The sequence below is a fragment of the Diplotaxodon limnothrissa genome, linkage group LG3, assembly GCF_057381915.1.
Source record: "Diplotaxodon limnothrissa isolate DT_005_m linkage group LG3, D_limnothrissa_male_GT1.1, whole genome shotgun sequence".
NCBI classification, from domain to species: domain Eukaryota; kingdom Metazoa; phylum Chordata; class Actinopteri; order Cichliformes; family Cichlidae; genus Diplotaxodon; species Diplotaxodon limnothrissa.
Genome location: NC_140598.1, coordinates 35,657,294 through 35,801,472, shown reverse-complemented (window position 1 = coordinate 35,801,472; position 144,179 = coordinate 35,657,294). Strand labels below are relative to the sequence as shown.

Here is a 144,179-nt window from a genome sequence, read left to right as displayed (position 1 = left end):
CATGACAATAAGAATAAAATGTGGAGCTGCTTCAGTGTTTCTGTCAAATTGTGCAGATCTTGACTCATCAGTAATGTTTGTAGGCTGAGTGCATTTTTAAAACAATTTGTGCAAACTGCACTACAAGGTGGATATTTGCAAAATCATGGCTAGCTCATGATATTTTGTCTCAAAAATTAACCCTATGAATATGTCAGTGCCATTAGGATGAAATTATTGTGTCACCAACATTTTGACATTAGACATATAATTTTAACAGCCTCTGGAAACTAATATCCTGGCTTGCTCAAAGCTGCCGTTTTCTCTGACAGTTTCAATCAAAATTAGAAATGCTACTCTGAGACTGAGATAACTAATAGTGCTGCATGTCGTGCAGTTAGTTTACAAAATGCAAATGCAACTAGAAAAATTTGCATTTCCTGCGAAAATGCTGTGTGGATGCCTTAACGTTGAAGATGTCGGCTGAAAAAAGCTGAAAAAGTTGAAAAAACAAAAAACATTGCCCTGAGCAGGATTTGAACCTGGCCCTTCTGGTCTAAAGTCAGTGACTCATCTCACTGCACCAAACTCATTCACACAAATACGAGGTGGAGAGACTGACAATTCTGGTGAAATTAGCAGAAGCTGCTTAGAATTGTGCTGATAAGAGGTGAAAAGGCTAAACATTTGGCAGAAAAGAGGTGAATCAGAAGAATTTCTGCTGAAAAGAGGTAAAGAAGCAAAAAGATGAGCTGAAAAGAGGTGTAGAAGGAGAAGTGCTTGCTGAAGATGGCTGTATGTGTAATGACACACTGGAGAGTGTCAAGAAAGCAGAGCGCATGCAAGCAGGGAACATGTGTAGCAACTGTCAGAGGTAGGATTCGAACCTCTGCCACCGGGTCTCACTGCAGCTGCCCTACCCTCTGAACCAAATGAGTTCTGGTCACAAGCAAAGACATGATGAGAGGGAAAATGTGCACTGTGGAGCAGAAGCTCAAATTAGCAGAAAAGAGGTGAAGAGGAAGAACTTTGTTGTGAAATGAGGTAAAGAAACTGAAATTTGTGCTTAAAACAAGTGAAAAAGCTGAACTCTGAAATCCTGCTAAAACAGCAGAAGAGGCTGATATTTTTCAGCTACTCATTGAGCCAAACTGGTTCTCACGTAACTGAAAAAAGGTGGAAAAGCTTAAAATTCTAATGAAAACAGCAGAAGAGGCTGAGATTTGTGCTGATAAGAGGTGAAAATGCTGAACCAATCAGAGGTACTGCTTCTGTCTGCTTCATCAGGCTGTGTACTTGTATGTATTTCTGCCATAGACTGTTAACAAGAATCTGAGGTCCATATTAGAAAAGCTGCTAAAATCATTAAACTTTGTAGAATTGTAATAAATTATCAATATGAATTACCGGTCTGTGATAGTGTATAAATTTGTAGTTAAAAAAAAAACATGTGGGCCAAGGTGGAATCGAACCCACGACCTTTGGTCTGAAGAGCCGTGTCATTACCAATCGCGCCACCTCTAAGGGGGCGGACGCTGTGAAAAAAAGGGTGATGAGGAGTCAGAATTAGATCGCGGTGAGAGGCGAAAAACGCCGTTTTTTTGGAGTTACAAAACGTCGTGTAACTCAAAAACTAGGTGGGATACAAGCATAATTCTTGCACTGGGTGAATCAGCGGACTTTGGTGTACTTTGACTGCGATTTACATAGCTCTTTGTATCTCCGTCGCGGAGATATGACGAGAGAAGAAACGGCTTGATTTCAATACTATGATTGAGGAGTAATACTTAAACATAGGAGAAATATTGATACACAGACACACATACACAGACAGTAAAGGGAACAGGAGCTGTGGAGAGTCTGGGCTTGGTATATGTAGGTCAGTTAAATTAGCTGCACCTGCTGTAGTCAGCCCTTACACACACAGACACAGAGAGAGGTGTGAGTTTTCTTCAGTGTATTTCTGACATTCAGGATTCCCCTCGAACAAATGGCCATAATTTCCTAACCATAGAGGCTAGAACGGTCATTCAGGCATCGTTTTATTCAGAAGAGATGGGGGAATCTTCAGGTTTTCATAATTCTGAGATAAAATATAAATTATTAAAGGTATATGACTTGTAATACACTGTAACTGAGTAGAGGGGAAGCAAAAACTGCCTTGACTTGCGCTCAAACAACCTTTGGTAACTGTAAATCTATATGGAGCATCAAAATCATTCTTTCACCGTAAGAGACAGCAGGCTTTGGTGAACAGTCATGGAAATTTTCAGGGCTCTGTGGAAATCCATCAAAAAGATATGATGAGAGAAAAAAGTGCCTCATTTCCAGAGTTTGAAATCTGAAGAAATCTGAGCGAGGGACAAATTTCCTACCCTCAAACAAGTCCAACTCATCTCAGAACGGTAATAGGTGAGAAAATAATTCTTGAATTGTGAGCGTCAGGAGTGTCTGAAGATATACGGGGACAAGCCTCATGTCTTAACTTTGCTTCGTTAAGGAGATATGACGATTTGAAAATGCCTTCAGTTTCAGTATTTCAGCTCTGAGTTTCACAACCTCCCCATAGACTTTGAATGGGGAGTTTTTAGACCTTGTGTCAGTTCGAGGCAAATTGTGAAAAAACCGTAATTCTCACAATAATTATAGTGACACTGTCTTAAAGCCAGCAAAAATACCTACGTTTTGATGTATAATTTGTGGAAGTTGAGTGGAAATTGAGCGAGTAGCAAGAAGTTGTTCAGACATGAAGAGAAAATTCAGAACGCACCAGTACTCACTGGGAGTTAATTGCATAGCAACCATAGCAACGCATGTATTTTCTGAAAAATCACAATTTTGCAACTGAAGACTTAAAGAGAGATAAGATGAAAACGGTAGAAGATCTGAAAAAGCTGAATCACACAGGAATAGCCCAATAATCTGAGAACATTTTAAAGTTTGAATGGAGTTTCTAGGTGAAAGTATGAGGAAGTAGTTAAGTTTCAAAGACAAGCAAGTTTTAGCAGAATTGTGGAAGTTTCCCATTCATTTCAATGGGACAAATTAAAGGAAAAAAGTGTAATATTTTAAAAAGTATAATAGTAATAAACACCAAAAGTCATAGCACCCATTAGCAGAAAGAGCAGAACAGTTTAGAGTTTGAACGGTGAAAATAGCACAAAAATTGTGGAAGTAGTTCTACGGCGAAAAGTGTACGGAAACACCCGGAATAATAAAGAATAAAGAGAAACAGGATCTCAATAGTGTGGATGCCCTTTGAGGCATCCACACAATGAGGTCCGTGCTACCATGGTGTAGATAATAGCAATGTTATGTTTGTCCATATTGCTTCATGTTGCTGCCGCTACGGAGAGTTCCAACAGGTGTCGCTGTGGTTCTCTAGAGGTCGTTGTGTACTTCCTGTTGTGAGTGTACGGACGTTCATGTTGGCTACTAATAAACGCCTGGCATACAGTTACAGCGGACTGGTTCTTATAAGCAAACCCTACATGGTGTCAGAAGTGGGATATTCTAGAAAGTCTGCACAGTCCAAGAAGAAAAGCGGAGCCGGTAAGGAAGACGAAAAAAGAAATCACCGCACAACATGGCGGACGGATTCCGGCGCCCAGATCCTCTCATCTTTGACGGCAACGTCGCTGAACACTGGCGTAAGTTTGAGCGCGAATATGACATCTTTATCGCCGCTGCCCATAGTGACAAAAATGCTAAGACTAAGGCCTATATACTCCTCAATCTGGCGGGACCAGAGGCCATTGAAAGAGAGCGATCATTCACGTATGCCCCCGCAGTAATATCAGCTGAAGGCATAGAAGAAGTAGCCGCGGAATCAAGGGAAGATCCCGCATGTCTAAAGAAAAAGTTCAGGGAAATCTGTAACCCACAGACCAATGTCATAATGGAGAGGCATAACTTTAACAAAAGACAACAGAAACCTGGTGAAACCATTGAAGCATATGTGAGCACGTTAAAGAACATGGCTAAAACCTGCAGCTTTGGTGCACTACAAGACGAGCTAATCAGAGACAGATTAGTATGTGGTATAACCAGTGACAGCGTCAGACGTTCCCTGCTTAAAGAGACGGAACTCACTCTTGCCAAGGCGGTGCGTATATGCCAAATAAGCGAGCTCACAGATCAACATAGCAAAGCCCTCTCTACACCAAAGTATATTACATCTGCTAGTGTGGACACCGTACAGATTAAACATGACAAGTTCAAACGGGAAACAAATAAACTAATAACGAACATTCAAAACTGCAGAAACTGTGGCGGTTCGCATCCAGCCAAAAGAGAGCAATGTCCTGCTTTCGGACAACAGTGTCACGTCTGCAAGAGATACAATCATTACAAAAAACAATGCAGATCAGCAAAACCGCATCACAGAGGCAGACAAGTGAACCAAATTTCAGAGGATGCTGACCCAGACAGTGATGAGACATTTTGCATTGAGCACCTAACAATGGACGGTGAGAACAATCACAACAAAGAAGGATACTGCACAGTCAAAGTTTCTGATAAGGCCCTCAAACTAAAAGTAGACACTGGGGCAAAGTGTAACGTAATCTCACTAGACACTTACAGAAAGATCGGCAACAACGAAACCCTATTCAAGTCACAAAAACGGGTAAATCTTGTTGCATTCGGAGGCACGAAGATCAAGACCACAGGCACAGTTACTCTCAAGTGCAAGCTAGCTGGACAGTTATATGACCTGCAATTCCAAGTTGTAAAACACGATGTGCAACCCATCATCGGATTAAAGGACAGCGTGCGAATGAAACTGGTTAGTTTCAGCAAGGAAGTCTACCAGGTTGACACAGATCAGGATGAGACACTAGTGCAGAAAGTGTTTCATGAATACACAGACCTGTTTAAAGATGAAGTCGGTGACTTACCTGTAACCTACTCAACGAAACTCACTCCAAACGTGTCACCTGTCGTCAACCCTCCAAGACGCGTTCCTGTTCCTATGCAGAAAAGAGTTAAAGAGGAACTCCAAAGAATGCAGGCCCTGGGAGTAATTGAACCAGTGGAGGAGCCCACGGAATGGGTATCCAACATGGTCGCAACACACAAAAAGAATACAGATGATGTTCGCATCTGCATTGATCCAAGGGATCTGAACAAGGCACTAATGCGACCTCACCATCCCATGCGAACTGTGGAGGAAGTAGCTGCTCAGATGTCGGGAGCAACCATCTTCTCAGTTCTGGATGCAAAGAGCTCCTTCTGGCAAATCAAACTAGATCCTGCCTCATCTCTTCTCACTACATTTGCAACACCTTTCGGCAGATTCAAATTCCTGAGGATGCCCTTTGGCATCAACACTGCTTCTGAAGTCTTCCAGAGAGCCATGGAACAAATATTCATGGGATATCCATGCGCAGTGATTGTGGACGACATCATAGTGGGAGGCAAAGGAATAGAGGAGCATGACAAAAATTTAAAAAAAGTTCTGGAGCGGGCCAGACAAGTAAAACTCAAACTGAATCCAAAAAAGTGCAAGTTCAGACTTAAAGAAGTGAGCTATGTGGGACACATATTCACTGACGAAGGGCTAAAAGCAGATCCAACTAAAATCTCCGCGATCAATGAAATGCCACCACCAGAGGACAAGACGTCTCTCCAACGTTTCCTGGGAATGATCAACTACCTGGGCAAGTTCATCCCAAACCTAAGTGAACTGTCAGCACCACTTCGTCAGTTACTTCACAAGGATGTGGTGTGGAGCTGGACTCAACATCAGCAGGATGCTTTCAACAAACTTAAAACATGCCTCACCAGCCCACCAGTACTTCAATACTATGACATGCACAAGCCAGTGACTCTCACATGTGACGCTTCCCAGCATGGTCTAGGGGCTGCATGCCTTCAGGACGACAAACCTGTGGCATATGCATCAAGAACTCTAACTCCAACGGAGAGAAGGTACGCTCAGATAGAGAAGGAGTTACTAGCTGTAGTGTTTGCATGTTACAGGTTTTACGACTACATCTACGGAAAGCCAGTGGTGATTGAAACTGACCACCAGCCTTTGGTCACAATCCAAAACAAACCTTTCCACACAGTCCCGGCACGGCTACAGCGCATGATGCTACGATTACAAAAGTTCAACTTGACTCTGGTGTACAAGAAAGGCAAACACCTTTACATCGCAGACACACTCTCTCGCACACCAACGCTGGATGAGCAACCTCTAAAGGAAGAGGGGCGCGACTTCGAGGTAATGTCACTTCAGCTCATCTCACCAAAACGCCTACAAGAGCTCACCGAACACACCTCGAAGGACGCCACCCTACAGACACTTGCTCGCTACATCCAGCAGGGGTGGCCAAAACAAGCAAGTAGTGTGCCTATAGAAATAAAACCATTCTTCAGCTACAACGATGAACTAATCATCGACAACAAAGTCATCATGAAAGGCAACAGAGCCATCGTTCCAGCATCACTACATGAAACCTATCTGCGGGAACTACACAAGGGACATCCAGGCATGGAGTCTACAAAAAGGAGAGCAAGGGACAGCGTATTCTGGCTGACAATAAACTCTGACATTGAGAACAAAGTCAAATCATGCAGCATTTGCAACAGTCTAAAGCCTCACATACAAAAACAACCCCTGAAACTACACCAAATTCCTGATCTTCCCTGGTCCATCACAGCCACGGACATATTCGAATGGGACAATCGCCACTACCTCGTGCTCGTGGATTCATATTCTGGATGGTTTGAAATAGATAAACTTGAAAACCTAACATCTGCCTCGGTCATCAACAAACTCAAACACCACTTCTCAGCACATGGGATACCACAGAAACTGTACTCAGACAATGGCACCCAGTTTACCAGCCAGACCTTTCGTGAGTTTGCCACACACTGGGAGTTCATACACGTCACAAGCAGCCCTGAGTTCCCTCAGTCAAATGGACTCAGTGAAAGAGCTGTCCGGAGTGCTAAAAGACTCCTTGAAACATCAAAAAGGGATGGAACTGATTTCTATTTGAACCTGTTACATCTACGCAACACGCCACGAGACAACGTTCTTGGCTCACCAGCACAGAGGCTGCTGTCAAGACGAACGCGGTTAACCCTTCCTGTGTGCAAAAAACTGCTAACACCAACAGCAAAAGTGACAACCACTATCAAAACTCAACTCACAAAAAAGCGTAAAACTCAAAAACAGCACTACGACAAGTCCAGCAAGCTGCTCAGTCCATTAACACCAAACGAGGTGGTGAGATTACAAACACAGAGAGGACATGACAAGATTGGAGTTGTAAGTAAAGTATGTGCTGAACCTCGCTCATATGTCGTTGAGTCGGGTGGAAAAGAATACAGGCGCAACAGACAACATCTCCTGCCTGTGAGCGAGCCTCAACCCGAAAAGCTCGCTACAACACAAGATGAACTGGACTCATCTCGACGAGCGGATGAAACTGAATCTAATAAAACACAAACCAACAAACATGAAACAGTTCAAGTTCAACTCGACCCACCACAACATGGCACAAAACAGCAAGAACAGGTGACAACACCTACAAAATGCCAAGTACGCTCTGATGACAACTTGTACCGAACCAGGTCTGGTAGAGTGTCTAAACCGAATAGTAAATACGTGGATTAAAAGCACACTCGTGCTGTAATTTCTGTTTTGAAATGTGTTTTACCTCGTGTTATGTTATTGCATACTTGTCGCAGTTATGACAATGATTACTGTGAATTTCATTTGATATTTGAAGTCTCATTTTGTTGTGTAATCCATAACCTGATAAGTTCTTCCATCACGGTGGCGTTGTTTGATTTGGGTTTGCCTGGATAGTGCAAAAGTAAAGAAAAAAAAAAGAAAAAACTGATAAGGGGGATGTAGATAATAGCAATGTTATGTTTGTCCATATTGCTTCATGTTGCTGCCGCTACGGAGAGTTCCAACAGGTGTCGCTGTGGTTCTCTAGAGGTCGTTGTGTACTTCCTGTTGTGAGTGTACGGACGTTCATGTTGGCTACTAATAAACGCCTGGCATACAGTTACAGCGGACTGGTTCTTATAAGCAAATCCTACACATGGTGACCAGGACAAACCCAGTAACCAACTTAAACCACTGAGATGGTGTTGTCATCAAACATGAAGTAAAAAAAAAAAACCCAATGAGCTCAGCAACAGATCTGAAACTAAAGGGAGGGACAATGTTACATCACAGGCCCTGCAAAGCATACTTTAGATTTTTACTGCTCCACATTACCTAACCAGACACGCCCACTGCAGACAAACACAACTAAGCTCTCTAAGGTAAAATCACACAGAGTCTAACACAACATCCTCCTCGCCTTTTTCGAGCCATAAACTTTATTTTAACATTTTATTTTCAGTAGCACAAGAATTGTTGCTTCGGTGATCAGATGTGTTTGAGCAATAAAAAAATAAAACTGTTAATGATTAAGTTCAAAACATGTGAAACACAATATTTCTGGATCATTTTCTACAGGTTCACAGCACCAACAGTTACAGTTACAATCCTATTCTTACGTTCAATACAAAAATCTTAACCCCGACTTATGAAATTAATTCGTTCCCGAGGGTCCTGTGACAGTCAGCAGGGTTAAATTTTCATAAGTTGAAGCACCCTTGCGCTTTTTGAGGCAATGCTGAACGATAGGCTATAGGCTAATTGCTAACTAGAGCAACAATACGTCGTTCAAGTGGAAGCGAAGCGCAATTACGGAAGCCAAGGGGTTGTCACATGATTCGGAAGGCATTGTAGACTCAGCTAATCAGAGCCAGCGGATTTTGTTACTCAGGCATTTTGTTGTAACACGGGCAGAAATATTGCCGTTCAGTGCCTTCGTAACTTGAATTTTTTTTCAAACTGGGTGTTCGTAAGTTGGGGTTCCACTGTACCATATATATTGACTTTAAATTGTTATCAATGGTAAATTGTACCTTTAGAAAAATCTATCACTGCAGATATTTTTATCTGCAGAAACAGGTAACATCCTGATATTAATGAGAAAAACCTGAGCCCTGGATTTTAATACACATCTGGTCTTTGAGAGCAGCGGTTGAGATGTGTAAGGCACATGTAGCCCTTTTCCTACTCGACTGGACGGGGCTCGAATCTACTCAGTTTCAGTGGTTTTCCATTACAACTAAGTAGCACCTAATCCACAACGGGTCTTTATAGCTGAAAACCCAGTGATGTTGTTGTGACACAAACAACACGACAATCGAGGATGTTGTTCTTTTTTTTCATGAGAGAAAATTAATTTGCTCCAATTATAAGTTTTCACAGTTTCTTATCAAATGGTAAGAATTTAAAATTAGTTTCACATGGCGCCATAAACCTCGGTCTCTCTGGCTCAGAGACAAAGGCTGCCACAGCCTGGCAGTAAACCCTTCTTATTGTGGGTCACAGAAACTGAATATTAACAACATCTGATGCCTGATATCAGCTCATGTTTCTTCTTCTGCACCTCTCTGGACATCAGCCTTATATGCTATACTTTCTGCTCCGTCTGTGCCTTTTTATCTTTGTTATCGATATCTCTCTGAGACTCTCCCTATTAGGCCAGAGTCTGGCTGTATCTTGTCTTTGAGCGGCTTTCTCTGTCTTTTTCTCAAGTAAAAGTCTTACTACATAAATAATGGATAACACAGATTACAGCTTGCACTGCAGAGGAATTAATTAAAGCATAAGCAATTTTGTGTTTTATAATGCTTTCTTTATCTGTATTTTCTTATACTGTTTTTGTTGCAGCTCTAGTGTTCTGAAAGGTCATATAACACCAGTAAGGGGGAGACATACATACAGGTGGGACAATGAGTGAATCGGTGAAACTAAATTTTAGTATCACAACTAAAGGAAGGAAACCCTTAAGTTATTGTTAGTGTTTATGTCATGGTACCTGGGTCTGTGACCCAGGGTTTTGAGTTTTGTGAACGTTGAGGAATCTTCTAGTTTGTTATCCTTAGATTTCAGTTCCATGTTTTGTATATGTTGTCATTCAGGATTTTGTTAGTATGTGGTTCAATTTTCCCCGTCCTTTTGGGTCTAGTTTCTTGTGATTTGTGTGTCCCTGTGAAGTTAGATTTGTCTCCCTCCTCTGCCATGCCTGTTTATGAATGTCAAGTTCGGTCTCACTCCTGTGTCCATATTTCGCGTGGCCAGAGATAGAGCCTTGAGGAACACCACAATCAAAATGTGCAACGGAGGAGCTTGTAGAGGAACTGCCTGTGCACACAGAAGGTTTTTCATTTCAGAAATAAGAATGCAATTATTATAGAGCAGATATCTTAATCTCAACACAGGTCTCTAGGAGGTCTCTACAGGAGATCATAATGATTGACTTAAATGTGACATTCAAATTTGAAAACGCTCAAATAAAATGGTGATCACAAAGCAAAACACTGCAAACAACTTGAAAATAAATCATATGAACATGTCTCCTTATATCTACAGTAGCACAAACATACTAGATCACACTCATTTCGCATTGCATTTTAGATATTTAATGTTTTTCCTTTCATGATAAAGAAAAAGCTGCTGTGAGTAAGAAAGAAATCTGTCAGTGTGACTCTTTGGACTTGCACTGTAAGAAATAAATGCAGTGATGAAATATTTAGAGTTTCACAATAGAAGAAAAGATAACATCTAGACAGGTATTTTTTTAGAGAAGTTGAACCAAATGAATCTTTTCATTATCACTGGGGCATCACAAGGCTTTGTGTGATCGGCAAGATGGCGCCGGTGTGTGTGGCTGCTCGTCTGTCACTGCCAAGTTTGTTCCTGTTTATGTTATTTTTAATTTGTGTCATTCATGAAACAAAGTCTCTGCTGAGGTATGATCGCCAGACACTATTGGACCTCAAACCTGTGGTCCAAAATATTGTGTCCTTTGGAGCTGGTGGGCAGCAACCCCTGCCCCCATTTGCATCGGAAACCCCGGGTTACCTGTACCGGGTTCCCACGCTACCTTCCCGGCGAAAGCGTCCTCGTCGCCGGGGTAAACGAAGCGGTCGCCTGGTGAAGCTAAAGGTTTACCTAAAGAATTATTCTGCTGTTTTCCGACCAGTGCATGGATTCTTGCCAAGGCTGTTTGCGTCTCGGCGTTTTCTGGATCCTGTTGATACCTGTTTGGTGCCTGTGGTCGGCTTTGATGATGATGCTCCTCGGCCTCGCTGCCCATGCCCTCCCAGGCTAAACCTCCGCTGTCAACATTATCGGAATCTGAGATCGCTGCGGCGGGTTTCTGGACCTCCTGAACCCCGAGCGCCAACTCCAGCTCCAGCTAGGATTGGCCTGGTGAACGCCAGATCACTTTTAAACAAAACTTTTATTCTTCGGGACTTCTTCAGTTCCCGTGATCTGGATTTTCTGTGTGTGACTGAGACGTGGCTGAGTGTTGGTGAGTCCAGTGTTCTATCTGAACTTTTACCTGTGGATTGTTGCTATTTTAACTCGCCACGGACGTCAGGCAGAGGTGGAGGCACAGTGACTGTTTACAAAAAGGATTTTAAATGTAAGCAGTGTTTTCTACAGCCTTCGTTCTCCAGCTTTGAACTTACCTCATTTGAGGTGAGTCGTACAAACCCGATTTTCTGCGCTGTCATCTATCGCCCCCCGAAATACAATAAGAACTTCATAAACGACTTTTCTGATTTTTTAGCTGGGATTATGCCCAACTATGATAGTGTTCTTATTGTTGGAGATTTTAATATACATGTATGCTGTCCTGATAAGCCACTGGTAAAGGACTTTTTAAGCCTTATTGACTCTTTTAGCCTGGTACAGTCCGTACGTGGCCCTACACATGAGCACGGACACACACTGGACCTTGTTCTGTCATATGGTCTGCCTGTCACTGACTTGGAGATTTGTGACTGTGCACTCTCAGATCATATGCCTGTGTTATTCAACGTTGGTTTGACATATACCGCAGTTAAACCTGGCGCTGCTACTCGGTGCTGTCGGGTTATTAACCCCGCCACTGCTGCGCAGTTTTCTGCTGCTTTTAATCAGCTCGGCAGGCCTTCTGACTTTGTTTCCTCTGACACAGAAGACCTACATTCCTGGTTTAATTCTTGCTGTCAAAAAATCATGGACTCTGTGGCTCCTTTAAAAACCAGGCAGCTTAAGGCTAAACCTGAGCCTTGGTTTAATGAGAGCAGTCGTGCTGTTAAGAGGGAATGTCGTCGAGCAGAACGGAGGTGGAAAAAGGATAAACTGCATGTATCATTTCAAATTCTCAAAGACTGCTGGCATCGCTACCAGAACACTGTTAAAGAGGCAAAAAGGGAATATTTTGCAAATATTATTTCTTCCAACTGTCATAACCCACGTGTGTTATTTAGGACCATTGACACTGTTCTTAATACTCCTTTGAATGTCTGTTTGGAAGTTTCTCCTGAGATTTGCAATGATTTTCTGAACTTTTTTATTGAAAAGGTTGTCACCATCAGGGCTCTTATCACAGCTCCTGACTCTGACCCCTCTGTCTCTGTCCCTTGCGCTGCTGTTTTCACTCAGTTTGAGCTTGTGACGCTCTCCTCTTTAGAGGATGTGGTTCGCCATATTAAGCCCACAGGTTCCCCACGGGATCCTGTCCCTCCACAATTCTTTAAAGAAATTTTTCCTAGTATACAACAGTATGTCCTTGACATTATTAACAGCAGTCTGTCTTCTGGTGTGGTTCCTGCAAATTTCAAACATGCAGTAGTACAGCCACTGCTTAAGAAACCTGGCCTTGATCACACAGTTTTAGCGAACTATAGGCCTATTTCCAAGCTGCCTTTAGTCTCCAAGGTTTTAGAGAAAATTGTTTTTAGTCAACTGAAAGATTTTCTAGATGAAAATGGAATCTTTGAGGTTTTTCAGTCAGGTTTTAAAACCCTTCACAGCACAGAATCTGCATTACTAAGGGTTTTTAATGACATCCTTCTGGCATGTGATTCTGGTAACCATGTTGTTCTTGTCTTGCTTGACCTAACTGCTGCCTTTGACACAGTAGACCACAATATTTTAATTTCTCGATTACATGATGTAGTGGGTATTGGTGGCACTGCACTCAATTGGTTTAGGTCTTATTTGTCAGATAGAACTTTCTCTGTCAGCCTTCTCGGTTACGAATCGTCTTCTGCTCCTCTGTCATGTGGTGTCCCACAGGGCTCAATTTTAGGGCCACTGCTCTTTTCTCTGTATCTACTGCCTCTGAGTTCTATCCTTAGAAGGCATGGGATCTCATTTCACTGTTATGCCGATGACTGCCAAATTTATTTGACACTAAAACGCAAGGATGCCATCTCCATAAAACCTCTCTTGACATGTCTAGATGACATTAAAGCTTGGTTGGCTCGAAACTTTTTAAATTTTAATAAAAAGAAAACAGAAGTGTTGGTGTTTGGACCCAGTGGTCCCTGTGAGTCCTCCTCTGTTGTTTTAGGATCCCTGGAAGTCTATTTTAAATCTGTTGTTACTGACCTTGGTTTTAAGTTGGACAGTGATTTTAAATTGGACAACCAAATCAGAGCAGTGGTGAAGTCCAGTTTTTATCATTTAAGGCGACTGGCAAGACTAAAATCTTTTCTTTCGAGGCAGCACCTTGAAACAGTGATCCATGCTTTTATTTCTTCCCGCCTGGACTACTGTAACTCACTTTATGTGGGGGTCAGTCAGTCATTGCTCTCACGTCTGCAGCTGGTTCAAAATGCGGCTGCACGACTCCTAACAGGAACTCGAAAAAGAGAGCATATAACCCCCGTGCTGGCCTCTCTGCACTGGCTGCCTGTGTCTTTTAGAGTTAATTTTAAAATTCTTATGTTTGTTTTTAAATGTCTACACAGTCTTGCCCCGCCTTACCTCTCTGAGCTTCTTCATCCCCACATACCCTGTCGGTCTCTCAGGTCAGCTGACCAGCTGCTCCTGGAGGTACCGAGATCCAGGAGGAAGCTCAGAGGGGACAGGGCCTTCTCTATTGTGGCTCCAAAATTATGGAATAATTTGCCCATGCATGTTAGAGAGGCCCCTTCACTGTCCACTTTTAAATCACGTCTTAAAACCCACTTTTATTCCTTGGCTTTTAACCTCAGTGAGACTTAGTTTCTTTTTTAATGCAGTAGTTATTTAATTAATGATTTCACTCTTCTTTTATTTGTTTTTTATTTATATCTCATGTAATTTTATTTTACAGTTCCAATGTACAGCACTTTGTGTCAGCTGTGGTTGTTTTAAAGTGCTTTATAAATAAAGTTGATGATGATGATGATGATGATGATGATGATCAGTCATCTGTACAAGGACTGACCTTTGCCTGCTGTTGTAAATGCTGAACTTCTAACTATTCCGGCATGTTAGAAATGCATTGTTGGTATAATTACAGCCTTAGAAGAAAACAGATTGAGCCCATACGCAGTTGGATACGTATGGGCTCAATCTGTGGTCATAAATATTTTGTACTTGTAAATCAGGATTTGTATGTGTAAAAAGAATTTGTGTGGGCGTAACCCAAAAATACGTGTGAAACTCAACACACAAGTTTCAAGTTTTTTGATCCTATTTTTCTTCCTTTCAGCTGATTGGTCAATGTCATGTCAATCACAAATTTAACTATCCAATCAGAGAACATATGGGTTTGGCTGTCGGAGGGGCGTGTGGAATATACTAGGCACAGGCACACGCAGGTTTTTATCGCCAAGTTCCACATTTATTTACACTTTCACAGCTGATATTGTCGCACAGACTGACAGCTGTCGATCCCAGCTGATGTGTGTCTCTTCCTTCCTTCCCGCCGCTCCTCTCCGTCTCACTATAACACAGGGGAGGGAAACCATCCTCAGTCCACAATCGCCATCAGCTGTTCTTACCGGCTTCACCCGCACCGCCCCGTTGAGCCTACTGCCCCACTCCTCCCCATGCTTAGGCTGATTGCAAAGTGAACTAATTATCTAAAAAAGTTTTCACATGTGACAGTGTGCCAGACAGTTGGCAAAATAGTGTAAATAATGGCCATAAATGTGTATAGTTTTGCTAGGAGTGCGTTGATCATTTGGTATTTGAGTGTAAAGCAGTGAGTTGTGTTTACAGTTCTGCAAAAAGAGTGCTGTGCAGTGTATTGTAGCTACAGGTTTGCAAAGTGTGTGTTACAAAATGGCAAACTGAGTGCAAAGCAGTGTTTGTGCTTTTAGTTTTGCAAACTCAGTGAGTGGTTTTGCTATAAGTATTAATAGTTTTAGGAATTGTGCTATAAGAATCATAGTTAGGGTTTAAGCATTCAGAAAAAACTGTAAATCCCATCGAGGAGTTCTTCTCTGCCTGGCGCTGGAAAGTGTACGACCGTCATCCTCATCAACAGGTAGCCCTTTTACAGGCAATGGAGGAGGCATGTGGAGATATTGACCAGGCATCATGTCAGGCCTGGATACGGCATTCAAGGAGATATTTTCCCCGGTGCCTTGGACTGGAGGATATCGCATGCGATATGGACGAAATTTTGTGGCCGGACCCAGAAAGACGACATGATGTAGGCTGCTTGTCTTTTTTTTTCCTTTTTTTTGTGAAATTCCTATTTTGTGTTCTGACTTTGTCTTGGTTTTGATGAGTGTGAATGAACACCAATACTTGTGGATCCTTGTATGTTTACATGACACTGACAAAGGTGTGACCTCAAATTGACATCTGTACACAGAGAAAGCAAAAGCCAGATGTGTTTTGTATTCATACCATCAGTGTGCAGTTGGCGCATTGTGTGCTTAGTAGATGATGGCTTGTGTGTACTGTTTGATACGAAAACACCATTTTTACGAAGGTGTGAAGAGTTAATCTAGCTGTGTTCGCTTTTACAAGAGAACTACAATGTTTTGCTAATTGGGTGACAGGTTTTCTTATTTGTGTGTAGAGCTTTGCAAAAATAGCCAATAGTTACAAAAAATGTGCTTAAGCAATCAGAAAAAACTGCAATATAATCTGATCTGTTATTCATTAATTCATTCATTAATATTATATATTATTAAGTTAGAGGAGTCTTCCCCTGCTGGTCATTACAAAAATGCAGGTTTAAGGTGATTAACTTTTCAGAGCTGAGTGTCAGTCTTTACAGTTTTTGCTCGTTGCTTGAACACTATAAACCCATGCTTAGACTAAAGTAACACAACTTGAAGCTTTTGTTACCATACCCCAAACACATGTACCCATACCTTAAACAAAAGTGCTGCTTTGCACTCTGGTTGCAATTATGCAACACACTTACTCCTTTATGCAACACACATGGTCCTGCATACTACACTCTATTTCATACATAAGACACTTCGTTCAAAAATGAAATTTCAGGGTGCCATTTGGAAAACACATGTATCCAAAATACAAAACACATCGGGTAATTGCAACCACTCAAATATACACCTGAAGGCACTTACTTGCAAAACTGAACACCAATTAGCCAGCCACAAAAAGCCCTCAGTTTAGCCAATTCAAGAACTTTGCAAGCATGGATGGAGGGAGAGCAAGAGGAAGAGGAGGAGGAGGTCAAAGAGGCCATGCACGGACCCATATTTCTGATGATATAAGAGCAACTTTGGTGGACCATGTCATCAACCACGGCCTGACTATGAGGGAAGCTGGGCAGAGAGTCCACCCACATCTAAGCCGCTTCACAGTGGCATCTGTAATAAGAAAATTCCGACTAGAAAACAGGTCTGTCTTCATCTCACTGCCTTCTACTCTACTCAGATGGTTTTCATAGTACTGTTCTACAGTTACCATATCAAGTGTACAGGGTATTGCAGGGTGCTAATGCTCCTTTTGCAGCCAAAGTGGTAGTTTCTGTGAAACATACCATGATTACTTATATTGAAGTACAGTGTTGTACAGTGGATGATACAGTATATACAGTGAAGTACTGTAAGAAAAATAAGCAAACCGATGACAATATGTGGTTGTATTTCTCTAGAATGACTCGAAGACCTTCTGGGGGAGGACGCCAACGCCTGTTCACACAACGGCAGGAACTTGCTGTTGTGGACCTAGTGAGGGCAGACAATGCCATCCGTCTCCACCAGCTACGACGGAAAATACTTGCAGACAGGCGAGTGTTCAGCAACATAGACCATGTGAGCATCACCACCATCAGACGCATCTTGGGTAAACACAGCATCACCATGAAGCAGCTCTACAGAGTCCCATTCGAGAGGAACAGTGACAGGGTCAAAGGACTTCGAGCTGAATATGTACGGGTACGTGTAACTGTCCCTTACATTTACAATAGAGTATTGGTGAAGTCCAGTAGCAGCTGAATATGTACCATATCAGTACCACATGGATCCATTCTGAGAGCTACACAGGTACCTGTGTGATGGGGTGAGGGTGCTGTATGTGTAGCACTGTAGTACAGTGATATGTTCCCCTTTTTTTCAGAGAATCTTGGCCATGGATGGAGCTGCACAGCCTCATGAATACATTTTCATTGATGAAGCTGGATTCGACCTGAGCAAAACAAGACGACGGGGTCGTAATGTAATTGGCCAAAGGGCAATTGTGCACGTCCCAGGGCAGCGCGGGGGAAACATCACATTATGTGCCGCCATATGCCTTCGAGGGCTTCTGCACCATCATGCAATACTAGGTCCATACAATAGCCAACACATACTCACATTTCTAGATGCTCTCCATGATATAGTTGTACAGAACAGACCAGATCAGCCCAGGTTTGTGGTGATATGGGATAATGTCAGTTTCCATCGGGCTGCTCTGGTCCAGGCCTGGTTCTCCAACCAAAGTCAACTTGAAGTGGTATGCTTGCCCCCTTACTCACCATTTTTAAACCCTATAGAGGAATTTTTTTCGGCTTGGAGATGGCGTGTATATGACCGCCAACTACATGCCTGCATGCCTCTTCTGCAGGCAATGGAACAGGCCTGCGGCGACATTCAGGTGACAGCAATCCATGGATGGTTTTGACATGGAAGAGGATATTTTCCCCGGTGCCCAGCGGGAGAAGACATTGCTTGCGATGTTGATGAGGTCCTGTGGCCAGACCCCAACAGACGGCGGGATCCATGAGCCCACGTATGCACAATTGTCATGATTTTTTGTTTACAGTATAGTGTTTTTTCTATTACTGTATTATGAGGTTTTTTTTGTTTTGGTTTTTTTTGCTTTATCTGAATTCATGGTACTGCAATGTACAATATTGAGTAGGTCTATTTGCTTTTTTGGTTGTTTGCAAATGTGTCTCCTGAAAATATGCCTTCTGAATGAACAATGGAAATCAAAGACTGCAGTGCTTTATATAAAGTAGACTAGTGTGTTCCTCCTGCTCTGTAAGTGTTTGCATATGATGCAAGTATGTGTCATTTTGTCAACAGAGTTACATTTTGACAAAGGAATGTTAGGTTTTGATAGCAGAGTTTAGGTTTTGAGAGTAGAGTTTCAATTTGGTGCAGATGTGAATGGTATATTTCCCAGTGTTGTGTCATGTTTACTTGTGTTTAGGGTTTTGGCACAATGAGCAAAGTTTTGCAAAATGTGTTCAGGCAACGGGCAAAAACTGTAACAGTATCTAATGAAACAGACTGAAGAAATAAGTCAAACCTCCAGTTTCCTTCTAGAAGTCACTAAAAAACCACCTGAGGAATTGAAATGTGTCCATGGTGGGAACTGAACACCTGCTGGGGCTGGACTTTGTCCTGATCCCTCCAGTTACAGATGGAAAATAAAAGTAAATATTTACATCTATTGTGTTGTTCAAGCATATTACGTCTAATATTAAGTATGAATCAAGTGTTATGTTGTTATGTCACAGGTTCCTGGGATTCTACCTCAGCATAATTTCTAATTTAGAAAAGACATATTGATATTTTGCAGTTACACTCAGCCGTACTGAAAAGCCTCTATCAGGTCTTTGTATGGTGATTGCCATATCTACTATCTACATATAGTGGTGGTAGACAAACAGAAGAAGACGGCCGTAGTGATCGATGTAGCGGTTCCGAATGACAGCAATATCAGGAAGAAGGAACAAGAGAAGCTGGAGAAATTCCAAGGGCTCAGAGAAGAGCTCGAGAGGATGTGGAGGGTGAAGGTAACGGTGGTCCCCGTGGTAATCGGAGCACTAGGTGCGGTGACTCCCAAGCTAGGCGAGTGGCTCCAGCAGATCCCGGGAATAACATCGGAGATCTCTGTCCAGAAGAGCGCAGTCCTGGGAACAGCTAAGATACTGCGCAGGACCCTCAAGCTCCCAGGTAGAGGACCCGAGCTTGAAGGATAAACCGCCCGCAGGGGCGTGCTGGGTGTTGTTGTTATAATGTATGATGACAAATAAGAAGCAGTTTCCTTATATGAATAAAGCTGGTCAATAAAACCAATTCATGTGTTTGAGGCAAAAAGACAGCTCTGATATTTTTTATTTTATGTATTTTAAATTTATTTTAAATTCATTCATTTATTGAAGATTGAACAAAGACAAAATATCAAATGCTATTTTTTTAGTATTATTACCATTATTGCTTAAAAATAGAAAGGTTGGGGGTGAGGGCTTTATGTTACAAGAAGAAGTCTTGGTGTATTTCATGGTTTACAGTACATATTTTTTTAGGACATCATCTTAAATTCAAATTTCAGTGCCAACTTATCAGTGAACTGTTCCTCTCACAAAGACTCCAAGATGTTGGTCTCACTGACACCTCAGCACGTTTAATACAAACCTGCTGACTGTGCAGAACTTTTCCTCTCACTGTGTCTGTGCTACTTTAGGCATTCTTTCCAGTAATGGCCAAAATAATAAGATCCTCCATAAAACTGAGGTTGTTACTTTACATCAGTACAATAAATGTTTACTGAGCGTGTTGAAAAAAATAAATGGTGATGAACTGCAGCTCAAACACTTATTGTAAATCTCAGATCTGTCTGTAGCATTCTGGGTAATTAATCTCACGGGTTGACCAATAAACTGTCTGATCGCTTTCTGTCTAACTGAAAAGTGGTGATATTGTAGAAAATGTCAATAAAAAAATGGACATTTTCAAATCACATAAACTCATATTTGATTCACAACATAGAAAACACCAAATTTTTGAAACTGTGACTTTTCACTGTTTATTAAAAACCATCAGCTCAGTTTGAAGATAGTGGCAGCAGTTTGGACAAGAAAAAACAGCTGGAAGACTACTATGTGACTAAGTGGCAGCAGGTCAGTGACATGAAATAAAAAGAGCGTCTTAGAGAGGCAGCGCTTCACTCGTCAGCAAAAACCAGTTTCTACTAATCATGGAACAACTTCAGAATAAAAATGCAAAGATTTCTCCTTCATTAATGTCTCCTCTATTAGATCTTATTTTTAAGTGAAGATGGACTGATTGCTGCTGCTGCTGTGGGTTTCTTCATCCTGCTGATCCTGGGTGGAGCAAGTGGATGCTGGCTTAGACAGAGGTCAGTCTCTATCAGAGCACTTTCATCAAATCTTACAGTTTCTCTTGTTCTGTCTCTGCTTTAAATTATGTTAAACTTGTGATATTCAGTTGTGTTTTGTTTTAAACAGAGTGACTCCTGCTCACACACCAGTGTAGAGGCCTTAATGAACAGAGCCTCAGCATTTGGAAACCAACAGCTGGACACTGAGTCAGAAGAAGAGATCCTGGAAGCTGCTGAGGAGAAGACCTGAACATTTCTTCTTGGTGGGAAATTATGTCCACCCTAAAGCAGGCCTGTCTTTGTGCTCTTTAACTCTAACATGTCAATTGTATTCTATAAGACTTGATTTCTTAGTTAAATTTGCAACTAACAGGGAAATGTGAACAACCATGATCAGCATAATTTCTCTTCATTGACCTGCTCCTGTTATCTTTTGGTCATGTGAAGAAAAAAAAGCACCATTTTCCCCAAAATAACATTTTGAAGTACTATTACCACTACCACTACTATAACTAAGGCCTCGGTTTAACACGTGACTATATGACTACACATACTGTGACATAAGCTTTACATATGTTATATTTCAGTTTTACAAACATGCTAAAACACACTTCTTGAAAACGTCCGTCTTTTTCTCTCAACTGTGAAACAAAAACCAAGCAATCACCTTAAACATAGTTTAATCTGTCTTGTTTGACCCTACTTCACTAACCAAAATCACTGAAAAGATATTGCTTATTATAGTAACTACTTTTGGACCGTATATATTTTTTACTTTCATTATTGTCAATTGTAAAATCTCCTCAACAATGTAGGATATTTATTAACAGGGTGTATAGTATTCTGGAATCAGACTACTATTGATAAGACCAAAGATTTGAAGTGTGCAATAAAGTGTAATCAGATGCCATGCAGGTTTGTCTCTTTATTTCTGTGGATAGGTTGGACTTAACTGACTGTTAGCTGCTCTTTTAAAAACTCTTTGATTTCACCTGAGAGGTTTTCTGTAGTACAACTTCTCTGTGTGAGGAAAGTATCAGTTTGCGCAATGTACTTGTATGAAACCAGGAAACAGATGCCAATAAAGTTTAGAAGAAAGAGTCGAAAGTTACTTAGGTTCTGCGGGTTTGTAGCTTTTTGATAAGTGTGTCAAAGGTTAAGGAATTGTTTACAGCTTCAGTGCACAATCAGAATTCCGAACCATGGGAGTCGTTGATCAAAGTCCAAGAACATCATCACTTACTTTCTGTTCAGAACAGAAGACAGAAGAACAAACACACTGAAGAGAAAAGTCTGAACATGGATTTCTTGAAGACCCTTTCTCTTAAATTGTCAATGTTTAGTTTGTTTGTGATCAAACTTTGAGGTAAGATTTGTTTTATGCTGTTAAAACTGTCACAAACTGAAAGCAGGGACTCAAGCGCAGAGCAGGACGACGTCTCAGAACACGATTTATTTACACACCAGTGCAATACTATGTACAGTGAAGGGGAAAGTCCAGGGTTCCAGGGGATTAGGGGAAGGCTCTCTCTCACGCTCGCTCACGTCCTCACATCCGACTCACACACGTCCGTACCGCGGGGAGGTCACAGGTCCGGGAAGATAAACAGGAACAGGGAAGGGAGAAATCACTCACAAATCACGAAGGTAGGGCGTAAAGTAGTGATGTGACGTTCTGTATCGAGGCTTCGAAGCTTGTGCCGAGTAGTGATGGGTCGTTCGCGAACGAAATGGCTCTTAGAGCCATTTGCCTTTGACGTGAACGACGAGAGCCGGCTCCTTATCGCGAGCCGTCACGTGTTTTTTTTTTTTTTTCTTTCTCTCACCCTCTCTCTCTCTCGCACTTTTTTTCCGCTTCACTCTGCACGCGAGCCTTGTGCTTTACGCTGGGCAGAGGGGGGAGGGGCGGTAGTTACACTCAGTAGCACAGGAACAGAGCCAGAGGGAGAGAGAGAGAAAGAGAGGCAGGGACAACAACATTAGAAAGGTATAGTAATCATCCACAACTATTTTCGGTTGCAGATGATGAAGGATTCAGAAAGTGCGGATTCATGCGGGCCCATATGACAGAGAATGTGCATCTTCTTTTTGTTTTCATATTATAATTTATATTTAATTGTGTTGTGGTTTGCAGTGTTTTGTGTTGTTTTCACTTTAAATTTGTAAAAGGAAACAGCTGAAAATTGAAATAGTTAAAAGTTGAAATGTGAATAGTTGATTTTTGTATTATATGATTTATTTATTACATTTTATGTGGCGTGAATAAATAAAAGTATATTTACAGTGGTCCCTAGAGACAAAGCACATACAAACTTCAAATCACGTACGAACTCTGAAGCATGTACAAACTCAAAAACACGTACAAACTCCAAAACACGTAAAAACTCCAAAACACGTAAAAACACGTACAAACTCCGAAGCACGTAAAAACTCAGAAGCACATAAAAACTCAAAACACGTACAGTAGACAACAGAAGTGCTCCAGGATGCTGGGCGCAGTGTTGAGCTTTTGTTATCTTGTGGCTACACAAGCCAGCAAGTACCAACGACCGGATTTGGTGTGTGATAGTAACAGGTAGATGAACTTTTTTTTAAATTATTTGAATATATTTGAGTGCCTGTGTATAAATACACAAACAATACACACATGCTTTCAATTGCGTAATTTAAGTGATCTAGTAGCTCTGCTTTGGAAGTTCAGTTCATGCTAGAAATATGTTTTGGATTTTTTTTTTTTTTTAAGTATAAAAAAAAAAGAAAAAAAAGAAATATGTTTTGGAGTTTATACGTGTTTTGTCTCTAGGGGCCACCGCATATATTTATATATAAACATATATAAATAAAACCACTTTTTTTACGTTAGTAATTCCTTTTGTGCATAATTTTATATTATTGTTAATAATAAATAAATTAAAGCAACAAAACAACCTGAAGAGCCGGTTCGGAGCCGAAAGAGCCGGCTCTTTTTAGTGAGCCGAGCCGAATCTCTAAAAAGAGCCGGAAATCCCATCACTAGTGCCGAGTAATGGAGGGGGCGTTTCCGCGATGCGCGTATCGAGGCTTGCTTCATTTATGGGAGGAGCTGAAAAAGATGACGTCCGAAGCCTCGCTGCCCGGCTGTACCACGTGACTGGTTCATGAAGTGGTTCGAACTTTGCCGCGAGATATGACAGCGATATAAACCCCTCAGACTTGATTCAAAATGTGGGTGTTTGATGGAGAGCTGCGGTTAGTGAGAGTTTGGAGACAGTTTGGAGGTTTATGAGAGTGAGGAGAGAAAGTCAGGAGAGAATGGAACCAGCTAAGAAGAGGAGGATGTCCTCCCCTGTGTGGGAACATTTTGATGATATTCCTCCCAACAAGGTATGTAAATTTCTACAGAAGATGTATTTTCATAATACTGATGGTGCAATACAATTTATGTTAAGCTGTCTGTACTTTTGTACAAGGTGAAGTGTTTGCTATGTGCCAGGGAGCTGGGATATAACAACAACACCTCATCCATGCTTAGGCACTACAGAGCTTTGCATGAGAATAAGGGGAACAGCGATTGTGGAGCAAGACCAGGTGAGCCATCAAATGCAATGATAATATAGCATGCTGTAATGTTACTAAATGATATAACAATATTATACAACTGTAATAAGTTACGTGTGTGATATTTATATTTATGCTTTGTCTTTATTGTCTTTCCTCAGGAGAACAATCTCAAATAGATGAAGACCTGGTCAGCATGGTGATTGAGGACTCCCAGCCATTTAGCATTGTGGAGGACAAAGGATTCAAAAGATTCGTTAAATCATTAAATCCTAGCTATGTTCTCCCCACTAAAGGTCATAAAAGCAGTGAAAATGTAGTTTTTACTGAATAAAATGTGAACAGGCAGGACTGACGCCTCAGTGTGTAGCTGTCCATACCTCAACGTTACAAAAGCACAACCACTGTCCACACCCCAACCACACCTCACCTCACAGTAAATGATCATTTCCATTTTAAGCATTTCCAAATAATCATTTCCCATACTGCCAGTATAAATATACACAGTATGCTGCCATCACTACAATATACATGTTTTACACACTCCTTTAGTTGTTGACATTTACAGGCTGTGTGCAAAAGGCCACACTCTTCAAATTCATGCCAACTAATATTTTTACGTCCAGTAGGTGTCCTACTAGAGCAAATGAAGCTTCAAGAAGCTTTGCACTGGGATGAACCAATTGGATGAAAAGCTTCAGTGCTTCATGAAGCTTCATCTGCCCATCACTATTGAAAAGGCTGTGGAAGTCCCTGTATTAAACACGTAGACCTGTGACACAAAAATCACTAAACTCGGACGACCACAGACTGTTTTCCTTCGTGGTGATGAAGGAAAACGCTGGGTTGGCATGTAAAAGGGCATTTATTCCCTTCAAAGACCTGCAGTTCAAAAAAAGCGCCCCTCGACAGCCAAACCCATCTGTTCTCTTATTGGATTGTTACATTTGTGATTGACATGACATTGACCAATCAGATGAAGGGAAGAAAAATAGGGTCAAAATCCGTACTTGTAACTTGCAGGGTTTTTTTTTTCTAAGTCCACACACAAATCTTTTTTACACACACAAATCTATTTTACACACACACAAATCTTTTTTACACATACACAAATCTTTTTTACGCACACACAAATCTTTTTTACACATACAAATCTTTTTTACACATACAAATCTTTTTTACGCACACACAAATCTTTTTTACACATACAAATCCTTTTTACGCACACACAAATTCTTTTTACACACACAAATCTTTTTTACACATACAAATCTTTTTTACAAGTACAAAATATTTATGACCACATTTTGAGCCCATGATAGATAGATAGATAGAGTCAAATTAAAATAGGTTCTTTACTAAGTTGTCTGTTATGTGTAGACGCAACAATGGTTTTCCTGTTTTATGCTTGAATGGAGGGAACAGAAGGGTATATAAGGCTGTAGCAGTTTAGCGAGGTAGTGTGGGGCAAGACAATTAAGGTATTTGAAAAAAAAAGTTTAAATTAAGAAGAAATTTAGATTTTTGGCAGTATGTTGAGCAAGGCTAAAATGAAAGAAACATGCTCATATTTACATTTGCCAGTTAAGGGGTGTTTGGCAGCAATTTGTACCAACTGTAGATGAGTGATATAGGAATCACTAGTCTCCATATAATGTACATTACAGAAATCGAGTGGTAGCAAAGATAACTGTCTCAAAGTGCTGCCCAGAAGGTATTGGCTTTATTTTGGCGAGCTGCCTAAACTGAAAAATGGTCAGTTTTACCACTGTTTTGATTTGACTGTCAAATTTGAGTTCAGCATCCACTTTAACCCTGAGGTTTGTGATAGTTGGCTTGATGCACTGAGCCAAGCAACACAAATAGACAAAGGGGGTCTAAGTGGAATTGACAAACATAATCACTTTTGTCTTCTTTGTATTATAATTTAAAAAGTTGAGAGCCTCTGGGCCTTTATATCTTCACACACACTTGAGCATCAGTCTGGCAGAATATGCGAGAGAGAGAAAAGAGAGAAAAATCTGGTTATCATCTGCATAACAGTGAATGAAATACCATATGACTCAGTTTTAGAAAAGAGTGTCTAAAACTAGGCCATATGGGACCCTGCAGAAAAAGGGAGTGCGGGAGGAATCAAAGTCACCAAGACTAACACAGAAAGCTCCATTCACCAAATAGGATCTGCACCACTCCTATGTGCTTGATGCCCACCCGCTGCTCCAAGCAACAGAGTAACATTACATGATCCACTTTGTCAGATGCTGCAGTCCAATGTAAGAGCAAACCAGTCACCAAAAACAGTGGCTAAAAATATGCTATTATGTGAAATGTGCAACATTCTGTAAAGTGCTGTAATGTAAGGGGAAATTAATGGAAAGCATACTTTTTGCCCCCAAGTTAACAGTTTTTATTCATTTGTTTTCCTCATCGTGTTTTAGCCTTGAATTCAAGCGATCTCTGAGTTTTGGTATATCCCATTCTTTAAACAGCACTTTGTAACAGTGGAAAGGAAAAAAGGTCTTTGCAGAAGACAGAAGCTTCCAACAGAAGAGACTCAGGGAGGGTGACGATCTGTACCCATGAGGTGGTGATAAGAGAGACAGGATAAAAATGTGTTTGGAAGATTTTTTAATTTAATTGGTATTTCAGGGTGTTCACTAAGCACTTCCTAGAAAAAGAGAACTCTTCTCAGACTGAGTTCCTAGTGAAAAATCATCACAAGCAACAGGGTAGGGTATGGGTTTTCCAGTGTGGACAGCAGCATGCTGTGGGTACTCACAGCCTGTCCCATCGCTTTGAGCAGCTAGCCTTGTGGGGTTTTGAACAGCTGTAACCGCTTTCTTCAATCTTCAATAAGCAATCATGGTTCCGAATAGGTATAAATCTTTTATGTCCTCAAGCGACAGTCGTACAAGGCAGACAACATGCCACTGCTCCCACCCATCCATCATGTATCCAGCAGGAAACATCCCTCCAGGACTATCGGGCTCTCCTGCACTCTGGCTTCTCGTTGAGAAAAGGGTGTCAATTGCATTGAGGGACCAGTTGATAAAATCCATTACTCTTTAGGTTTTAGAGAACAAGACTCTGTGACGGTCAACATTAGACCACACTAGACAAGGACATAGAAGCCAAGCAGGAAAGATAAGGTGAGGTGATTTAGTTTAATGCATGACTGATGGTGCCAACCAGAGTTGTTATGGAAGAGAGAGTGAGTCTTTAGCTGGGAGCAGGGCTTTAAAAACATCCTCATACAACAGTAAATATAGTAACTATATTTCTCCCATGCTAATTTCATAGTGTAAATTATGATAGAGTGCTTTAAAAAACAAACAAACAAACAAACAAAAAAGACCACAAAACGCAAAAGACTGCAGGCTTTAGATCATTCTTGAATTTAACTGGAACTATATTTATTTATTAAGGGTGTTGCTCACTAGTCCTTCTCTAAAGCAACATCCTGATTCAGATTCATGCATGTTGTTTTTTGTTTGTTTTCTTTTAATGGGTGTTAGTAGCACAAGTCTGTATCTGTAACAGTGGCTTTGAAAGCATGGTGAATTACAGTAAATACAATAATTATTTTTCTCTCATGAAAACGCTCATCAAAAGATCCAATCTGTTGTTCTGAAAAGCAGTTTCACCCCTGTTCTTTTTTAGTACTCAGGCCTTCAGAGACTATGGTCTGTATTTATATAGCGCTTTACTAGTCCCTACGGACCCCAAAGTGCTTTACATATCCAGTCATCCACCCATTCACACACACTGGTGATGGCAAACTACATTGTAGCCACAGCTACCCTGGGGCACACTGACAGAGGCGAGGCTGCTGGACACTGGCGCCACCGGGCCCTCTGACCACCACCAGTAGGCAACGGGTGAAGTGTCTTGCCCAATGACCGAGACTGTCCAAGCCGGGGCTCGAACCGGCAACCTTCCGATTACAAGGCGACCTCCCAACTCTTGAGCCACGATTGCCCACTACACCGGACTCAGTAGTCATTTCACAAAACCTTTATTCATCTTCAGTTATGAATGCATCTTCTAGAAGGGGAGATGTGCAAGGCCCTCTGCAGATCTTCACTGCTTTGTCTGTTTTAACCAGTTTTATAGAAGCGACTCCATCATAAAACCCACATGGTGTGTTGTACACTCTGTGTTTGTGTATGTATGCGCGAGCACGTGAGTGCCTGTGTGTGTACGTGAGTGAGTGTGTGTGTGGGTGTGTGTGCATCATAACAGTTAAAGCACTGTGTGTGTGTCTTTGTACATGTCACTTTCTGTTGGGCATGAAAGTCCATTTCCCCTCACCCAGGCTACACCAAATTCCTTTAGAAAACATACAAAACCGAGTTAACATATTACACTGAGACCCCCACTCTGCATCCACTGGGTCTTTGGCCTCTTGTTGTCTTACTTTTACAGCTAAGCATGTGGAGAGTCTCCTGCAAACCTACTTCTAAGTAATGACAGTTATGAGCTTTATTACATTCAGGTACAAGCATCCCCCAACTGTAGCTTCCTGTCTCCTTTTATGACAGGATGACCCCCAGTATCCATAAATTCCTCTCCCTCTACACAATTACACACACTCAGGCCTATAGCTACACCAAACTGAAACACACAGACATTCACACATCCTTCCCTTTTTCTCTGATCTACAGCGGAGCCCTCTCATCTAACAAATTTAACACATCATATTTTAATTATGTTTTTATAAAGAATTAGTGTTCAGTGTATGCTCGACTTAAATTGACTTCCATGGACTTGTTCTCAGCTGGCCTCAAGCAGGGTCAGCTTCATTGTGTTAAAGTATTTGTGAAAGGATGCTGCACAGGTGTGGTGTCTCTGTGGTCTATTATTGTTAGGACTAGCCACATAATGTGTTGTACTCGTCAAGTGACACGTCGAGAGAAATCCACAATAGACAATGATCTTTTGCTTTAGTTTATATAGCCACTGCCTTGAATACACATGAACGTTATATAAAGTTTGCTTTGCTTGTTCTGGAGACAGGTCAGGTGAGCTGCCTCCAGAACAAAAAGAATTCATTGGACAAGGATGAGGGTGTTGTCAGGCCAATAAAAGCTCTTGATCGGGTTTGAATTAGTCATTTCTTTCTGACTTGAAGCTGCATACAGTTGCTCAACACAGGCAAACTGACACTGAGAAGGACAAACAAAAGGTATTTTCACAGAAGATTTCTTTGTTTTATTATTAATTAATACGTATCTATGAAATATCACTACAGTGCATTATGAGCTGACTGCAAATGTAACATTTCCTAATATATTTTTCATATGTTATCATCAGATTTAATTTCTGCACCATGAAGATGCTGACTGTGTTTCTGCATGTGTGTGTCATGATGACTTTCACACACAGTCGATGTGAGTATTTAAAACACAGAAGTTCCTCTCTCACTTTTTCTACATTATCTATACATGCACACTGTATATATAGAATATACATGCAAAACATAACCAGAGAATGGAATATCTTAAATTTTGTTTTAAACCCATGTTTGTAAGAAAAAAAGTGTCAAGGCTTTGCAAAACTGAATTAAACAATCTGAACTTTTTCTTTCTCTAAACATGAATGAGAATCATTGTACAGTAATTTCATATAATATCTAAGCCTATGTTTAGATATACCATACTACTATACTGTATATAAGGACATGCTGATCAATTTGAGTTTGATTTGTATTTTGCATATATATATATATATATATATATATATAAAACACCCAGCACGCCCCTGCGGGCGGTTTATCCTTCAAGCTCGGGTCCTCTACCAGAGGCCTGGGAGCTTGAGGGTCCTGCGCAGTATCTTAGCTGTTCCCAGGACTGCGCTCTTCTGGACAGAGATCTCCGATGTTATTCCCGGGATCTGCTGGAGCCACTCGCCTAGCTTGGGAGTCACCGCACCTAGTGCTCCGATTACCACGGGGACCACCGTTACCTTCACCCTCCACATCCTCTCGAGCTCTTCTCTGAGCCCTTGGTATTTCTCCAGCTTCTCGTGTTCCTTCTTCCTGATATTGCTGTCATTCGGAACCGCTACATCGATCACTACGGCCGTCTTCTTCTGTTTGTCTACCACCACTATGTCCGGTTGGTTAGCCACCACCATTTTCTCCGTCTGTATCTGGAAGTCCCACAGGATCTTAGCTCGGTCATTCTCCACCACCCTTGGGGGCATCTCCCATTTTGACCTCGGGACTTCTAGGTTATACTCGGCACAGATGTTCCTGTACACTATGCCGGCCACTTGGTTATGGCGTTCCATGTATGCCTTGCCTGCTAGCATCTTGCACCCTGCTGTTATGTGCTGGATTGTCTCTGGGGCATCTTTACACAGCCTGCACCTGGGGTCTTGCCTGGTGTGATAGACCCCAGCCTCTATGGATCTTGTACTCAGAGCTTGTTCTTGTGCTGCCATGATTAGTGCCTCTGTGCTGTCTTTCAGTCCAGCTTTGTCCAGCCACTGGTAGGATTTCTGGATATCAGCCACCTCCTCTATCTGCCGGTGGTACATACCGTGCAGGGGCCTGTCCTTCCATGATGGTTCCTCGTCTCCCTCCTCTTTCTTGGGTTTCTGCTGCCTGAGGTATTCACTGAGCACTCGGTCAGTTGGAGCCATCTTCCCAATGTATTCTTGGATGTTCCTTGTCTCATCCTGGACTGTGGTGCTGACACTCACCAGTCCCCGGCCCCCTTCCTTCCGCTTAGCGTACAGCCTCAGGGTGCTGGACTTGGGGTGAAACCCTCCATGCATGGTCAGGAGCTTTCTTGTCTTTATGTCAGTGGCTTCTATCTCCTCCTTTGGCCAGCCTATTACCCCAGCAGGGTACCTGATCACGGGCAGGGCGTATGTGTTGATGGCCCGGATCTTGTTCTTACCATTCAGTGAGTAACTTGCATCACAAATTTTCTACTTCTTTTTAATCACTTTTGTTACTAATCACAAACAATATTTGTGTGTCAAATAAAATGTATTTTAAACTGTCTTTGCAGCTGTTCCAGAGGAAACAACTGTACCAGGTGAATATAAAGGTTGTCTTTTAGTGGGAATATACTCTATTTTGATCCACTAGTAAATAATTGAAGAGATTAATCTACAATACCTACTGCAACCAAAAACATCAACTAATGCAGATGGAGACTGTTTGGGAGTACTGCCATAACCTTCACTTGGAGTACATTACTTTTTTTCTCCTCCAAAAGTCAGGCATACAGAAAGTCAACACAGCAGACTCATTTTCATGTGTTCTTCTTTATCTACGATTTGTTTTTAAAAATATTGCACAATAACGTAATATAGTACACATTATAAGCTTGTGTAATCATACATTTATTATACTGTACATAAGGACATGCTAAGTGACATAATTCTTAGTTTACATTTTGCTAATATCTCTTCACTTCTGTAATTTACCTGCATTTTGTATTTATTTTTAATGTTGTAGAACGTAGAAGGTAATCAATGACACCACAGCAATGATACACTAAAAAATATCTGTGGTTCAAACTGTCTTTGCAGCTCTTCCAGAGGAAACAACTGTGCCAGGTGAATCTAAAAGTTGTCTTTTAATGAGAATATTTTTTTGATCCACTAGTAAATATTGAAAGTTTTTACCCTATGAAGTTAATTGCAACAAAAGAACATTTTAACTTATGCAGATGGAGACAACTGGGGAACACCACCAGCACCCCCATCTACAGAAGGTGGGTATACTTATGGATTTATTTTGTTTTTTTCCTTCTTTAAAATTCAATTTGAACATAAGGAAAATCTACACTGCAGACTCAGTTTCATGCTTTCTTCTTTATTTGTTATTTGTTTGCAGATGACTCATTTGGGGGCTGGCATCCATCTTGCCCAGATGGATGGAGTATGCACAGTCAACAGTGCCTCATCTTTGTTCCAGAAAACATGACCTGGGACGATGCTCAGGTAACAAGGATGACTTTTTTCCTATTAATAAATGTTACATTTTCTTGGTCACTCCATGCTGTTTATCTCCATCGTAGAATAACTGTCACTCTCATGGAGGACAGCTTGCATCTGTGTATGATGACTTTCAAGCTTATGAGATTCAAGCGGAGCTGAAGCGTGCTGGACATGATCATGGAGAATTTTGGGTTGGAGGCCATAATAGTCCAGGGGTAAATAGCATGATGTCTAAGATTTTGAGAAACAATTGAATTTTTTTATGAATATGAATTTATATAATATTTTATTTTGCTTTAACAGAATCCTTCTTGGTCCTGGAGTGATTATATGGGGATGTCTGATTTTGCTGACTTTTGTAATGGAGACACAGCCGAAGATGAGCACCACTGTTTGCAAATAACTTTTACTGGTAAGTCTGTCAAGTGTTTAAAAAGACAAAACAATCTTATTTGGATTAATTTATTTTGATTATCACTTCAAACTCATTACTACTCTATCAAGTGTTTTAAAAGTATGTATTAAAGTATATTTTTCTTTTCTTATTATTGCACTGAGCATTGTTTCTTATCCTAGAATATTTACAGTTTGTGTTCCCAGTGATGCATCATTAAATAATTGAGATTTTAGAAATAAAATAAAAAAATTACAGTCTTCTGAAGTTACACAAAGCTATCATGTTATGTTCAAAACTTCTATGTACTGGGTTATTAATAGGTGGATTAATGTTGTCCATGATTATTGCTGTCCACTCACTAAGATGTTAATTGTGCGGTACAAAAAATAACTGTAAGTATTGTGTACAAACATGGTGGGTGAAACAGATTAAAAAGACAGGGACATATAGGCACAGAACACTGAATTGAGTAACATAAATGGCTGTGAATCAGGAAGTAAAACAGCTAATCACTGTTTGTGTCAGTCTTCTTGACAAATACCCTTTAATGTAAATACCATTACCATTTACAAATACTGTAATTTCACAGTTAGTACTGAACGAACTAAAATTACACTTATTTGCTAAACATTGTCACCCCATGTTGGAAACCTTTTTAGTCTGAGTAGCACTGACTGAGTGTGATATTTGTGTTTTATTTTGGTTTTCTTGCAGAGGAAAAGAGTGGATGCTTAGAGAGCATGGACTGTGAAACTGAGCTCCCGTCTATCTGTGGAAACATTATTATGTAATTGTGAATCAACTTTATAATGCATCAGTAAAAAGCACAATGATCTGTGTTTTTCTTTCTCAGTGCTGTTTCTTTCTCTGTATTTCCACACCATCGCTATGATGCAAGCAATCAGGCATCATGTGCAATGAACTGGAGCTGAATTTTCTGTATGATTAAAAGAAAGCTTTCTGCAGGCCTTTACTTTGTAGAGTGAACTGTATTTCATTCTTAAATTAAAACTGTTAGCATTGAAATTTGTATGTGAGTTATTCACCACTAACATTAGCAAATTGAATACAAAATGGTTTTTTTTTTAAAGTTTATGTCCAAATGCCCCAAAGGAGCTGTGCCTTCCATGGGATGAGATGTTTATTCATGGTGACATAGAAACTGTCAATCATGTTCTTCTGACAGCCAGCAGGGTGGAGGCATGGTTACCGACCCTGCTGGTTACAGAGATGTTCCTCCAAACTGCAGCATGACTGGGTTAAGATAAGGAAAGTCAATGGTAGACACCAGAATAGGCTGCAGTCTGACTAAAGTATTGTAAACTCACTGAAAACTCATTGCTCTTAATTATCTGAATTATCCATTTAAAATATATTTTGTTAGGTTGCAGCCTTATCTTTAGGTTTGCTCCTTATATTTATAAAGAGTCGATGGTTGACAGAGAACATATCAGGGTAACACTTTATAACTTGACGCGCAAATAAAGCACAAGTACCCTGTACTTACAGGCAATTTGCAGGCAACAAGTCAGGTTTCTGCAGGAAACAATGAAACAAGTGCACTGCAAGTACCCTGTACTTTCTGGGGTGCGGGCCATATTATGGATTCACTTAATCTCACTTAATTTTGAAGTGTTTTCCTGGGAAACCGATGCAAATTCTTCTGTAAATAACTTTAAGTATCGTAGCAGCCTAAGCAATTACTAGGTAAGTCGTTGTGTCCTTGGGCAAGACACTTCCACTGTAGTGGCGAATTTCTGTCCCAAGCTTCGAAAAAATAATTCTTCCACTTCTTAATGTGAGCTGTTCAGATTTATTTCTGACTCGTACATACAAACAAAAGATGTCACGGTCAAAAAACTATTTGCTGCTACAATGCACATTTCCATTGCTGTCCTGGCTCACTCTAACCTGCTACCACACATGCGCTGTAATGTTTTCTTGCCTGACACAAATTAAACGCGCAGCATTTATTCTCTAACAACATATTATACAAAATCAAACATGTACCATAATAACTGAAACAGTATCAAAAATATTTCTCTATAGATTGGCTCTAACAATACTGGACGGGCTGCCTGCAGTTTGATGACAAAACAGAAGATGAAACACACTGAAAGTCACAAGAAAAAAACATACAAATAGTTTTCATGATTATTTTTTTATTTTAACAGTTGGGCGGTACCATTCGTCTCTTACACTGTTTCATTCGGACTGTCTCTCGTGTTCAGCTTTCATGGTCTGGATGCTTCAAGGTAAACAGGTTTATGTTGCGATGCCCTCATATTGATGACAGCTGTCAGTAACTTTGACAATGAAAAATGTAAATGCATTTTTTCTCAGACAAGTTCTACATTCAAAAGGAGCAACTGTTCTTTGTCATCGTTTAATGCCTTCATTGAGGTTTATTTGTTAATACTTATCAAGTGAAATGGAAGTTCAGTCTGATCTAAAAATAAGAGTTTCATGTCTGTGTGTTAACAAGCAGATGTAACTTAATTCACAGTGCAAATACTATTAAAACCTGAAATATGCTTGTTTCTATTAAGACTGAACCATTCTAATATAAACAGAGCTAGTACTTAATATTTGAATACCTCCCCGATTGTGATATAGAGCTAGCATCACACCGGCAGTAAAACATCCTTAGCTTAGAACATATACCATATATACTGTAAAGAGCAACAACACACTACATTCTCATAGCTCCAGATTGACCTTTTTCCAGAGGTTTCTGAGCTTATTCGGATAGTAAAATGCATTATCTAAACTTAACAGGTAGCTAACGAAAGCATGTGACTCACTGGGATTTTTCAAAACAAATAACTTGACAGATGTTTTTCCCTTTGTGGTCAGAGTTCGGGGCCTAATAAAAGAGAAGCTTATTAGCATTTATATTTAAAACAATTTGGTCTCATTAACTGGTTTGTAGTACTGAGGTATTTTCCTGTTGCACTCCGAAACACTTGACCATCATTAGAGGGAAGATCTCACGGGAAGAGACAGGTAACACTTGCACGAGACACAAGGTCGTCGCAAAACAAAACTGCATCAAAGTGCGCCCTTGTGACAATAATATGCTATGATTTTAGATGATGAAAAAGGATTTTGTAACCCTGTATTTTACATGGGCATTAATTTTGTGATTTTAATGATTTCTTTGAACTCTACAGCATTCATCTTTAATGACTTAAAAATAGGAGTTGGCCCCAAGTTTGAATTTATTTGGATCTTCAGTAAACAAACTGCACAAAGACTCAAAGAATGTGTCCATCACTGTGTGAGCTGCTTAAAATGTGATGAGAATTTAAAAAGCAGAAGCATATTTGTCTAACTTTATCAGAAAGTAAACGCAGGAAACAAACAAACAGATGCTGTTGCTTCCCTCCTGTTAGATGTGAGTCATTATTATATATCTGTATATACAGTGGTTATACAGATATATGTGTATACTACTATAATAGCGATATTAAAATGTACTATAGGGCTATTACACCGTGTCTTTAAATACAATAAGTGAGCTGATGTTACGGTCGTTCCTTTTCGCCCAAAGGTTATGTACTAGACAGTAAAATCAGAAAATAGTCACCATGATGGTCCATATGTTGATTTAGTGGTTAGCTTGTTGACTCACAGCAAAAAGGTTGCTGGTTAAAATGTCAGCTGGAAACTTTCTATATGGAGTTTGGTTCAGTTTTTAATGAAATCAGGAGCATCAGGAGATAAAAAATAAAACAAAATCTAGAAATATTCATACTGTATCAAACACTTGGCTGATTGTTGACTTCTGTATTCCCTACAAAGGTGAGCTGTCCTGCTTCTTTCTACTTCACTGGAGCTGCTGTCTGCAATATCCTGCAGCTATGAAGGCATCTCTGAAGTCTCTTTGTTGGCTTTACAGCTGATTGAGAGGAGCAGACACACTCCTGTGTAAAAACTCAACTCTAACCTGACCACCATTCTCTGCATTGTTCACAAGTTAGAACCTGTTGTCTAAGATGCTGCAGATGCTCTACAGAGCCCAGTTATTCTTTTCAACATATTCACTATTTCTCAGCCTCGAACAGTCTGCTGCTGAACTCAGTAAATGAACTTTTCCCTCTGTCCCTGAGCTCAGATTTGCAGTTGTGATTAAAGAGGGATGAAGTTATAAGGCTTTTTGTCAAACTTCCACCAATATGTCATTGTCATATTACCCCCCTCCAATGGCCAGCACCCGACGGCCAAAAGAGAGAAAAAGCCAGAAGAGGGCGGGCGGAGGGGGCCCAGGACAGAGGGACGGAGTCTACACCGAGACAGCACCGGTGGGCGGCCACGTGGCCCGCGGCCGAGACGAGACAGTTCAGGCAGGGAAGGCGGCAGCGACCACTGAGCCGGTCCGGTGGGCGGCCGCGAGGAAGACGCTGGCGATGACGTCCAGAACATGGCTGGCGCGACGATGCGGCAGCCGCAGGACCAGGCAAAGCAGAAGCTGAGGCTAAGGTGGGACCAGGCGAAGCAGAGGCTGAGGCTGGACCAGGCGAGGTGGCGCGGAAGCCTCTGGCTGGAGACAGGCAGGGCCAGCGGGTGCGGAAACCCCTGGCTGAGAAGCAGGAGAGCTCACAGCTGGCTCTGGGTGCTGTGGCTGCAGGTCCGGGAACTGAACAGGATGGTAGACGGGCGACTGGGAGACAGGAGGCGACTGGACAGGGGCAGACTGGACTGACTGGACTACAGACTGGACAGGGGCAGACTGGACTGACTGGACAGTGGACTGACCTGCAGGGGACTGGAGTGAAGGCTGAACAGCAGGTGAGTGAACTGACTGGACTGAGGAGACTAATGGATAAACAGAGGTCGGTGAGGCTAATGGCTGAGTTGAGGTTGGTACAGCTGATGGCTGAGCTATAGACTGAGCTAATGCGGGAGATAAAGCTACAGCCTGAGCTAGTAAGGCCGGTGCCTGAGCAGGGGACACTTCATCTAGCCTAACCAGGGATAGAGCTAGTGCGTGAAAGGCTGGATCAGGTGGTGGATGAAGTGGTGGACTGATGGGTAAGCAGGCTAGCTCTTCCGAGCCTACAGAGCATGAGGGCACTGGCTGGAGAGCTTCGGCTGGGCCTCTGGGATGGTCAGGTTGGATTCTGGCTGCCCTCAGCCTAGGCGCCGGGACAGGCACGGGAGGTGGCTGGACACCAGTCACCCCCACCCGAGAAACAGGAACGGGTGTGGAGGTAGACTGGGTCACAGCTGCCCTCCTCCTGGGAGCTGGCACTGGTGTGGGTATAGGCTGACTGATGGGAGTGGAGATAACGACTGGGTGAGTAATACTGACAGGTCTATCGGGATTTATTCTGGTCCTTCTGCCACCACTATTTACAGTCTTTGCCTGAACAGTCTTTGGGGGAGCAGAGCAGAAAAAATCTTCCCAGTCCACTTCATCCTCTAGGGGGGAAACTCCCCATGGATTAGAAATGAGTCCATTGTGCGTTGTAAGTGAATACTCAGATGAGGGGTGTGGAAAACAGTCACTGGCACTTACCACCAGGTGTCGCTGAAAATGGTCCATATCATGGCGGCGTGTGCGCCACTTTCTCCGGGAAGAGGAAGCGGCCGGGGTAAACAGCTGAGCTTCTGGCAAGGCAGCCTCCGTTGCGCCGAGGTGGGAGGCGTAGCCGCTGTGTCGTGGCGAAGGTGGAGGTCTGGCGAATGAGGCGGCGGGTGTGTGAGCGTGGAGCGGAGTGGCGAGAGAGGGAGCGGCCGAAGCGCGGCGTGAAACGTCCACTCTCCGCGGCAAACGCTCCAGTGCAGGTGAGGCGGCAGGTGGGGGAGCGCGGTGTCTCCGAGGCCCGCCCAGAGCCAGGCGAGTCCCCTTGAAGACGTGCTCTCTCTCCGCGAAGAGCCTTTGTTTTCCCCTGAGCTCCTCTGCCCAACGGGAAAGCGCTGCCTCCTGCCGCTCGTAAAGGTCCGAGTCTGCTGGGTTCCAGTCGTGCCTTCGTGGCACGGGTCGTGTCATTCTGTCAGGCGTTGTGTGGAGGCGAGGAAGAAGGAACCCAAACGCAGGACTCGCAGGTAGGTGAGGTTTATTATAAGGAGTGGGTGAACGGACACTGACTGGCTGGACAACTGAAAGGCTGACTGAACTGAGGGAACACACGGGAAGGACAACATAACATCAATGACATGACAGTGAACGAGTAGAAACAGAGGGCTTAAATACACAGACTGATGAGGATGATAATGAGAGACCGGTGAGTACACAGCTGAACATAATCTGGCTAATGACACAAGACGAGCTGACACAGGAAAAGCAGGAAGTGAGCACATGGAAGTGGCAAAATAAACTGAATATGAACAAAACTGAAAACACTGGGTCACCGACCCAGGAACCCTGACAGTCATTAAGTTGACCTAATGGTTTCAGATTTGTTGGGTTGTTGACATTACTCCACTCTACACCCATATAAATCATATTCTTTTCTATCAGCAGATCTTAAAATGAAGCTGCACTGTGAGTCCCGAGGATCTTGTGGAAATGGTGTCACTTCCATTCTCAGATTGATTCTTCCAGGTTCAACCACAACAACGTTTACTGCTTCCGCTTTAAATCAACTCTCTTGGTTTTATATGTTCCTGTTAGAAAAAGCTACTGAACTGAGGAGAGTCAGTGCACATGCCCTTATTTGAGATGCAAACCAGCCTAATTTTGGCATATTATGAAGTGACTGTTTACAGTCTGAAGTGCAGACTGTAAACAGCAGCAGAAACACGATGTTTGTATTATTTGAGCTTCTGTTGAGAAAATTGATGTTGTCATTGGGAATTCATTCATTTAATTAATGGCACAGACACTCAGAGGTACAAGTCCTGATTTTCTTTTTGATATCTTAAAAATAATGGTGCACTTTTTATTAATGCCACACTATTAAACATAAATAAGGTTTTAAAACGTGTTAATTCATCATTTATTTAACACTACTCCTCTTTAGTGTGTCCTTTATAAATACAAATAGTTATTATTAGCAGTGATGTAAAAACAGTGATAGATGTACATGGTGCATAAAAATATAAATATCTGCATTTAATAATGGCATACTAAGGAGTAAAGTGCTACCAAAATAATTGTAATCATCAGAGCTTCCATTGTTCCCTGAAGACTATACTGAAATGTACAAGCCTTTATACTGGGAGGTAGAGGAGATGACTGGTTAAATATCTCACTTTGATTCATATTTTAGGATCTGAATGAGTTCCACTGGTTTCTGTTAACCAGTGAATCCATCATTACAACATTTTAAACAGCACTGAATCTTTCCTGCTGCTTTGTTGCACACGCATCAGAGTCAGAATTAGATGACTTTATTTAGCCCAGAGGGCCAATTAACAACCAACCGAGCAGCATAACATTGAAGATGAGGACAATAAGAACAGGCAATAGAAGTGAAATAAGAAATATACAGTATATACAGTATATACAGTTTTAAAATTACACAGTTTTAAAAATTAAAGTGACTGAAAGTCGAATAAATAACTGAAAGTGATTAAAAGTGAATAAAGTGTCGGCAGCGTAAAAAGAGTGTAGAGTAGTTTATGTTTATGGGTGGAGTTAAAAAGCAGATTGTCTTTGGGGACAAAGGTGGCTCTCTTCCTCTCAGTCCTGCAGGAAATGCAGCGGAGGCGTCGCCCAGAGGGGAGCCATTGAAATGCAGGGTGAAGAATGTGAGAGGGGTCGTTGATGATTTTGGCTGCCTGTCTAAGGGCCTGTTAGCTGAAAACCTGTGAGTTCTGACAGGCAGTCCAATGATTTTAGAGCACATTGCAGTGTGCTGCAGTCTGTTCCTGTTAACATGTTTGAGTCTTCAGTACTGAATGGAAAATCCGTTTCTTCCTTTTTTTGTGGTTTTGTTTTTTCAAGTATGAAACGTCCATGACGTCAAAGGGGTGAATAGTACCGCCCCCTCGATGGAGCCCCCCAACCATTGAGCGATAGTCTCCAAGCGCTCAGTTTTTGGCCAATAGAAAAAAGGAATCCAATCGGTTCAAGATCTTGATAAAGGGTCGGGACTAGAAAGAAAGGGAGCTAAAAAAAACAACATTTTGACATTTGTTTGGGTTACATCGAGGTGGCGGTACTATACATGTGGGTGCGGGAACTAAGCCGTTGTGGTTTCCAGTCACAGTTTGCACAGATTTTCATGGTCTGGACGCTTCAAGGTAAACAGGTTTATGTTGAGATACCTTCATGTTGTAGATGATGAAAGCTGTCAGTGACTTTGACACTGAAAAACTTAAACGTGGTGTTTCTCAGAAAAGTTTGGCACTCATTAGAAGCGACTGTTCTTTGTCAACAATTATTGGCTTTATTGAGGTTCATTTGTAATACCTATGAAGTAAAACGGAACTAAAAGTTCAGTCTGATTTAAAAATATGACTCTAATGTCTGAGTGTTGAGATTTAACAGAGTTATTAACTGTTTTCCACCTTCTGCAGCACACCCTCTTGTCCAGTTTGTCTCCTGCTTTACGTCTGCAGACTGACACAGATCCACATTTATACCTGTGTACTGTGGCTGTGGGCATTTGCGTGGCGTGTTTTTATTATTTCTTTCTTCTTTAGAGTACCAGAGTGCCTGAATGCCTCCCTGTCAAAGCTGGTTGCTGCTGACACTCCATGGAGGGGGTTTCACTTTGGATTTTAATTCTGTGCTTCAGATTCATTAAAGGTAAATAAAGCTGTTTCTATCAGACTGTACTTTGACTTAATTTTGTATTTAACTGGTAAGTAATGCTGAGAGATATTTTTCCAATATTAATTTTTAATGTTCACATGGCATTTATTAACCATCCACTTTTCAAAACAACCAAGTTGACACTTTCAGGTTAACAGCTAAGATAAGGCGCAGTGAGGCTGCAGCATAACACACAAGAGAAAACGTCACTTTCCAGTTGCACTTCCCAGTCGTTTAACAAGAAAAAAGTCCCCCCGCGCGTGCGCACACACACACACACACACACACGCACGCACAAACACATCCTCCAACCCCACACACCCATATTTTCCTCCATTGTGGTTTTTACGCTACGTTCACACCTACACGGATATTTTTGAAAACGCAGCTGTTTCGTCCACACGTAAACGGCATTTCGAATCAGCGAAAACTGAGATTTTTTAAAACTCCTTTTTTGCGTTTACGTGTGGACAAGGAATACAGAGTTCATCACGCAACGTCAAAGGTATGTGCCTTTTTTCACGTCACGCTGTGCGTCACGTTATTACTTACATGAGATGAATTGCAGAATGGCAGATAGAGACAAAATACCGTTAATCTGACTATCTGCAGGTTTTACATGCTTACATATAAACACGCAGTTACTGTCCCTCTATTTACAAAGGCAGAGGCGTCACGGTGTAATTATTTTACGTGTTGTTGTTTTTTTCCTGTGTAATAATATTCAACATTGCTATCAAATCATTTTTCAAAAATGACTCTCTGTGCAAAATGGGTTTAAAAACATAAACAACTGTGGGATACTGTTTGTCCGGGATTTGAACAGCCCAGCGGTGTTCCCAAAGAAGGAAAAACCAATTCTGCAGGGGAGACCTACCTCAGCACTTGTGCAGGTGAAACCAAAGAGAAGATATGCTTCACCATATTTTCTTTGGCTTACAATAAAGTTGGTTTGGAAACATATTCAGCTATGCTTCATCTCCTGCTTTGCGTTTGTGTGGGCGCCCCGTGCTAGCAGTGTCCAAGCATTGTTTTTTTGTTTTTTTCCCCTTTTCAACCCGCGCCCCCCCTGCAATGGCTCTGTGCCCCCCCTAGGGGGCGGGCCCCACATTTTGGGAAGGTCTGCACTAAAGAGTTCACAATAAGACCATTAGATGTCAACAAACACCTCATGACTATGTTAAACACAGCAGTAGTTTTTGTTTCTCCTGCAGCACAATCCTGAAACTGTTTCAGAGTCTGTGTTTCCAAACTGAGCTGATAAGTGTTTAAAGTAACATCTGTGTTGTTATTATAACATGATTTGTTATAATATCATTGGTTATAACATGGCTGGTTATAAAATGGTTATAACATGGTTGGTTATATCATGGTTATAACATGGTTGGTTATAACATGGTTTGTTATAACACGGTTATTAACATGGTTGTTATAACATGGTTGGTTAAAACATGGTTGATTATAACATGGTTATAACATGGTTGGTTATAACATAGTTATAACATGGATAGTTATAACATGGTTATAACATGGTTGGTTATAACATGCTTATAACATGGTTGGTTATAACATGGATGGATAAAACATGGTTGGTTATAACATGGTTGGTTATAACATGCTTATAACATGGTTGGTTATAACATGGTACGTTATAACATGGTTGTAACATGGTTGGTTATAACATGGTTATAACATGGTACGTTATAACATGGTTGTAACATGGTTGGTTATAACATGGTTGGTTATAACATGGTCGGTTATATAATGTTTATAACATGGTTGGTTATAACATTGTTATAACATGGTTGGTTATATGATGGTTATAACATGGTTGGTTATAACATGGTTATAACATGGTTGGTTATAACATGGTAATAACATGGTTGGTTATAACATGGTTGGTTATAACATGGTTGGTTATAACATGGTTATAACATGGTTGGTTATAACATGGTTGGTTATAACATGGTTGGTTATAACATTGTTATAACATGGTTGGTTATAACATTGTTATAACATGGTCGGTTATATCATGGTTATAACATTGTTATAACATGGTTGGTTATATCATGCTAAGAACATGGTTGGTTATAACATGGTTGCTTATAACATGATTATAACATGGTTGGTTATAACATGATTATAACATGGTTGGTTATAACATGGTTGGTTATAACATGGTTATAACATGGTTAGTTATAACATGGTTATAACATGGTTGGTTATAACATGGTTATAACATGGTTGGTTATACCATGGTTATAACATGGTTGGTTATACCATGGTTATAACATGGTTGGTTATAACATGGTACGTTATAATATGGTTGTAACATGGTTAGTTATAACATGGTTATAACATGGTTGGTTATAACATGGTACGTTATAATATGGTTGTAACATGGTTGGTTATAACATGGTTATAACATGGTACGTTATAACATGGTTGTAACATGGTTGGTTGTAACATGGATGGTTATAACATGGTTGGTTATAACATGGTTGGTTATAACATGGATGGTTATAACATGGTTATAACATGGTACGTTATAACATGGTTGTAACATGGTTGGTTATTACATGGTTGTAACATGGTTGGTTGTAACATGGATGGTTAGAACATGGTTGGTTATAACATGGTTGTAACATTGTTGGTTATAAGATGGATGGTTATAACATGGTTGGTTATAACATGGTTGGTTATAACATGGTTTGTTATAATATGGTTATTAACATGGTTTGTTATAACATTCTTGGTTACACCATGGTTATAACATTGTCGGTAATAACATGGTTGGTTATAACATGGTCGGTTATATAATGGTTATAACATGGTTGGTTATAACATTGTTATAACCTGGTTAAATATAACATTGTTATAACATGGTCGGTTATATCATGGTTGGTTATAACATGGTTATAACATGGTACGTTATAACATGATTATAACATGGTTGGTTATAACATGGTTGGTTATACCATGGTTATAACATGGTTGGTTATAACATGGTTATAACTTGGTTGGTTATAACATTGTTATAACATGGTTGGTTATAACATGGTTATAACATGGTAGGTTATATAATGGTTGTAACATGGTTGGTTGTAACATGGATGGTTATAACATGGTTGGTTATAACATGGTTGTAACATGGTTGGTTATAACATGGATGGTTATAACATGGTTGGTTATAACATGGTTATAACATGGTACGTTATAACATGGTTGTAACATGGTTTGTTATAACATGGTTATAACATGGTTGGTTATAACATGGTTATAACATGGTTGGTTATACCATGGTTATAACATGGTTGGTTATACCATGGTTATAACATGGTTGGTTATATAATGGTTATAACATGGTTGGTTATAACATGGTACGTTATAATATGGTTGTAACATGGTTAGTTATAACATGGTTATAACATGGTTGGTTATAACATGGTACGTTATAATATGGTTGTAACATGGTTGGTTATAACATGGTTATAACATGGTACGTTATAACATGGTTGTAACATGGTTGGTTGTAACATGGATGGTTATAACATGGTTGGTTATAACATGGTTGGTTATAACATGGATGGTTATAACATGGTTATAACATGGTACGTTATAACATGGTTGTAACATGGTTGGTTATTACATGGTTGTAACATGGTTGGTTGTAACATGGATGGTTAGAACATGGTTGGTTATAACATGGTTGTAACATTGTTGGTTATAAGATGGATGGTTATAACATGGTTGGTTATAACATGGTTGGTTATAACATGGTTTGTTATAATATGGTTATTAACATGGTTTGTTATAACATTCTTGGTTACACCATGGTTATAACATTGTCGGTAATAACATGGTTGGTTATAACATGGTCGGTTATATAATGGTTATAACATGGTTGGTTATAACATTGTTATAACCTGGTTAAATATAACATTGTTATAACATGGTCGGTTATATCATGGTTGGTTATAACATGGTTATAACATGGTACGTTATAACATGATTATAACATGGTTGGTTATAACATGGTTGGTTATACCATGGTTATAACATGGTTGGTTATAACATGGTTATAACTTGGTTGGTTATAACATTGTTATAACATGGTTGGTTATAACATGGTTATAACATGGTAGGTTATATAATGGTTGTAACATGGTTGGTTGTAACATGGATGGTTATAACATGGTTGGTTATAACATGGTTGTAACATGGTTGGTTATAACATGGATGGTTATAACATGGTTGGTTATAACATGGTTATAACATGGTACGTTATAACATGGTTGTAACATGGTTTGTTATAACATGGTTGTAACATGGTTGGTTGTAACATGGATGGTTATAACATGATTATAACATGGTTGGTTATAACATGATTATAACATGGTTGGTTATAACATGGTTATAACATGGTATGTTATAACATGGTTATAACATGGTTGGTTGTAACATGGTTGGTTATACCATGGTTATAACATGGTACGTTATAACATGGTTATAACATGGTACGTTATAACATGGTTGTAACATGGTTGGTTGTAACATGGTTGGTTATAACATGGTACGTTATAATATGGTTGTAACATGGTTGGTTATAACATGGTTGTAACATGGATGGTTATAACATGGTTATAACATTGTTATAACATGGTCGGTTATATCATGCTAATAACATGGTTGGTTATAACATGGTTATAACATGGTTGCTTATAACATGATTATAACATGGTTGGTTATAACATGGTTATAACATGGTATGTTATAACATGGTTGTAACATGGTTGGTTGTAACATGGATGGTTATAACATGGTTATAACATGGTTGGTTGTAACATGGTTGGTTATAACATGGTTATAACATGGTACGTTATAACATGGTTATAACATGGTACGTTATAACATGGTTGTAACATGGTTGGTTGTAACATGGTTGGTTATAACATGGTACGTTATAACATGGTTGTAACATGGTTGGTTGTAACATGGATGGTTATAACATGGTTGGTTATAACATGGTTGTAACATGGTTGGTTATAACATGGATGGTTATAACATGGTTGGTTATAACATGGTTATAACATGGTACGTTATAACATGGTTGTAACATGGTTTGTTATATAATGGTTATAACATGGTTGGTTATAACATTGTTATAACCTGGTTAATTATAACATTGTTATAACATTGTCGGTTATATCATGGTTGGTTATAACATGGTAATAACATGGTTGGTTATAACATGGTAATAACATGGTTGGTTATAACATTGTTATAACATGGTCGGTTATATCATGGTTATACCATGGTTATAACATGGTTGGTTATATAATGGCTATAACATGGTTGGTTATAACATGGCTATAACATGGTTGGTTATAACATGGTTATAACATGGTTGGTTATAACATGGTAATAACATGGTTGGTTATAACATGGTTATAACGTCGTTAGTTATAACATGGTTGGTTATAACATGGTTTGTTATAACATGCTTCGTTACAACATGGTTATAACATTGTCGGTAATAACATGGTTGGTTATAACATGGTCGGTTATATAATGGTTATAACATGGTTGGTTATAACATTGTTATAACATGGTTGCTTATAACATGGTTATAACATAGTTGGTTATAACATGGTTGGTTATAAGATGGTTGGTTATAATATGGTTGGTTATAACATGGTTGGTTATAACATGGTTGTAACATGGTACGTTATAACATGGTTGTAACATGGTACGTTATAACATGGTTGTGACATGGTTGGTTATAACATGGTTGTAACATGTTTGGTTATAACATGGATGGTTATAACATGGTTGGTTATAACATGGTTGTAACATGGTTGGTTATAAGATGGATGGTTATAACATGGTTGGTTATAACATGGTTGTAACATGGTTGGTTATAACATGGTTGTAACATGGTTGGTTATAACATGGTTGTAACATGGTTGGTTATAACATGGTTGTAACATGGTTGGTTATAACATGGTTATATAGTTGGTTATAACATGGTTATATGGTTGGTTATAACATGGTTGGTTATAACACGGCAATAACATGGTTGGTTATATCATGGTTATAAAATGGTTATAACACGGTTGGTTATAACATAGTTATAACATGGTTGTAACATGGTATATTATAACATGGCAATAACATGGTTGGTTATAACATGGCTATAACATGGTTGGTTATAACATGTTTATAACATGGTTGGTTATAACATGGTTGGTTATAACATGGTTGGTTATAACATGGTTGGTTATAACATTGTTATAACATGGTCGGTTATATCATGGTTATAACATTGTTATAACATGGTCGGTTATATCATGCTAATAACATGGTTGGTTATAACATGGTTATAACATGGTCGCTTATAACATGATTATAACATGGTTGGTTATAACATGATTACAACATGGTTGGTTATAACATGGTTATAACGTCGTTAGTTATAACATGGTTGGTTATACAATGGTTATAACATGGTTGGTTATAACATGGTACGTTATAATATGGTTGTAACATGGTTGGTTATAACATGGTTATAACATGGTACGTTATAACATGGTTGTAACATGGTTGGTTGTAACATGGATGGTTATAACATGGTTGGTTATAACATGGTTGTAACATGGATGGTTATAACATGGTTATAACTTGGTTGGTTATAACATGGTTATAACATGGTTGGTTATAACATGGTTATAACATGGTAGGTTATATAATGGTTATAACATGGTTGGTTATAACATGGTACGTTATAATATGGTTGTAACATGGTTGGTTATAACATGGTTATAACATGGTTGGTTATAACATGGTACGTTATAATATCATTGTAACATGGTTGGTTATAACATGGTTATAACATGGTACGTTATAACATGGTTGTAACATGGTTGGTTGTAACATGGATGGTTATAACATGGTTGGTTATAACATGGTTGTAACATGGTTGGTTATAACATGTATGATTATAACATGGTTTGTTATAACATGGTTGGTTATAACATGGTTAGTTATAACATGGTTGGTTATAACATGGTTGGTTATAACATGCTTGGTTACACCATGGTTATAACATTGTCGGTAATAACATGGTTGGTTATAACATGGTCGGTTATATAATGGTTATAACATGGTTGGTTATAACATTGTTATAACCTGGTTGGTTATAACATTGTTATAACATGTTCGGTTATATCATGGTTGGTTATAACATGGTAATAACACGGTTGGTTATAACATGGTAATAACATGGTTGGTTATAACATGGTTATAACATGGTTGGTTATAACATGGTTGGTTATAAGATGGTTGGTTATAAGATGGTTGGTTATAACATGGTTGTAACATGGTACGTTATAACATGGTTGTAACATGGTACGTTATAACATGGTTGTAACATGGTACGTTATAACATGGTTGTAACATGGTACGTTATAACATGGTTGTAACATGGTTGGTTATAACATGGATGGTTATAACATGGTTGGTTATAACATGGTTGAAACATGGTTGGTTATAAGATGGATGGTTATAACATGGTTGGTTATAACATGGTTGTAACATGGTTGGTTATAACATGGTTGTAATATGGTTGGTTATAACATGGTTATAACATGGTTGGTTATAACATGGTTACATAGTTGGTTATAACATGGTTATATGGTTGGTTATAACATGGTACGTTATAACATGGTTATAACATGGTTGCTTATAACATGGTTATAACATAGTTGGTTATAACATGGTTGGTTATAAGATGGTTGGTTATAATATGGTTGGTTATAACATGGTTGGTTATAACATGGTTGTAACATGGTACGTTATAACATGGATGGTTATAACATGGTTGGTTATAACATGGTTATAACATGGTACGTTATAACATGGTTGTAACATGGTTTGTTATATAATGGTTATAACATGGTTGGTTATAACATTGTTATAACCTGGTTAATTATAACATTGTTATAACATTGTCGGTTATAACATTGTCGGTAATAACATGGTTGGTTATAACATGGTCGGTTATATAATGGTTATAACATGGTTGGTTATAACATTGTTATAACCTGGTTGGTTATAACATTGTTATAACATGTTCGGTTATATCATGGTTGGTTATAACATGGTAATAACATGGTTGGTTATAACATGGTAATAACATGGTTGGTTATAACATGGTTATAACATGGTTGGTTATAACATGGTTGGTTATAAGATGGTTATAACATGGTTGGTTATAACATGGTTGGTTATAAGATGGTTGGTTATAAGATGGTTGGTTATAACATGGTTGTAACATGGTACGTTATAACATGGTTGGTTATAACATGGTTGGTTATAACATGGTTGGTTATAACATGGTTAGTTATAACATGGTTGGTTATAACATGGTTTGTTATAACATGCTTGGTTACAACATGGTTTGTTATAACATGCTTGGTTACAACATGGTTATAACATTGTCGGTAATAACATCGTTGGTTATAACATGGTCGGTTATATAATGGTTATAACATGGTTGGTTATAACATTGTTATAACCTGGTTGGTTGTAACATGGATGGTTATTACATGTATGATTATAACATGGTTTGTTATAACATGGTTGGTTATAACATTGTTTGTCATAACATAGTTGGTTATAACATGGTTAGTTATAACATGGTTGGTTATAACATGGTTTGTTATAACATGCTTGGTTACAACATGGTTATAACATTGTCGGTTATATAATGGTTATAACATGGTTGGTTATAACATTGTTATATCCTGGTTGGTTATAACATTGTTATAACATGTTCGGTTATATCATGGTTGGTTATAACATGGTAATAACATGGTTGGTTATAACATGGTAATAACATGGTTGGTTATAACATGGTTATAACATGGTTGGTTATAACATGGTTGGTTATAAGATGGTTGGTTATAACATGGTTGGTTATAACATGGTTGTAACATGGTACGTTATAACATGGTTGTAACATGGTACGTTATAACATGGTTGTAACATGGTTGGTTATAACATGGTTGTAACATGTTTGGTAATAACATGGTTGGTTATAACATGGTTGGTTATAACATGGTTGTAACATGGTACGTTATAACATGGATGGATATAACATGGTTGGTTATAACATGGTTATAACATGGTACGTTATAACATGGTTGTAACATGGTTTGTTATATAATGGTTATAACATGGTTGGTTATAACATTGTTATAACCTGGTTAATTATAACATTGTTATAACATTGTCGGTTATAACATTGTCGGTAATAACATGTTCGGTTATATCATGGTTGGTTATAACATGGTAATAACATGGTTGGTTATAAGATGGTTATAACATGGTTGGTTATAACATGGTTGGTTATAACATGGTTGGTTATAACATGGTTAGTTATAACATGGTTGGTTATAACATGGTTTGTTATAACATGCTTGGTTACAACATGGTTTGTTATAACATGCTTGGTTACAACATGGTTAGAACATTGTCGGTAATAACATCGTTGGTTATAACATGGTCGGTTATATAATGGTTATAACATGGTTGGTTATAACATTGTTATAACCTGGTTGGTTGTAACATGGATGGTTATAACATGGTTGGTTATTACATGTATGATTATAACATGGTTTGTTATAACATGGTTGGTTATAACATTGTTTGTCATAACATAGTTGGTTATAACATGGTTAGTTATAACATGGTTGGTTATAACATGGTTTGTTATAACATGCTTGGTTACAACATGGTTATAACATTGTCGGTTATATAATGGTTATAACATGGTTGGTTATAACATTGTTATAACCTGGTTGGTTATAACATTGTTATAACATGTTCGGTTATATCATGGTTGGTTATAACATGGTAATAACATGGTTGGTTATAACATGGTTATAACATGGTTGGTTATAACATGGTTGGTTATAAGATGGTTGGTTATAACATGGTTGCTTATAACATGGTTATAACATAGTTGGTTATAAGATGGTTGGTTATAAGATGGTTGGTTATAATATGGTTGGTTATAACATGGTTGGTTATAACATGGTTGTAACATGGTACGTTATAACATGGATGGTTATAACATGGTTGGTTATAACATGGTTATAACATGGTACGTTATAACATGGTTGTAACATGGTTTGTTATATAATGGTTATAACATGGTTGGTTATAACATTGTTATAACCTGGTTAATTATAACATTGTTATAACATTGTCGGTTATATCATGGTTGGTTATAACATGGTAATAACATGCTTGGTTACACCATGGTTATAACATGGTTGGTTATAACATGGTAATAACATGGTTGGTTATAACATGGTTATAACATGGTTTGTTATAACATGCTTGGTTACACCATGGTTATAACATTGTCGGTAATAACATGGTTGGTTATAACATGGTCGGTTATATAATGGTTATAACATGGTTGGTTATAACATTGTTATAACCTGGTTGGTTATAACATTGTTATAACATGTTCGGTTATATCATGGTTGGTTATATAATGGTTATAACATGGTTGGTTATAACATTGTTATAACCTGGTTGGTTATAACATTGTTATAACATGTTCGGTTATATCATGGTTGGTTATAACATGGTTATAACATGGTTTGTTATAACATGCTTGGTTACACCATGGTTATAACATTGTCGGTAATAACATGGTTGGTTATAACATGGTTGGTAATAACATGGTTGGTTATAACATGGTAATAACATGGTTGGTTATAACATTGTTATAACATGGTTGGTTATAACATGGTTATAACATGGTTGGTTATACCATGGTTATAACATGGTTGGTTATATCATGGCTATAACATGGTTGGTTATAACATTGTTATAACATTGTCGGTTATATCATGGTTGGTTATAACATGGTAATAACATGGTTGGTTATAACATGGTAATAACATGGTTGGTTATAACATGGTTATAACATGGTTTGTTATAACATGCTTGGTTACACCATGGTTATAACATTGTCGGTAATAACATGGTTGGTTATAACATGGTCGGTTATATAATGGTTATAACATGGTTGGTTATAACACGGCAATAACATGGTTGGTTATAACATGGTCGGTTATATAATGGTTATAACATGGTTGGTTATAACATTGTTATAACCTGGTTGGTTATAACATTGTTATAACATGTTCGGTTATATCATGGTTGGTTATAACATGGTAATAACATGGTTGGTTATAACATGGTTGGTTATAACATGGTAATAACATGGTTGGTTATAACATGGTTGGTTATAACATGGTTGGTAATAACATGGTTGGTTATAACATGGTAATAACATGGTTGGTTATAACATTGTTAGAACATGGTTGGTTATAACATGGTTATAACATGGTTGGTTATACCATGGTTATAACATGGTTGGTTATATCATGGCTATAACATGGTTGGTTATAACATGGCTATAACATGGTTGGTTATAACATGGATGGTTATAACATGGTTGGTTATAACATGGTTGGTTATAACATGGTTATAACATGGTATGTTATAACATGGTTGTAACATGGTTTGTTATATAATGGTTATAACATGGTTGGTTATAACATTGTTATAACCTGGTTAATTATAACATTGTTATAACATTGTCGGTTATATCATGGTTGGTTATAACATGGTAATAACATGGTTGGTTATAACATGGTAATAACATGGTTGGTTATAACATTGTTATAACATGGTTGGTTATAACATGGTTGGTTATAAGATGGTTGGTTATAAGATGGTTGGTTATAACATGGTTGTAACATGGTTGGTTATAACATGGTTGTAATATGGTTGGTTATAACATGGTTATAACATGGTTGGTTATAACATGGTTATATAGTTGGTTATAACATGGTTATATGGTTGGTTATAACATGGTTGGTTATAACATTGTTATAACCTGGTTGGTTATAACATTGTTATAACATGTTCGGTTATATCATGGTTGGTTATAACATGGTAATAACATGGTTGGTTATAACATGGTAATAACATGGTTGGTTATAACATGGTTATAACATGGTTTGTTATAACATGCTTGGTTACACCATGGTTATAACATTGTCGGTAATAACATGGTTGGTTATAACATGGTCGGTTATATAATGGTTATAACATGGTTGGTTATAACACGGCAATAACATGGTTGGTTATAACATGGTCGGTTATATAATGGTTATAACATGGTTGGTTATAACATTGTTATAACCTGGTTGGTTATAACATTGTTATAACATGTTCGGTTATATCATGGTTGGTTATGACATGGTAATAACATGGTTGGTTATAACATGGTTGGTTATAACATGGTAATAACATGGTTGGTTATAACATGGTTGGTTATAACATGGTTGGTAATAACATGGTTGGTTATAACATGGTAATAACATGGTTGGTTATAACATTGTTATAACATGGTTGGTTATAACATGGTTATAACATGGTTGGTTATACCATGGTTATAACATGGTTGGTTATATCATGGCTATAACATGGTTGGTTATAACATGGCTATAACATGGTTGGTTATAACATGGATGGTTATAACATGGTTGGTTATAACATGGTTGGTTATAACATGGTTATAACATGGTACGTTATAACATGGTTGTAACATGGTTTGTTATATAATGGTTATAACATGGTTGGTTATAACATTGTTATAACCTGGTTAATTATAACATTGTTATAACATTGTCGGTTATATCATGGTTGGTTATAACATGGTAATAACATGGTTGGTTATAACATGGTAATAACATGGTTGGTTATAACATTGTTATAACATGGTTGGTTATAACATGGTTGGTTATAAGATGGTTGGTTATAAGATGGTTGGTTATAACATGGTTGTAACATGGTTGGTTATAACATGGTTGTAATATGGTTGGTTATAACATGGTTATAACATGGTTGGTTATAACATGGTTATATAGTTGGTTATAACATGGTTATATGGTTGGTTATAACATGGTTGGTTATAACATTGTTATAACCTGGTTGGTTATAACATTGTTATAACATGTTCGGTTATATCATGGTTGGTTATAACATGGTAATAACATGGTTGGTTATAACATGGTTGGTTATAACATGGTAATAACATGGTTGGTTATAACATGGTTGGTTATAACATGGTTGGTAATAACATGGTTGGTTATAACATGGTTGGTTATAACATGCTTGGTTACAACATGGTTATAACATTGTCGGTTATATAATGGTTATAACATGGTTGGTTATAACATTGTTATATCCTGGTTGGTTATAACATTGTTATAACATGTTCGGTTATATCATGGTTGGTTATAACATGGTAATAACATGGTTGGTTATAACATGGTAATAACATGGTTGGTTATAACATGGTTATAACATGGTTGGTTATAACATGGTTGGTTATAAGATGGTTGGTTATAACATGGTTGGTTATAACATGGTTGTAACATGGTACGTTATAACATGGTTGTAACATGGTACGTTATAACATGGTTGTAACATGGTTGGTTATAACATGGTTGTAACATGTTTGGTAATAACATGGTTGGTTATAACATGGTTGGTTATAACATGGTTGTAACATGGTACGTTATAACATGGATGGATATAACATGGTTGGTTATAACATGGTTATAACATGGTACGTTATAACATGGTTGTAACATGGTTTGTTATATAATGGTTATAACATGGTTGGTTATAACATTGTTATAACCTGGTTAATTATAACATTGTTATAACATTGTCGGTTATAACATTGTCGGTAATAACATGTTCGGTTATATCATGGTTGGTTATAACATGGTAATAACATGGTTGGTTATAAGATGGTTATAACATGGTTGGTTATAACATGGTTGGTTATAACATGGTTGGTTATAACATGGTTAGTTATAACATGGTTGGTTATAACATGGTTTGTTATAACATGCTTGGTTACAACATGGTTTGTTATAACATGCTTGGTTACAACATGGTTAGAACATTGTCGGTAATAACATCGTTGGTTATAACATGGTCGGTTATATAATGGTTATAACATGGTTGGTTATAACATTGTTATAACCTGGTTAATTATAACATTGTTATAACATTGTCGGTTATATCATGGTTGGTTATAACATGGTAATAACATGGTTGGTTATAACATGGTAATAACATGGTTGGTTATAACATTGTTATAACATGGTTGGTTATAACATGGTTGGTTATAAGATGGTTGGTTATAAGATGGTTGGTTATAACATGGTTGTAACATGGTTGGTTATAACATGGTTGTAATATGGTTGGTTATAACATGGTTATAACATGGTTGGTTATAACATGGTTATATAGTTGGTTATAACATGGTTATATGGTTGGTTATAACATGGTTGGTTATAACATTGTTATAACCTGGTTGGTTATAACATTGTTATAACATGTTCGGTTATATCATGGTTGGTTATAACATGGTAATAACATGGTTGGTTATAACATGGTAATAACATGGTTGGTTATAACATGGTTATAACATGGTTTGTTATAACATGCTTGGTTACACCATGGTTATAACATTGTCGGTAATAACATGGTTGGTTATAACATGGTCGGTTATATAATGGTTATAACATGGTTGGTTATAACACGGCAATAACATGGTTGGTTATAACATGGTCGGTTATATAATGGTTATAACATGGTTGGTTATAACATTGTTATAACCTGGTTGGTTATAACATTGTTATAACATGTTCGGTTATATCATGGTTGGTTATGACATGGTAATAACATGGTTGGTTATAACATGGTTGGTTATAACATGGTAATAACATGGTTGGTTATAACATGGTTGGTTATAACATGGTTGGTAATAACATGGTTGGTTATAACATGGTAATAACATGGTTGGTTATAACATTGTTATAACATGGTTGGTTATAACATGGTTATAACATGGTTGGTTATACCATGGTTATAACATGGTTGGTTATATCATGGCTATAACATGGTTGGTTATAACATGGCTATAACATGGTTGGTTATAACATGGATGGTTATAACATGGTTGGTTATAACATGGTTGGTTATAACATGGTTATAACATGGTACGTTATAACATGGTTGTAACATGGTTTGTTATATAATGGTTATAACATGGTTGGTTATAACATTGTTATAACCTGGTTAATTATAACATTGTTATAACATTGTCGGTTATATCATGGTTGGTTATAACATGGTAATAACATGGTTGGTTATAACATGGTAATAACATGGTTGGTTATAACATTGTTATAACATGGTTGGTTATAACATGGTTGGTTATAAGATGGTTGGTTATAAGATGGTTGGTTATAACATGGTTGTAACATGGTTGGTTATAACATGGTTGTAATATGGTTGGTTATAACATGGTTATAACATGGTTGGTTATAACATGGTTATATAGTTGGTTATAACATGGTTATATGGTTGGTTATAACATGGTTGGTTATAACATTGTTATAACCTGGTTGGTTATAACATTGTTATAACATGTTCGGTTATATCATGGTTGGTTATAACATGGTAATAACATGGTTGGTTATAACATGGTTGGTTATAACATGGTAATAACATGGTTGGTTATAACATGGTTGGTTATAACATGGTTGGTAATAACATGGTTGGTTATAACATGGTTGGTTATAACATGCTTGGTTACAACATGGTTATAACATTGTCGGTTATATAATGGTTATAACATGGTTGGTTATAACATTGTTATATCCTGGTTGGTTATAACATTGTTATAACATGTTCGGTTATATCATGGTTGGTTATAACATGGTAATAACATGGTTGGTTATAACATGGTAATAACATGGTTGGTTATAACATGGTTATAACATGGTTGGTTATAACATGGTTGGTTATAAGATGGTTGGTTATAACATGGTTGGTTATAACATGGTTGTAACATGGTACGTTATAACATGGTTGTAACATGGTACGTTATAACATGGTTGTAACATGGTTGGTTATAACATGGTTGTAACATGTTTGGTAATAACATGGTTGGTTATAACATGGTTGGTTATAACATGGTTGTAACATGGTACGTTATAACATGGATGGATATAACATGGTTGGTTATAACATGGTTATAACATGGTACGTTATAACATGGTTGTAACATGGTTTGTTATATAATGGTTATAACATGGTTGGTTATAACATTGTTATAACCTGGTTAATTATAACATTGTTATAACATTGTCGGTTATAACATTGTCGGTAATAACATGTTCGGTTATATCATGGTTGGTTATAACATGGTAATAACATGGTTGGTTATAAGATGGTTATAACATGGTTGGTTATAACATGGTTGGTTATAACATGGTTGGTTATAACATGGTTAGTTATAACATGGTTGGTTATAACATGGTTTGTTATAACATGCTTGGTTACAACATGGTTTGTTATAACATGCTTGGTTACAACATGGTTAGAACATTGTCGGTAATAACATCGTTGGTTATAACATGGTCGGTTATATAATGGTTATAACATGGTTGGTTATAACATTGTTATAACCTGGTTGGTTGTAACATGGATGGTTATAACATGGTTGGTTATTACATGTATGATTATAACATGGTTTGTTATAACATGGTTGGTTATAACATTGTTTGTCATAACATAGTTGGTTATAACATGGTTAGTTATAACATGGTTGGTTATAACATGGTTTGTTATAACATGCTTGGTTACAACATGGTTATAACATTGTCGGTTATATAATGGTTATAACATGGTTGGTTATAACATTGTTATAACCTGGTTGGTTATAACATTGTTATAACATGTTCGGTTATATCATGGTTGGTTATAACATGGTAATAACATGGTTGGTTATAACATGGTTATAACATGGTTGGTTATAACATGGTTGGTTATAAGATGGTTGGTTATAACATGGTTGCTTATAACATGGTTATAACATAGTTGGTTATAAGATGGTTGGTTATAAGATGGTTGGTTATAATATGGTTGGTTATAACATGGTTGGTTATAACATGGTTGTAACATGGTACGTTATAACATGGATGGTTATAACATGGTTGGTTATAACATGGTTATAACATGGTACGTTATAACATGGTTGTAACATGGTTTGTTATATAATGGTTATAACATGGTTGGTTATAACATTGTTATAACCTGGTTAATTATAACATTGTTATAACATTGTCGGTTATATCATGGTTGGTTATAACATGGTAATAACATGCTTGGTTACACCATGGTTATAACATGGTTGGTTATAACATGGTAATAACATGGTTGGTTATAACATGGTTATAACATGGTTTGTTATAACATGCTTGGTTACACCATGGTTATAACATTGTCGGTAATAACATGGTTGGTTATAACATGGTCGGTTATATAATGGTTATAACATGGTTGGTTATAACATTGTTATAACCTGGTTGGTTATAACATTGTTATAACATGTTCGGTTATATCATGGTTGGTTATATAATGGTTATAACATGGTTGGTTATAACATTGTTATAACCTGGTTGGTTATAACATTGTTATAACATGTTCGGTTATATCATGGTTGGTTATAACATGGTTATAACATGGTTTGTTATAACATGCTTGGTTACACCATGGTTATAACATTGTCGGTAATAACATGGTTGGTTATAACATGGTTGGTAATAACATGGTTGGTTATAACATGGTAATAACATGGTTGGTTATAACATTGTTATAACATGGTTGGTTATAACATGGTTATAACATGGTTGGTTATACCATGGTTATAACATGGTTGGTTATATCATGGCTATAACATGGTTGGTTATAACATTGTTATAACATTGTCGGTTATATCATGGTTGGTTATAACATGGTAATAACATGGTTGGTTATAACATGGTAATAACATGGTTGGTTATAACATGGTTATAACATGGTTTGTTATAACATGCTTGGTTACACCATGGTTATAACATTGTCGGTAATAACATGGTTGGTTATAACATGGTCGGTTATATAATGGTTATAACATGGTTGGTTATAACACGGCAATAACATGGTTGGTTATAACATGGTCGGTTATATAATGGTTATAACATGGTTGGTTATAACATTGTTATAACCTGGTTGGTTATAACATTGTTATAACATGTTCGGTTATATCATGGTTGGTTATAACATGGTAATAACATGGTTGGTTATAACATGGTTGGTTATAACATGGTAATAACATGGTTGGTTATAACATGGTTGGTTATAACATGGTTGGTAATAACATGGTTGGTTATAACATGGTAATAACATGGTTGGTTATAACATTGTTAGAACATGGTTGGTTATAACATGGTTATAACATGGTTGGTTATACCATGGTTATAACATGGTTGGTTATATCATGGCTATAACATGGTTGGTTATAACATGGCTATAACATGGTTGGTTATAACATGGATGGTTATAACATGGTTGGTTATAACATGGTTGGTTATAACATGGTTATAACATGGTATGTTATAACATGGTTGTAACATGGTTTGTTATATAATGGTTATAACATGGTTGGTTATAACATTGTTATAACCTGGTTAATTATAACATTGTTATAACATTGTCGGTTATATCATGGTTGGTTATAACATGGTAATAACATGGTTGGTTATAACATGGTAATAACATGGTTGGTTATAACATTGTTATAACATGGTTGGTTATAACATGGTTGGTTATAAGATGGTTGGTTATAAGATGGTTGGTTATAACATGGTTGTAACATGGTTGGTTATAACATGGTTGTAATATGGTTGGTTATAACATGGTTATAACATGGTTGGTTATAACATGGTTATATAGTTGGTTATAACATGGTTATATGGTTGGTTATAACATGGTTGGTTATAACATTGTTATAACCTGGTTGGTTATAACATTGTTATAACATGTTCGGTTATATCATGGTTGGTTATAACATGGTAATAACATGGTTGGTTATAACATGGTAATAACATGGTTGGTTATAACATGGTTATAACATGGTTTGTTATAACATGCTTGGTTACACCATGGTTATAACATTGTCGGTAATAACATGGTTGGTTATAACATGGTCGGTTATATAATGGTTATAACATGGTTGGTTATAACACGGCAATAACATGGTTGGTTATAACATGGTCGGTTATATAATGGTTATAACATGGTTGGTTATAACATTGTTATAACCTGGTTGGTTATAACATTGTTATAACATGTTCGGTTATATCATGGTTGGTTATGACATGGTAATAACATGGTTGGTTATAACATGGTTGGTTATAACATGGTAATAACATGGTTGGTTATAACATGGTTGGTTATAACATGGTTGGTAATAACATGGTTGGTTATAACATGGTAATAACATGGTTGGTTATAACATTGTTATAACATGGTTGGTTATAACATGGTTATAACATGGTTGGTTATACCATGGTTATAACATGGTTGGTTATATCATGGCTATAACATGGTTGGTTATAACATGGCTATAACATGGTTGGTTATAACATGGATGGTTATAACATGGTTGGTTATAACATGGTTGGTTATAACATGGTTATAACATGGTACGTTATAACATGGTTGTAACATGGTTTGTTATATAATGGTTATAACATGGTTGGTTATAACATTGTTATAACCTGGTTAATTATAACATTGTTATAACATTGTCGGTTATATCATGGTTGGTTATAACATGGTAATAACATGGTTGGTTATAACATGGTAATAACATGGTTGGTTATAACATTGTTATAACATGGTTGGTTATAACATGGTTGGTTATAAGATGGTTGGTTATAAGATGGTTGGTTATAACATGGTTGTAACATGGTTGGTTATAACATGGTTGTAATATGGTTGGTTATAACATGGTTATAACATGGTTGGTTATAACATGGTTATATAGTTGGTTATAACATGGTTATATGGTTGGTTATAACATGGTTGGTTATAACATTGTTATAACCTGGTTGGTTATAACATTGTTATAACATGTTCGGTTATATCATGGTTGGTTATAACATGGTAATAACATGGTTGGTTATAACATGGTTGGTTATAACATGGTAATAACATGGTTGGTTATAACATGGTTGGTTATAACATGGTTGGTAATAACATGGTTGGTTATAACATGGTTGGTTATAACATGGTTGGTAATAACATGGTTGGTTATAACATGGTAATAACATGGTTGGTTATAACATTGTTATAACATGGTTGGTTATAACATTGTTATAACATGGTTGGTTATAACATGGTTATATGGTTGGTTATAACATGGTACGTTATAACATGGTTATAACATGGTTGCTTATAACATGGTTATAACATAGTTGGTTATAACATGGTTGGTTATAAGATGGGTGGTTATAATATGGTTGGTTATAACATGGTTGGTTATAACATGGTTGTAACATGGTACGTTATAACATTAATGGTTATAACATGGTTGGTTATAACATGGTTATAACATGGTACGTTATAACATGGTTGTAACATGGTTTGTTATATAATGGTTATAACATGGTTGGTTATAACATTGTTATAACCTGGTTAATTATAACATTGTTATAACATTGTCGGTTATATCATGGTTGGTTATAACATGGTAATAACATGGTTGGTTATAACATGGTAATAACATGGTTGGTTATAACATGGTTATAACATGGTTTGTTATAACATGCTTGGTTACACCATGGTTATAACATTGTCGGTAATAACATGGTTGGTTATAACATGGTCGGTTATATAATGGTTATAACATGGTTGGTTATAACACGGCAATAACATGGTTGGTTATAACATGGTCGGTTATATAATGGTTATAACATGGTTGGTTATAACATTGTTATAACCTGGTTGGTTATAACATTGTTATAACATGTTCGGTTATATCATGGTTGGTTATAACATGGTAATAACATGGTTGGTTATAACATGGTTGGTTATAACATGGTAATAACATGGTTGGTTATAACATGGTTGGTTATAACATGGTTGGTAATAACATGGTTGGTTATAACATGGTAATAACATGGTTGGTTATAACATTGTTATAACATGGTTGGTTATAACATGGTTATAACATGGTTGGTTATACCATGGCTATAACATGGTTGGTTATATCATGGCTATAACATGATTGGTTATAACATGGCTATAACATGGTTGGTTATAACATGGATGGTTATAACATGGTTGGTTATAACATGGTTGGTTATAACATGGTTATAACATGGTACGTTATAACATGGTTGTAACATGGTTTGTTATATAATGGTTATAACATGGTTGGTTATAACATTGTTATAACCTGGTTAATTATAACATTGTTATAACATTGTCGGTTATATCATGGTTGGTTATAACATGGTAATAACATGGTTGGTTATAACATGGTAATAACATGGTTGGTTATAACATTGTTATAACATGGTTGGTTATAACATGGTTGGTTATAAGATGGTTGGTTATAAGATGGTTGGTTATAACATGGTTGTAACATGGTTGGTTATAACATGGTTGTAATATGGTTGGTTATAACATGGTTATAACATGGTTGGTTATAACATGGTTATATAGTTGGTTATAACATGGTTATATGGTTGGTTATAACATGGTTGGTTATAACATTGTTATAACCTGGTTGGTTATAACATTGTTATAACATGTTCGGTTATATCATGGTTGGTTATAACATGGTAATAACATGGTTGGTTATAACATGGTTGGTTATAACATGGTAATAACATGGTTGGTTATAACATGGTTGGTTATAACATGGTTGGTAATAACATGGTTGGTTATAACATGGTAATAACATGGTTGGTTATAACATTGTTATAACATGGTTGGTTATAACATTGTTATAACATGGTTGGTTATAACATGGTTATATGGTTGGTTATAACATGGTACGTTATAACATGGTTATAACATGGTTGCTTATAACATGGTTATAACATAGTTGGTTATAACATGGTTGGTTATAAGATGGGTGGTTATAATATGGTTGGTTATAACATGGTTGGTTATAACATGGTTGTAACATGGTACGTTATAACATGGATGGTTATAACATGGTTGGTTATAACATGGTTATAACATGGTACGTTATAACATGGTTGTAACATGGTTTGTTATATAATGGTTATAACATGGTTGGTTATAACATTGTTATAACCTGGTTAATTATAACATTGTTATAACATTGTCGGTTATATCATGGTTGGTTATAACATGGTAATAACATGGTTGGTTATAACATGGTAATAACATGGTTGGTTATAACATTGTTATAACATGGTTGATTATAACATGGTTGGTTATAACATGGTTATAACATGGTACGTTATAACATGGTTGTAACATGGTTGGTTGTAACATGGATGGTTATAACATGGTTGGTTATAACATGGTTGTAACATGGTTGGTTATAACATGGATGGTTATAACATGGTTGGTTATAACATGGTAATAACATGGTTGGTTATAACATGGTAATAACATGGTTGGTTATAACATTGTTATAACATGGTTGGTTATAACATGGTTGGTTATAACATGGTTATAACATGGTACGTTATAACATGGTTGTAACATGGTTGGTTGTAACATGGATGGTTATAACATGGTTGGTTATAACATGGTTGTAACATGGTTGGTTATAACATGGATGGTTATAACATGGTTGGTTATAACATGGTTATAACATGGTACGTTATAACATGGTTGTAACATGGTTTGTTATATAATGGTTATAACATGGTTGGTTATAACATTGTTATAACCTGGTTAATTATAACATTGTTATAACATTGTCGGTTATATCATGGTTGGTTATAACATGGTTATAACATGGTTGGTAATACCATGGTTGTAAAATGGTTGGTTATATAATGGTTATAACATGGTTGGTTATAACACGGCAATAACATGGTTGGTTATATCATGGCTATAACATGGTTGGTTATACAATGGCTATAACATGGTTGGTTATAACATGGTTATAACATGGTACGTTATAACATGGTTGTAACATGGTTTGTTATATAATGGTTATAACATGGTTGGTTATAACATTGTTATAACCTGGTTAATTATAACATTGTTATAACATTGTCGGTTATATCATGGTTGGTTATAACATGGTAATAACATGGTTGGTTATAACATTGTTATAACATGGTTGGTTATAACATGGTTATAACATGGTACGTTATAACATGGTTGTAACATGGTTGGTTGTAACATGGATGGTTATAACATGGTTGGTTATAACATGGTTGTAACATGGTTGGTTATAACATGGATGGTTATAACATGGTTGGTTATAACATGGTTGTAACATGGTTTGTTATATAATGGTTATAACATGGTTGGTTATAACATGGTAATAACATGGTTGGTTATAACATGGTAATAACATGGTTGGTTATAACATTGTTATAACATGGTTGATTATAACATGGTTGGTTATAACATGGTTATAACATGGTACGTTATAACATGGTTGTAACATGGTTGGTTGTAACATGGTCGGTTGTAACATGGTTGGTTATAACATGGTTGTAACATGGTTGGTTATAACATGGATGGTTATAACCTGGTTGGTTATAACATGGTTATAACATGGTACGTTATAACATGGTTGTAACATGGTTTGTTATATAATGGTTATAACATGGTTGGTTATAACATTGTTATAACCTGGTTAATTATAACATTGTTATAACATGGTTGGTTATAACATTGTTATAACATGGTTGATTATAACATGGTTGGTTATAACATGGTAATAACATGGTTGGTTATAACATTGTTATAACATGGTTGGTTATAACATGGCTGGTTATAACATGGTTATAACATGGTACGTTATAACATGGTTGTAACATGGTTGGTTATAACATGGTTGTAACATGGTTGGTTATAACATGGATGGTTATAACATGGTTGGTTATAACATGGTTATAACATGGTACGTTATAACATGGTTGTAACATGGTTTGTTATATAATGGTTATAACATGGTTGGTTATAACATTGTTATAACCTGGTTAATTATAACATTGTTATAACATTGTCGGTTATATCATGGTTGGTTATAACATGGTTATAACATGGTTGGTTATACCATGGTTATAACATGGTTGGTTATAACATGGTTGGTTATAACATGGTTATAACATGGTTGGTTATAACATGATTATAACATGGTTGGTTATAACATGGTTATAACATGGTACGTTATAACATGGTTGTAACATGGTTGGTTGTAACATGGATGGTTATAACATGGTTGGTTATAACATGGTTGTAACATGGTTGGTTATAACATGGATGGTTATAACATGGTTGGTTATAACATGGTAATAACATGGTTGGTTATAACATGGTAATAACATGGTTGGTTATAACATTGTTATAACATGGTTGGTTATAACATGGTTGGTTATAACATGGTTATAACATGGTACGTTATAACATGGTTGTAACATGGTTGGTTGTAACATGGATGGTTATAACATGGTTGGTTATAACATGGTTGTAACATGGTTGGTTATAACATGGATGGTTATAACATGGTTGGTTATAACATGGTTATAACATGGTACGTTATAACATGGTTGTAACATGGTTTGTTATATAATGGTTATAACATGGTTGGTTATAACATTGTTATAACCTGGTTAATTATAACATTGTTATAACATTGTCGGTTATATCATGGTTGGTTATAACATGGTTATAACATGGTTGGTTATACCATGGTTATAACATGGTTGGTTATATAATGGTTATAACATGGTTGGTTATAACACGGCAATAACATGGTTGGTTATATCATGGCTATAACATGGTTGGTTATAACATGGCTATAACATGGTTGGTTATAACATGGTTATAACATGGTACGTTATAACATGGTTGTAACATGGTTTGTTATATAATGGTTATAACATGGTTGGTTATAACATTGTTATAACCTGGTTAATTATAACATTGTTATAACATTGTCGGTTATATCATGGTTGGTTATAACATGGTAATAACATGGTTGGTTATAACATGGTTATAACATGGTTGGTTATAACATGATTATAACATGGTTGGTTATAACATGGTTATAACATGGTACGTTATAACATGGTTGTAACATGGTTGGTTGTAACATGGATGGTTATAACATGGTTGGTTATAACATGGTTGTAACATGGTTGGTTATAACATGGATGGTTATAACATGGTTGGTTATAACATGGTAATAACATGGTTGGTTATAACATGGTAATAACATGGTTGGTTATAACATTGTTATAACATGGTTGGTTATAACATGGTTGGTTATAACATGGTTATAACATGGTACGTTATAACATGGTTGTAACATGGTTGGTTGTAACATGGATGGTTATAACATGGTTGGTTATAACATGGTTGTAACATGGTTGGTTATAACATGGATGGTTATAACATGGTTGGTTATAACATGGTTATAACATGGTACGTTATAACATGGTTGTAACATGGTTTGTTATATAATGGTTATAACATGGTTGGTTATAACATTGTTATAACATTGTCGGTTATATCATGGTTGGTTATAACATGGTTATAACATGGTTGGTAATACCATGGTTGTAAAATGGTTGGTTATATAATGGTTATAACATGGTTGGTTATAACACGGCAATAACATGGTTGGTTATATCATGGCTATAACATGGTTGGTTATACAATGGCTATAACATGGTTGGTTATAACATGGTTATAACATGGTACGTTATAACATGGTTGTAACATGGTTTGTTATATAATGGTTATAACATGGTTGGTTATAACATTGTTATAACCTGGTTAATTATAACATTGTTATAACATTGTCGGTTATATCATGGTTGGTTATAACATGGTAATAACATGGTTGGTTATAACATTGTTATAACATGGTTGGTTATAACATGGTTATAACATGGTACGTTATAACATGGTTGTAACATGGTTGGTTGTAACATGGATGGTTATAACATGGTTGGTTATAACATGGTTGTAACATGGTTGGTTATAACATGGATGGTTATAACATGGTTGGTTATAACATGGTTATAACATGGTACGTTATAACATGGTTGTAACATGGTTTGTTATATAATGGTTATAACATGGTTGGTTATAACATTGTTATAACCTGGTTAATTATAACATTGTTATAACATTGTCGGTTATATCATGGTTGGTTATAACATGGTTATAACATGGTTGGTAATACCATGGTTGTAAAATGGTTGGTTATATAATGGTTATAACATGGTTGGTTATAACACGGCAATAACATGGTTGGTTATATCATGGCTATAACATGGTTGGTTATACAATGGCTATAACATGGTTGGTTATAACATGGTTATAACATGGTACGTTATAACATGGTTGTAACATGGTTTGTTATATAATGGTTATAACATGGTTGGTTATAACATTGTTATAACCTGGTTAATTATAACATTGTTATAACATTGTCGGTTATATCATGGTTGGTTATAACATGGTAATAACATGGTTGGTTATAACATTGTTATAACATGGTTGGTTATAACATGGTTATAACATGGTACGTTATAACATGGTTGTAACATGGTTGGTTGTAACATGGATGGTTATAACATGGTTGGTTATAACATGGTTGTAACATGGTTGGTTATAACATGGATGGTTATAACATGGTTGGTTATAACATGGTTATAACATGGTACGTTATAACATGGTTGTAACATGGTTTGTTATATAATGGTTATAACATGGTTGGTTATAACATGGTAATAACATGGTTGGTTATAACATGGTAATAACATGGTTGGTTATAACATTGTTATAACATGGTTGATTATAACATGGTTGGTTATAACATGGTTATAACATGGTACGTTATAACATGGTTGTAACATGGTTGGTTGTAACATGGTCGGTTGTAACATGGTTGGTTATAACATGGTTGTAACATGGTTGGTTATAACATGGATGGTTATAACCTGGTTGGTTATAACATGGTTATAACATGGTACGTTATAACATGGTTGTAACATGGTTTGTTATATAATGGTTATAACATGGTTGGTTATAACATTGTTATAACCTGGTTAATTATAACATTGTTATAACATGGTTGGTTATAACATTGTTATAACATGGTTGATTATAACATGGTTGGTTATAACATGGTAATAACATGGTTGGTTATAACATTGTTATAACATGGTTGGTTATAACATGGCTGGTTATAACATGGTTATAACATGGTACGTTATAACATGGTTGTAACATGGTTGGTTATAACATGGTTGTAACATGGTTGGTTATAACATGGATGGTTATAACATGGTTGGTTATAACATGGTTATAACATGGTACGTTATAACATGGTTGTAACATGGTTTGTTATATAATGGTTATAACATGGTTGGTTATAACATTGTTATAACCTGGTTAATTATAACATTGTTATAACATTGTCGGTTATATCATGGTTGGTTATAACATGGTTATAACATGGTTGGTTATACCATGGTTATAACATGGTTGGTTATATAATGGTTATAACATGGTTGGTTATAACACGGCAATAACATGGTTGGTTATATCATGGCTATAACATGGTTGGTTATAACATGGTTGGTTATAACATGGTTGGTAATAACATGGTTGGTTATAACATGGTAATAACATGGTTGGTTATAACATTGTTATAACATGGTTGGTTATAACATGGTTATAACATGGTTGGTTATACCATGGTTATAACATAGTTGGTTATAACATGGTTGGTTATAAGATGGTTGGTTATAATATGGTTGGTTATAACATGGTTGGTTATAACATGGTTGTAACATGGTACGTTATAACATGGATGGTTATAACATGGTTGGTTATAACATGGTTATAACATGGTTTGTTATATAATGGTTATAACATGGTTGGTTATAACATGGTAATAACATGGTTGGTTATAACATGGTAATAACATGGTTGGTTATAACATTGTTATAACATGGTTATAACATGGTACGTTATAACATGGTTGTAACATGGTTGGTTGTAACATGGATGGTTATAACATGGATGGTTATAACATGGTTGGTTATAACATGGTTATAACATGGTACGTTATAACATGGTTGTAACATGGTTTGTTATATAATGGTTATAACATGGTTGGTTATAACATTGTTATAACCTGGTTAATTATAACATTGTTATAACATTGTCGGTTATATCATGGTTGGTTATAACATGGTAATAACATGGTTGGTTATAACATGGTAATAACATGGTTGGTTATAACATTGTTATAACATGGTTGGTTATAACATGGCTGGTTATAACATGGTTATAACATGGTACGTTATAACATGGTTGTAACATGGTTGGTTGTAACATGGATGGTTATAACATGGTTGGTTATAACATGGTTATAACATGGTTGGTTATAACATGGATGGTTATAACATGGTTGGTTATAACATGGTTGGTAATAACATGGTTGGTTATAACATGGTAATAACATGGTTGGTTATAACATTGTTATAACATGGTTGGTTATAACATGGTTATAACATGGTTGGTTATACCATGGTTATAACATAGTTGGTTATAACATGGTTGGTTATAACATGGTTGGTTATAATATGGTTGGTTATAACATGGTTGGTTATAACATGGTTGTAACATGGTACGTTATAACATGGATGGTTATAACATGGTTGGTTATAACATGGTTATAACATGGTTGGTTATAACATTGTTATAACCTGGTTAATTATAACATTGTTATAACATTGTCGGTTATATCATGGTTGGTTATAACATGGTAATAACATGGTTGGTTATAACATGGTAATAACATGGTTGGTTATAACATTGTTATAACATGGTTGGTTATAACATGGTTGGTTATAAGATGGTTGGTTATAAGATGGTTGGTTATAACATGGTTGTAACATGGTTGGTTATAACATGGTTGTAATATGGTTGGTTATAACATGGTTATAACATGGTTGGTTATAACATGGTTATATAGTTGGTTATAACATGGTTATATGGTTGGTTATAACATGGTTGGTTATAACATTGTTATAACCTGGTTGGTTATAACATTGTTATAACATGTTCGGTTATATCATGGTTGGTTATAACATGGTAATAACATGGTTGGTTATAACATGGTTATAACATGGTTTGTTATAACATGCTTGGTTACACCATGGTTATAACATTGTCGGTAATAACATGGTTGGTTATAACATGGTTGGTTATATAATGGTTATAACATGGTTGGTTATAACATTGTTATAACCTGGTTGGTTATAACATTGTTATAACATGTTCGGTTATATCATGGTTGGTTATAACATGGTAATAACATGGTTGGTTATAACATGGTAATAACATTGTTGGTTATAACATGGTTATAACATGGTTTGTTATAACATGCTTGGTTACACCATGGTTATAACATTGTCGGTAATAACATGGTTGGTTATAACATGGTCGGTTATATAATGGTTATAACATGGTTGGTTATAACATTGTTATAACCTGGTTGGTTATAACATTGTTATAACATGTTCGGTTATATCATGGTTGGTTATAACATGGTAATAACATGGTTGGTTATAACATGGTAATAACATGGTTGGTTATAACATTGTTATAACCTGGTTGGTTATAACATTGTTATAACATGTTCGGTTATATCATGGTTGGTTATAACATGGTAATAACATGGTTGGTTATAACATGGTAATAACATGGTTGGTTATAACATTGTTATAACATGGTTGGTTATAAGATGGGTGGTTATAATATGGTTGGTTATAACATGGTTGGTTATAACATGGTTGTAACATGGTACGTTATAACATGGATGGTTAAAACATGGTTGGTTATAACATGGTTATAACATGGTACGTTATAACATGGTTGTAACATGGTTTGTTATATAATGGTTATAACATGGTTGGTTATAACATTGTTATAACCTGGTTAATTATAACATTGTTATAACATTGTCGGTTATATCATGGTTGGTTATAACATGGTAATAACATGGTTGGTTATAACATGGTAATAACATGGTTGGTTATAACATTGTTATAACCTGGTTGGTTATAACATTGTTATAACATGTTCGGTTATATCATGGTTGGTTATAACATGGTAATAACATGGTTGGTTATAACATGGTAATAACATGGTTGGTTATAACATGGTTATAACATGGTTTGTTATAACATGCTTGGTTACACCATGGTTATAACATTGTCGGTAATAACATGGTTGGTTATAACATGGTCGGTTATATAATGGTTATAACATGGTTGGTTATAACATTGTTATAACCTGGTTGGTTATAACATTGTTATAACATGTTCGGTTATATCATGGTTGGTTATAACATGGTAATAACATGGTTGGTTATAACATGGTTGGTTATAACATGGTAATAACATGGTTGGTTATAACATGGTTGGTTATAACATGGTTGGTAATAACATGGTTGGTTATAACATGGTAATAACATGGTTGGTTATAACATTGTTATAACATGGTTGGTTATAACATGGTTATATGGTTGGTTATAACATGGTACGTTATAACATGGTTATAACATGGTTGCTTATAACATGGTTATAACATAGTTGGTTGTAACATGGTTGGTTATAAGATGGGTGGTTATAATATGGTTGGTTATAACATGGTTGGTTATAACATGGTTGTAACATGGTACGTTATAACATGGATGGTTATAACATGGTTGGTTATAACATGGTTATAACATGGTACGTTATAACATGGTTGTAACATGGTTTGTTATATAATGGTTATAACATGGTTGGTTATAACATTGTTATAACCTGGTTAATTATAACATTGTTATAACATTGTCGGTTATATCATGGTTGGTTATAACATGGTAATAACATGGTTGGTTATAACATGGTAATAACATGGTTGGTTATAACATTGTTATAACATGGTTGATTATAACATGGTTGGTTATAACATGGTTATAACATGGTACGTTATAACATGGTTGTAACATGGTTGGTTGTAACATGGATGGTTATAACATGGTTGGTTATAACATGGTTGTAACATGGTTGGTTATAACATGGATGGTTATAACATGGTTGGTTATAACATGGTTATAACATGGTACGTTATAACATGGTTGTAACATGGTTTGTTATATAATGGTTATAACATGGTTGGTTATAACATTGTTATAACCTGGTTAATTATAACATTGTTATAACATTGTCGGTTATATCATGGTTGGTTATAACATGGTTATAACATGGTTGGTTATACCATGGTTATAACATGGTTGGTTATATAATGGTTATAACATGGTTGGTTATAACACGGCAATAACATGGTTGGTTATATCATGGCTATAACATGGTTGGTTATAACATGGCTATAACATGGTTGGTTATAACATGGTTGTAACATGGTTTGTTATATAATGGTTATAACATGGTTGGTTATAACATTGTTATAACCTGGTTAATTATAACATTGTTATAACATTGTCGGTTATATCATGGTTGGTTATAACATGGTAATAACATGGTTGGTTATAACATGGTAATAACATGGTTGGTTATAACATGGTTATAACATGGTTGGTTATAACATGATTATAACATGGTTGGTTATAACATGGTTATAACATGGTACGTTATAACATGGTTGTAACATGGTTGGTTATAACATGGTTGTAACATGGTTGGTTATAACATGGATGGTTATAACATGGTTGGTTATAACATGGTAATAACATGGTTGGTTATAACATGGTAATAACATGGTTGGTTATAACATTGTTATAACATGGTTGGTTATAACATGGTTGGTTATAACATGGTTATAACATGGTACGTTATAACATGGTTGTAACATGGTTGGTTGTAACATGGATGGTTATAACATGGTTGTAACATGGTTGGTTATAACATGGATGGTTATAACATGGTTGGTTATAACATGGTTATAACATGGTACGTTATAACATGGTTGTAACATGGTTTGTTATATAATGGTTATAACATGGTTGGTTATAACATTGTTATAACCTGGTTAATTATAACATTGTTATAACATTGTCGGTTATATCATGGTTGGTTATAACATGGTTATAACATGGTTGGTTATACCATGGTTATAACATGGTTGGTTATATAATGGTTATAACATGGTTGGTTATAACACGGCAATAACATGGTTGGTTATATCATGGCTATAGCCGGAGGAGCAGCAGCTCCGCCACCGCCACTGGATCCCGGGCAGGCCGCCTGGGGAGCAGCGCCGCCGCCGTCGGACCTGGGGCAGGCCGCCGGAGGAGCAGCAGCGCCGCTACCGCCACTGGATCCCGGGCAGGCCGCCTGGGGAGCAGCGCCGCCGCTACTGGGCCCGGGGCTCGCCACCGGAGGGGCAGCAGTGCCGCCGCCACTGGAGCAGTGGCAGGCCCCCAGAACTGTTTTGCTGCCGCTGCCGGACCCGTGGCCGTCTGCCGGAGCTGCAACAGCGCCGCCGCTACTGGACCCGGGGCCCGCCACCGGAGGGGCAGCAGTGCCGCCGCCACTGGAGCAGTGGCAGGCCCCCAGAGCTGTTTTGCTGCTGCTGCCGGACCCGTGGCCGTCCGCCGGAGCTGCAACGTTGCCGCCATTGGACTCGAGGTAGGCCCCCTGAACTCTTTTGTTGTAATGATGGGCCGCCTGAGACTGTTTTGTGGCGTTTTTCCTTTTTTTTTTTGCTCCGCTGCAGGGGGTGCGGTCGGACTTTGGAACTGTGATCTTGGGGGGGTTGTTTCTTTTGTGGTTTTTGCTTGTTTTGGTTCTGGTTCTTGGTTTGGGTCCTCCTTTCCCCACATCCCCACGGTCTGCCAGCGAGCTGTGACACCTTTTGAATTCTGCAATACTTACAGTCAGGTGTACAGTAGCTATGCTGGACTTCTACTTATTTTAACAATCACATGAGATACAGTACAAACAACAATTCAACGCACAGCACTGTCCTGTGCGTCATCACCGGTCTAGTTGATGCTAACATCTCCACACCATTCACGGTCAGTGTGGCAAATGTGATGGCATTTCTACGTATCAGTCTGTGTTTTCAGTGCTCACTGTTCACCTCACAGTGTGCATCAATGAATGCGATCTTACCTGAGAGCCTGTTTTTTGGTTCACTGAGAAATGAAGAGAGAAAAATCATTTAGTTTTGATTTTTATTTTTTTAGAAGTCAGGGATGTCTCTTCAGGAGATCATGCTGCTTGTTACACATCGGCTCTCAGCCTTCACTGCTGTTTTGATGCTTTAGCACTTCTCCTCTGCAGAGGTAAATATATACAGTTACAGGTTGGGCACATACGGATCTTCTCAACCAGAATTCAACCAAATCTAAGCCATTATTTTTGTTTATCCCACTGAGCCATGTGCTGCTGATCAGAGGTAAATAAGTCGCAGTGGTGCCCAGCTCTTCCAGCCTCAATTGCCTTTAAGTTGCTTCTGGTGTGGTCACCCTGAGTTTCTAACAAAGGTTATCGATACAACCAGGAGCTGGTGCTTTGACCTGCTGGTGTGCTCATGTATTGATTCATGTGGGTATTCAGCTTGGTAGCTATGATACCTGAAAGGAGCTTCCATATTGTAGAGAGACAGGTAATCATCTGGTAATTTGATGATATCCCACCCTTATGGGGATCAGTCATCAGCAGCATTGCTCTTTTTTGCATTAGTAATTCCTTTTGTGCATAATTTTATATTATCGTTAATAATAAATTAATTAAAGCAACAAAACAACCCGAAGAGCCAGTTCGGAGCCGAAAGAGACGGCTCTTTTTAGTGAGCCGGAATTCCGATCACTACTGAAGACTGTTATCCGCTTCGCTGTCACCGGCCGTGAGAAAGTCTTTTTTCCCTTAGAAAGTTCAAGACCTGCAGCTCGCGCAATCTGTCTGTCATGCGCATCCCAATGACTGACCCCCGTCCGCTCCCGGGAGGTTATAGTATGACGTGTCTGACGTCACTCTCTCTCTCCCTGTCATTTATTTGGCTGGAAACACATATTAACAAATTGCTAAGTGAAAACTATGGAATGCCAGGACTGCCATAATGAATTAATTAAATACACCATTAAATAATTAATTAAATGTGGCAATAATTAATTAAAATGTGAAATAAATAAATAATTAGTTAAATGTATCAATGATTAATTCATTAAATGTGTCAAAAACATTTTTTAATTAATTATTTAGGTAAGGCTGCAGTTTTTGCAGCGATCTCGTATAGAAAACTATTCCGCGCATATATAAAACAGGTCCACGGCTCCGAACCGTAGTAAAGGGACCTCTGGCTAATACATCAGCTAGAGGTCCCTGGTTGATCAGGTTCCGTGCTGGGCCCGTAGCCGAAAACTAGCTTTACTTTGTCACATCTTCTTTTATATATATTAAAAATAATGGTTTATATTATTTATAATGTATTATAATGCAATTGCAAGTGTTTTTTTCTTTTTGCAGTGTTTTTCATTTTGCAGCATTTTTCTTTTTGCAAGTGTTTTCTGAAGTTGCAGTCCTTTTGGTCTCTCAGGGCCACCGTAGATATCCTTCTAATGTGACATGTTTTTAGTGCTCACATGTAAATTGCGCGGTGTGAATGTCATAACTTTAGAACAAGGTGACGTAGGATTTTCAGAATAATGCTTCAGGTCCGTCTGCTAAAAATCTCTGACAGGTTTGATTTGTGTAATACTGGTTTTACCATTAGAGGGAGCCACACATCAAAATGTTGCCATCCAGCAGCAAAGAGCCAGAGGAAATGAAAGACCCTAAAGTGAACACGATGTGTTTCAGTCTGTGGAACAAAGTTAAAAATGATCTAGAAATGTGTCACACACTTCAGAAATGTAGAAGTTTGTATGTGATGAGCCTGTTAACATCCACCAGGACACCAGTGAAATACAGGTACAACTGTGTTTTAGCCACATGTTAAACCAGCAGATGCCTCTGAGCCAGATGTGTGCGTCTGTAATTAAAAGTGTGTATTCTATTTTGTGTGTGTGTGTATATATTTATATGTACAGTATGTTAATACTTTACATTTGCAACAGTAGGCACTGTGTGCTGTATCACAATTTTTTTTTTTTAAATGTTGTTTTATTGTAAACACATTTATTGTATTTTTATTCTAATATGCTGGTTTGGTGCTTCCATGGTGTGGTGGATGATGCGATGCTCTGACACTTTAGAGTTTGATGAATTTGGCCGAAACCGAGTTGTCACTTTAAGAATAATCAATTTCATGTAATAAAATTACAAGAAGCGTTATTTCCTTGTTTTACGTTTACGTCCTCGTTTGTTGTTTTAGAATAGCTACATTCATCCGTGCTTTTTTAAAAGGCATATTTTGATTCATAATTAAAAATTGGTCATTCATTCATGTAATCCCACCAATTAATTCCATGTTGTGTTTTTGAGTTATGTAGTTAATGCTGAAGTCCGCTGTCTAAATTTCGCATTGTTATTTGACTCATATTTACTTTAACACCTTCTGCCATGTTTTGAAATGAACGACATCCTTAAAAAGAAATATTCAAACTACTTTGGGTAAGTATGAGTGTGTGAAAACTAGAATGTTGTTAACGTGTAGGGATCACCCCCAAGACCCTTACTGTCTAACCTGCAGATAAAATTGAGGGGCAGGTAGCAGTAATGGGGTGAATGAGGCTACTGCAGCAGCCACACCCACCAGCCTCTGACTCCAGTTCACCTCCAAAGGCCTTCAGGGCCCTGTTTGTGTGGTGATATGTTGTGAACCTAATGACTAGAGTGTAATTAAAAAAAGAGGAAGCGTGTGAGACATGTTGACATCCTCGTCTCGTCAAACAGTCCAAAATGTAAATCTCAGAAGTGAAAATGACACAAAATACGTGGACTGGGCACCATTTAAGAACTTTAAAACATCAGAATCAGAAAGACTTTATTTATCCCCAAGAGGCAATTAACATACAACAGAGCAGATAACCTTGAAGATAAGAACAATAATTCAATTCAATTCAATTTTATTTATATAGCGTCAAATCACAACAAAAGTCGCCTCAAGGCGCTTCATAGATACAGAGAAAAACCCAACAATCATATGACCCCCTATGAGCAAGCACTTTGGCGACAGTGGGAAGGAAAAACTCCCTTTTAACAGGAAGAAACCTCCGACAGAACCAGGCTCAGGGAGGGGCAGCCATCTGCTGCGACCAGTTGGGGTGAGAGAAGGAAGACAGGATAAAAGACATGCTGTGGAAGAGAGACAGAGGTTAATAACAAATATGATTCAATGCAGAGAGGTCTATTAATACATAGTGAGTGAGAAAGGTGACTGGAAAGGAAAAACTCAATGCATCATGGGAATCCCCCGGCAGCCTACATCTATTGCAGCATAACTAAGGGAGGATTCAGGGTCACCTGGTCCAGCCCTAACTATATGCTTTAGCAAAAAGGAAAGTTTTAAGCCTAATCTTAAAAGTAGAGATAGTGTCTGTCTCCCGAATCCAAACTGGAAGCTGGTTCCACAGAAGAGGGGTCGGAAAACTGAAGGCTCTCCCTCCCATTCTACTTTTAAATACTCTAGGAACAACAAGTAGGCCTGCAGAGCGAGAGCAAAGTCCTCTAATAGGGTGATATGGTACTACAAGGTCATTAAGATAAGATGGGGCCTGATTATTTAAGACCTTGTATGTTAGGAGCAGGATTTTGAATTCAATTCTGGATTTAACAGGAAGCCAATGAAGGGAAGCCAAAACAGGAGAAATCTGCTCTCTCTTTCTAGTCCCTGTCAGCACTCTTGCTGCAGCATTTTGGATCAGCTGAAGGCTTTTCAGCGAGTTTTTAGAACATCCTGATAATAATGAATTGCAGTAGTCCAGCCTGGAAGTAATAAAAGCATGAACTAGTTTTTCAGCATCACTCTGAGACAGGATATTTCTAATTTTAGAGATATTGCGCAAATGGAAGAAAGCAGTCTTACATATTTGTTTAATATGTGCGTTGAAGGACATATCCTGGTCAAAAATGACTCCAAGGTTCCTCACAGCGTTACTGGAGGTAACATAAAGGTAATGCCATCCAGAGTAAGAATCTGCTTAGATACCATATTTCTAAGCTTTTCAGGGCCGAGTACAATAACCTCAGTTTTATCTGAATTAAGAAGCAGAAAGTTAGTGGCCATCCAGGTCTTTATGTTTTTAAGACATTCCTGCAGTTTAACTAATTGGTGTGTGTTATCTGGCTTCATGGACAGATAGAGCTGGGTGTCATCTGCATAGCAGTGAAAATGTCTTCTAATGATACTGCCTAAGGGAAGCATGTATAATGTAAACAGAACTGGTCCTAGCACTGAACCCTGTGGAACTCCATAATTAACCTCAGTGTGTGAAGAGGACTCTCCAGCAATAAGAACAGAATACACAGTTTTAAAATTACAGTTTAAAATTAAAGTGACTGAAAGGTGAATACATAACTGTAAGTAACTAAGAGTGAATAAATTGTCGGTAGTATAAGAAGAGTGTAGAGTAGTTTTTGTTTCTGGTGTGGGAAATGGTCTTATCGGCTGGAGTTAAAAAGCAGAGTGGCCTTGGGGACAAAGGTGGCTCTCCTCCTCTCAGTCCTGCAGGAAATGCAGCAGAAGCGTCACACAGAGGGCAGCCATTGAAACGCGGGGTGAAGAATGTGAGAGGGGTCATAGATGATTTTGGCTGCCTGTCAGCCCGTTGGCTGAAAACCTGTGCCAGAGTTCTGACAGGCAGGCCAATGATATTAGAGCACACTGATGCAGTGTGCTGCAGTCTGTTCCTGTTCTGTAGGCTGAGGGAGTGGAACCAGCAGGTGATGGAGAAGGTCATGATGCTTTCCGGGAAGGCATTGTAAAAAGTCATCATGATGGGTGTGCTGACTCCAAAGGAGTTGAGTTTCCTAAGGAGGTGTAGCCGTTGGTGGCACCTCCTGAGAATCTCCTCTGTGTTGGCAGAGAATTTCAGGAGGTTGTCAAAGATGGTTCCCAGGTATTTGTACTCCTCAACTACCTCCACTGGCTTCCCGTGGATGGTGGTGGTGACTGAATCAGCCAGATCCCTCTGCCTACTGGAGAAGGTCACCACCATCTCTTACCACCATCTCAAACCTGGTGTAGAAAGCGTTGAGGTCGTCAGGGAGGGAGGAGGGGTTCCTGCCCTCCACCTGGATGGTTCTGGGGGTGATGACCATAGTATTCACAGAGGCCATGGTTTTGAGAAACTGCCAGGCTGAGTGGAGGTCCCTTGTGGTGAATTTTTTTTCAACTGTGTTTTTCTAATGTAGTTTAGCAGTTTTTATGGCTCTCTTGAGCTCCTGGTTGACCTCCTTTTTGTCCAGAGCAGAGCCGGTAACATGAGAAAAGCACAAGAAAAAAGCTGAAGTCAGAAAAGGTTAAAAGGTGAAATATTTGACCACTTGTAGTCTTAATCATGTTGAACTGGTCTCTGTAGTGCAATACATAACTATACTACTGCACACTGTGCAACCTAAACTTTACACCTGTTATATTAAAGTTTTCCACACTTCCTAAAAGACACTTCTTGAAGTCTTCTGCCCTTTTGCCTAAACTTTAAACACAAATACTCTACAAAAAAACAAACAAACAACAACCACACAAAAACATTCAAAACTGGTTAAACTCAGAATCACACAGTATCACTCTGACTCTGTTACTTCTGACCTTTAATAACCTATTTATGCCACTGTTACAGGGCGTAAACTCACTTGTCAGTAGTGCACAGATCTTATCTGCAGTCTGGAATTCTGGTCTTATCAGAGCAGCAATAAAGAGTTCATAACATTTCTGAAATTTGCAATATGTGTGTGTGTGTGTGTGTGTGTGTGTGTGTCTGTGTGTGTGTGTACCACGGCTAAATACTCAAAATGCGGTTTTAGTGTCAGGGTTAGAGTTATCGTTATGGTTATAGTAAGCAGCTAGGGAAAGCATTATGTCAATTAGATGTCCACACAAAAATATGAAAACACAACTTTCTCTGTGTGTGGCTATGCGTGTGTGTTAAATACAATGATATAAAAAGAGAACAAATCTGAGTGCATAACTTTGTAATGATTAATGATTCAGGAACCTTTGTACAAATGTATGAGTCAATCCAGGCTTGAGCAGCAAAACCTATAATTGTTCAAAGTCCAACAACAATACTTAGAAGAAGCAGGAGACACAGAGGCTTCTATTCCAGTGCTTTGAAAAACATTTGTTCGAGGTAGGATTTCTTATTTTCTGTATCATCACATCCCTGCCACAGACCAACAATATAATCGGCTTTTCCTTCTTGGAAGTTTTATCAGAGAATCAGTTTCAGTGTGACAGAAAGTGGTTTGAGCATTTCGCTCAAGATCACATTCATGAATTTCCACTGTTGTCTAATGCCACTTAGCTTGCGTGAGTAAACACCCACCACTAGAGTTGTATGAAGACTACGGGTGAAGTCAGTGAGTGTTTGGAGAGAGACTCCAGTTTTTACCAGGTTTTGAATTTCGCACCATTTTGTAGAATTGACCTCAATGGATTAGTCTGTACCATTTTGTGTCCACATTGTTAGACTTTGTTGAAGAGTTGTTGACTCTCCTTCTGAGAAACTGCAGTGAGAGACAGTTGTTGCTCAGTATTGCTCTGTTAGACCCAAACAGACAAAAGAAAATCTGAAAAGCATAAAAACTTACAAAAATCTGAACAATCTCATTTAACCAAATGAGTGTAAATAAGCCAATCCTCAAATCCAATCAGCCATGAAAACCCAGAAGTACACGTAGAGGCGTAGGAGCTGTCACCTGTACTTTCTGATATTTTAAAGGGTTTAGAAAAAGCTACGTTACAAAACACATTGTTGTCTTGGTTTCTTTGACAGAGAAAATAGTAACAGGAAGCTTGCTTTTCTTTTTAATTTTCACAGTAATGAGCAATGCTCTTCAGGAGCTCAGTTTGATCTTCACACACACCCTCAGCTTTCTCTGCTGCTGTGGGAACAGGAAGCAGGTGAAGAAGAGCACCAGAGAGAAAATCTGTAGAGAAAGTCTTTGAACAAAGAAGAAATTATTTCCAGTGTCTCCAAAAGTGTTTCTTTGAGGTATTTTTTTTTTCTAATTTGAGCTTTCATATTTAAGACTGTAATGTTTAATGTTTCAGAGGATTGTGCTGGTGCTTCCTGTAAGACAGAGATAAAGAGCATTTGTTTTTGTTAATTTTCAGAGGTGAATCATGGCTCTTTATCAGATTTCTGGACTTTTTACACTTCGACTCTCATCCTTCATTAATGCTGCCCTGTCTCTAACTCTTCTCTTCTGCAGAGGTAAGTTTAGAGGCATAACACACCATTACAGGCTGAAAACACATGTTCATCTTCAGATTATGAAAGAGTCGAGCCCTGGTCATGTACACAGAGAGACTCTTTACACAATAAAAAACACAGAAAAATGGGACCAAATTACTAACATAATGGTACAAATGTAATTTATTTGCATTGTTGTTGCTCTTTGTGTCATTTACTCTCTGAGTTTAAATAAAGAACAGACTCTTTTAGACTTCATCTGTGCAGAGATCCATCCATGTCTGAGGTGTTGCTTCAATCAGCCTTTCATCTGAATCCTACAGGAGTAAATCAAATCTGATGTGTTTCTTTGCAGGTTATTCTCAGGAAGCTCCAACAAAGCAAATAGTGGCTCTGCTGGGTGATGATGTTGTTTTACCCTGTTTCCTGACAACTCCTGTGGATGTATCACAGCTGCAGCTGGAGTGGGCGAGAACTGACCTGACACCAGGATTTATCTACATGTGGGACAAAAATAAAGAAAATGTGGAGTTGAAAGAGCTGTCGTACGCTGGAAGAACCTCACTGTCTTTTGATAAACTGAAGCATGGAGACGTCTCACTGACTCTCTCCAAAGTACAGCTGTCTGATGAAGGACCGTACAGATGTTTCATTCCACAACTGGGTCAAAGGTCATATGTTCATCTTATTGTTGGTAAGATTATTTTATTTAACTTTATTATGACTAATTCCTACTATCAAAGTTTATTAGCACAAAAGAATCTTTTAAAAGTTTTCTGGAATATGTGACATTGTTTGTCTTTTCCAGTGTAGATAAATAATTCAAAGTAACGATATTGATAATCTCACACACAGTTAGTAGATATCCAAATGTTCTCTTGTAAATTGAGTGCAGCAGATTACTGTGATTTCTCTCGTCTCCCTTCATCAGGGTCAGCATCTACACCCGTCATGAAGGTGATGTCAAATGTCAGCAGCAGGGTGGTGTTACAGTGTGAGTCTGCAGGCTGGTATCCAGAGCCTGAGCTGCTGTGGTTGGACGGTGAGGGAAACCTCCTCTCTGCTGGACCTACAGAGACCCTCAGAGGTCCTGATGACCTCTATACTGTCAGCAGCAGAGTGACTGTGGAGAAGAGACACAGCAACAACATCACCTGCAGAGTCCAACAGAGGAACACTAACCAGAGCAGAGAGACACACATACATGTTCCAGGTAATAATGACTCACAGTCAGAAACTATGTCATTATTTCACCCTCATCATGTGCAGTTTGAACCAAATCAGAGCTAGTTTTACAAAAATAACTTGTATTTCTTTATGTTTTAAGGCTCTGCTGTCAGGAAGGAACCATCGGCCACTTTCATCATCGTGATCGTTGGCCTGCTGTGGATTTGTACCATTGTCACTGTTGTGTGGAATTTCATACCATCAAAAAAACCTGGTGCGTCACACGTTTGTTTCCCCTCTCATTAATAATCAGACAATGTTTTTTGATACTGTGGATTTATGATACTCAGCTGAAATAACTAAGCAGAGCGTCACCTTTGTTCCACTCTATAAAAGTCTTTGATAACAACCAAACACATTCAATTCAATTTTATTTATACAGCACCAAATCACAACAACAGTCACCTCAAGTTGCTTTATATTGTAAAGTAGACCCTACAATAATACATACAGAGAAAAACACAACAGTCATATGACCCCTATGAGCAAATGCTTTGGTGACAGTGGGGAGGAAAAACTCCCTTTTAATAGGAAGAATCCTCCTTATTTTGTCATTTCTGTGTGCAGACCCCAAAGAGATTGAAACTGAGAAGAAAACAACAAAACAAAAATGCACCAGAGCTCCTGCTGACAACACCGAGATCATAGCAATAAAAGCAGTGCCGCCATCAGAACAGCTGGAAGACGACACATCTGCTGCTGAGGAGATCAAAGAAGACGAGAAGGAAAAGAAACAGAAGAAACAGAAGTACAGAATAAGTGGTTCAAAGAAAAAAGCTCAAATTTGACGACCGTTTGTCTTAAAAACAGAGACTTTAGCTCTCATGCTGCATCCAATGTTTCGAGGAGCTGACGCCATAACGTGCATGACGTGAGACACAGAAGACTCCAAACATGTTTGACACTCTGTTTCTGTGCTCACCGTCACTTCATCATCACATGACGGAAAACATCAAACTTGTGATGTGTTCAGGAGTTTTCATCTATGAGGGAACTGCAGTGACGTCACAGAAAAAACTAAAAACCCTGCAGTTTGTTTCGCAGCACTTCCAGACTCACACACTGCATCGTGTGGTAAAGGCTTTACCCACTGGAGGGAACCACAGATCTGACTGTTGTGATAAAGCAGAGTGCACGTCAGCCTGTGGGTCACTTTTAAAGAGGAAGTTCAGAAATGTAAAATGAGTCATGTGACCTTCCTTATGCGTTTGCTTCTTTGAGTCTGTCAGCTACCTCCGCATTATCTGGAGGATGTTAGGAAGTTAATGATTGTTGCGACTCAACAGACGGACGTGCTTTCAGCTTTTCTAGTGTGTTATTTTCCTCATGTGTGTCATTGCCTTCAGTTTACATCCATGTTTATCGACCATCCAGTTTCATGTTGTGCTTTGTGCTGCACAACTGATGAAGTTCAGAATCACATTTATTTAAGTTTGTGCACAAACCAGTGTCACAGCTTATAACTGAGGTGTGAGGGGTCGGCAGCAAGCTTCCACTTTCCACTGCAGAAAGACTTCAGATCGTTTGGAAGTGACCTTACAACCTTTCTCAGAGTGAAGAGCAACAGCCTGGCTTTGATTAGATTCATGTAGTGTCTTTGAAAAGTGTACAACATAATGAAATGAAGTTTAGCATCTAATCCAAAGTGTAAACTATGTGTGTAGATGTATTTGTATATACAATATACACACACACACACACACCAATTACAAGATGTACAGTATTTGCATGCAATATTAAAATACGCGGTGTGTATGATGTCCATGTGTACAGGGCTTTAGTTTTGCAGTTTTACTTTCAGTTCAGCAGAATGTTCAGCTGGATCTAAAACTCTGGTGTGATTACAGCGAGGGCGATCAGAGTGTGACGCACGCTGGGTCACTCTCACAGGTAACAGACTCACAGTGTAAGACAGAGACGGCGATCACTGGATTTGATGGTTTTATTATCAGACACAAAACACACTGATCAGTAAGTGTGTCATCTGTGAGATTTGTGACCTGCAGCAGTCTCTGTTAGTAACGCTTCACAGTTTGTGTAATCTGAAGCCAGACTGTGCAGTTAAGACAAGTAAAAACTTCATTCAGAATCTGATGCCAACTTACCAGAGCATCCAGTTTGACCACAGCAGAGCCCAAAGACGATGACGTGCTGCCTTTCTGCTGGTTTTTTATCTCTGCTGAGCTCCAGCAAACTCTCATAACGACTTTATAACGACCGATTTACTGTAAAACTCAGGACAACAGGAGTTACAGTCTGCACCACTGCGGTAAGCCTTTTTTAATATATAATAATGTGTCTGTGTGTCTCTGTTTCGCTGTAGAGTTCCTGGTGAGTGTGATGGTGCACGTCCAGCTTTAGCAGACCGATGAACAGGTGAACACAGCGGACATGTTTCAGCATTAGCAGCATCATAAACAAACATGTTCTAAAAACGATATTTAAATATGAATTATGGTCTTAACAACAAATTTTCTCTTATAAAGTCAGACTTTCTGTCCACATTACTTTGATTTTTACTAGAAGTAATTTGTCAAAAAGACACAAAACACAGAACTGTTTCTTTTTCCAGATATTTTTCTTTTATTGGCGTTCTGAATAACACACAAACCCACCCTATAAAACCACCCTGTTGCTTTACAGAGCGTCCTGGGGTGGAGTCAGATTCCCACGCTTACGTTGTTATTTTTGCTCGTCTTGGTTCAAATTGTTTCCACTGATTGAAGGTGGATCAGGTTTGTTTATTTGACCTAAAATCATGCAAAGAAATCACATTATACAGAGTACACACTTGCCTGTGTCGGACTGTGACGTCATTGTTAACACGAGCCACGATCCTTGATCCGAGCTCATGAGGTCGTCATTAAATTAAAAGCAACTCTAACTATGCACATCTTACATTTACATTTGTTAAAGTTACACTTACACTCTGTGGTCTCGCTTCATGTTGTGTCAGTGTGATATTGTGGTAACACCTAAGTGGACATTAAATGTTTCCATATGTAGGCTTACTGATACAAGATGCAAACCGGTGTCCCTCTGTGCTCACGTGCAATATGAGCACAGACTGTTTTACATTTGTTTGTTTTTTATTATCATTATTAATGTGAGATTAATCAGCTCTGTCTGTTTGATAGTCCACCGTTCACAGGTTTCAAGATGCGTTATCTTCAAACTTTGCCACAATAAACTAGGCCTTCAGGGTCATGAGTAGCTAGGCTGGCTAAACATTTAAACCTTGACCTTTATTGTTCTTGCACCCAAAGTCAAAGTTAACCTTGGAAAATTATTTCAAGAAACCATCTTGAGTAATATATCATATGAAAAGGTGTGGAGAGAGCCATACGACACACTTTTTAGTTTTTTCAATTTGATGCCCTACAACATCCCAGTGACACCATAACAGGCTGATGTCTGCCTTTCACTCTCTGGGTGGAGGTCTGTGATGAAAACAGAAGCATTAGGGCAAGTGGTGAAAGACAGATGCTAATGTGTTCTATGGCAAAGAATAAAAGCATGAAAGATGTGTGTCTAAGTTAATTTGATCCATTTATTAATTAATTTAAGCAGTCACCTCAACGCACTTTATATTGTGAGGTATAGACTCTACAATAATACAGAGAAACCCCGGCGATCCACTATGAGCAAGCACTTGGTGACAGGGAGAAGAAGAAAACCTGTTGTAGAAGCAGACTCAGGGAGGGACGACCAATCATATATGACATATTTTAGTCATATTTCGATGACTAAAGAAAGACATAAAATATGTTCTCATCAGTCCATGTTGAACTTTATTTTGAACTTATATTCATATGAAGATAAGTTCATATTGAATCAAAAATAAAACAGGGTTTGTGCATCATGTAACCTCTGAGACTGTGGGGTTTCAGGCCCAGTGTTGATGTCTAAGCGAGGGTCTGAAACCTTTCCATTGCTGGAAACATGTCACAGTTCTGATTATAATATTTACAGACAGTTTCAGCCTCCGTTCTGCGGCAGATTGCAGTTAAGTGTTGAGAGAGAGGAATGAAAATTAACACCTAAGTGGACAAGTTCAAGTATCTCAACGTTCTATTTATAGCAGTGCAGTGAGAGTGGATCGACAGACTGGTGCAGCGTCTGCAGAGATGTGGCCTGAGAGAAAACTGTAAGCTGTTGGTTTACTGGTCGGTCAACATTCCTAACCTCACCCAGGAGTGACATTTCAGAAACAAACAACTTTAAAATGTGTTTGAGCGCTCACTTAGCGAAAGTTCAGACACGTGTTGTTGTGTTTACTTCAATCATTTTGTTTGAACTGACAAAAAAATTTCCCAAATCTCTGATGAATAATTTTGATCATATCTTTTCATTAAATGCAGTAATGATGATCTTTTGAATGACCTTTATTTTGTTTTGTTTTTTATAAAGACTGAACATCACTCATTAAAAAATAGAAAACAAATTTAGAATGGACGTAAAAGGGAAGGGTTTTTTTTTTTCTAGAAATAACTATATTACCGAATCAGTTTCACAATATCAGACCGTTAGCATGCTTCACTGAGAGCTGAAGAGAGTAAAAGCCTTTTGTTTTGACTTTCAGATAAGAAGCGAAGGATGTCTCTTCAGGAGATCTTCTGGAGACCGTCAGCTGTCACTTCTGTTTTGGTGCTTCTAACACTTCTCTTCTGCAGAGGTAAACCTCTGATGTTCCTGTACACTATCTCAGACACTTGGTTGTGCTCATTCCCAGCTTGTACCTTACCTCATGTTGCTATGTGTCAGATAGTCTCTGGGACACCTTGGGGCAGCCTGTAGCTCTGGTCCTGTTGGCTGTGGTAGAGTCTTAGCTCTATGGATCTGATCTTAGGGCCTCTTCTTGTGCTGCCATGATCAGAGCCTCTGTACAGTCCTGTAAGGTGGTCTTTTCCAACCACTGGTAGGATTTCTTGATACCAGCCATTTCCTCAATCGGTCGATGGTACATCCCATGCAGGTGTTTGGTCGTCCATGACAGTTTCTGTCCTGTCCCTCCTCATTGTCCTCTTCAGCTAGCTGATGGAGTCTTGAAGCAGCTGATCTCAGGGGGGCTTTTTCCTGATGTATTCATGGATTGTTCGTGTTTAATCCTGGATTGTGGTTCTGCCACATGAATTCTCACCATTTTTCTGTTGCTCATAGAGCATCAGGATGCTGGACTTTGGGTGGAATCCTGCACGCATAATAATCTGTATCTGTCTTTACATCAGTCACACATATCTTCTCATGTGATGATTTTGTTACTGCAGCTGAGTATCTTATGACTGTTATGAAATAGTATGTATAAAACATGTCAGGTCCTGATGCTGTCCAGCTCTTCATTCTGGAGACTCATTGTTAGTTGTCTGCATTTCTGATGTTGACTGACTCTCTGTGGTCTACTCTTAGGTCCACCACCCACTTGCTGTTAGTGTTGTGTGATGTGCCCTTCTCCCAGATGTTCTTGCAGACCTTGTTCTAGTCTTCTCTTGAAGCTGAGAGTACACCTTGGACTAATATTTGGAGAGCAGCCTATTTACTCTCCAGGCCTCTGCTTCTCTGGCATATCTCTTCAGCCTCAAATGAGTGAACAGACCTGTGAGCAGTTGTTTGGCACTTTTTAGAATCTCAGTCATGAACATCTTGCTCTTCATCATATCATCCAGGACCCGTCTTATAAAGCTCTACGGAGTGGAGAAGTTTCAATGTGTGAGACAAAAACTGGCTTTTTTTGCATATGAACCCTAAAAGATCAATTCTGCTGGAGGCGTAACACAAGGTAACAATGGTAATATTTTTATTTTAAAAAAATTATTTTACTAATTATAGAAGCATCTAGAGACATCAAACTCTTTTTTACTGTGAAGAATGAGGTGAAATTAAAGAAAAAGCTTTGAAAAAGGTCTATCCAATTACCCTGCATGCAATGGCTCAGTGGTTTCTCTCGTCTCCCTTCCTCAGGGTCAGTCTCTACACCCGTCATAAAGGTGATGTCAAATGTCAGCAGCAGGGTGGTGTTACAGTGTGAGTCTGCAGGCCGGTATCCAGAGCCTGAGCTGCTGTGGTTGGACGGTGATGGAAACCTCTCTGCTGGACCTACAGAGACCCTCAGAGGTCCTGATGACCTCTATACTGTCAGCAGCAGAGTGACTGTGGAGAAGAGACACAGCAACAACATCACCTGCAGAGTCCAACAGAGGAACACCAACCAGAGCAGAGAGACACACATACATGTTCCAGGTATGACTCACATTCAGAAACAAACTATTTTATTATTTCACCCTCATCATGTGCAGTTTGAACCAAATCAGAGCTAATTTTACAGGAATATTCTTCTATTTCTTTATGTTTTAAGGCTCTGCTGTCAGGAAGGAACCATCGGCCACTTTCATCATCGTGATCATTGGCCTGCTGTACGTTGGCACTGCTATCGCTTTCGTTTGGAATTTCATGCTATCAAAAAAACCTGGTGCGTCACACGTTTGTTTCCCTTCTCTATATTTTCTGGAGTATGAAAGGCTGAATTTCTGAGACTAAATTGAGCACAGTGTCAGCTTTGTTTCCCTTTATAGGAGTCTGAATATGTTCGTTCATGGACAGTAATGCTGCTCTGGACTTTGGAAATTAACAAGTGATCATTTCAGCATTATCTTACCTGAATGAATATTTTATTCTCACACTGCTCAGTTTCCAGTTTATGATTGCTCAGTATTTTTACACTGTGGTTCAGGGATGAATGTAACATTACAGGATCTTGCAAAGAAAAGCGTCTGGACTTCTTTAAGGCCCCACCTTGCATGATAAGGTGGGGCCAGGTTTCACAATGAACTCACCCAAAACTCTGGCTGATTGGAGCCCACACCCAGTTTCACACCTTGGCTCAGGCGATTAGAGGATCATCAGGGGGTCCATTTGTCCCTCTGTGGGGGGAAACTCCCACTAGGTTTATATCTGGGACTCTCCACCATTTGACCTTAGAACTGAAGAAGCTTCTCGGATGAGAGGTGAAACGTCTTCAAGTAACTTAAAGAAGTCCAGACGCTTTTCTTTGCAAGCTCCTTTGACTACGATGACCTGGATGACTGAGAACCTTCACAGACATTACAGGATCTTAACCAGCAGGAGGGACCAGAGGGAGTGTCAGTGGGGTTAAACAGGAATATAAATCAACAAACGCATGATAATTGCTCTCACTAATGCGTACTTTTATTTTAATGTTCCCACACAGTTACAGGTATTTTATGGTCACATAAAAATTACAATAGGAAAGCTGTATTCAAACACACAAACACATGTATATGTATGACACTTTTCCTTTCTGTGTTTAGACACCAAGGTGAATGAAACTGAGCTGAAAACAATGAAACAAAAACGCAGCAGAGCTCGTGGTGACGACACCGAGAACAAAGAAATAAAAGAAGAGCCGCCATCAGAACAGCTGGAAGACGACACATCTGCTGTTGACATGAGTGAGGTGATCAAAGAGGGCGAGGAAAACCAGGAAACAGAGACTCAGAGTACGGCACAGTCAGCCTTAACCAGCAGTGAAAACTAAAGAACAAGAAGCTCTCTGAGAGCACAAACCTCAGGCAGCTCGCTGTTTGTGCAGTGCTTACTTTTAAGCAAGAATAGTGTATTTTTATATAACATTACACTGGAGTAGGATAATAAGTATGTGAAAATAAATGGACATTAATGACTTGAACTTATTATGTAATATTGTACTGCATTATATTTATAACTAACTCATTCATTCTCCTGACAATACTTTAAAGATTTAACACATTTTGGGGTCAACGTGAAAGAAAGACAGATGGGAAATGTAAAAGTGAGGTCAGAGGTCAAAACTGACATCCTATTTTAAATGTACTTTCTATATGTTAACGATACACACATACACACCACACTTGTAAGAATCATAAAGTTTAACTCTTTTTTGTTAGTTTTCCATCAGTAAACCATCAAACATGACCCCACTCTGAATCCCTGAAAGTTTTATCAGAAGTCATTCAAACTTTTCCAGCTCTGGTGTTTACAGATGCAATGACCCACAGAGACGATCAGATGATAGAAAAGTCCAAACTCATGATGTTTTTAATTGCGTTTCACTTTCAGTTACTTTTTTGTTTTTGATTATCTGCTGACAATTCATTTCACTTTTCTTTATGCAGCATCAAATCACATCAGCAGTTGACTTCCAGGTTAACACATTACATTCGGTTTTCCCACTAGAGGGAGCTACATAGCAATCTGCTGCTATGACACCAGGATAAAGCAGGTTGTGTTTACAGCACAGCAAAGAGCCAGAGGACATGAAAAGATGTTCAGAAATATAAAATGTGGAACTTCCTGTTGATGTGACCTTCCTCTTGTGCATTTGGTTTTGTGGTTCTTCTTTGGGCGTCGACTGTATCTCTGTCAAAGCTGATGGATGGTTAGAGGGTCGTGATTGTTGATTTGTTGATGCCAACACAATCAGATGATCCCAAAGACACCAGTGTGTGTTTTTAAATGAGTCAGTGTGGAGTAAAGTTCCTTTACTGTTTAATGGTACAGTGTGCCACACATGTTTTTATCTGTTTTTTCTAATGTGTGTCATTGCCTCCTGTTTAAAGCCACATTTATGGGCCATCCAGGCACTATGTGTTTGTTTTTGTGTTGTTTCTCTTGGTTTTGTAAATGATTTCTGTTTTTGTAAATAAAGTTTCTAAGTTACTCCCTTATCCTGCCTCCACAGTCGAGCTGTGACAGTATTTATGTCTGACTAAATACACCCACTGAACAGAGAGTACATACGCTGTCCATTCTGAGGGTTACATAACAGGACATACAAAAAATAAAAAAGCTCTTAAATTTTTTTTTATATAAAACCTCAAATAAACAAAAGCACATATTATGCCCTGTTGTTGTTTATTTAATAGAAAATAAGTCAAACTACAGAAGCAGTCCTGCAAAAAACTGAGCACAGACTCTTATTCAGTACCACACATAGTAGGATTAACTTGATGTAATAGTTTTGGTATGATTTTATGGGTCATCTTTACATCCTGACATGCAAGTATTTGTTCATGCACAGCTCTCTGAAGGTCCCACAACAGTATTTGAGTCAGGCTGAGGTTTGGACTGACCGGCTCATTGCTGCATTTTGGTTCTTTTCACTTTCAGTGGTGTAGATTTGCTGCTGTGCTTGGGATCACTTTCCCTGATGATCCAGTTTCAGCCAAGCTTTAATATAATACTTTGGTGTACAGAGAAGTTGATGTTGAACTCAATAGCTGTGAGGTGCCTGAATCATCACGCCTCCAACACCGGGCTTTCAGCTGTGACGAAGCATGAAGTGAGCTTTGTAAATGTTGTCCTGGTAAGTTTATGGGCTCAGTCTCTCATTTACGGTCAAACTAAATGAAACATGGAGTCAGTTTTTAAAGCCCTAAAGAACAGGGTCAGAGATTAAATTTGATCCACTGTGACAGAAAGTTTTGTATTTATAGCAACCCATGAAAACATCACAGGCTGTGTCTCACACTAAACACAGTCTTTACTGAATACACACTGCAGAATCAGGTTGTATGGGAAAAGCACCACTCTCTGGGTAATGATAGTTTATAGCAGATATAAGCTGTAATTCTTAGTAATCATACAAGGTTTTTCTACAGAGGCCTGTGGGAAGAGACATTTGCTGCAAGCAAGGAAGCAGAATCGACTCCACATGGAAGCAGTTGCTACAGTACTGTTCAAAAGTTCTGAGTCACCCTTCATTTTTCTTATATTTTGGAGAAAAGTAAGAAATTTGGGCCACTTTTATTTCCTTTAAGTGGTTTCACGAATTGTTCTCCTGGCTTTTTGAAGGATATTTTCCTTGGGGGAGGCCAATCCATGACTAAAAGTCAATTGTCAGCACCAGTCAGATGATTTCCAGGTGGTCTAACATTGTGGATCCAAATCTGATGGTACTTCTCTGTCTCCAACACCACCGGCTGAAATGCAGTTTCAAACCATGGCAGAGCCTCCACCGTGTTTCACAGATAACTGCAGACACTCCATGCATATTGACAATGATTTAAACCAAACATTTCAAGTTTGGTGTCATCACTCCACAAGATGTATTGAATCTGTTTTTGTCCAGTTCTTGTGTCATTTGTCATGCTTCAGCCTGTTTCCCTACCTAATGGCTTCTTGACAGCCACCTTTCCACTGAGACCATATCTGATGAGGGCTTCAGGAAACAGTAGCTGGATCAACAGACAGTTGCGTCTCAGGTCCTATTTCAGCTCAGTCTGCTGTAGATATTTTTTTAGGCCTGTCACTACTTCTTTCATCCTCCACTTGGCCAGTTTCTTCCAACTCGGCTGGGTGTGGAGTGTTTCCTTTTTAGGCATAAACTGCACAACCCACCTACACATGTCAAGTTTTAGGCTAATAGTCCCTTTGAGACTCACCCTGTTTGTACAAAAATATTATTTTATGTCTGTCAAACTGACTAATTGAGGTTTTGTAATGAAAGAAAACATTAGTTTAGAACAGAAACAACACAGACATGTTGTCTCTTGACTCTGGGGAGGACATGGGAGGAGTGGAGGCTGCTGGTCCTTTCAGACTTTCTGACTTGGCTCTGTGATGCTCTTTTTTTTTTTTCCTTATTTTCTCTTTCCCTTCCCTTAGCCTTGATCTCCTCCTTGCTTTGTGCGGACCTGTGTGGTACAGTCCTGGGGTCCTGCCTTTGAGTCCACTCCCCTGTCCCTTTGCCTGGCTCTCTGGTGCTCAGGTGAACACCATGATTGTCATGTGCCAACGGGGGTGTGCTGTGGCACACAAGTCTGGTGTCCCTCTTGGGTTTCAGGTCTGCTTGTCCCTCAGCTTGTGCAGTTGCTATGGGCCCCTCTCTTTGGGTGCCCGTGGAGTATCGGTGTTTAAGCTCTGCTGATTCAGGTGATATTGATGGGAGTGGAGAGGTCCTCACAGCACAGTTTATCACTCTGAGTGCTCTTGTTTTTGCTGGATAAATGTTTGGTTCCTCAGTCTCGTCATGCTGCATTTTTCTAGTCTTTTAGGGTTGTGGGCATTATCAATGTCATGTATGAAAGATACACAACAGAACAGAAATACAAAGAACACAAACAACTTTAATTTGGAACAACAGCAGAAAGAGTCAGCTCTGAGATTAAACAGGAACATTCTTTGAAATAAATTAAACAGCACAAACGTGGCAATAATTAAATAATAATATAATACTTTTTTTTGCCTAAGTTTCACAGAAGGCAGCAGAAATAAACAGCACAAACAACAAACAGCATAAATATGGAGCTGCACTGTCTACATGTTGGCGGATCCAGAACGTCAAATGAATATCTGCAGTTTCAAGTTTCAGTTCATGGCCGTTCACACCCTAAAGGGTGGGTCTGAGGGTAACCATGAATAAAAGGAGTAGTGAGACCAAGTTTGATTTAGATCCATGATCACTGAGCTATTTTTAATTAAAATTTTAATTCCAATGTATAATCTATTAATAGAGTCTCCATAAATTATGTTTTTGGTACTTCAGAGGTCTTTGGTGTCCTTCCAGTCTTCAATGTCTCCAACATGTTTTTCGACTCAGTTTCTACTTCAGTCCTTCCACATGATGTGTGACTGAACTGTTCCCACTGAAAATGTCTTTCCAAGGCTGTGGGTTGGAAATATCCAGTAAACTGTGACCAATAAACCAGCATGTTCATTTCAGTTCAACACAGTGAAAACCATGAAGGACTTTCCCACTTAACCTCCTAAGACCCGAACTCTTCCACGGCATGCATTTTTAATTTCTCTTTGATATTTGGGCTGATTGGGACCCGATGAATGTAAAAACAAAGAATTACCAGATTTTTTCTTTACCTGATTTTTGTTTCTAAGAAAAATGAGAGCCACATACGAGCATATTTATTTAAAATTTCAATAGAACAGTAGCAGTATAATGTCCTCATAAGTGAATATCAGGCCCTTGTAAAGAAAAATTGAGTATTTTGTTCAAAATAACCCAAAATGTGATGTTCACATATGTGGACGCCAGGTCCTAGATTAAATTTGTCCACTGGAGGTCATTCAGAAGCTTACTGAAAGATTCAAGGTGACCTTGACCAGCAAGATGTACAATTTAAATAAATGAGAACATTAAACCTGACAGTAATAAATAATGCTCTTTATCCTGCTAAGTGTTGATCTCCAGACTGAACTTCAGGTCTCTAATGAAGTCCAAGCAGTCCTCCAGTGTTTGACAGAGAGCTACAAGTGAAAAAAGAAAGTACAAAGAGGGTGAAAGAGATGGACCAAAGAACAAAACTGCAACGACACGATAGAGTCACATTCAAACTAGCCTCTAGTATCTCATCCAGATCACCACACCCTGAACCCACTGCTCCACCCCTCCCCTGCAGCTGAGCCACAAACCACACCACAACTACAAAGAGGCGAAGCTTGGACATCTCTGCTGGCACATCCTCCTTTGAGCCTTTGAACTCAAAAGTTAAAAGTTGCAATAAATATTCAACTAGTGTACAATTATAGAGGATGAACACATCCATAGAAATTGAAACTGTTTTTGTAGCTGGCTATGAAGACGTGGATTTCTGCTGGCTTTTAACATGACAGTCTGTGAGGGCTGACTTGAGTAGATGAACTGCAGTTTGGGGCATTTTCACCCCTGCTTGGCATTAGCTCAGTGTACATGTTGGTTTTTAAACAATCATTAGGGTTAGATCGAAATAATGTTTCTGACAAGGAATGGAAAATAATTTAACCATTGGTTTTAGACTGGCTACTTCACTGCATCTGAATCCAATTTAAAGAATAACTACATGTGGCTTGTTTCATATATTTACTGTTTAGATATCCAGATTTTGCACGCTGTGTTTTTTCTGATACAACACTTGAGTCTTCACCTGAGGTCGAAGTTTAAATCAGACTCCGTTTATAGAAGTGACCTTATGATGGGTCTCAGTGCTGCTGGGCCAAGTGTCTTCCTGTGGCTGCTGGTTTGAACCTCCAACCTGACTATCAGGATCCAGCAGAGCCAGAAAAGGTAAATCTCCAATGCTCTCAGGGCCATTAACACCAACCCTCCTTTGAACTCCTGGAATTGTTATGGTTGGTTTGGGTCACTTTGTCGCCTTGATGCTTCTGTTGAAAGAAGTTGAATAATAAGTCAGTCTGATGGCAGAAGAAGCAACAACATGTTTGTGTTTGTTTGTTTCTGATATACATTTTATTTGACGGCGAGAGAAATACGCAGTCACAGCCACAACCGACACAAAGGCAGTAACTACGACAGCCAGAAAGACCCTGGACCGACCTGCTGATATATAAAAAAGAAAAAAAATGAACAAGGTCACCACACAAAACATCTCACCCAAACAAAAACAATGCAGAGAAAATGTGGGTTGTTATCTCACTATTTCTTGGAGACATCTCACGAGGATCTGGAGTTTGGAAGTTTCTAGGATACACGGGACTCTCTGTCGTAGAGGTCTTAGCGTACTTTGGATCTAAAATATAGTCATGATCTGTTCACATGAAGGTTTGGAAATGAGTTGAAAACAAAAACGTACCAAAACAAATCTTCTCACCGACTACAAGTTCAACAACAGCAGCTTTCACTCTGCTCTGCAGCTTGGGGATGAAACATCTGTATCTGCCGTTGTCTTCCTCCGACACGTTCAGGATCTTCAGTGAAATGTTCCCGTGTTTCATGTCGTCCATGAACAGCTCCGTCCTCCTGAAGTACGTGGCCATCTTCATGTCGGGGACCTCCTGCCTGTCCCTGTACAGGTGAACGTACTCCACTCGGCTCAGCCGGTCCGACGGGTCGGGCTTCAGGTCGGGTTTGGACCACTCCACCGTCAGACCCTGGACATCGAACATGGGCTCCAGGTGACACGGCAGGATGACATCATCACCCGGAGCGGCGATGATTGGAAGATTTGAACCGATCACCAGAACCTCACCTGGAAATATGGAAAATTTAACGTCTTGAACTCCACAGACCCCTGTAGAGTTACACACTGACGATATAAACGCTAACAACAGTTGGCTCTGCCACTTTATACTGTAAAGTGAAAACTCTACAGTGATCCGGAGAAATCAAAAGAACCTCTAAGAAAAAGCACTTGGTAATAAAAAAAAAGAACTTTATTTTAACAGGAAGATGCCTCTGACAGAACCAGGCTCAGGGAGGTGCAGCCTCATAAAGAGCATAAAGATGTCTACTGAATTATGTTTAACTGTGTCATGGTCACCTTTTTGTTTTTACTGCTGAACAACTCATGTTAGCATCCTGACATTAGCGAGTCTCACCACTGGACTGCCTTCGTTAATGTGTGATTTTAACCTCAGCAAATAACCTGTTATTATAGGAGTCTGTGCAGTAAATACAGACACTCTGTGATGTTGCTCATTCATTTAACTCTTTTAAATAACAGCTGTCAACTGTGACTGAAGACACAGTGTCAGCTGTTAAATGACTGTGTAGAAAAGTAGTTTGCGGTTCCAGCCTCGTCAACTTTTATTTTAAACTGAAGACAGCTGCTGCCTCTGGGAGAAATATAAACTTCACACTTAAACTGTTGAGTCATGTGGAGCCTAAATGATGTGACACTGAAATATTGAAGAAAATAAGTCACACACATCTCTGAGACCAGCCAACAAACTGAACGAGTATCTCTGAGCAGTTACAGATTCATCTGAGATGAGACACGTGCACATTCATCTTAGTCAGTATTTTTTGAAGCTTTTAGCTCTGCTTGAATGTGTGAGGGAGTTTTCTTGGTTTCTTCAGATTCAATACTTGGAGTCCTTTATAATACATAAATGCACATGTTCTAAAGCTAAACTTTCTTTCTAAAAAGACAATTACTTACTTTTGTGCTTTTATGACTTTTGTATGTTTTAAATGTTGCTATTAAGTTGGAAAGAAGGTCTCTATCACAGATAGCTGTAAATTCCTTAGATATCAGGACACAAAGACACGACACATTTTCAGATGATCATCGGTTTTTAATCTTTGATTGTTTGAAGTTTATTGACATTAAACCTCCATAAAAGCACCAAACTTGACAGAAAAACTTTGCTCATCATGAATGCAGAAGTTACCTGTCATCACCTTCAGTGACGCCACAGTAAGAAGTAGTGGCTCTACTGAATCTGGCAATCTGGCCCAAACAGCTATTATGTTATGACATCTTTCTTAAAGTTATTTGTTGTGCAACGTTTAATTAAGATCATTATTTACCTTGAACAGGAGTCCTGACGATGAAAGCCGAGCACAGGATTAAAGTCCAGAGTGGAAAAGGGAAAAAAGAGTCCTCAAAGTGCGATTTGTAGACACACATGATGAGAGCAAGCTCAGACAGTCTGTGGCTGAGAGAAGCAAATCTTCTTCTTCTTCTTCTTCTGTACAGCTGCAGTCAGGTCTGCCTCCTACTAATAAACGATGCAGCCCCTCCTTACCGCTCATGTGAACATCCAGGCTGTGAATGGGGAGGTTTTAATCACAGTGTTCATGCCGTAAATCTTTTAGCTGTCACAGTCTGACTCTTCCTCATTTTATAACTCGAGTGGCTTTTAATTAGTCTCGTGTTTCTAAAACCGCGTGTTTAGTTGGGTTTGATTTTTCTTTGGGATTAAAAGAATCTTCAGCTTCTTACTGATTGAATAATTAGAAACCTTCAGATATATCAGTATAAAGGAATGTTCAGGGCCAGCTGTAGACACGATAACTGGCGCCTGATATCCGTCATGGCCACCTCGTAGCTCAGGGCCTGCAAAACAAGCTTCGCCCCACAAGATTTAACTGGATAGAAAGATGAACATTCTCATATAAAACTCTGTGAAGTGCCAGGAGGCTTACTCTCTTTTGGGAAGCCGACCACAGCTCCAGGCTAGATCCAAGCTAAATTTGAGGTTGAATTTATGAAAGTAAATTCTTACTGTTCCATTTGAACTAATATATGAGTCACATTATGACTGAGAGATGAGTGTAAAACACTGAGTTCATTATTTTCTCAGTTCAGTTCAGTTCAATGTTTTTTATATAGCACCAAATCACAACAACACTCGCCTGAAGGTGCTAAACATTATCAGCTAAAGATCTTAAAATAATGAGTCATGTGGAATAAAAACCCACGTGAAACAAGAAACTATTCTTCCCAGACTGTCTCGCCTAAGCATTTATCCTCCCTCGCACATTTTCTCATCCATTATTCTGTAATGTTGCCTAAAGTTTAGTAAAATTATAATGCATGGGAAAAACAGGAGTTGTGTCACTCTTGTGAGCAATCATATTTTACTGTAAGTCTTATTAGTAATATGAGTGTTTTCCCCATAGAGGCTGTGAGGGAAGCAGGGAGGGTCACAGATTGTCTTTAAACTGCATGCAAAGCGAGGAAAACTAGCTCGCCACAGAGCGAGAAACTGTACAGGACATGTAAATACCAAAAAACAAGGCTTCAGATGGTTCTGCTTCAAATGGTGTAAAAAAGCACGTGTGAGACCAATGATTTTAAAATAGATATTCACAGAGAATTGAATATGAGTACACACACACAGTCACTGTATTCATATAAAAAATAACTTTATTTAAATCCATCCGAGAATGAACTTTATATAAAATCTTCAAAACTGTGAACAGTCCCAGTATCCATCTGTACACAACAGAACAGATGCACAAAGACACACAACTTTAATCACAACATGTCTGCTCTACTCTTTTATAAGCGCTGATATTTTGTTGCATTTCCATGAGAAACAAGGAGAATGGGAGCTAGCTGTGTCGTTTACCAGAGGTAGATCAAATGTACATGATGAAATTATCACTGATAACTGCAACAAAAATTTAAATCAGAATCTGTTTGTATCTTTATTTTGTAACTTAAAATGAAAAAATATAGACACTTCTAGTTTTCCTTACATAAACCGGAGCTCTGTATCAGCTTAAGAAATGCATTGACTCTGTCGTAGAGATCTGCCCACCAGCCAATTTCAAGCTAAATTTGATAAATTAGTTTAAAAACATAAAGTCTCATGTGAAAATCAGTTACATGATGTCATCCAGGACAGCCTTTGTAAGTAAACACTTTCTCCACATCAGTGTCACGATAACCGACCTGTTTTGATTCAGACTTGCATTAAACTGATTTGGTAAACATGAAGAAACAAAAAGTCCTGAATGTGGTTTCCAAACTTTATGGTTACATCAAATCCTGTTGATGTTTTTACAATCTTCTGCATCTCCAAGATCCACACTGATAGAAAAATCTTTTTCCAACACACTGAGCTGGAAATGTCCAATAAAACTTTCTAAATAAAGCAGCAAATCGATTTCAGGGAGGACTTCCTCTTTTAATTTGTCCATCACTAGTAGCTTTTAGGAAGAATTACTTTGTCCTTAACTAGTAAGGTGTAAAACTTTAATAAGTTAGAATTTTAAGTCTTCAAGTTAATACAAATCCATAAAAATAAATATGATCTTCATCCTTCTACATCTTGAGCAGAGGAGGTTTTCTTCAGTCTTGCATTAAAGGGACTAGGAAGTCCTTAAATCCTTAAATGTTCTTTTTCTTTGAAAATGAGCTCGATAAATAAAATCCACTGCCTTTATGATGACCTCAGTGCTGCTTGGCCCGAGTGTCTGCCAGTGGCTGCTGGTTTAAATTTCCCACCTGACTGTGAAGATCCAGGAAAGATAAATCTCAAATGGTCTCGGCTCCATTAACACCAACGTTCGCAAGGCACCTGGAATAGTTATACTTGGCTTTGGGTCGTTTTGCCTTCTGAAAGCTTCTGTTGAAAGAAATTGAATAATGAGTCAGTCTAACAGGAAGCAACAACATGTTTGTGTTTTATTTGTTTCTTACTTACATTTAATTTCTGATGAAGGCAGCGAGAGAAACACGCAGAAAAAGCGACGACAACCAGAACCGACATGAAGGTGATGACAACGGCGACCACAGAGACCCTGGATCGACCTGCTGACGTAGACGAGAAATAAACAAGGTTACCACAAATGGACAAAAAAATGTCACCCAAACACAAGTGACAGAGAAAATTTGACTTCTCACCGTTTGCTGGAGTCGCGTCCTGAGGATCTGGAGTTTGGAAGTGCAATGGCGTCTCTGTCGTGGAGGTTTTAGCAAAATTTGGATCTAAAAAGACCATAAACACTAGAGTTATAATAAGCTGATAAAATGAGACTGAAAGTTTGGAAATGAGTTAAAATAATACACAAAGCATGATTCCAAGTCTGAAAGTTCAGTTTGGATTGAACAAATCTTCTCACCGACTACAAGTTCAACAACAGCAGCTTTCACTCTGCTCTGCAGCTTGGGGATGAAACATCTGTATCTGCCGTTGTCTTCCTCCGACACGTTCAGGATCTTCAGTGAAATGTTCCCGTGTTTCATGTCGTCCATGAACAGCTCCGTCCTCCTGAAGTACGAGGCCATCTTCATGTCGGGAACCTCCTGCCTGTCCCTGTACAGGTGAACGTACTCCACTCGGCTCAGCCGGTCCGACGGGTCGGGCTTCAGGTCGGGTTTGGACCACTCCACCGTCATACCCTGGACATTGAACGTGGGCTCCAGGTGACACGGCAGGATGACATCATCACCCGGAGCAGCAATGATTGGAAGATTTGACCCAATCACCAGAACCTCACCTGGAAATATTGAAAATTAAACCTCCCGAATTCCCACAGACCCCTGTAGAGTTACACCGTGAAGACCTGAAGATCATTAACAGCCCCATGAGTCTTTGTGCTGTTACCGCAGAAGTGTTTCTGGGACCAAATTAAATGAAACAACTACTCCTCAGTATATTTGGTAAAAAGAACTGTTTAATCCTTCAGTTTAAATGAAGTAGTGACATATCTGTGAAGGTTTTCAGCCATCCAGATTATCGTAGTCTCAAGCCCTTGTGTTAAAGGCTGCCAGAATTATTTTTCCCGTTTTATGTTCGTGCGGATGCTTTAACTCTTATTTGAAACACCTGGAACATCCTACTCACACTGTGGCACTTTGGCTCTTAATAAACCATGTTGGTAGGGTGGCTCAGCGACTCACAGGACCACCTCGAAGCTGAAATACCTGCGACTTCCTGTCAGTATTTAGACCTGGAGAAGACCTCTTCGAAGAACCAAAACCATTCCTACTGTCTTCAACTCAAGCGTTTATGTAAGGAACGTTTGGATTCGGGGAATAAACAAAGTCATGTTCTTTTTGTTATGTAACATGCAATTTTTTTTTTTTTTTAAATATGTGATTTTTTTTTTATAAAGAGAGAATGCTGATTTCTGTTGGACTGAAATATCTCATCGTCTTGGTTGGATTACCATCTAATATTTATGTCCCACCCCCAAGGATGAACTGTTGCCTGTAACTTTGTAATGAGATTAAATGTGTCAGGCTCAGCTTTGTGTCTTTAATAAAGAGAAACGCTTTGCTGCCTTTTAAACAGTAAATATTTTAATTTCATTAATGTATCACTGGATTATACTTGGATTGAGCTTTATTTAAATGTTCATTATGTCTGTGTAAGTTGTCAGTCATCCATGTTCACACATTGGACAGAGGACAGATGGTTTGAAAGAGGAGTAAAAGACGCCATCTATGTCCACTGTGAGCGACCATCTTTGAACAGAGGCGGGGGTTTACGACACCAACTCTCTGCCATCTATAATCCAGTTTTGAGATCCTCCCCAGACACCTTAACGCTCACTCACATCTTGCATCAGTCGATTTCAATGGATCACGTGATAGGATGAGGCAAGGTCTCACAGCGGTTTCACCCGAAACATCTGGTGATAATGACCCGCACTCTTTTTCACATCTTGGCTCATGTGATGAGGCACATGATAAATAGTGTGTCAACAACCCTCTTAAGGGAAAACTCCCACTATGGCTTAAAAAACCTGGGACTCCTGAGACAGCTTCATGAAACTTAAAGAAATCCAGTCTCTTTTCTTTCTAAGCGTAAGCTTTTTACTTTTTTTTTTTTTACATTTCTTTGTTGTTTTCTGGGTTTATTTTTCATTTATTTATTCCCCTTTTGAGCTCTTTTGGTATAAAATATAAGGTAAGATTTACATTTTGTATCTTAGCAATAAATGCTCAAAAACGTAAAAGATTTGAAGACTTTTGAGATTAGAATGAATTTTTATCCTTAGTAAAACTATTTTGTTTTTATAAATATATGAAATCCCTCCGTTTAATTCTACAGGGAGGGATAAACAACATATTCATTATACATTGCTTAGTTTTAAATCTGCTTTTTGCCTTTAGAGAAGGCTCTTCACGAGAATTCAAATTCTGATCAATAAAACAATATTTTCCTTTTTTAAGGTTACCTGCTTACATTAAGCAATCTCTAATTACTTAGTGTAAGTTCCCTTTTCACGGTGAGTATAAAAACTGTACAGATATACACTTCTGTAATAGCGGGCACAAACATTCATGGGACTGTGTCTAGATTTATAATTATGTATGATGCAGTTTCTGGTGTTTGTGTGGCAAAAACAATGCAACTATTAAGCTAAAGTGAAGCTATTAAGTGCTGAGGTTTAACCACTCGGTCCTGAAACTGTGCAGTGAAACACAGGACCAAACGTTGTCTCTTCACTGATAATATAAATACTGTCTTATTTTAAGTTGGATTCATTATAAAAATTGCTAAAGTAAGGGTGTATTGTCCATATATAAAACATTCAAAATAAACAGTGTGGTTTAGCTCGCCCTCCTTTCTTGATAGCATTTTTTGCAGGCACTGATCGTTACTTTTTAAATTCAGTGTAACAAATTTCAAAGTGTGGACATGTTACCGCGATGGCTGCTGAAGGTGACTCCTACACTTCTAGAAGACACTGTGTTCTATCAAGGGACATCAGATTAACTGGAAAAAGAAATCCACAACTTACTAAACTGTCCAATCAAACTGGAAAAGGTTTGAACAGAGTTTATAATGCAACCATAGACAAAAACATGAATCGTGAAAAGAAAAATATGAAAAAAAATTTGAATATTAATATTGTTTTTAAAAAATTAAGAATAATAGTTCAAACTCATTGAATTAGTTTTTTCAGGTAATATTTAATTTATCATATCAGGTTGTGAGTGCTGTTATCATGTAGAGTGACCAATATTACCTACAACAGTGATTCATTAGTTGTAACTCTGATAAAGTCAAAGTAATAATAGACAAGACAAAGTCATCAACCCCTTGTTTAGAAACTTAGAGCAAGGACACTTGAATGCTAAATTTCCATTGGGAATATCAAAATCATAATTGCCAAAAAATTAAATATGATTACAACATATACAACTTAATATCAATAAAATATGAAAAAAGAAACCACAATACAAATCAAACATTCCTTCTCTGCCAAGATGAACTACCTGATTATGTAAAACAAAGGAGGGCTCCATAAGAGGCTACAGGTTAATCGTTTTAAAACAACTAACTATTAATGTGAATCTTCTGCAACCCAGCCAAGCATTTGATCATCATACTGGATAATTATTCATTCATTCATTATTTTTTAATTTATTCATTTTAATCCTGTCATTATTTACTTGTTTAGCTTCATTCTCCACCTGATATCCACTGTGATGAGATTAAGCTGAGCTCAGGGCTATACAAGAATAATAAGTATCTAGACTTTGCTTCATTCGTTCGGTTTAAAGTGTAAATATTTATTGGTTGTTGTTTGGGATTACACGTTTTTTAAATTTGAAACATATATTATTAATGTATGTATTCCAGTCCACTTAAATTTTTTTAATTAATAATTTTTGTAAATTGATTCGATTTCATTTAACGTTAAAAATAGAAATATATATTTACACACACACACAGACTAGGTCACAGCACATTAGAGCCGCCCTGATTGGACGAAAATCACGTGATTCAGGTTTGAGCCTGAAACAAGATGGCGGCTCATTCCAAACTGTAAATTTCACAGCAACGACTGCGCGAAACGAGTCTCTGAAAACATTTCATGCGACAAACCGGATGTTTAGTTAATGTATACGTCATTATTTCAGATAACCAGATGTTGGTTTTCCCCGAATCGCCACAGTTATCGCGTCACCGGAAGTGTTGCTAAGCACGTGTGTAAACAGAACAAACATGGTTACTGTTTACATTGTGATAAACTCAGGGTTCTGCTTCGTGTGGCTTCAGTATCGGCCTTAAACCTTCACACACAGACATGACACTCACAGTTATAGACTGTTCGGTGGATCAAAATAAAATCACAAAAATAAACCGCTCGTTAGAGGAGAAGTTACCCGAGAATCATCACATTTAATATATTATTATGTAATGTCAAAGTAATTCGCTGAAAGCTGTCATCGCTTATAATACCACACGGCAAAGGAAAATTGATAATAGTTAATTTGGCTGATTTGATTCATAAAATGTTATTAAACTGCAGCTCAGAGTAACGTTTAAAATATCCGCTTACCCTGAACCAGAGTCCACACGCTGAAAGCCGAGCACAGGATAGAAGTCCACAGGAACGAAGAGTCCTCAAAGAACGAGTTGTACACAGACATGGTGGATAAAGTACACAGTCTGAATGAATGAATGAATGAATGAATGAATGAATGAATGAAGGCTCCTCTCGACTGTGTTTCTGCCTCCTGCTCCCGAATATTCTCTCTGACACATTTTCTCTCCGCCGGTTGCTCAAATACTCTCAGTGTGTTTTGGAAATATGGGCGGATCTAAACTCCACCCCTCTCTGTGTTGATTGGCTTAAAATGACATAGCCAATACGCTTTTCCGGGTTAACTGGTATGCTTGGTGTTTCCTTGGCAATATTTGTTTACAGTTCTAGATTTTTCTTTTCTTTTTTTAAATTGCCATTTGTCATGTGATTTTTGTTTTCAGAAAAACATCTTTGTCATGACAGATTGAATTGTTGTTAAATGTCACCTGACAACGAATGATTTTGTATATATTAAAACAGTAAAAAAAATAAATAAAGTACATGTATATATAAGTATATATCAAAAGGAGGGATGTCACAACAATGAATCACCGGTTTACAAAGAGATTACAAATGTCTTGTTGCATTTCTTGTTTGGTTTGCGTAACTAATACTAATACTATGTGGAGGTAGAAAACGCAAAGTGTTTCTACAGACAAAAGCAAAACAGTGAATTCAAACAAAATAAGAAATTGGGGAAAATTAACAAACAATTAAAACAACACATATTTTGTAGTAAATACCAAGTAAAGGCTTGAAAAAACGTTTTATCACACCATCCCTTTTTTGAGGGAAAGAAAACAAACAAACAAAAGAATCTGCTGGCTGTAAATTGCTAATGCTACCCAGTCATATAAGTGTTAAGGCCAATATGTGACCCGCCTCCCACTGTGACACAAACTTCAATACAAGAGCAGTGAATTTAGGCCAAATGTGTATTTTTATTAAAAAACTAACCACAGCCTGTCCAGCTTAATTCAGTTTTTATATAAATAAATACGTTTACATAAATATGTAACTGTTTTATGCACCGTACAAACAGTATAAATAGTTCCTGTTATTACTGTGCCCAACCGGCAGTATGTTCCCCAACCACCAGGGGGAGCTGGTGGAGCAGAGCTGAAAATGAACACTGTGGTCTTTGCATGTGAACTTCCCTCATGTGCAGCAGTTGCTGCCGGCTCTGTTCTCTGTGCAAGAGTCGTACTGCCCTTATTTTCACTGATGAGATGAGCCTGCAGCAGGTCTTGAGCTGATTTATCTTTGACCTGTAAACAGGTCAAAGATAAATCAGCTCACAGGAGCTACAGTATCCAGAGTCGTACGCAGTGAGGAGGTGAAATTATTAACAAGTCTGCTGTGAAGATCCTGTAAAGATAAATTTTAATGCTTCATGAAATATTATCATCAGCCTCTTAAGAAATACAGCAAGACTGTCATAGCTGGCTTTGGGTCCCTTCATCCTCTCGATGTTTCTGTTAAAAGAAGTTAAATAATGAGTCAGTCTGAGGGCACAAGAAGCAACAACATGTTTGTGTTTGGTTCTCACTTTTTGTTTCTGAACCAGGCGATGGGAAAAATATGCTGCAAAAGCAGCAACTGATATTAAGGCCATGAAAGCGACGTCCACAAAGACCCTGGAACGACCTACTGATGTAGAAATGAACAAGGTCAAAACAAACATACAGTTTAGAAAAAAAACTTCACAAAAATAGAAACAATGCAGAGAACAGTTGGAGTGTTTTCTCACCATTTCTCTGAGTCACATCTTGAGGATCAGGAGTTTGGAGGTTTCTAGGAAGCAGCAGCATGTCCATCGTCGTGGTTTCAGAGACATTTGGATCTAAAAGAGACACATAGTCAGCGTCTGTTTGTAAAATGAGGCTGAAACTTTGAAAATGGCTAAAAAAAAAAAACCAAACAAATCTTCTCACCGACTACAAGTTCAACAACAGCAGCTTTCACTCTGCTCTGCAGCTTGGGGATGAAACATCTGTATCTGCCGTTGTCTTCCTCCAACACGTTCAGGATCTTCAGTGAAATGTTCCCGTGTTTCATGTCGTCCATGAACAGCTCCGTCCTCCTGAAGTACGAGGCCATCTTCATGTCGGGGACCTCCTGCCTGTCCCTGTACAGGTGAACGTACTCCACTCGGCTCAGCCGGTCCGACGGGTCGGGCTTCAGGTCGGGTTTGGACCACTCCACCGTCAGACCCTGGACATCGAACATGGGCTCCAGGTGACACGGCAGGATGACATCATCACCTGGCGCGGCGATGATTGGAAGATTTGAACCAATCACCACAACCTCACCTGGAAACAGATGGAAAATTAAAAAGTTAACCCCTTTGAACTCCCACAGACCCTCATGACTAGAAATGTGTTTCTATAAAACATTTCTAGTCACACTGAACATTTTAGGTACAAGTCAGATTTTTGAGGCGCACACACACACACACACACACACACACACACACACACACAAACCTGATAATCTGTTTAAAGGAAATGCAGACGAGGCTCAGTTTACTAATGTTCACAACTCAGAGACGTTCAGCTGATTATCAGATGAGACAAAGAAAAGCAAAAGGCACTGAAAGCAACGACATGGAGTATTTTGTGCTAATTAATCAGATTCAGATTTCTGATTGAGTCATCATGACTTCTTTTCATTGCTTCGTGTCACAGTGACAGTCTTTGAACTACCCAGAGTTTAAGAAGATCATGAGATGAAGCTGCAGCATGTTGATAACTGGATCAGCAGGACGTGGTCTTACAGCAAACCAACAAAACAGCAGAAGATCTGCCTTCTGTCAGTTTTTCACAATGACTCATAATGTGGAGGATGTGTTTCTGTAACTATATAACGAACCCTACATACACGTGCTGCTCAGCAATAATTGCTTGTGATCTGCAGACACATGAAGTCTAGAAACTAGACTCAGCTGCTTATTTCCAAGATGGATCCACATATTTGGTCTGACTCAGATTTTGACACCGGACGCCTTTCCTGCAGACACATCAGTTAAAACTGTATGGATGGATGAGATTAGAGAGCAGAAGTTCCTGTGAGTCACTCACACATGGCATTGCTAGCTGCTGAATCATGACCAGAGTATCTGATTAGTTTGGTTAGTCTTATAAGATGAGTTATTAAAGTCAAAGCTCCTCGTTTGATTTATTATCAAATCAGCTTGAACCAGACTGTAGAGCATGTTTCACTTACAGTCAGAGCTCTCTTACTTTAGTACACTAAAGCTGTGTTGTTCTACTTCATGCTAGGCTCAGTGACTCTGCCTCAGATAACCTGTAACAGAGCAGTGATTAAAAAAAAAAACAATAACTGAGTGTTAATAAAACCTTCAGTGCTCCACCCAAACCTTTAAACCCAACTCTAATCATCTGTTTTTACTCCACCCTTCACATCCTCCTCATACACCCTCTAAATGAAGTCGTTTCCACTCAGTGATGATAGAACACCAGCTCAGTACAATACAGACTTCATCCTGTGTGTTAGTCAGAAACAAAAAACGCTCTATTATATTTTTTAAACATAATTTTGTTTTTTGTTTAAATTCTGCTGCATTAACAGAAGCAGCAGTCTGACAAGTTCACACTCACACAGTCCACCTGCTATATTAACGGGGGAAGCCGCAAATCACAGGGGCGAACCTGAATCATCTCGTTTAAACTTCTTTCCGTGTCAGTAAGTCACTGATAACTGTCTTTGCTCACAGCGACACAGAGAGGAAACCACAGCTGTGAGCTGACAGTAACGTTTACCTCGAACTGGAGTCCACACGCTGAAAGCCGAGCACAGGATAAAAGTCCACAGCGAGGCAGAGAGCGGGCTGCACACAGACATCGCAGAGAGCACGGACTGAGTCAGTCAGGTCTGTGTTTCTGCCTCCTGCTCAGTCAAAGCGAGACTGGCTTTAAATTCCCGCATCACTCGTCTGTGATTGGTTGAATACAGCAACAGCTGACTTGCTCCGCTGCTGAACATATTTCTGTCCTTCACAGTGTTTGCGCGATTTAACAGGTGGTCAGGCTAACTGGTGATATTCGTTTATATATGAATGAATAAATAAATAAATCTTACAATTCATCGTGTCTATCAGTAAACTCACTGCGCTCATGATCGCAGATAAACATGTTTTTGACTCTAGCAATTTAATGCCAGAATTTTTAAATCAGGAACTCCAAACGTGAAACATCCAGAAACATCTGGAAACACCTGGAGCCTTGACCCGTTAACGTTCGTTATCAAACAACATGATCACCAGATCAGTTGTTCTTTGTTGTTAACAATAATTACTCATTGCTATAGAAAAGCTCGGACCACGGAAATATTAGAAAAAAACATGATCTATAACAAACAATAATATTTAACTGTAACTTGATGAAGGGGAAAAAATAAAGTTTCCAAAGTCTTCAAAAACTCCCATAAATCCCCGCGGTTAACCCCGTGATTATTTTTAGATTCAGCTGGCAGATAAAACAGGTGTTTGTCACAAGCTGCATGACTTTGACGACTCAGAACATTGATGCTAACTCATGCTGCAGGAGAAGATAAAGCGAACAAAATAAAACCATAAAACTAAAATACTGCTGTGCCTCTTATGATACTGAAAGACAAAATACTGCTGTATTTGCTTTGGTCATCTGTTTGTCTGCCATGATTGTTCTCTCAGCGCTCTGACCCCTCTGAAAATACTGTGTTGATTATATTTTATTTATTTATTTTTACTATGATTTAATCTTTAATCTCACTGTCTTTGGATTCATTTTGAATCAGCTGAAAGTCCCTCTGAACGTCTCCGCTGATGTGTTGATCCTTCTTCTGTGAAATGATTTAAATCATCTGAATATGCGATGTGTTTCACTGCTCTATGGTTAGCTAAAAAAAACTTTAACAGATCCTGATATGAAGTCAGAACTCAGCATTTCTTTTTATCGGTGTAACGTTGTGAGTGTGCAGACAGGCTCTGGATTTACCCACACCTACGTGTCTAGACACAAGCAAATTTGAAGGGATGTTATTTGTAAGTCACTGATTCTTAAAGTAAAAGTTACTTTTTTACTTCTATTTTTTTATTATTATTTTTTACTTTAAGACTGTTTTGGTGGAGGAATTAACAACAACTCCCATGATGCATTGCATCAACGTATCCATCTGAGACCCTGTGTGGGTCTACTATGTGAACACTTAACACGGGTTCACGAACAAATCAGCTAAGTTCAAGATGTCACTGCGGATCGTCTGTAGCCTGAATAACGATCATTAACTCTCAACTCTTCATGGTCTTCATGATGGTGACGATGAAGAGTTCTGAGCAACGCTGTGTGATCCTCGAACTTTTGGTATCGACTCAATACTGATTAACTACAGTATTGCCAACACCAGTACCAATACTTTCAAATTATAAAGTCAGCTTCCTCAAAGTTGAAAAACGGACTCAAGGCATTCTTGTCTTTTACTGCATTTAATGGACACAAGTGGCACCAACCATGCCATTTGAACTGTGCAAACAACATAAAGTGATCAGTTTTCACAATAAGTTGCTATCATAGAGAATAAACAATAAAGCATATTATTCAACAACATAAAAAACATTCACAATTTGACCTTTACAATGACCAACATAAACTTGACAGTTCTGTCACAAACAAACATCTAATTTTTCTACTAACATATAAAACACAAATTGCAAACCTCATTGGCCGCATGAACTTGAAGGGGTTAATGAAAACACATCTCGCAGTGCACACTCTTTCCCCATAGCCGGGAAACTTCTTTGCATGCGTCTACATAGCTCTACCACCAACTGAGAAAGGAAAGCATGCTGCTCTCTACCGAGTGTGACGTGTAAATGAAAATATTGTCAACCTCAAACAACAGACTGAACATTGGTTCCACCCTGGAAACATTCTGTAAAACCTTTAAATGTCTGTTGTTAAACCAAAAATGTATACATTAAATATGATTTATTAAAAAGAAAGTACTTTAATGTATTTATTGTAACTTACACCCATGAAATTACCATAAACTGCATAACTGCTGCTGACGGCAGTCACAAGGGGAGAGCAGTGTGTCATCATCTATGTGCCAACAACACCAACACGAGGATATCATATCGTGCGTCTGAGATGAACCATCAGAAGTTCTGAACACATTTTAATGATCACTAAATCACTGTGACTTGTACTTTCTGTATAAATATGCTTTTTTTTCTGAGTGTAGTCTTTTGGTTGTTTTCTTCAACCGTCTCCCTGTGTGTGTATTTGTGTCCATGCTCCCAGATGTTTTGGGTTGCCAGATCGTGATCCTGCAAGTGTTCCTGCGCTGGAGGAAGCCACACCTGCCACTCGTCATCAGCGCCTTATTTAAGAGTGTGGCTGAGCTCCAGTCGGTGCCGATTCTTCCTTCTGACTTGTCAGTACAGCCGTGGTCTGCTATTTTAGAAATCCCTCGCTAAAGTAAGGATCGTCTAGTCATCAATGTGTTTTGTCTTCACTAGGTATTGGTAGGAGTTTGCTGTTTTCACTATGCACTTTTTATAGACACTTGCACTGTGTGGATCAGGGAGGAAGCGCCACGCCACCCCAGTGCCTGGAACTTGTAAATAGTGATTCATTGTGCACTTTATAAACAAATTCACTGTTCACCACAAGAGTCCTGCATTTGGGTCCTACTTCTCGCCTGCAACTCCATCGTCTGCCACCACAGTCTCTGACAAATTCAGTGACATACAGGACTGAGGACTCGAGTCTGCACCTGTGTTAAGTGGAACAAAACAAAAACAGTCCTGGAGATGGCTATAAGAGTTATTATAGTTTTGCATTTTCTGACAATTTTTAGATTTTATTTTAGTTAACTAAAATGTCACTCTTTGTTTTTTTATATGTAGTTTTAGTTTTTATTTTAGAGGCTTAAGACTGTTTTTGTATGAGGCCCAGAAAGCTAGTTTATGAGGAGCAAGACGAGGACTACCAGACCTGGCAAATTAAATCCAGGTAGCTCCTCACGTGCATGTTTCCCATCAAACTGTCAGAAACATGAGACTAATGAAAACTTTAATACATGACATTAATTGAGACATAAAGGAGTAAGAGTGTGTGTATGTGTGTAAAGCAGTAAGAGATGACTGCATCAGACTGAGCTAAGAATAATAAAACTCTGTAGAGCATTTTAATATCTGTGAAACACAAAATAATTCACAAAAATACAAACTTTCATCTAATCAAACAGTTTGAAAACTTCACAAAATGCAAACAGGAAACAACACACAGAAATGATAAATAAATAAATAAATATATATGAGGCACGGAATAATTTATTTATAACACACTTTAAAAACAAAGTTTACAAAGAGCAGGAAGAAGGTGATTTTAAACATTAAAGACAAATAAAAGAAACACACTAAAGTTCATAAAAAATAAGTAGAACAAATGTCAAGACAAACATTTAAAAATCAAAGACACCATCTCTCTATCTATGGTCAAGTGCATGCTTCACATCAGCGAGGTTAACTGTGAATTTCTATACCAAATAAAAGCTTTTTTAAGTTGACCCCAGAGAAAGATGGTAAGCTGCCCAGTTAGTCAGAAATATACTATAGTGTAAAATTAAATAATCAGCTCAAGTTTTATATAGTCAGTTATTTACAAATAAATACCTGTTATTCATCCATGACTCCTACATAATGTTTGTGCAATCAAAGTAAACATCTGTCAGATTATTATCACATATTTACTACTTTGCAAACTTCATAAAGTACAAACAAACAAAGAAAACAAAACGAATACGTACAAAATAGAAAACTTTTTTTTTAAGTAAATACTTTCCTCGGCAGAGCTTCGTGCTCTCAGACTTCTTGCTATTTATGATGATAATAACTTACATGTAACGTCTTTCATTTATTTACTGTGTAGCATTCACTCTGTGTTTTATCTGATAGTTGTTAAAGACTTTTGTAAAAGTGACCTTATGATGATCTCAGTGCTGCTGGACTGAAGTGTCTCCCTGTGGCTGCTTGTTTGAATCCCCAACCAAATTGTCAGGATCCAGAAAAGATAAACCAACGCTCTCCACTCCATTAACACCAACAATCCTTTGTGCAAAGCACTAGTAATTGTTATGACTTTGGATCCCCTGGTCCCCCGAATGCTTCTATTAAAAGAAGTTTAATAATGAGTCAGTCTGACGGCACAAGAAGCAAAAACATGTTTGTGTTTGTTTCTGACGTACATTTTGTGTGATGGCGAGAGAAATAAGCAGCAAGTGCAGCGACTACAAGTAAAGAAACAGTGATGATGATGGAGATCAGCACAGCGACCCTGGACCGACCTGCTTAGGTGAAAAAAGGTCACCACAAATGGACCAAAAACGTCACCAAAACAGAAATGATGCAGAGATAAATCTGGATTTTTTTTTCTCACTGTTTCTCTGAGTCGTGTCCTCAGGATCTGGAGTTTGGACGTTTCTGGGATGCAGTGGTGTCTCTGTCAATGAGATTTTCCCGTAGTTTGGGTCTAAAAGACACAAAAAAACATAAGAGTCATAAATTGTTAATAAAAATTTGAGTTTGGAACCACAAACATCGCCAAAACAAATCTTCTCACCGACTACAAGTTCAACAACAGCAGCTTTCACTCTGCTGCGCAGCTTGGGGATGAAACATCTGTATCTGCCGTTGTCTTCCTCCGACACGTTCAGGATCTTCAGTGAAATGTTCCCGTGTTTCATGTCGTCCATGAACAGCTCCGTCCTCCTGAAGTACGAGGCCATCTTCATGTCGGGGACCTCCTGCCTGTCCCTGTACAGGTGAACGTACTCCACTCGGCTCAGACGGTCCGACGGGTCGGGCTTCAGGTCGGGTTTGGACCACTCCACCGTCAGACCCTGGACATCGAACATGGGCGCCAGGTGACACGGCAGGATGACATCATCACCCGGAGCAGCGATGATTGGAAGATTTGAACCAATCACCACAACCTCACCTGGAAACAGATGGAAAATTAATTCTCCTGAACTCCTGCAGAACTTCCACAGATCTTCAGTGTATAACTCTGTAAAGTGACACACACACAAACACTTGAAGATCTTGAACAGCCAAATGAGTGTTTCTGCTGTTATTCCAGAAATGTTTCTTACTGAGATCAAATTATTTAAAGAAAGAAGTCCTCCTCAGTCTACTGGTATTTGTTTATTCAATGTAATTTAAGTGAATTAAGTTCTACAGTGTGGAGACGTTACCAAGTTGGCTGCTGAAGACTTCTGGACTTCTAGAAAGACTTCCTGTACCATCACGGGACGTCGGAATAACTGGAAAAAGAAATTCACAACTTCAGAAGAGATCATGAGAAGATAGAGAAGATTTTATTATACAAGCAGCTGACATCATACACAAAAACATGAAGCCTGAACATGAATATATTTAAAAACAAACAAACAAAAACATATAAACATATGGAAATTAATTAATATAATCTTTTTTTTGCCTTATATTCGGTAATGTTTTATTAAATTGTGATGTTTAATGCTTTCTATATAGATTAGTTAGAAATATTCACAAAATAATTCCTTGACCCTGATAACAGGTCAGATAAAATAATAATAATAATAATAATAATAATAATAATAATAAAGAAACCATACACAAAAGTCCCTATATAATTGAATTTCTTTTATGTCTAGTCACCAGTGATTAACTAACTGGATGTGTGGTGGGGGTTTTCCCAGAAATGACTCAATGATGGAATTAAATCAAGACTGAAAAGAGCAGAGTCATGATTACCAAACAATAAATGAGCTTATGACATGTGTAAATTTACAACTCAGTAGAATATTCTTAGAAAGATCAAATGTGTGTACCACACAAATTAAGCACCCCTTCCCTTCCAAGGTGAACATATCTGTTCAGAACAAAGCAGGAGATCCATAAAAAGGTACAAGTTAATCTAGATTTTCTTCTATGTTCTTATTTTGTACGGTAGGTTCAGGGAGTTTACCTCATAAAACAGTGGAGTAGGACAGTAACTTAAAATCTAACGCAGAATGGAAACTTTAAACTGAAAGCCTGACTAAAAATATTTACAAGAATAAGTGAAACATATGTAAAATCAAGACTTTCACGTGACTGAATTTAATTGGACAAATCAGTCACGTGATCAGGCCTTACAACTGCGCCGAAATGGCGGCTCATTTCAAACTTTGAAAAAGTTTGAAATGTGTCATTACGTGATATCAGAGATTATATTTAATGTTTTCTAGCGAGTTTCCACACCGGACATGTTACCTTATTTCGTTCTTGTTGCTAGGCAGCAATGTGGCGCACGCGTTTTGTTTACGCTGTGAGAAACAGGTGTGGCGCGTCTGACGTAAATAGGCGTGTCGAACCTTTACACATCTTTAGAATGCTTAGTGGATCATCGCCTTTATCCGACCTACATAACACTCTTATCAACGCTCAAATGGGAAGAAACCGCTTCATACAGGGCAGAACCTGCCTGATAATCACCACAATTTAACATTATTTTACGTCTCAAAAGTAATTAACTGATGTCATTACTCACAGTGACACAACAAAGTTGAACTGCTAAAAGGGAACTCGGCTTGTTTATTTCTTGAAAATGTGAATGAAATGTAGCCGTGAGTTTACCTTGAACGGGAGTCCAGACGAGCAAAGCTGAGCACAGGATGAAAGTCCACAGTGAGGATGAGTCTCCACCCAGCGAGCTGTACACAGACATGGCTCGTATATTCTTTGAATGAATAACCCGAATCATCGTGGACCGTTCAAGTAGGCTACTTCTTTAGCCCCGCCCATCTCTCTCTCTCTCTTTTCCTTAGTCATTTGACTAGAAACATCTGGAAACACCTGGAGAAAACACGACCAGCCAACACAGTCATGAGCTGGAACACCCTTTCACCCAGTTATGTAGGTCTTACTAAATAAAAGTCCATCACTGAGCTATAAACAAGTGTTGTTCTCCATCACTTTGAACTGCAGACATATTTACACAATAAATATACCCCCTGCCTATGGAAGGAGGCCATACCTAGAGAGAAACCTTTAAATTTCCTTTAACGCTTTGATCTGTATCGGATGCTGTAAAAAAAACTGAACATATTTAAACACAAAACAGTCTTGGTGTTTGGGGATGATTTGTTTCAGTCTAGTTAGCAATGATCAGGGGGGATTTTAACCCTTTAATTTGTCCATCGGAGACGCTTTAAGGTCTCACTGAAGATTTAAGTTCTCTTTAAATACTCAGGTATAACATTTAAATAAGTTCACACAGTGAGACTAAATAAATGTTAAAAGTCCGCTTGTTCACTGTAGCTGTTTTATACTATGTTACCCATGATGCACCTCGGTATCTGTACTTCCGGTTGGGAACGTGTTCAGCGCAGTTCAGGACAGATGAGAGGTGTGTCGGAGGAGTAACGTATTTACTTGCATTCCTGTGTGAGTTAATATTGTGTGCGTGCTTACCATATGACCACACACACACCCATATACACACTCACACCCCCTTTACCTGCATGTGAATACTGTAATGCCTCCCTACCAACGCTGTACATCCTGTTGGTGTCATCTGCCACCTCCTTAGTAAAGTTATTTGAACTACATCACTGTGGAGTACCATTCCTTCTGACCGAGGACGACTCAGTTGAAGCGTGATCGGCAATCAGTGCAAACATACATTACAATAAATATTCATTAAACATGCTGAGGAGTGTTTCTTCTCCAGGCTGAACTTCACAGTTTTGTATTGAAGGAGGAAATCCATCAGTTTCACTGCTTGATGTTTCCAAGCAGATCCTCTAGAGTCTGACAGCAGCAACTCTGACTGAAGACGTCTGTAAGAAATATTTCCTGTTTACATCCTCTGATCTTCCACTCTCTGTTTTCTTGTTCTACACTTTCTTTATGTGAAAATGAGCTCGATAAACTGGACATGGTCTTGAGCTGGGGTCAAAGTTCAAATTAGGCTCACTTCCTGTTATAGAAGATGATCTTGGTGCTGTTGGGCCCGAGTGTCTCCCGGTGGCTTTTGGTTTGAATCCAACCTGACTGAAGATCCAGTAAAAATAAAAAGTGTTTTTCTCATTTTTCTCAGATTTTTTTTTTAATCCAATTAAGTCTGATGGCAAGAATCGACATTATTTGTTTGTTTGTTTCTTACTTTTAATTTCTAAAAAAATGCACTAATAGAATTATGCAAAGAAAGCAGCGACAGCAGCAACGGACATGAAGGCGATGACAATGATGACCACAGAGACCCTGGTGATGTCAACAAAGGAAAAAAGGTAAATGCACAAAAATGTCACCCAAACAGAAATAATGACGAGAAGAGCTGGATTGTTATCTCACCGTTTCTTAGAGTTTTGTCCTGATGATCTTGCGTTTGGAGCGACGTCTCTGTCGTTGAGGTTTTAACGTGGTTTGGCTCTAAAAGTCACGAAAAAAATAAATAAAATAAAACTGAAGGTTTGTAATGGTACAGAAAAAACACACAAAACTGTTGGGAACCACAAACATGACCGAAACAAATCTTCTGACCGACTACAAGTTCAACAACAGCAGCTTTCACTCTGCTCCGCAGCTTGGGGATGAAACATCTGTATCTGCCGTTGTCTTCCTCCGACACGTTCAGGATCTTCAGTGAAATGTTCCCGTGTTTCATGTCGTCCATGAACAGCTCCGTCCTCCTGAAGTACGAGGCCATCTTCATGTCGGGGACCTCCTTCCTGTCCCTGTACAGGTGAACGTACTCCACTCGGCTCAGCCGGTCCGACGGGTCGGGCTTCAGGTCGGGTTTGGACCACTCCACCGTCAGACCCTGGACATCGAACATGGGCTCCAGGTGACACGGCAGGATGACATCATCACCCGGAGCAGCAACGATTGGAAGATTTGAACCGATCACCAGAACCTCACCTGGAAACAGGCAGAAAATGAATTCTCCTGAACTCCTACAGAATTTCCACAGATCCTCAGATCGTCAGTGTATAACTCTATAAAGTTACACACTGAAGACCTGAACATCATGAACAGCCCCATGAGTCTTTGTGGTGTTACTGCAGAGGTGTTTCTGGGACTAAATTATTGAATGAAACAAGTCCTCCTCAATGTTTCCAAAACCAACAGAGAACTCATGGGAGATTTGTTTCACCCTAAAGCCTTGTTTAGTTCTAATAAGTGATGCCGAGTCAGTGGAATTAAGGAGCCTGGGACCTGGTAAGAGTTCACATGGGCTGAGGTTGTGTATAAACCTCAGCTCATGTGTCCATAAGGACCCATATGATCACAGGGTGATAGTGACATTGCACATCATAGGTCACAACACCACTGAAGGTTCAATATGTGGGACTCTGTCAGCTTTTATATGTAAAGAAACTGGAATACAAGGTCAATAAAGTCAGGTTCTGCCATTTCTATCTTTGAAAGACTTCAAGAAAATAAATTTCTCTGGCCCATAACACTCACTATACGTTTGAGAGATTTCAGACATAACCAATGAGTATTTCTTAGTTTTAGTGATTCCTCTTTAGAGAGACGGCCCTTTAGGGATTAACCATGCAAATAAACAGGTCGAGTTTCTGAGTTCTGTCAATTTTGTTGAACTTCTATTCTTTATCACCTCTTCAAAAACAAAAGCATCCATCAAGTTTTTGAAGGAAGCCCCAAGTAACAAAACTGGTTTAACACATGAAAAAGTTGGATTACCTTCTTCAAAACTGTTCAACACTGCGGCTTTAATTTCATTAATTTGTTAATCAAATGCTCATGATAACCCTCCCAGGCCAGAGACATGTCAACCGTTAGACATGACAAGGAAAGGCAAAGGTTTTTTGTTTGTTTCAGCTCCAGTTTAAACAGAATCACCTTTGTCTTCTTCCATTTCTTCAGTCTTTGGGGTACTAAGAGTTACAAGACGAGATGAAGAAACAGCAAGAAGCAGAGAGCGTTTAAAACTACAAAACAGAGCTGTTTTCACATTTAACTCATAACCTGTCTTTGTGGAGGATGTGTAGCACAGCAGGGTAGAAGCCTAACCGATTAACACAAATGGATGTCTGCGTATATCAGGCAATAACTGATTATTGGTGGTTATTCAAACATGATCTACATGGCAGATAAACAACAAAGTCACCAAAATCACCAGAGCTGCTTATATTTGGAAAGTCCAAATGTCATCTAAGCATTTAAAACAAATGAGTTGTTATTAAATGTCACAACGTCCTTTTGTTCAGTCACATCAATTCTGAGCTGATTAACTGATGAAATACTTTACAACAATTCTCCGTGACTCACTGACTGACTCATGGGACGGATACGTATTGAAGCCCGTTTGCAATAAAAAAAAAAAAATCAAACAAACAAACAAAAACAACCCAAAAATCAAGTATCTAAAATCGAAATTTCGAGTTACTTTTCTCAACATTTCGAGAAAATAACTCGAGTTATAGATCCTTTTTTTCCTTAGTGGTGGTAACGGGCTTCCATAGATATGGGATGGGTGGATGGATACGGCAAATGCGGCGTCTAAGTCTCTCTTTTTTTTCAGCGGACGGTTTTAACGTTTACCGGGAGATCTCCACACCTGTCAGATGTTGGTGCCAAACAGCTAAGTATAGCACGTGTCTTCTATTACACTTTAATCACGCGCGGCCCTGCAGTATTAACAGAGACACCACGTTCACACTCACACTTTCAGCCTGTTCAGTGTTGTCCGTTATAATTAATCCTCTGTGCGCGCTTAAACGGGGTAAAGCCGCTCATCGCAAAGGAGAGCCTGCTTAAATCATCTCGTTGAAACTTCTTTCCGTGTCAAAGTAACTCACTGATAACTGTCATCACTCACAGCGACACGGAGAAGAAGAACACACAGCTGTGAGCTGACAGTAACGTTTACCTCCAGCCAGAGTCCACACGCTGAAAGCCGAGCACAGAATAGAAGTCCACAGTCCACAATAGAAGTCAGACATGGTGCACAGAACACGGAGTCCGTGGATTAATTAATCAAACCTGAGGTTGTCTGTGCTCCTGCCTCGATCTCACTGGATGTATGTATGAATGACCTGTTAGTCTTCAAATATCCAGATACGGTAACGAGCAATGTTCCCTCTAAGCTGCGCGCGTGCGCAATTGCTCACTGCTGCTGGCACGGTCTCTGCGCACAGAAAATCTGCGTTGCGCAAAAAAAAAATCTAACCTGAATTGAAATTAATATTAAAACTTTAACAATTCTGTTTTGCAGTGCTAGTCAGTAAGTGACTGGCTGCTTAGAACGATGCCACCTTATCCTAGTCCAGCCAATAATGCGATGGTTGAGATGTGAGAGATTTGCGACGTTTAGCGCAAATCTTGTGTAGTTAGTGTGTAGTGTAGTCAATAGTTTAGTTGTGTGTGTCAGAACAAGGAGGCGACTGCTGAATACTGCGTTTCCTTTTTCAATCTATACCGGTACACATACCAGCCAAACAATTTGCGTTATGGAACAGAATGATTTCGGGATTTAGATGGAAGGGCCGTAAACCCAGAGTTAGATATATAACATTGCAACTACCTAAGGAACGGGGTGGACTTTCCCTCCCAAACTTAGAAAGCTATTTTAAAGCAGCACAATTAAGATACTTAATTTATTGGTGTGATCCGTGGTATGAAGCAAAATGGAAATATTTAGATGTGACACAATTAAAATCACCACTACAGACAATATTAGGAGATAAAAATATATATATTTGGAACAGAAAAATAATTTAAACGAATGGATTAAAACTCCTTTAAAGATATGGTTTGATAAATGCAAAAGCCTTAAATCAGGAGCTGGAATCAAACTCAGATGGGTCACACAGGCACTGCCTGAGGTTTTAAATGACTATAAAGGAAGTACAACAACACCTGTGGTCTCTTTAGATAGTATTGACCGTCAACTCTGCAAGGGAATTTATTTTACAACTGTCATTTGAACACTGAGATTGGGGAGTTTACTCGAGTCCCTGAAACAGAACACTGGACATGTTTCACTGGTGAGTCTATGTGGCAATTAGAGGAAGCGACGTTTGTGCTTCTTTAGTTCAGTCTCGTGTTTCAGATCACTTGGTAAAACCATAAAGTCAGCTGACTACAGAGGCGAGGGTGTGGATTTTTTTAAATGATACATGTGGAACTAAATGTAAATCTGAAGTAACTGAAGTGCAGCTTTAATGCAAAACACATATCACATAAGTGTTGGGAGTTAGAGATTTTCATGCTGAGTCATTCTGTCTTCCTTGCTGTCACTTGTCTGTGAAGGCTCTCAGTCATCCAGGTCATTGTAGTCAAAGGAGCTTGCAAAGAAAAGCGTCTGGACTTCTTTAAGTTGCTTGAAGACGTTTCACCTCTCATCCGAGAAGCTTCTTCAGTTCTAAGGTCAAATGGTCTTGCTGTCACTTGCGATTTTTATTTGTCTGGTAGAGCAGGAAATCTTCTTTCTTCATCTTTTTGATTCTGGGTGGAGCAGGTGGATGTTTTTTCCTCTCTGTGTATGTGGTATCGCAAGAAATAAGTGGTTATATAAATATATGAGTATGCATAATAGTTATTATTCATAGATACCTACATCCTAAGTTCCTGTTATTCTTCTGAAAGAAACAGAATGAGTGTGTTGTTACAATGGTAATACCAGGAGAGGCAGTATTAGTTCTGTGTTACATTAATGTGTAAGGAAGGGGAAGAAGAGTGTGTCCTGAAGGAGGCAGTAGAAAATGGATGCTCATGTTCTGTACATGCCCTGAAAGAAAGGTTCAGTAAACCAGTGCAACAATACTCCGGTGTAAGGCTCAGTTATTGTATTTTTATTTTTTGAAGATGCAACAGTGTAGAAACCAGAGAGAGAGTCAGGAGCAGAGAGGTCCTTGAAGCTGCAGATCAGACTGTAAAGATGAATGTTGAGGAGGAAGAAGCTGATGTGTTGTGATGATGTGACGGCATGTTGTCCGAGGTGCTCACAGTATAAATGTGGGAGTAGAAGGACGAGAGCAGCCTGATGTGAGCAGAGAGGAAGCTGCAGGTCAGCACTGCTGTGTTTTACTACATGTTACTGATCTGAGGGAAGAACTTCAGCATTTTCACGAAAACCACAGTGTTCAGTATAAAAACCTGTGTCACAGTTAATGTATTGTCATTGAATGTGTCGATTCTGTGTTTGGACGACTTCACAAGAAGTCTGACTAAGTAGAAATGGAAAGTTTCCTTCTTGAAGGAGATGAACTTTGAGCTCTACTGGTCAGATTTACACCAACATGGATCAAACCCAGTCTGACACACAGCAGGAAAAAAGACTCTGACTGGAGGTTTGATAACATCAGGTGTGTCATCAAACCTGTGACACAAACAGCTTTTCTGCAGGTCAGCCAGCAGATGGCAGTGTTCTCTTAAAGAAAAGCTGCATTTGAACTGCATACACTATGTTGATGATTGATGTCAGGTTTATAAGGTGCAAACAATAAACAAAGTAAAGGCTCCATTAATATAAATATAGGTTCTCATTGTCAAATGTTACCATGTTACGAGGTAAACAGTGACTTAACATCAAATAGAGGCAAAAAGAAAACAGTGTCTAAACGTGCTTGAACCTTTTACTTTCACACTCATATTTACAGACGATTTCACACATTCACATATATCACTGTAACTTTACACTCACTGCAGTAACAAATACATCCATCCAAAATTCTTAAATATAAATATTCTTATAAATAAATATCTGAGGTAATAAAAAAATAAAATATAATAATAAAAAAATAAAAGATCCTGAGCTGGCTAACAGCTGCAAACACATCTGTTTAACTGTGAACCAAAGGAGCTCTGTCATGTTACAGAGCAGGAATAAAGAAGAGTTGGACACAAACATCCTCTGATTTTAGCTCCGTAACTGCAGCAGAAACTAGTCAGGAGGATTTCTGTCAGTCTGCACAAAGTTTGTAGCTTTAAATGACAAAAAGAGGAAGTTAAGCTTGAGCTCTGCATCAGGATCAAACTGCTTCTTTAAATAAATAACTAGAAACAGCCTGAACATCGAGTCCTGACCAGCAGGAAGTTTCAATTACATTTAATAAATTAACTGTGGCTTTAAAAATGAAGACCAATAAATATCTGAAGTTTCAATCACCTTGTATAAGGTGCTCACAGTGCTGTCATATAAAACTAGCTTTCATAAATAAACACTTTCAGCATCACAATAAGTGACTCTGTTTAAATTACAGCTGCATTAAACATCATTCACAGCAGGTCATTAACACAGTGCAGTAAAGTAATCAGCTTATAACCTGTTTTTGTAACTTCTGTGTCTCCCACACAGTTTTCAGATGATGGTTTATTTCCATCTTTCCACCTGAGCTGTGTCACAAACGTTCATGGAAATTTCCTTTAATGCTGTGAAATCCTTCCAGTCCTGCTGTTTGGGAATAATTCACTTCAGTCCAGAACAGTGATGATGATCATTTCTTTTACAACATTTTCTTTGTTGAGCTCGATAAATAAACTGGACGAGGCTCGAGTCTTCAGCTGGGGTCAAAGTTCAAAGTGTGTTCTTTGCTAAACCAGCGTAGAAAAGCAGTATAGAAGAACTAGTCCATTTATTCCTTTGAGCAAGCAGCTAGACTGGTAGTGGTTGTTTTTCTGTCTCATCATCCTCTGGATGCTTCTGTTGAAAAAGGTAGAATAATGAGTCAGTCTGACGACACAAGAAGCAACAACATGTTTGTGTTTGTTTGTTTCTTACTTTTAGTGTCTGGTGAAAAATGTGTCTGGAGAAATATGCAGCAAAACCAGCGAGAGCCAAAACTAATAATAAGGTGACGACAATGATGACCACAGCGACCCTGGATCGAGCTGCTGATGTAGAAAAGACAAGAAGGTCACCACAAATACACAAAACCCCAAACAGGGATGATGCAGAGAAGAGTTGGACTGTGTTCTCACCATTTGTTGGAGTCGTGTCCTGAGGATCTGGAGTTTGCAGCGGCGTCTCTGTCGTTGAGGTTTTAGCAAAGTTTGAATCTAAAAGACAAAACAGTCAAAATCTGTTATTAAAATTAGGCTGAAAGTTTGTATTGGGGACAAAAACAACTTTGAGTTTGGAACCACAAACATCAACAAAAATCTTCTCACCGACTACAAGTTCAACAACAGCAGCTTTCACTCTGCTCTGCAGCTTGGGGATGAAACATCTGTATCTGCCGTTGTCTTCCTCCGACACGTTCAGGATCTTCAGTGAAATGTTCCCGTGTTTCATGTCGTCCATGAACAGCTCCGTCCTCCTGAAGTACGAGGCCATCTTCATGTCGGGGACCTCCTTCCTGTCCCTGTACAGGTGAACGTACTCCACTCGGCTCAGCCGGTCCGACGGGTCGGGCTTCAGGTCGGGTTTGGACCACTCCACCGTCAGACCCTGGACATCGAACGTGGGCGCCAGGTGACACGGCAGGATGACATCATCACCCGGAGCAGCGATGATTGGAAGATTTGAACCGATCACCAGAACCTCACCTGGAAACAGATGGAAAATTTAATCTCCTGAACTGCCACCACTATAGACTGAAGACCTGAAAATCAGTAACAGCCCCATCAGTCTCTGTGCTGTTACTTTAGTGTCTCTTAATATACACTACAAAATTTCAGCCATAACCAGTGTGCAGTTGTTGTCAGTGATGGCTGTTTGTTGTTCTGTTACAGACTGACTGAGCCTCGTATGTTCTGTCTGTGGTACTGAAATTCTAACATTTTTAAGTTTTACATAAACAACTTGATTTAATTTGACATCTTTTATTTCATTACTATCATACAGAGCGACTGCTTTGTGTTTACACTGATTCATGCTGATCTTTTGATAATTTGAAACTGATTTGAAACTGATTATTTAACTGCTCCAAATAAAGAAAAATAAGATAAGTTCGGGTTTAATAACCAACTAATTTCATTTATTAAAAATTTTAAACTACAAATCCAGAGGAAACTACAAAACACGCACAGACACCTGATTGGACAAACGAGCCACGTGGGCAGTCAGACGTAATTCCTGATGGGGTCATGATGGCGGGTTGTCAAGCTAATGTGTTTTTATAGAAAAGACATTAGCTTGTGGAAACACGTGTAGTCAGCAGCAGCATGTGCGGACTGAATCTGCATCACTCCGGATCAATAAACAGTGTTTTAGTTTCGGCTCACCGGACGTTGTGTTTTGTAACTCTGCTCTTTCTCTCCTCTGACAAACACACGGCTCTCATAAACCTAACATGCCCACAGACTGCTCGGTGAATCACCGCCATCGTGTCCGTTATAAACAAACCTCACACAGTCAGAACCTGCCTGACAATCTTCTCGTTTTAAGCTTCTTCCGGTTTTAAAGTAACTCACTGACAGCTGTCACACTGTTAGTGACGGACAACACAGCACAGCTGATAACAGTCATTTCAGCTTATTCACATCCGCCAGTTTTTCATTAAAATTCACTGTAATCTGCACTAACACGCAGCTAGAAGCTGGACACGTCGGCTTACCTTGTACAGGAGTCCAGACGGACAAAGCCGAGCACAGGAGAAAAGTCCGGAGTGAGAAAAAGGAAAAGTCCTTAAAGTAGAAGTTGTTCAGAGACATGATCGATGATTAAAAGTTCCGTTTTCTGACTGAAGCGCGTTTTTTGGAAAGCTGCAGTCCGATCAGTCCCTGCCTGCTTCGAGCGAATTGAATGAATGAGTTGCGAGGCTCACTCGCTGTTTAAAAATAACTCTAAGTCTCCGCCTACGGAGCGGTGTAACTGAGCCCTAGATGGTTATGAAGTCCCGTGATGTGATTACGCAGGGGAAACCCCACAGTGAAACCTGTCTGTCGCGCTTTGTCGCATCACCGAAATTACTGTACTTGGATCATTTCTATAGAAACTCCGAGTCTCAGTTTGTAACTAGTCTGCTCCGTCTCACTTTCTGTTCAGTTTGAAGACTCAGACATTGTAATGTGTCTCACTGAGCAAAAATAAAAACAAGCCGACCTGTCAGGTGAAGTAAGCGAGTCTGAACTTTCATAATAGAAAAACAAAAACGTGCTGTGTCATTAATGACTCAGCAGTATGTAGCACAGCATCCACAGACTAACTTGGATATATGACTGTTTAATCAATCCAATAATCTGTTAGATACAGAAGGTGAGTTTGATCATTTCTCTGTGAGATCAAAGCTGCAGCAAAGATTCAACGCTGTTTACAATGTTGTGATGATGTAACATCCTCCACCTGCCAGTATAAATGCTCAGACATGTCAGTGCAGAGAACAATGGAAGCTCTGCTGGTTAAACTGGTGCTGGCAGCACTGCACTGCTCCTTATATGCTATTAGTCAATACAGATATTGTACAGCTATCACATCACTGCTAATAATAACCATAATTATAGTTATAATAATATATCTGTATTTACAAATTACAGACTAAAGAGGAGTAATAATATATAAATGATGAATTAAGCACATTTTAATCTATGCTTAATAGTGTGGCATTAATATATAAAGTGCTCCCATTATTTTTAATATATCTAAAATAAAATCAGTTTCTCTGACATTAATTAAATGGATGAATTCTCAATAACAACATTGATTAGCTCCACAGAAGCTCCAACAATACGAACATCCTGACTTCCTTGACTGGAAGCAGATGACGTGTGCTAGCAACAGCAAAGCTCAATAGGAATGAAGTCTCACTCTCACTTCCTCTTCCAGCACATGCGTTTAGCACAGAATGGGCGTAGCTCTGCTGAGAACTAATCTCACTGCAGGCGGCCTGGACAATCCTGGCTTATTATAGAGAAATCAACTTCAGTGGGTTTTTACTGTAACACATGCACTGGTTTACCTGTCTGTGACATTTGCCTTCTATACAACAATAAGTGATAATAATCAAAAGAAATAAAACTAGCAGTGAAACCAATGAAAATTAAATGTTTTTAAACAATAAAAACAAAGTTGAAATAAGAAAATTTGCTCTGGAAATAAAAACTCTGAAATACAGGAAACTAATTCAGAAAAAAAATCTCCAAAAGTTGATTCTGTTCATCTGGACGTAGCGCTACGTTTTACCTTCCTGGATGATTGAGGATGCATCAAGACCAGAAAAAAATAGTTTTATTATAACTTATTATAACTTTGTGCTGAAGCGGAGCGACAGCACTGCATCTGCTAGACTGTAAATCCTGCTTAAGACAACACGTTTGTATAAAATGTAAGTAAACGTGCTTCATCTCTCATCAGTTCAGCAGCTTTTTCTAACAGGAACTTCTCTGATTTAAAACCAACAGACGTGATTTAAAAGAGGCAGTCAGCTTACATCTGAAACCACTGAGTCAAAGTTTGGTTTATTGGTGGAAGTTTGACAAAAAGCCTCATAACTTATGATGAAACTATGATTCCTATAAGTGTGGCGCGTATTATCATCATACAGAACGCTCTGTAAAATTATTAAAAATTTTATGTCTCATTTGACCTCTGACCTCTCCTTCAAGCTCAATAGACTGATCTGAAGGTCTCTTCAGTATTTAATATTGAATAATGTTACATTTTCTGGTTTTACTGTCCAGTAAAGAAACATTGGGGAAAAGAAACAACGATAAAAATCAGCTGTGTTTTATATATATATTTTTAATTTAAATTAATAATACATGTTATTTGACTTTCAGTTGATGTTTTCACTGAGCTGAATACGCCTGTAGTGCATTTAAATATCCCTGAAACACAAAGAATTTAGAAAAACTACAAACACAGAACTTTCATTCAGTGAAACAACAAACAGGCATTAACTAATGAACAACATACAGCAATGACAATGAAACACAAGTGATGTAATGAATCACTGACGGCACAACAAAGTTTATACAGACGAGCAAAAGAAAGTGAACGATGAGTCAGTCTGATTGCACAAGCAGCAACATACTTACTCTTACTTTTAGAGTGAAAGAAATGTGCAGAAAACCAGCGACAGCCGAAACAGCTGATAAGATAACGACGACCACAGAGACCCTGCATCGATGTGCTGATGTGGAAAATAAGTTCAGCACAAACACACAAAAACCCAAAAGGAAATGATGCAGAGAAAAGTTGGACTGTTTTCTTAATGTCTTCTTAACTGTGCACTGCTGTGGATGCTGTTTGCTGTAACAATGACATGATGTGTGAGTCTGTAGTTTTGGTTATAGTGAACCTGCCTCCTGTTTATGAGATATTTGTAGCAGAAGTCAGAGGGAATAAAAAAGGGGGAAAAAAGCGTATTTGCCATGAGGTATAAATATAATCTTTATGCCGGATCAGTGTGTGAGTACTGGGCTAAAGTGAGGATGACGATCAGTTTGAGAAGAATCAGCCGTAATGTTCAGCATGTTTCCAACAACGGATCTGTTTCATCAGTGGACTGATTCTTATTTAACAGAGACTCCTGGAGACTCAGAGCACTTTATACAATATTCATCCAGTCACACATAAACTTCTTCTATACTCGAGTGCTTTTATCTTTCTAACATTCTCACTCTGATGGATGCATCAGGGTTAGTGTCTTGCAGGATATTTAGGACATTTATTTTAGCAGTATAAATGATTCTTTATGGCAGCTCAGTATGTGAGTAATGGGCTAAAGTGAGGATGACGTCACTTTTTGCAGCAAATAATGTTTTCTGCTGAAAGTGGAACAAACGAGCAGACAGAGCTGGAAACTGCTCTGGTTTCAGTTTCTCCTCGTAGGCACAGAGGAGGCTTTTATTGAGGTATTTTAAAGAGTTTACAGCACAGTGTGCAGCTCGCTCTCTCTCTGCTGATAAGAGTGAATGGAGCTCACCCACCTGTCTCTGTCTTTCTTACTTTCTCACATCTCTCTGCCATTCAAAACAGGTATTTATATTTTATTTATATATTTGCATAATATCCGATTGATTATTTGATTTCACTTTTGATACCAGTGTTAAAGGGATTGTCTAATCCACATTGTTCTTTACAATCCACAGCACCAATAATAATGGCCTCTGCATTTCTATCCTTCTATCTAACATTCTCCCTCTGATGGCTGCATCAGGGTTAGTGTTTTGCTCAAGGATATTTGGCATGCAGATTTAAGGAGCCAAGGATCAAATCACCACCCTTTCATTTTGGTAGAGGACCTGCTCTACAGCCACCTCATATGGAGAACACAGAGGAACTTGGAATTTGAATATCCAGGAAAGGTCATAGGTCATGCATTGCTCATTTTCACATTTTGTTTGCTGACCTCGGCTCTCTGTTCTTAAACTGGAGTGTTTTAAAGTAAAGTGAACATCTTCACTGACAACAAACCTGCTGTAATTAGAAATGGCATCTCCATTTTTAAATCATCAAAAATGAAAAACACTGGCACATAAAAACATGACAACAACACCTGGATCAATACTGTGAGATTATTACACTGTCGTACGTTACATCATACCTCTAATCAAAGAGTTGTTGAATCATTATACGGCTGATTAAAGATTGTGAAATCATTATGTAGTTTAAGTTGCATTATACTCCTGATTTAGAAGAAGGTGAAGATTGTTAGATTTATTCACCTGATTTGTACATTATTATTATTATTATTACATTATTACATCATACTGCTGATTTATAAAGAGAATACTGTTTGCAGGGAATCATGGCCTTGCTTTTCTGATTGTAGAAGCGTCTCCCTCACATTAGCCAGGAGCAGAAAAACAGGGAGCCGAGGTTGTAACTTAGACTCACTGAGAGATAGAAAGAATGTGGATGTTTAGGTTTTATGACTAGGTGGGGACCATTACCATGACGGGACATTACCGCCACACAGGAAGTGAAACCTCGCACTTTGCTGTAAAGCAACGACCCAGAAAAACAGTTCAGTCTGAAACTGGTCATGAACTCATGATCTCAGGTCAGGCGATAGCTCTCAGTGGATCTGTCACTGGGAGTGTCAGTTGTTTCTTCTGCTGGGAGAACCATGTAAACAAACACAGATAACACTTTTATGATGGGTGTTGGTTTTCGAGATCTGTGACCCAGATTCATTGTTTGCTTTACTTCCAGCAGCACTTTCATGATTCCTTCTGACTTATTACTGAAACACACTTATGTGAATTTACACAGATAGGTCCAGCTGTTGTGTAACACGTGAACTGCTCTGTATTGCAGATAAAGTGAACCCTGCTGTCTCGTACACTGACATTACCGTCACACAGGAAGTGAAACCTCGTACTTTCAGAGGTAAGAACATAAAAACTCACTCAGATACTCACAGTTCTCTCTTTGATCGCAGACTTTCCTTATTTCCTTGATGACATCATCATTGTTTATAAATAGGAGTGACCTGGTGATGTAACGGAAGTTTCAGGGCGGTGTTTGCATACTTTCATACTTTCACTCTCACTATCACAGGAAGACAGTCTCAGTCCCATCAATGACTTTATTTGGATTGTTATTGGCACAGACACTGACTCTCTAACCCTGCTGTTATCTCAGAGGGCGGTGCTATCCTACCCTGGATCACCACCAAGTCATTGGTTCAGGTATGTGGACGACACCTGGGTGACAATCAAATCTCAGGACGTACCACAATTCACGGATCACAGCAACTAGCTGGACGAACACATCACATACACCAGGGAGGATATGAAGGCAGGTTGGCCTTCTTAGACTGTGAGATTTCCACCAATAATGGTGGATATTTAAAAGCTGATGTGCCAGGTTTCCCCAACATTATAAAGCGTTTACAAGAAACCTGCAGTCAGCTGGGAACGAAGAAATCACGTGGATGAGTGACGAAATGTTTCTCACACTGAAAACGTTCAGATGAACAAAATCAACGTTTAGGGATCGACTCACTTTTCTATTCAACGTTCAAGACTCAAACAGACACGTTTTGTTGTAACGTTTGACTTGAATAACAAAAGAGAGAAAGAAAGTTTCGTCATATCCTGATTCTGTTTCAGGCTCGGACCGATCAGAGCTGTGTTTCAGGAACAGCAGCTGATAAACATCACGATTCACTCAGAAATATAACATGATTAATCTTTCAAATAGAAAAGCAACTCTGACTAAAATCTGCAGGGTCATGGTTTCACCCACTCACCTCCTCCACCCGCAGCGTGTCACATGTCAGTATTGTGTGCAGAGAAAAAAGAAAGCTCTGCTCATTAAAATGATTTTTATACATTTACAATAAAAACCAGGGCTCGTTCCTCTGTGTTTCTGTGCCGTGAATCAAACACACGATGTCCCCACTACAACAACACAGAGTAACGACCGAACTTCTGCGACCGTCAGAACAAGCTGCAAACACGCGCTCGAGTAATCGCAGATGACCATAACATTACTGCAGACACATTAAGGTCACGTGTAACAAAACTATTTGCAATCCGTGTATTTTAACGTAATTTACTGACCTTTTCTTTGGACGCTTTGACGCGGAGATCCATTTTCTCAAAGAGCAACCAGGAAGTAAACAGCTCTGGTGACACATACGTCACTCTCATGTGACACATAAATCTCCCCGTATTATAATATTAAAGTATTTACTGAAAAATGCTTTAAAAATCACTCAGGAACATTTTAAAATTTCATACATAAAACTATTGTTTACTGTTACTTGTGTGGGTTTAAATGAGTTAAACACAAAGTGTAAAGACATAAATATTGATGACTACTGTCGTATAGCCGAGAGACAGAGTGAGAGAGAGAGCGCCCCTGGTTTCAAGAGGGAAAGTAAAAGAGGCAGAAATGTTCGGCTTTGACTCCGGTCTGCTCTCTTTTTCTACTTTAAACCGAAAATGTCGTTTAAAACAACAACAACACACTGAGGATCTCTCTGCGCGGGTTAGGTCGGGCCCTCATTGGCTATTTCTAAAACACCTGTTAAAACTCTTTTTTTTCTTTAGCTTTATTTATTTGTTTGTTATTAATATTGTTGTTGTTGTTATCGAATGACTGTGCGGTTTTTGAGGGATTTGTGTACCACTTGTGTTTTTATTGATAGTGTAGTATAATAAGTTGTGTTGTTTGGAGTTTGCAGAGCTTCACTGTGTCACAGAACAGCATTATCAAGATGGCCTGGCCTGTATTTATATAGCGCCTTACTAGTCCCTAAGGACCCCAAAGCGCTTTACATATCCAGTCATCCACCCATTCACGCACACATTCACATACTGGTGATGGCAAGCTACATTGCAGCCACAGCCACCCTGGGGCGCACTGACAGAGGCGAGGCTGCCGGACACTGGCGCCACCGGGCCCTCTGACCACCACCAGTAGGCAACGGGTGAAGTGTCTTGCCCAAGGACACAACGACCAAGACTGTCCAAGCCGGGGCTCGAACCGGCAACCTTCCGATTACAAGGCCCAAATTTGTCAATAGTGCCACTGCGAGACGGTTTTGAGCCTCACGTTGCCCATCATTAATAAGAGAAGGGGAACAGAAAAGTTCACCAGGAGCAAAGAACCAAGAACAGAAATGCCAAATACTTTTTTTAAAAAGCCCAACATGAAAACCACAGACACACAACTAACACTTTTCTGTGTTTTCTATCACCTGGTTTTACTTCTGCTCCCCCCCCCCCCCACACACAGTCTTCATTACAGTGTTATACACACTTTGAACAGCGGCTGTACTGAGAGCAGAGCTCACTGCAGACAGTCCGGACGTCCCCACAACAAGAAAACTTCTAGAAAATTAAACTAAACCTAAAGCCAAACATAACAAAACGTTTTAAACTTTAAAATTAACTGAAACTATTTTGTAAACTTGAAAAACTCAAATAAAATCAGAAGATTTTCAAGATTCATTTAGTTTCCCTGGTTTCACCCACAATGCTGGATCTAACACCCAGCTCAGAAGACTCAAACTTTAAATAGTTTGCTTTTTTAATGGGCTTTTTTGTCAAATTTTAGGCTAAAAGAATGAAACTTAGAGAATGTTTTCTCCTGTTAAAAGTCTACAAAGGTAAACGTGAATAAAAAGGAGAAATGGAACAAGATCCTGATCATCCCCTGAAGCAGCGCCCTCTGCTGTTACGGGTCGTAAGTGCTGGAAGTGAAAGTCAGGCTGGGATTTTTTTGCAGCTTGAGCTGTGGGCTGTTTTGAGACGCAGAGCTAAAAATCAAAAGTGGGGAATGTGGGGGTCTTCCCACCTGGGTTGAAACCAAATGAGTGGAGAAAGGGGCATGTAGACCAGAGGGGAGGGAATCCCCCTCATTCCCAAAATGTGATGCTATCACATGACTGAATGTGACTGTCCCAGATCACTCAGGCTGACCTAATGTGCCCCCACGTGGGCGATCGTGACTCAAGAGTTGGCAGGTCATCTTGTAATCGGAAGGTTGCCGGTTCGAGCCTCGCCTCTCAGTCTCGGTCTTTGTGTCCTTGGGCAAGACACTTCACCCATTGCCTACTCCAGAGGGCCCGGTGGTGCCAGTGTCCGGCAGCCTCGCCTCTGTCAGTGCGCCCGAGGGTGGCTGTGGCTACAATGTTGCCATCATCAGTGTGTGAATGTGTGGATGACTGAATGTGCAAAGTGCTTTGGGGTCCTTAGGGACCAAGTAAAGCGCTATACAAACACAGGTCTCTGCTTTTGTGAGCACATGATATGACAGTGAATGTGCCATAATAAGACCTGCAGGTCTGAAGCTAATAATTAACTTAATTATCATAGAAATAAAATGTACTCGCTGAAACATACATGTAGGTCATGTGTTGTTTGTGATCTTTCATGAATATTCACACGTTTGTTTTATTCAAAGTGTTTACAATCTCTGTGAACTTCCACAAACAGGATTAAAGCAAAGTTTGAAGATTAAGATCACTTCATCCCACACGTTACATTTCTCACCCAGTTATCAGCTCTACTTCAGTAAAACGTGACTCTCATCAGCTCAGTCACAAATGAACACACTTTAACACGACACACTGCTTCTCTTTATGATTACAACATACAGCACATTGTCTATCAGTCTTGCAAAGTGGGATCACTGTTAATGGCCTTGTGAACGTCGCTGTTGACAGATCATTTCTTCTGCCTCTAAGTTTTTTATACTTTTCAGATATGTGCCAACATCTGAAGAAGAGCTTTGAATGGCCTTCATGAATAATTATAACTTGATTTATAGAGAACCCAGAGTTACAAAGTGCTTCATAGTTCAAATTAAAGCCTCACATTGAAGATTAATGTGTTAAGAACATAGACAGTCACATGATCAGTCACATGATCAGTCACCAACAGACACCAAATGAGTTTTCAGCAGTGCTGTTAAACAAATCAGTGAAATGAGAGTGAGTGTGATGAAGAGCTGAAGAAGAAACAGACAGCAGACACAGTGATGACGAACTGTTGCTCATTTATTTGATTTCGTCATCATGTTCACAGAATACTGACGTTATTCAAGAACATGGAACAACAACAGTAAACTCAGTGAATCATTTTAATTTCTATGACACAAAACACTCAAGTTTTTAAACAGTTCATTTGGTTCAACTGTTTGAAAACATCATCAAATGCAAACAGGAAACGACACATGACGACAATAAATAAATAACTTATATAAAACAATTAAATTAATAGGACGAGGTATTAGTCGTAAAAACAAGAAAACACACAAATTGTAACAAAATGTCAAGAAGAGGCTTGAAAATCCAAGAATCCAAGAAACTCTTTCAGGTCAGTATTTAAATGTTTTTATTCTCGTGATGAAGTTTAAGCTTGTTTCATCACACAAACACTGACTTTGACTTAAAGGCAGCAAAAGCAGCAATAAACACATTTGTGTTTAAACATTTCACACCTGTAAACTGAGGACGGTCACAAATCAGACTATAAGGTTACAGTCTGAACATCGAGTCCCAACCAGCAGGAAGTTTCACAGTAAATGTAATAAATTAGTTGTAGCTTTAAAAATCTAGAGTATAAATCAGCTTTTTTTCTGTTTATAAAGTGCAGCAGTTACTTAAAGTGTTCAGCTTCCGTTTCTCTGAGACATTAAAGTTAACAGACAACTAACAAACAAGGTTTGCATAAAACACGAGTGCTTAATGTGAGCTCCATGAATCCTGTTCCTGGTACTTCAAACTCTACTGGTGATTTTCCAAAACAGTTTTAATTTTCATTTTAATTTGTCCATCAGAGACACTTTGAGGTCTCACTAAAAGATTTAAGTGCACCTTAACCAGTGAGGTAAAGACTAAATAACTTAGATTAAACACGCTGACAGTGAGGCAGAGGAGTGTTTCTTCTCCAGGCTGAACTTCACAGTTTTGTACTGAAGGAGGAAATCCATCAGTTTCACTGCTTGATGTTTCCAAGCAGATCCTCCAGAGTCTGACAGCAGCAACTCTGACTGAAGACGTCTGTAAGAAATATTTCCTGTTTAGATCCTCTGATCTTCCACTCTGGGTTTTCTTGTACGTCACTTTGTTTATGTGAAAATGAGCTCGATAAATAAACCGGACGAGGCCCCAATCTGACTGAAGATCCAGCACAGATAAATCTCTGCTGCTCTCAGCTCCATTAACACCGACACTCCTTTGAGCAAGGCAGCTAGACCGGTAGTGGTTCTGTTTCTGTCTCATCATCCTCTGGATGCTTCTGTTGAAAGAAGGAGAATAATGAGTCAGTCTGACGGTACAAGAAGCAACAACATGTTTGTGTTTGTTTCTTTGTTTCTTTCTTACTTACAGTTCGATTCTGATGATGGCAGCAAAAATATACAATAAGACCAGCAACAGCTACAGCCGATATAAAAGCGATGAGAAGAACCACAGCGACGCTGGATCGAGCTGCTGATGTAGAAAAGACAAGAAGGTCACCACAAATACACAAAACCCCAAACAGGGATGATGCAGAGAAGAGTTGGACTGTGTTCTCACCATTTGTTGGAGTCGTGTCCTGAGGATCTGGAGTTTGCAGCGGCGTCTCTGTCGTTGAGGTTTTAGCAAAGTTTGAATCTAAAAGACAAAACAGTCAAAATCTGTTATTAAAATTAGGCTGAAAGTTTGTATTGAGAAAAAAAACAACTTTGAGTTTGGAACCACAAACATCGCCACAACAAATCTTCTCACCGACTACAAGTTCAACAACAGCAGCTTTCACTCTGCTCTGCAGCTTGGGGATGAAACATCTGTATCTGCCGTTGTCTTCCTCCGACACGTTCAGGATCTTCAGTGAAATGTTCCCGTGTTTCATGTCGTCCATGAACAGCTCCGTCCTCCTGAAGTACGAGGCCATCTTCATGTCGGGGACCTCCTTCCTGTCCCTGTACAGGTGAACGTACTCCACTCGGCTCAGCCGGTCCGACGGGTCGGGCTTCAGGTCGGGTTTGGACCACTCCACCGTCATACCCTGGACATCGAACGTGGGCTCCAGGTGACACGGCAGGATGACATCATCACCCGGAGAAGCAATGATTGGAAGATTTGAGCCAATCACCAGAACCTCACCTGGAAACAGACAGAAAATTAAACCTCCTGAACTCCTACAGAACATCCACAGACCCCTGTCGAGTTACACACCAAAGACCTGGAGATCATGAACAGCCCCACTGGCCTCTGTGCTGTTATGTAAGTCTTTCTTAATATACGCAACAAAATTTCAGACATGTGCTGTTTGTTGTTCTGTTACAGGCTAACTGACCCTTGTGTGTACAGTCTGTGGTCCTGAATTTCTAACATTTTATTTCAAAAACAATATGACAAATGGGGATTAAGAATAACCCAATCATTTATAATACAATAAGGGTCTGGGGGGAAATGCGTAAAAGGTTGGGTAGAGAAGATTGCACTTCATTCTTGACTCCTTTACTGAGAAGCAAAGATTTCGTTCCAGGAATGTCTCGCAGTATGTTCGATAAGTGGCACAAAAAGGGATTAAGGGTAATTGGCGATTTGTATCAAAACATCACACTGATGAACTTTGAGCAATTGCAGTCAAATTTTAATATTCCTAGAGACCAGTTTTTTGGCTTTCTCCAGGTTCGTAACTTCGTTCATTCTAGAATTCCACAGTCTTCAGAAATAGTTATATATGATGATATTGAGACATTTCTTATTAAGCGAAAAGACAGAACTCATTTTATCTCAGCCTTTTACTCTCTCCTATATACTCTCAGTAGCAACACACAGTGCTATTCATAAATGGGAGAGAGATCTTAATAATCAATATAACGAAGAGGAGTGGAAAGGAGCCATTAACATGAGTAGTTCCACTTTTACTTGCAACCGCTTGCGAGAAACCCAATACAAAAAAAAAAAAAATCATACATCGCCTTTATATAGCTCCTAATGTCTTGCATAAGATTGCACCTCATATTTCCCATCTTTGTAGTAAATGTCAAAAAGAAACTGGCACTTTTTTTCATTACTTTTGGGAATGTAAATTAATCAAAAGATTTTGGAGCTTCATTTCTCAAGAACTAAGTAATATTTTTAACAACCTGATTCAAAGGGACCCCGGGTATTTTCTTCTTGGCCTACCCTCAAAAGAAGTAACATTGAATCACTTGCAGCGCAAATTATGTGACAAACTATTGCTGGTAGCTAGGAAATGTATTCTCATTAATTGGGTTAAGGATAAACCTCCCTCTGTGACTTTGTGGTACAGAGAATTATTTAAAGTTATTCCTCACGAAAGAACTGCTGCTATTTTAGGAGGAAATGAGGGTTTCTTTCTCAATGTTTGGTCCCCTTTGCTTTCTTATTTGCCAAATGATTTGTCCCAACTGCTGAGGGGGGGTGGTTGCGATTAAGATGTTCTCAGTTAAATAGGAAGTAAGCGTAAAGGACAACAATTCACTCTTGGAGTTTATCTTTTTCTCTTTCTAAATCTGTGGCTAATTGAGTGAAAATGTTATTTTTTTCTCTCTCCTCTTTACCCCATATGTGAATTTGTACAGGTATATAATGACTTTAATATATTCCCTTTGGGGATTTTTTCTTTTCTTTCTTTTTTGTCTGCTTTGTTATGTTTTATGCTTTTCTTGATAATGAATAAAACTGTTTAAAGTGAACATTTTATTTCACTATAATAAAACTTTATCAAGCAATAACGTGTTTATTAAAGTTTAACAATACAAACTGATTGATCAGCCTGATGCTCATCCAAGTTCTAAGAAACAACACAAGTATTTATTCATAATAATAGTTCATGTGACTCATCCTCAGTAAGTTTTACACTCAAAGTAAACACGCTGATTTAAGTCAACCATCGCACAGTCTGCTGTGTTTTCACTGATTCATGTTGCCCTTCTAATTATTTACTTGTTAAGACTGACTGTTTAACCTCGCTGCGAGTTCAGATTTAATAACCAACTAATTTCATTTATTAAAAAATTTTAAACTACAAATCCAGAGTAAACTACAAAACACGCACAGACACCTGATTGGACGAACGAGCCACGTCGGCAGTCAGATGTAATTCCTGATGGGGTCATGATTGTCAAGCTAATGTGTTTTTATAGAAAAGACATTAGCTTGTGGAAACACGTGTAGTCAGCAGCAGCATGTGCGGACTGAATCTGCATCACTCCGGATCAATAAACAGTGTTTTAGTTTCGGCTCACCGGACGTTGTGTTTTGTAACTCTGCTCTTTCTCTCCTCTGACAAACACACGGCTCTCATAAACCTAACATGCCCACAGACTGCTCGGTGAATCATCGCCATCGTGTCCGTTATAAACAAACCTCACACAGTCAGAACCTGCCTGACAATCTTCTCGTTTTAAGCTTCTTCCGGTTTTAAAGTAACTCACTGACAGCTGTCACACTGTTAGTGACGGACAACACAGCACAGCTGATAACAGTCATTTCAGCTTATTCACACCCGCCAGTATGTGATTAAAATTCACTGTAATCTGCACTAACACGCAGCTAGAAGCTGGACACGTCGGCTTACCTTGTACAGGAGTCCAGACGGACAAAGCCGAGCACAGGAGAAAAGTCCGGAGTGAGAAAAAGGAAGAGTCCTTAAAGTAGAAGTTGTTCAGAGACATGATCGATGATTAAAAGTTCCGTTTTCTGACTGAAGCGAGTTTTTTTTTTTTTTGGAAATCTGTCGTCTGATCAGTCCCTGCCTGCTTCGCTCTGAATGAATGAATGAGCCGTGAGGATCTCCCTTTTTATATACGTAACAGTCTCCGCCTACTGCAATCTGGGTGGGGTTAACTGAGCCCTGGAGTGTTATGAAGTCCCATGACCTGACGACGTTAACGGAAATCTCACTGTGACGTTTGCGTGCCGGTCGCGCTTTAACGCATCACAAAAGTTACTGTATTTGGATCATTTCTATAGAAACTCCGAGTCTCAGTTTGTAACTAATCTGCTCCGTCTCACTTTCTGTTCAGTTTGAAGCCTCAGACATTATAATGTGTCTCACTGATAACAAATAAAAACAAGCCGACCTGCCAGGTGAAGTAAGCGACTCTGAACTTTCATAATAGAAAAACATGAAAGTCATGTTGACACAACGTGCTGTGTCATTAATGACTCAGCAGTATGTAGCACAGCATCCAGAGACTAACTTGGAAATATGACTGTTTAATCAATCTAATAATCTGTTAGATACAGAAGGTGACTTTGATCATTTCTCTGTGAGATCAAAGCTGCAGCAAAGATTCAACACTGTTTACAATGTTGTGATGATGTAACATCCTCCACCTGCCAGTATAAATGCTCAGACATGTCAGTGCAGAGAACAATGGAAGCTCTGCTGGTTAAACTGGTGCTGGCAGCACTGCACTGCTCCTTATAGTCAATACAGATATTTTATTTGTATACACCATGTATTACATCACTGCTAATAACAACCATAATCAGAGTCATAATAATATATATGTATTTATTAATAACATACCAAAGAGGAGTAATAATATATAAATGACGAATTAACCACGTTTTAAATACCTTATTTATGCTTAATAGTGTGGCATTAATATAAAGTGCTACCATTATGTTTAATATATCTAAAAGAAAATCAGGACTCGTACTTCTGAGTTTCTGTGACATTAATTAAATGGATGAATTCTCAATAACAACATTGATTAGCTCCACAGAAGCTCCAACAACACGAACATCCTGTTTCTGCAGCTGTTTGTGCTTCACTGGAAGCAGATGATGTATTAATGGCAGCAAAGTTTGAGGGGAATACACTCTCACTCTCACTTCTTCTTACAGCACACGTGTTTCCCACAGACTGCATGTAGCAACCACTACTTTTGGCCACTGCCTCTACTGGGAACTAATCTCACCGCAGTCGGCCTGGATAATCCAAGACTATTAGAGTGAAATAAACCTCAGTGGGTTTTTACTGTAACACATGCACTGGTTTACCTAAATCTTGTCTCTGACATTTGCGCTCTATGCAACACTAAATGAAAATAATTAAAAGAAATACAACTAGACTGAAACCAAGAAAAATTAAACGTTTTTAAGCAATAAAAACTAAGTTGAAATAAGAAAATTTGCTCTGGAAATAAAAAAACTTATTCAGAGAAAACTTTGTTTTATTAACTTTTCCCTGGAGCAGAGCTGACAGCGCTGCGTCAGCTGGACTGTAAATCCCGCTTAAGACAACACGTGACATCAGTTTGTATAAAATAGGTAAACGTGCTTCATCTCTCATCACTTCAGCAGCTTTTTCTAACAGGAACTTCTCTGATTTAAAACCAACAGACGTGATTTACAGGAGGAAGCGGTGGATGTTGTTGGTTTATTGGTGGAAGTTTGACAAAAAGCCTCATAACTTCTGATGAAACTGTGACTCTTACAAGTGTGACATGTATCATCATACAGAACGCTCTGTAAAATGAGTCAAAATATTATGTCTCATTTGACCTCTGACCTCTTCTTCAAGGTCAGACTGATCTGAAGGTCCCATGCAGATTTGAGGAGCCAAGGATCAAACCACCAACTTTGTGTGTGTGTGTGTGTGTGTGTGTGTGTGTGTGTATATATATTTTACAACAACAGTTGTCAGGCCCTTTATTGCAAAGCAACGACCCAGAAAAACAGTTCAGTCTGAAACTGGTCATGAACTCATGATCTCAGGTCAGGCGATAACTCTCAGTGGATCTGTCACTGGGAGTGTCAGTCATTCCACACGACCTCTCACACGCTTTTATAAACATCTTTTACATAACATCTGATGTCATCAGAGGGATTCCCTCCTGCTTCACTACGCAGGGAGAACCATGTAAACAAACACAGGAAACACTTTTATGATGGGTGTTGGTTGTTGGGTGCAACATCCACCAACCAACACCTGGTCGAGATCTGTGACCCAGATTCATTATTTGCTTTGTTTCCAGCAGCAGTTTTATGATTCTTTATGACTTTTTACTGAAACACACTTATGTGGATTTACACAGATGAGAACATTAAGAACATAAAAACTCACTCAGATACTCACAGTTTGTCTTTTAAAGCTCAGCAGAGAAGATTCAGATTCACACATTTTGTGCCATTTAAGCAGCGCCTTTAAATATTGTTTGAGTCTAAATATAACACAGCAGGTTTATTACTGGAGAGTTCAGGAGTCATGAAAAACTGTGTTGCGCTGGGAGACACTCTATTGTGACGTAGTTTCTGACACATTATGAGTTATTTATAACTCTGTTATTTGTGGTTCATTCCTTTTCGTCACCAAAAGGAATGAAGAGGGAACTCCTTCCTTGTTTACCAAACAAAGTAAACGCTGAATGAACAACGACAGAGCTCGTTCCTCTGGTCTTAGATCTGTGCTCTCTTCCGGTCGATTTTTTCCTCGCTACCTTCATATTTTTTCTTTTTAAACCTTAAGTGTCAAAAGAATCCTGTTCACTTATTTTCAGCAGTGTGTTTACTTTATTACTGGAACAGTTTTCTGGATTTACATCTTTGAATCCAGCTGTTGTGTGAACACATGAAAATTTGCAGATAAAGTGAACACAGCTGGAAACTGTGAGGAAACAGAACAATAATACAACTAACTATAACTACACTGTAACACATATTTTAATCATGAATGGCTCCTAAACATGTTAGCAATGAATAAGTTGATCATAAAATTATTTAGGTCAGGTGATAACTGTGAAATTGTCACTGGGAGTGGGACTGATACAGCCTCAGTGTGTTAATGATAAAGGTGAGAGGTCATCTTGTTTCGTCAGGTTGAAGGACGCCTCTCCTGCTGCAGCCAAGCAGTGAGAGGTTTAGGTGCAAACACTGATGGATTAGTTATTACTGACCCACAGTTGTTTTAGATTTAGCAGCTTAAATCAAGCTGATGTTGAACAAATGAAATGTTCCAAGCTGAAGTGAAAGTATTAGAAAATACTAAAGAAAAATAAAAACTGCAGAGAGAGAGAGAGAGAAGCAGTTCAGTCTGAAACTGGTCATACACTCATGACCTATCGCCTGACCTGTCCCTGGCTGTGTCAGTCATTCCACATGACCTCTCACACGCTTTCATAAACATCTCTCATGTCTGATGTCATCAGAGGGATTCCCTCAGAGGGAGAGTCATGTAAACAAACACTGGTAACACTTTTATGATGAGTGTTGCTGGTCGACACAAACACGAGCTTAAAGTCAAAAAGTCAAACACCACTTGTGTGAAGAGTGATCTATACTGGTTACAGTGGTTAAAATACTGATCGTGGCCCCTCACATAAAGAGGAATCCTCTACAGCTCCCGGAGTAAATCAGCTGGGTCGGTACAGAGGTAACAAAGAACCAGCACCACACACGGGCAGGGGATCACTCTGGCCCGGCCGCGTGGGCACAAATATAAACAACAGTCCACAAATAAACTAAATAAAACAAGGCAAAGTGAAAGAAAATGAGACCAATAAAAATAAAACCAACTGGGAGAAGACAGCAGGGTCCAAAACCAGCGGCTGCTACAGAAGTTTCTATAGTTCAATTAGGCTGGAACACAAACTGCTGAGGAGAGGTTTATAGCAGCAGACAGAGCCTGAAAAACGCATTTAGCACTTAACCTCCTCTGGTTAGCAGTCAGGATGCTTACCTCAGGACTGAAGTCGCTATACTGAATCTGCTTAAATACAGCAACTACCTCTCTCCACGACAGCTGGAGTCAAAAAGGAATAAGGCGGCCACGCTGGGGCCACAAATGTGTCACTATACAAATGTCCCAAAAAAGAAAGAATCGCAGGACAAACGTGCAGCCTACCTGTGGCTGTGGCGTAGCCCGACCAAGACCACCCGGTTTATCCTGATGATATATCCGCTCGCAATGCTGCTTGCAGGAGCAAGGGAGGAATGAACGGGAGGAAACCTGCGAGGCAGTGCAGGCGCCACGCTGCAATTAGTGTACACGTGACAAACAGAGAGCGAGAGCAATAGGGCCCATCTGGCGACGCTGAGCTCTCACAGCATAAACACTGTAAACTCACTCAGTCATTTCCTTATTTCCTTGATGACATCATCATTGTTTATAAATAGGAGTTACCTGGTGATGTGACGGGAGTTTCAGGGCGGTGTTTGCATGCTTTCATACTTTCACTCTCACTATCACAGGAAGACAGTCTCAGTCTCATAAATGACTTTATTTGGATTGTTATTGGCACAGACACTGACTCTCTAACCCTGCTGTTATCTCAGAGGGCTGTGCTACCCTGGATCACCACCAAGTCATTGGTTCAGGTATGTGGACGACACCTGGGTGACAATCAAATCTCATATTTAGAACCATCATCCTCTGGAGCATAAACTGGGTGTCTTGAAGACGCTACAACACAGAGCAAACACCATCCCCACGGATGAGGTGCCCTCAACCTTATAAGGTGTTTACAAGAAACCTGCAGTCAGCTGAGACTGAAGAAGTCACGTGGATCAGTGACGAAATGTTTCTCCCACTGAAAACATTCAGAT

General features: G+C 38.6%; 8 protein-coding genes and 1 pseudogene across 11 annotated transcripts; 2 read left to right on the top strand and 7 right to left on the bottom strand.

Annotated features, from left to right (window-relative positions):
* The first annotated feature begins 29,240 nt into the window (after positions 1–29,240).
* LOC146635572 (type-2 ice-structuring protein-like) lies at positions 29,241–33,055 on the top strand. Its single transcript, XM_085350183.1, has 8 exons — positions 29,241–29,301; positions 30,931–30,957; positions 31,457–31,483; positions 31,597–31,641; positions 31,764–31,870; positions 31,948–32,082; positions 32,171–32,279; positions 32,979–33,055. The coding sequence occupies exons 1-8, from the start codon at positions 29,241–29,243 to the stop codon at positions 33,053–33,055; spliced, it is 588 nt and encodes a 195-aa protein (XP_085206309.1).
* Positions 33,056–74,425: 41,370 nt separating this feature from the next.
* Positions 74,426–90,308, top strand: LOC146635571 (butyrophilin subfamily 1 member A1-like; annotated as a pseudogene).
* A 5,575-nt stretch (positions 90,309–95,883) lies between these two features.
* LOC146635570 (myelin-oligodendrocyte glycoprotein-like) lies at positions 95,884–98,112 on the bottom strand. The gene is made up of 4 exons (XM_085350182.1): positions 98,013–98,112; positions 96,352–96,729; positions 96,178–96,270; positions 95,884–96,080 (listed from the first exon to the last, which is right to left on the bottom strand). The coding sequence occupies exons 1-4, from the start codon at positions 98,110–98,112 to the stop codon at positions 95,884–95,886; spliced, it is 768 nt and encodes a 255-aa protein (XP_085206308.1).
* A 1,520-nt stretch (positions 98,113–99,632) lies between these two features.
* On the bottom strand, positions 99,633–105,448 carry LOC146635569 (myelin-oligodendrocyte glycoprotein-like). 2 transcript variants are annotated; one of them, XM_085347471.1, is made up of 5 exons: positions 105,237–105,448; positions 101,058–101,435; positions 100,840–100,923; positions 100,640–100,749; positions 99,633–100,561 (listed from the first exon to the last, which is right to left on the bottom strand). In XM_085347471.1, exons 1-5 carry the CDS (start codon positions 105,325–105,327, stop codon positions 100,523–100,525), a joined length of 702 nt encoding a protein of 233 aa, XP_085203597.1. In that variant the 5' UTR covers positions 105,328–105,448; the 3' UTR covers positions 99,633–100,522. The 2 variants fall into 2 exon arrangements, with proteins under 2 accessions (XP_085203597.1, XP_085203604.1); XM_085347478.1 differs by having other exon boundaries at positions 99,634–100,561; positions 100,640–100,746.
* Positions 105,449–106,608: 1,160 nt separating this feature from the next.
* LOC146635568 (butyrophilin subfamily 2 member A2-like) lies at positions 106,609–109,127 on the bottom strand. The gene is made up of 4 exons (XM_085347327.1): positions 109,046–109,127; positions 107,198–107,575; positions 107,014–107,106; positions 106,609–106,913 (listed from the first exon to the last, which is right to left on the bottom strand). Exons 1-4 carry the CDS (start codon positions 109,125–109,127, stop codon positions 106,609–106,611), a joined length of 858 nt encoding a protein of 285 aa, XP_085203453.1.
* Positions 109,128–111,954: 2,827 nt separating this feature from the next.
* LOC146635567 (myelin-oligodendrocyte glycoprotein-like) lies at positions 111,955–116,017 on the bottom strand. The gene is made up of 5 exons (XM_085350181.1): positions 115,927–116,017; positions 113,888–114,265; positions 113,705–113,797; positions 113,514–113,615; positions 111,955–112,040 (listed from the first exon to the last, which is right to left on the bottom strand). The coding sequence occupies exons 1-5, from the start codon at positions 116,015–116,017 to the stop codon at positions 111,955–111,957; spliced, it is 750 nt and encodes a 249-aa protein (XP_085206307.1).
* A 1,471-nt stretch (positions 116,018–117,488) lies between these two features.
* Positions 117,489–120,270, bottom strand: LOC146635566 (myelin-oligodendrocyte glycoprotein-like). Its single transcript, XM_085347559.1, has 4 exons — positions 120,191–120,270; positions 117,835–118,212; positions 117,641–117,723; positions 117,489–117,563 (listed from the first exon to the last, which is right to left on the bottom strand). The coding sequence occupies exons 1-4, from the start codon at positions 120,261–120,263 to the stop codon at positions 117,489–117,491; spliced, it is 609 nt and encodes a 202-aa protein (XP_085203685.1). The 5' UTR covers positions 120,264–120,270.
* A 2,619-nt stretch (positions 120,271–122,889) lies between these two features.
* LOC146635565 (myelin-oligodendrocyte glycoprotein-like) lies at positions 122,890–126,021 on the bottom strand. 2 transcript variants are annotated; one of them, XM_085347429.1, is made up of 5 exons: positions 125,820–126,021; positions 124,432–124,809; positions 124,243–124,320; positions 124,043–124,155; positions 122,890–123,964 (listed from the first exon to the last, which is right to left on the bottom strand). In XM_085347429.1, the coding sequence occupies exons 1-5, from the start codon at positions 125,914–125,916 to the stop codon at positions 123,917–123,919; spliced, it is 714 nt and encodes a 237-aa protein (XP_085203555.1). In that variant the 5' UTR covers positions 125,917–126,021; the 3' UTR covers positions 122,890–123,916. The 2 variants fall into 2 exon arrangements, with proteins under 2 accessions (XP_085203555.1, XP_085203563.1); XM_085347437.1 differs by having other exon boundaries at positions 124,043–124,152.
* A 9,099-nt stretch (positions 126,022–135,120) lies between these two features.
* On the bottom strand, positions 135,121–139,457 carry LOC146635564 (myelin-oligodendrocyte glycoprotein-like). Of its 2 annotated transcripts, none has more exons than XM_085347448.1 (5): positions 139,204–139,457; positions 136,377–136,754; positions 136,185–136,262; positions 135,994–136,097; positions 135,121–135,903 (listed from the first exon to the last, which is right to left on the bottom strand). In XM_085347448.1, exons 1-5 carry the CDS (start codon positions 139,298–139,300, stop codon positions 135,856–135,858), a joined length of 705 nt encoding a protein of 234 aa, XP_085203574.1. In that variant the 5' UTR covers positions 139,301–139,457; the 3' UTR covers positions 135,121–135,855. The 2 variants fall into 2 exon arrangements, with proteins under 2 accessions (XP_085203574.1, XP_085203583.1); XM_085347457.1 differs by having other exon boundaries at positions 135,994–136,094.
* Positions 139,458–144,179: the final 4,722 nt, after the last annotated feature.

Bases quoted from the DNA above. Each gene is read 5' to 3' on its own strand.
- LOC146635572 (XM_085350183.1), top strand. From the start codon at position 29,241: ATGAAGATGCTGACTGTGTTTCTGCATGTGTGTGTCATGATGACTTTC. The intron at 31,484-31,596 runs GTGAATCTAAAA...TAACTTATGCAG, and splicing joins AGAGGAAACAACTGTGCCAG to ATGGAGACAACTGGGGAACA. The intron at 31,642-31,763 runs GTGGGTATACTT...ATTTGTTTGCAG, and splicing joins AGCACCCCCATCTACAGAAG to ATGACTCATTTGGGGGCTGG.
- LOC146635565 (XM_085347429.1), bottom strand. From the start codon at position 125,916: ATGTCTCTGAACAACTTCTACTTTAAGGACTTTTCCTTTTTCTCACTC. The intron at 124,321-124,431 runs GTGAGAAGATTT...TTTGTCTTTTAG, and splicing joins TGTTGTTGAACTTGTAGTCG to ATTCAAACTTTGCTAAAACC. The intron at 124,156-124,242 runs GTGAGAACACAG...TTTCTACATCAG, and splicing joins GGACACGACTCCAACAAATG to CAGCTCGATCCAGGGTCGCT.
- LOC146635570 (XM_085350182.1), bottom strand. From the start codon at position 98,112: ATGTGTGTCTACAAATCGCACTTTGAGGACTCTTTTTTCCCTTTTCCA. The intron at 96,730-98,012 runs GTAAATAATGAT...CCATATTTCCAG, and splicing joins CGTCAGGACTCCTGTTCAAG to GTGAGGTTCTGGTGATCGGT. The intron at 96,081-96,177 runs GTGAGATAACAA...TTTATATATCAG, and splicing joins TGAGATGTCTCCAAGAAATA to CAGGTCGGTCCAGGGTCTTT.
- LOC146635564 (XM_085347448.1), bottom strand. From the start codon at position 139,300: ATGTCTCTGAACAACTTCTACTTTAAGGACTCTTCCTTTTTCTCACTC. The intron at 136,263-136,376 runs GTGAGAAGATTT...TTTGTCTTTTAG, and splicing joins TGTTGTTGAACTTGTAGTCG to ATTCAAACTTTGCTAAAACC. The intron at 136,098-136,184 runs GTGAGAACACAG...TTTCTACATCAG, and splicing joins GGACACGACTCCAACAAATG to CAGCTCGATCCAGCGTCGCT.
- LOC146635568 (XM_085347327.1), bottom strand. From the start codon at position 109,127: ATGTCTGTGTGCAGCCCGCTCTCTGCCTCGCTGTGGACTTTTATCCTG. The intron at 107,576-109,045 runs GTAAACGTTACT...ATCTGTTTCCAG, and splicing joins CGTGTGGACTCCAGTTCGAG to GTGAGGTTGTGGTGATTGGT. The intron at 107,107-107,197 runs GTGAGAAGATTT...TGTCTCTTTTAG, and splicing joins TGTTGTTGAACTTGTAGTCG to ATCCAAATGTCTCTGAAACC.
- LOC146635567 (XM_085350181.1), bottom strand. From the start codon at position 116,017: ATGTCTGTGTACAGCTCGCTGGGTGGAGACTCATCCTCACTGTGGACT. The intron at 113,616-113,704 runs GTGAGAAAAAAA...TTTTCACCTAAG, and splicing joins GGACACGACTCAGAGAAACA to CAGGTCGGTCCAGGGTCGCT. The intron at 112,041-113,513 runs GTACGTCAGAAA...CACTTAACACAG, and splicing joins CTCTCGCCATCACACAAAAT to GTGCAGACTCGAGTCCTCAG.
- LOC146635569 (XM_085347471.1), bottom strand. From the start codon at position 105,327: ATGTCTGTGTACAACTCGTTCTTTGAGGACTCTTCGTTCCTGTGGACT. The intron at 101,436-105,236 runs GTAAGCGGATAT...CAATATTTCCAG, and splicing joins CGTGTGGACTCTGGTTCAGG to GTGAGGTTCTGGTGATTGGG. The intron at 100,562-100,639 runs GTAAGTAAGAAA...TTCTTTCAACAG, and splicing joins GCCTTCATCAGAAATTAAAT to AAGCTTTCAGAAGGCAAAAC.
- LOC146635566 (XM_085347559.1), bottom strand. From the start codon at position 120,263: ATGTCTGACTTCTATTGTGGACTGTGGACTTCTATTCTGTGCTCGGCT. The intron at 118,213-120,190 runs GTAAACGTTACT...GCCTGTTTCCAG, and splicing joins CGTGTGGACTCTGGCTGGAG to GTGAGGTTCTGGTGATCGGT. The intron at 117,564-117,640 runs ATAACAATCCAG...TCCTTTGTTGAC, and splicing joins AAACTCTAAGAAACGGTGAG to ATCACCAGGGTCTCTGTGGT.